Below are 144,179 nucleotides of genomic sequence, written 5' to 3'. Positions count from 1 at the left end.
TATTAAAAATAAATATAGTACAACAAAAAATACATTTGAATCAGTTCTTTATATATCTTAAATGTGATACCTTTATCAGAGAAACTTGCTAAAGCATCTTTTTGCCATTTTTTTCAATCAGCTTAATTAAAGAAAAAACATTGCGTGGCAAAAAAATTAAGACAAGACACAAACATAAAATTAAAGGCTATCCAACAACTGAGAAAGGCTAAATAAACTGAGAAAGGTATTAGATGGAATATTCTTGTGGTATAAAAAAATGATGACTTCAAAAAACCTATGAAAATGCATTTACAGGTATAGAATGAAGTACACAAAACAAGAAGATAGATTATAACTTCAACATCAAGAAAGTGAATAGTTTGAGAACTTTTTTTTAGTTTGAGAACTTTTATAAACTCATAAGGAATGCAATAAACAGAAACAAAACAAAGTATATAATCCCAACAACATTGTTAAAAAAAAATCTTTAAAAGGTATAAGAGCTATGATCATTGCAATGACCATTCATGATTCTAGAAGATGAATGATGGAATGTACTGTTCATTAGAGAAAAGTAATGAAATTAAGATTCAGAATGAGCATATATATTTCTGTGGGTTGTCATTTAAGGAATTTGTTTTACTTACCTATTAATATTTGTTTAAGAACTTTGTCTTTCTTTTCCTTTTTCTCCTCAATGATATATAGACTGCAAAATAAAATATATATTTCTGTGCATATTGAAATAGTAAGGTAGAAAATATTATAAATTTTCAGAGATGATCACTCTACTATTAGTTTTGTTTGGTTGTTTTATTTTGTTATAAGAGATCTTTTCCGAAATGGCAGTAATTTATACATGTCTGTAATATTTTTAAAAAAATCTAAATAACACTTAAAAAAGGGAAAGAAACAGAGTGCTCTTTATGAACTTTTTTTTGATGGCTGGCCATTTGTTATCTCTTTAGCATGCTTCTCTTTTTCCAAACCATCATCTCAATGTGTCTCAGAGTAAATATGGTTCTTTGTTAGAAGTTGAAGGTATTTAGAAAGTTTTTTTTTCATTTTCCCTATATTTTCCTAATAGATATAACATGAATCTCAGAGAAAAAGTGGGATGAAAAAAACTGAGAACCATTATCATGAGTTTATTTTTACCTGTCCTATAAATGTATAATTTACTTTTTTCTTTCTGTTACTTTTTTAGCTTTGCTAGTAAGACTAAATTCTTGCGTAGGGTTTCTGTCAGCCATTTTTGTACTTCTTGAACTGAATAGTATCTTTCACATAGTAGTTGATATATATACACATATACTCATATGTATGTAAATATGCATACATAAAATATATACACATACATGCACATACATATATGATTGAATTAAATTGAAAGAATTTTCATGCTAACTCCTCTGCTGTCATAGAAGATTGTGACTTCCTAACTTAGGAAAAAAGTTACTTAAACATTAATCATATTGTCCCATAGCTCTTGTCAGTCAGATTCCTTTTATCTATAAGTTTAGTATTTCCCCAAAGTACAATACCTACTTTTGTAATTCAACAATTTACTCTAACTAAGCTGTTTTTCTTGGCATTTGAAAGAAGATTGGCAAGTATGAGTTTCCTATCTATTGTTGTTTAGTTGTTGTCAGTCATGTCTGACACTATATTGCCATTTGGTATTTCCTTTGCAAAGATACTGGAATGATTTGCCAACTCCTTCTCCAATTCATTTTATAGATGAGGAAAGTGACATAATTGGGGTTAAATGACTTATTCAGGATCACACAGCTAATCTAAGCCAGATTTGAACTCCAGACTCCAGACATGACATTCTATTTCATCACCTGGTTGTTTCAATGGGATATAAAAATGGTTATAAATTTTGCTTTTATGTTTACAAAGCTCTTTGAAAAATAAAGTTTCCATCATTGAAATTCCATGAATCTAATGTCAACTCTGATAAAGGAAGTTAAAGGTGAGTGCACATAAGGATCATTTTATAGAATCAGTTTCTGAGATCTAGAAAATATTTTGGGATCCATACACAAAAGGAATTTATGGTGATAATATAAATAGTAAGTGATTTTACTATCTTCCTGAAGACTTAGCAATAACATACTTACCACTTCTTGAGACAGAACAATGTAGATTTAATGATTTAATTGTTAGTAAAGTTTTTCCCTCAAAACTAAATTGACTTCTTTGCAATTTCTACCCATTTTCTTTCATTCTGACTTCTGCAGGTAAACTGCATAAATCTAACCCATTTTTTGCATTACATCCTTTTAAATACCTATGATGCCAGTTCAACAACTTCAATATTTTTAAGGATAAATTTGTTGTTTTCAATGCTATTACTCATTATTCATTTTATAAAGGTCACTTTGACCATATTACTAAATTCTTTATTTGCCAACTAAAGCTTTTTTTTTTAAACTACCACTCATGCCTATAAAATATGCATACTCATTGATCCAGCACTCTCACTAGTTGGTTTGGCGAGAAAAGAACCCATGTATACAAAAATGTTTAAAACAGCTTTTTGTAGTAGCAAGGAACTGGAAATTGAGTGGATACCCATGAGCTGGGGAATGGCTGAAGAAGTTATTGTATATGAAGGTAATTGGATATTATTGCTCTATAAGAAAAGATGAGCTGATTTCAGAAAAGCCTGGAAAGACCTACATGAAATGATGCTGAGTGAAGTGAGTAAAACCAGGGGAAGATTGTACATAGTAACAACAAGATTATGATGATAGACTGTGATAGACTTGGCTCTTTTCAACAATGCAGTGATTCAGGGTAATTCCAATAGACTTGGGATGGAAAATGCCAATCACATCCAGAGAAAGAACTATGGAGACTAAATGTGGATTGAAGCATAATATTTTCACCTTTTTATTTGTTTATTGCTTTTTCTCATGTTTTCCCTCTTTTGATTTGATTTTTCTTGCACACATGATACATATTTAAATATATTTGAAAAAATTGCACATAGTTAACCAATATCAGATTGCTTCTTGTTTGGGGAAAGTGGAAGGTACAAGGAGGGAAAAAATTTTTAGAACACAAAATTTTACGAAAATGAATTTTGAAAACTATCTTTACATGTATTTTGAAAATAAAATACTGTGAAGATCGCGTATTTTAAAATCAGCCGGAGTCAGGAATTCAGGTTAGGGGAAAATCGTCTATCTTTATTCTCAGTGAAGAAGGATCGGAGGTGGAAGAGAATTGGCGATAGCAATGTGTGTAGCTGAGTCAAGAAGCTAGCTAGACCAGCAGCCACACGACCAGCAGCTAGGAGTATCAAACCCAGGCCCAATCTTCCCCAGCTCAAATCTCTCTTTCTCTTTAATCATGGGGCTTGCTTATAACACACACACACACACACACACACTCATCCTTAACCCACTAATTTCCAACAGGTGTCTTTGTCCTCCAAATCCTGCTGTTGTGTAAGCTTAAAACTCTCCCTTTCTTCCTTCCTTGACCATGGAACAGTTACTTGGGCAGCCAGAGCAGCAGCTACATTGATATGATGGAGAAAGTTCCTTCATTCTCTACGAAAATAGCATGCTTTCCTCATTTCTTCCCATCCCTTTAGAGGTCAATTCATGAATATATCAGGGACTTTTCAGGGTGCAAATTCTTCATTTTGGGGTAAAGACTGTTAATCAAGGACCCTGCTCATCTTTTCATTTTTATTTAGGGTTGGACAGAGTTAATCACTTAGTATATATGAATATTATACATTTAACTATTCATGCACAGGGTAGCTTAACTTGCGTATGTGCTGCCTTGATGCACAAATACATTGGGGACAAAAAAAGCTCCTGACATGCTAATTGGGCCATGTGTGACTAACAATATCAGGTACTTTGGGGATAAGGAAGCATTACTTTTATATGCCAATGAGCAGAAAGAACTGTTTCACTTTTGATCCATCTCTCTTTTGTTAGGTCAGTGTATGAGTGAACACCCTTAGCACCTCTTTACTACAAAGACTAAGATGGGGTTGGCATCTTTATTCTTTCCCAGCAGCCTGCCCACTATTGGCACATAGCAGCTAAAGCAGAGGAATTAAATTAGGTGATTATGCCTTCTTAATTTTAGATGACTGAATATTCATTTAAAGATGGATGGATTATAGTTTGGAGGCATCTTATGATTTTGAAAGGTTTTGAGATTATGGGTCCTTAGTCAATGAAGCTGCTTTATGTGAAGAATCTCCAGGGATTATTCTAGCATATCTTGGAAAAAATAATCTCTTCTGGAGGATATTCAGTCATTGATCTGGATGTCAAAGAAGGCAGAAAACTGAAAGACAGTGCAGAGCCAAGATGAAACTGAATATTTATTCTGTGCTCTTCCCAAGATTTCATGTTCTAATGTTTAAGTTTTCAGTAGAATATAACAGTAATTAATGCTGCTGTTTATTAAATTTTTTGTTATTGTATACTTATCAAAGCTTTGTGTTAAACATTTCTTTTGAAAGGAGGAAATAAATACTTGTCTCAAAAAATAGGTCCCACAGTTTACATCTAATATGCATTAAATATCTTTCTATTTGCCCTTTGGAGTTTCCTAGATATGAGTCAAATCTATAGCCAGAAATTGAAAGCAAATATTTCCTGGGGTGCATGAGACAAGTAATCAAGTTTTTGTTTTTTTTTCTAAGACTCTTCTAAAGCTAAATCCAGTCACCAAGTACAGGAGTCCAGATTATAAAGGATATACATTACTGGTGAGGGAAAGATGATAAGTGGTAAATTTGGGAGAAGGGATAGTTTTTTATAGAAGTTGAAGGTAGTCATATAAGGAGATAAAACTTTAAAATATTGAAAATTCTTTCTTAAAACTGTGACTTTTGAAAACTCTAAAACAAGTATATTATTCAGTTACAAAATATATCGAGAATGCTTCAAAAATGAAATTAAATTTGCTAATTTGATACCTCTTCCTTTTTGCTTTTAATATCCTTCACACATAAGTATAGTGAAACTATTTTCACTAGTTTTTAAATACAGTTATCTCTTCCACAAAGTGACTTTCTTCATCTTGTTTCTATATATTATGGTTTGGCATAAGAAATTAAATGTGGATTTTTTGAAATGTGGATTTTTGGAAGTTTTGCAGAAATCATAACTGATGTGCTATGGCCAGTAGATAACAGAGAACAAAATCCAGAAATTCAGAAATGTATAAAATATACAGGTAGTATCATGTAATCTCAATAGTAAGGTAAAGTAAACACCCCATAAAACAAAAAGAAATCAAACTGCTTCTCTGATACAAAGAGAAGCTCAAAACATTTTATGTGAATTTGCCAAGTCATAGAGAAACCTTACTTCTAACCCTTGTAATGTGGAAGGGATAACTACATTAACTTTTAAAAAGAGAAAACATGAAATCCTAAAAATAATGTACAATTTACCATATGAAAAAGTTAACAAAAAGATGGTATAATTTCAGAATCAAGGTGAATAAGTAATTTAAACAATTAAAAAATAAATCGAATTAGAATGTGAGAGCTTCCAAGGGACTGAATAAAGTTTCAGTTTGGGGTGTGTGTGTGTGTGTGTGTGTGTGTGTGTGTGTGTGTTAAATCTAGTTAAATCAAAAATAGTACTTTACATCTTAGGCAGAATAAAAAAAATCCAAAACCCAGTATATAAACATGTAGGGATATTCCTACTCCTAAGGAATCTTCTATACTACGTAGTTAAGATCCTGGTACCTTGTAAGGGAAAATGTTACAATTCCTCTTTCAAATCTCTTGATGGCATTTTTTTTAATCTTTTGGGTTTTGGGCAAAACCTTGAACATCTAAATCAAAATATTAAAAAATCATGCATGTAATTAAGAAGGTAATGATTGCCCCATCACATATCAATTGAAATATTTTCCTTCTTCTGAAAAGTATATAGTTTTGCCATAAAAATGTCTAACTTTTGAGAAACTATAAGAAGACAAATGAAGCTTTTTGTACAAGTTATTCTAAGGTATATTATAGCTGACATGATTTTTTTTATTAGAAAAAAGTAGAAGTTTTAATTGGAAAACCTTCTTTTCCACTAAAAGAAAAAAATGATTCCCTGAGTTCTATCTATAAAACTAAGTTGGAAATACCACAATTAATTATAAAAAATGTTATGTAAATTCCTAGAAGCAAAGAGAAACTGAACTGAATGCAGGCAAATCATTGTAGTTCATTATAAAAGGAAATGTAGGCATGAACTATTTCATTTTGGATCATTGTTTACAACCTTATAATCTCTTGAGCAGAAGTAATTCATTAATAAAACAATACAATTGAAATAAAAATATCCATTTGCTTCATGTTTCCTATATTTTTATGTTTATGAATGCTATTATTCTTCGGAAAGGGTGCATAATGTCATGTGCCATATAACAGCAATAGAGAGCCACTCAGAAGCACATTGTAAAAGACATCATCAATAGGACATAATGTCTATAGCTTGAGGCATTATTGCACCCAAAGGTATTTTTTTTTCAGCCCTAGAGGCAATAGATTATCTTACCAGCTAAAAGCTTCTAAAATGTGAATTTACTCCATATACTGTGAAAGATTCCAAAAAAAATCCCTATACTCCATTGGAACCTCCACTGTGTTGGCAAATTTCTAACATATTAAGTCAATTTAACCACAAAAACTTGAGCCACCTTGGAGAAAGTATTAGTTAAGCTATTTGCTTACTACATGAACACTAAACAATTAGACTACTGCTTGCTTTTTTCTGTGAAATCTTAAATGATTCATTGTTATGAAATCATATAATTAGTATTTTCATGAATGAATTCTAGGGGTAAGGATCTAATAACTTAGAATTTTTGTTTTTTAAAAATCACTTATTCTATGTTTTAGAAAAATATCCACTATATCTAAAAATAGGCAAAATAAGGAAAAATGAAAAAGTTAAGTGCTAGGTTTCAGTCATGTTGTGAATCAAATCCCTCTAAGACAAATTCCATGAAATGCAAAACTTGGAGAAGACTTCAGGATGAGCAGAATGACTGTCATCATATATTTGATGGGTTTTCTTATGGTAAATGGGGTAAACTTTGTTGCTATTAATATAGCACTTTTCAAGACAGAAGTACCCATTCACTAATTAAAAATAATCTTGACTAGAGAGAATTACAAACCAGATTAAAATAATGTTTGGAATTTTTTTAGTAATATCTTCTATATTTAGAAATATCTTTATTTACAATCAAAAGAGAATAGTAATTAAAATTGGGAGATCAAAGTTAAAATCTTTTCTCTGTCATTTATTACCTGCATAATTTTTGATTTCCTTCACAAGCTAATTGTACAATATTTCAGAGTCTGATTCTTTTTGTACAGCAAAATAACGTTTTGGTCATGTATACTTATTGTGTATCTAATTTATATTTTAATGTATTTAACATCTACTGGTCATCCTGTCATCTGGGGGAGGGTGTGGGGGGGTGAGAGGTGAAAAATTGGAACAAGAGGTTTGGCAATTGTTAATGCTGTAAAGTTACCCATGCATATATCCTGTAAATAAAAGGCTATTAAATTTAAAAAAAAAAAAACTTATTATCTGCATAGTCTTAAGCAAATTAAACTGGCTGGACCTCAATAATTCCATCTGTAATCAGAGGGTATTGAAGATAAATTCTCAGGTCTGTGATCCTAATGTTCTAGGGAAAACAACATTTTAATCAATAATTTTGTCTCCCTTAATAGATGCACTTACTAATAATAGAGTGCAGTATGCCATTGGCATTGAGGTTTACAAATAATTCTCCTTTGAATTTGGATAACAAGAATTTTTTTCCTAGGAATTTCTGTGAAAGGAGTATGGGAAATCCCTTTTGCACTCTCTTCATAGCTCAGTGTCCATTGTAAGCAAATCTCCTGTAGTTTGTTTGGAAAAATTCATGGTCTCAAATTCTAGACAACTCTAGTGATTTAGAGAGGTTCCTTTCCATATGCCTCTCCCAGTGTTTTGAACAAAAGAATCTCAGAATGGAACAATGCATAATCAGCTGTCATATTCTTCTCTATCCAGAGAAGATTTAAAATGTATACTGTTGAGAGGGGGAAAACATTCTTTCATTCAATTCTGATCTGAACGTATTTTTTCCCTTTCCCAAGCTGAGAAGAAATACAGTTTCCAGAGTCTTTAATGACTTAACCACTCATTCTCCCCTCCTTCCAAGGAAGCCAATTCAGGCCTTGCTGTTACACATTGATTGCTCCCTAGGAGTTTTACCATAACCTAGGGTAAACTAGGTTTCTGGAATTATACTATATTAGGGAAATAATATCTTGGAGAAGCTTTGGGAAATAGGCATATTAATGTACTCTTGGTGAAACTGCATTTTGGTATTTTCAATTTGGAATTATGTTCAAGAATCTGTTTGCTTTATATACCCTTTGACCCAATGATACTGGATGCCTCCTCCAAAGAGATCAAAGAAAGAGGAACAGGTCCTAAATATACAAAGATATTTATAGCACCTTTTTTTTTTTTTTGTAGTGGCAAAAAACTGGAAACTAACATATTGGGGTTATCCATCATTTGTGTAATGACTGAATAAATTATGGTTTATAAATGTAGTAATATACTGTAGTGCTGTAAGAAATGATGAAAGAGAATTTCAGAGAAACCTTAGAAAAATTGTATCAACTAATGCAAAATGAAATGAACACTTATAGGGCAAAAAAATTATACTTAATATCAACATTGTAAAGATGCACAAATTTGAAAGATTTAAAGGACTCTAGACAATGAAATGATTGATCCTGATTCCAGAAAATAAATAATGAAAAATATTATTAACTTCCTGACAGAGGTGATAAATTGTACATAAACAATAAGATAAACATTTTTGGCTAGTATAGGACTCTTTTTGCTTTCCTATGCATGTTTGTTACAATGGTCTTTTCTCTTTTTAATGAGAAGATAGGTAGGAAATAGAAAAAACTTGATAATTCAAAAAATAAATTTGATTTATAAAAATCTATAGTGTTTTTAACAAAGTAAATATGACAAACTCAATATCTCAGTTTCAAACACTGGCCTCAGGGTGTCATCTATCATATGTACAAAAGATAATAGCAAGGTGTAAAGCATCACTTCACAGCTTACTTTAGTGACTATGGGTCTAATTACATACAGAATATATCATATGCATATATTTCAGTAGTTTATCCACATAATATAAACAATATGCTGAACAGTTAGAAGTATGCTGATAAACATAAAACAACCAATTCTGGGGGTGGGGGGAGGAGGAAGCATTAATAATACACTTTTAAGTGCAATCTTTATTGTTACTATATTCTGCTTCCCCTTTATAAATTTAATCACAACAAATTATGCCTTGATTTGAAGTACTTGCCAATTTCCAAGATCATGATTGTATTTAAATATATATTCAAACTTAAATTTTATCAATCAGCCTATATGAGCTTGTTCCAGGACATCCTTTCAGCAAAAACAAAGTGATTATAATGTTGACAGCTATGTAAAATTAGCTAAACATGACTAAAATAACATAACAAATGTAACTAAAAAGAAACTGTAGATATTAAATCATTTAATACTCATGGTACCCATATAAAGCAAATAAACATCCAATGGGTCTACAGGGTGATATTTAATATAAAGTAATTTGCATTTGAGGAATAGATGTAATTAGGAATTTAAGGCATTGTTATAAATTTCTCATCGACATTAAATTGAACATTTCTTTAAATATTTTATTTTTAAAATGTTTGTTTTAGAATTAATTAATTCTGGAAGAATGTCTATATCTTCAGAAATACTTTTTTTAAAAAAATCTTAAACTTACTCTTTTCTTTAAAGAATCTTTAAGGGTCAGAAGCTTTTGTGACAATTCATTCCACTTTCATAGAACGCTAAGTATTAGAATTTTTGTTGCTTCAAGGCTAAATTAGTCTCTTGACAAATTTGACAACTACACTTGGTTCAGACTTCTGGGAACATACTGATATCATTTCAAATACATAAAAACAGCTATTATATTCAGTTTGAGTCTTCTATTTTTCCAGTCTAAACAAACCAAAGTTCTTTAAGTGATCTTCATGGAACATGAATTCAAGAATCTTTATCACTCTGCTTTGCCTGTTTTAGACATACTTTAGCTAATCATTTTTTTTTTAAACTATGGCACTCTGAACTGAATGTAATATGCTAGTTCCTGGAGCACAGAAATTCTTTTTACTATTTTTTTTCATTCCTACTGCTTAACATAGTGCTAGGAACATAGTAGGCACTTAATAAATGCTTTATTTCCCTAAATAGGATTGGTAAGTTTGATGGTCAGTGTTCTTTGAATCTATTTTCTTTTATTATGCTGAGGTTATTATACGAATAATTTTCTTGATTCAATTCATTTTACTCTATATCAGTTTATACAAGTTTTTGCAGGTTTCTGTGAGCCCAGCACTTTTTAACATTTAACTAATAAAAAAAGAAAATAAATGTACATATAATCTGTTTAGCCACTTTCCTCATTGAAGGACGCATAGCTTTTTTTGTTATTGTTAACACTTTTTATTTTCAAACACTATGCATGGATAATTTTTCAACATTGACACTTAAAAAAACTTTGTGTTCCAATTTTCCTCCCCTTTTCCCTACCACCTCCCAAGATGGCAAGTAATCCAATATATATTAAACATGGTAAAAGTCCAATATTTGCTTACATATTTATGCAATTATCTTGCTGCACAAGAAAAATCAGATCAAAAAGGAAAAAAAATGAGCAAGAAAATAAAATACAAGCAAACAACAACAAAAAGAATGAAAATGCTATGTTGTGATCCACACTCAGTTCTCACAGTCCTCTCTCTGGTTGCAGATGGCTCTCTTCATCACAAGATCATTGGAACAAGCCTGAATCATCTCGACCTTGAAAAGAGCTACACCCATCAGAATTGATTATTGTATAATCTTGTTGTTGCCAGGTACAATGATCTCTTGGTTCTGCTACTTTTACTCAGCATCAGTTCATGTAAGTCTCTCCACACCTCTGTAAAATTATCCTGCTGGTTGTTTCTTATAGAACAATTACATTCCATAATATTCATATACCATAACTTATTCAGCCATTCTGCAATTGATGGGCATCCACTCAGTGTACAGTTTCTTGCCATTACAAAAAGGACTGCCACAAACATTTTTATACATATGGGTCCTTTTCCCTTCTTTTGTATCTGTTTGGGATATAAGCCCAATAGTAACACTGCTGGATCAAAGGATATGCACATTTTGATTGCACTTTGGGCATAGTTACAAATTACTCTCCAATTGTATCAGTTCACAGTTCTACCAACAATGTATCAGTGTCCTAGTTTTCCCACATCCTCTCCAACATTGGTCATCATCTTTTCCTATGTCATCTTAGCCAATTGGAGAGGTGTGTAGTGTTATCTCAGACTTGTCTTAATTTGTATGTCTCTAATAGTGATTTAGAACACTTTTTCATATAATTAAAAATGGTTTCAATTTCTTCATCTGAAAATTGTGCATTCATATCTTTTGACCATTGGAGAATGGCTTGAATCTTTATAAATTTGTGTCAATTCTCTATATATTTTAGAAATGAAATATTTACCAGTGTGTGAAATTTGAATGTAAAATGTTTTTTTTTCCCAGTTTATTGCTTCCCCTCTAACCTTCTCTGTATTAGTTTTTTTTGTACAAAAACTTTTTAACATAATATAATCAAGCTTATCCATTTTGTGTTCAATAATGAACTCTAGTTCTTCTTTGGCCACAAATTCCTTCCTTCTCCACAGATCTGAGAGATAAACTCTTCTTTGTTCTTCTAATTTACTTAAAATATCACTCTTAAAACCAAAATGGAATCAGGATTTAGACATTATCTTGGTGTTAGGTGTGAGCAAATACCTAGTTTCTGTCATACTATATTTCAATTGACTTAGAAGATTTTGTCAAATAGTGAGTTCTTATCCCCAAAGCTGGGGTCTTTGGGTTTGTCAAACACTAGTTTGCTACAGTCATTGGTTATTTTGTCCTGTGAACCTAACCTATTCCACTGATTGACTACTCTGTTTCTTAGCTATTACCAAATAGTTTTGATGACTTCTACTTTATAAGATAGTTTTAGGTCTGGCACAGCTAGGTCATCTTCATTAACAATTTTTCCCATTAATTCCCTTGAAATTCTTGATCTTTTGTTCTTCCAGATGAACTTTGTTATTATTTTTTCTGGATCTGTGAAATAATTTCTTGGAAGTCTGAATGCTATGACATTGAATAAGTAGATTAATTTAGGTAGTATTGTTATTTTAATTATATTAATGCAGCTTACCCAGGAGCACTTGATATTTTTCCAATTAATTAGACCTGCTTTTATTTGTGTGGAAAGTGTTTTGTAGTTGTGTTTATATAGTTCCTGACTTTCCCTTGTCATACAGATTCCCAAATAATTTATACTATTGACAATTATTTTGAATAGAATTTCTCTTTGTATCTCTTGCTGTGGGACATTGTTTGTAACATATAAAAATTCTCATGATTTATGTAGATTTATTTTGTATCCTGCAACTTTGCTAAAGCAGTGAATTGTTTCTAATAGGTTTTTAAATTAATTCTTCAGGATTATCTAAATGAATATATTCTCTAAATATAAATATATCATCTACAAAGACCAATAATTTGATTTCCTCATTAGCTACTCTAATTCCTTTAATCTCTTTTTCTTCTCTTATTGTCAAAGCTAAAATTTCTAATACAATATAATGGTGATAGTGGGCAACCTTATTTCACCACTGATATTATAAAAAAAGTTCAAGCTTGTCCCTAATACATATGATGCTTGTTGATGGTTTAAATAGATGCTACTAATCATTTTAAGGAAAACTCTATTTAATCCTTACTCTCTAGTATTTTTAACAACAATGGGTGTTGGATTTTATGAAATGTTTTTTTTTTTTTCTGCATCTATTGAGATAATCATATGATTTTTGTTAGTTTGGTTATTGATATGGACAATTATGGTAATAGTTTTCCTAATGTTGAACCAGTCCTGAATTCCTGGTATAAATCCTCCTTGATCATAATGTATTATCCTGGAGATGACTTTCTGTAATCTCTTTGCTAATATTTTATTTAAGATTTTCACATCACTATTCATTAGGAAAATTAGTCTATGATATTCTTTCTCTGTTTTGACACTATCAGCACCATATCCGTGTCATAAAAGGAATTTAGTAGGACACTTTCTTTGTACCTTTTTATGCTTCTCATAAGTTCTATATGTGAAGATCAAATTTTCTATTCAATTATGGTCTTTTTATCAGAAACAGATGAAATTCACCTTTATCATTGAATATCCATCGTTTTCCCCTGAAAGATGATGCTCAGTTTTGATGGATAGTTGATTCTTGGCTACAATTCAAGTTCCTTTGCCTTTTGGAATATTAGATTCCATGCCCTTTGATCTTTTAAAGTAGAAGCTGCTAGGTCCCGAGTGATCCTGATTGTGGCTCCTTGATATTTTAATTGTTTCCTACTGGTTGCTTGCAATATTTTATCCTTGATCTGATAATTCTCAAATTTAATTGTGATATTCCTTGGAGTTTTCATTTTGGGGTCTCTTTCAGGAGGTGATTGGTGAATTCTTTCAATGGATATTTTTCTCTGGTTCTAGGACATCCAAGCAATGTTCCTTGATGATTTCTGAAAGATGAGGTTTAGGCTTTTTTTTTTTTTTTTTTAATCATGGTTTTCAGGAAGTTCAATAATTCTTGTAGTGTCTCTCATAGAACTATTTTCCAGTTTAGTTGTTATTCCAATGAGTTATTTTGCATTTTTTCCTAGTTTTTCATTTTCCCCCCATTTTGTTTGACTGATTTTTGAAGTCTCATTGAGTCATTTACTTCCATTTGTTCAATTCTAATTTTTAGTAAATTATCTTCTTCAATTAGCTTTTTTATCTCCTTTTGCATTTGGCCAATTGAACTTTTAGATGGGGTGTTTTGTTCATTGCATTTTTTTTTCATTTCACAAATAATATTTTTCTTTTATTTATTTATTTAATAGCCTTTTATTTACAGGATATATGCATGGGTAACGTTACATCATTAACAATTGCCAAACCTCTTCTTCCAATTTTTCACCTCTTACCCCCCACCCCCTCCCTCAGATGGCAGGATGACTAGTAGATGTTAAGTACATTAAAATATAAATTAGATACACAATAAGTATACATGACCAAAACATTATTTTGCTGTACAAAAAGAATCATACTCTGAAATATTGTACAATTAGCTTGTGAAGGAAATCAAAAATGCAGGTGTGCATAAATATAGGGATTGGGAATTCAATGTAATGGTTTTTAGTCATCTCCCAGAGTTCTTTCTCTGGGCATAGCTGGTTCAGTTAATTACTGCTCCATTGGAAATGATTTGGTTGATCTCGTTGCTGAGGATGGCCAAGTCCATCAGAACTGGTCATCATATAGTATTGTTGTTGAAGTATATAATGATCCCCTGGTCCTGCTCATTTCACTCAGCATCAGTTCATTTAAGTATCTCCAGGCATTTCTGAAATCATCCTGTTGGTCATTTCTTACAGAACAGTAATATTCCATAATATTCATATACCACAATGTATTCAGCCATTCTCCAACTGATGGACATCCATTCAGTTTCCAGTTTCTAGCCACTACAAAGAGGGCTGCCACAAACATTTGTGAACATACAGGTCCCTTTCCCTTCTTTATAATCTCTTTGGGATATAATCCCAGTAGTAACACTGCTGGATCAAAGGGTATGCACAGTTTGATAACTTTTTGAGCATAGTTCCAAACTACTCTCCAAAATGGTTGGATTCGTTCACAACTCCACCAACAATGCATCAATGTCCCAGTTTTCCTGCATCCCCTCCAACAATCATCATTATTTTTTCCTGTCATTTTAGCCAATCTGACAAGTGTGTAGTGTTATCTTAGAGTTGTCTTAATTTGCATTTCTCTGATTAATAATGACTTGGAGCACACAAATAATATTTTTCAATAAATTGATTTCTTTTTTATCTATTTTGTAAGGAGCTATATGGTTTTCCCATTTCATCAAATGCATTTTGTAAGGAGTTATTTGCTTTTTCCATTTTGCCAAATCCATTTTACAGGGAATTATATATTTTTCCCATTTCATCATATCTAGTTTTTAAGGAGTTTTCTTCATATATTTTCTGTTTTTCCTTTTCCATACCCTTTTGCAAAGATATTTCCTTTCCCCATTTTCTTCTATATTTCTTTTAACATCCTTCTTAAATTCTTCCCAGAGAGTCTTGTGAAATGGGGATCAACTCATATCACCCTTTGGAACTTCATCTGGAGCTGATTTGCCTTTAGGATCCTCAGAGTTTAAAATATGTTCTTCTCTTTCTTTCTGCATAAAAGTTGTCTATGGTCAGAGTTCTTTTTGCTTTTTTGCTTATTTTTAAAGGGTTGAGTTCTGTTCTTAAGGCAAAGGGGTGACAGTCACTTTAATTTGCCCTGGTGCTGGTGCTACTGACTAACTTTCTGTACTGGGTGGGTTTGTCCAGGTCTGGCATTCTTCTGGTGTGAAGATCGTGTATTTTGAGATCAGCACGAGACAGGAATTCAGTTTAGGGGAAAATCGTCAGTCTTTATTCTCAGTAAAGAAGGATCGGAGGTGGAAGAGAATCGGCGATAGCAATGTGTGCAGCTGAGTCAAGAAGCTAGCTCGACCAGCAGCCACACAACCAGCAGCTCGGAGTCTCAGACCAGCCCAATCTCCCCCTTCTCTTCCTGTCTCTCTCTTGCCTCCACCCACCAAAATCGTCATTTCCTATACAACACATCAGGACTTGCACGGAGAGTGGGCAGGGACCATTCTTTATCCAATCATGTATATTAATAGAGTATAGCCCAATTACTATCTAGCCTCATGTACTTGGGACCTCAGTGCATCAGCTCAAACCTCAGCCCATTACATCTCCCGCTTTCTTTTATTTTAGAACACAGGTGGTCATGCCATCCCTGACTCCTCAGGGAGGTCAGAGCCCCCAAGGGGAGGTCATCACAGCCTCCCTAACTTCTCAGGGAAGGAGGTGAAAGCACCGAAAAGGAGGTGATCACAGCCTCCTGACTTCTCAAAGGCGTGAAAGCACTAAAAGGAGATGATCACGCCTTACCTGACATCTCAGGAAGGGAGATGAAAAGCAGCAAAGGGAAATGGGGGTTGCTAGCGGGTTTCTGGGCTGAAGGGTCTTATTATGCACAAACCCATCAGCATGGGAGGTATTACACAAGCACATAGCTATAACGCAGAAGCTATTAGGGATGACCCTCCCCTCAGTCAGTGCAGGCTTGATGTGGTGTAACAAACATGAATTGTACACGCAAGTAGCGGAATAGCAAACAATATAAATCAACATGGTGTTGGAAAAGATCACCAGAAGTCCTAGAAGGTGGGTATGTAAACAACAGTCACACATACACCTTCTTTAGAAGCCAAGAGATAGTCCAAAACCAATCTATTGTCCATTGTTTCACATGTCAGGGAATCCAATGATCCCCCTGAGTTTTTGAAGTCCTGCAAAAGTCTTTTTATGTGTTAGGGAATCCAATGATTCCAGCAGATTTTGAAGTGTTGTAACAGTCATCATTTCTCAGAGAATCCAATGATTCCTGAGAGTTTTCAAGTCCTATGGCTCAGAGAATCCAATGATTCCTAAGGGTTTTGAAGTCCAACAATCTTTGATATCCATGAGTCAAACACCATAACTGCCACACTCCTTCAATGGTGAGCACAATCAGCAACAGCACCACCTGATATTTCTTGGGTCTTCTCCTTTGTTTCAAAGTTCTGCTCTGTCTCTCTGCGATGGACAAGGCGAATATGGCTCGTTGGCACCCATCTGATTCCTTCTCCAACTGTAGAGATACAAGCAAACCCTCTCCCCAAAGCAGTTAGCCTATCTGGTCCTTTCCATTCACCACTTTCTGGGTCTCTCCACATCACCTGGAGATTATCTAAAGATAGTGGAGCTGCTCGCACTGGACACTGACCTTCCGGTGGGTTATAAAACCTGTCAGCCGGAGCCAGTGCATCTTTGTCAAAAATCAAGAAGTTAATAGTATAAAAGCTAGATTTAGAGTTCTCTAGGGTTACCTGTGGCTCCCCCTTTCTTTTGTTTTTGGGTAGTGTCTTAATATCTCTGTTTCTCCTCTCCACTATTGCCTGTCCTTGAGGATTAAAAGGTATGCCCGTGGTGTGTAAAATCTTATACTGTGCAAAAAAGTGTGCAAAATGTTTCGAAGTATAAGCAGGACCATTGTCTGTTTTTATTGCTTGTGGCACCCAATAATGGCAAATGCTTGTATGGGAATTCAGTGACCACTCAGGCTGTCTCTTTTTGCTGGCATTCAAAAGTGAATCCTGAAATGGTGTCTACCAACATGGATGAAAGACAGACGACCAAAAGATTTATAATGGGTCACATCCATTTGCCAGATTTCATTGGGTCTCAAACCATGAGGGTTCTTCCCTGGAGGCAGTGTAGGAGCGTGAAAAGGAAGGCAAACCGTACAGGCTTTTACTATGCTCTAGCTTCCTCTTTTTATTTCAAATTGAAACGTAAAGCTGGAGCAGCCTTATGATATTTAGAATGAGATGCCTGGCTTCTTGGAACAAAGGGGTATTGACCAACATGGTTAGAAGGCTATCTGCCTTTGGTGCCATCAAATATGGGACCTGAAGTCCACTATGAGAATGGACATGTAATATATAGATCTTACCTGGATGCTTTCTCACTTGCTCTTGAAGTTTCTTAAAACTGATATATAAGAGGCTGCAAATTTTATTTGGGCTGTGGCAATTCTTTGTACCACACCTACTGAACAGGCCGAATCAGATATTATATTTATGTCTCCTGGATAATAAGTAAGAGCTAGAATGATGCGTACAATTCATTCTGCTGAGTGGACTGAAAAGGAGTTCTGACTACTCTCTTTATAGTTAGATCATGAGAGTACACAGCACAAAATTTATATTTGGATGCATCCGTGAAGATTTTGGTCCTTGAAGAGGAACTTTAGAAACTTTTCTTCAGAGTCCATCGCCAATTATGTAATAGTCTAGTTATCTTTAATGGAGACCCTATTAAAAATTTGAGCCATGGCTAATAAAATTTGCCACTCTGGGATGGTCTCCAAACACACTTAATTTGTGTATTGGTATAAAGGTGTATATCTTATCAGGTCTTGTCCCAGATAATTGTACTGCTCGCTTAGTGGCCTTTAATAAATTCTAGCCACAAGCACTGGGTAGGAGTGTAAGGCTTTGATCTGGTTGTGCCTGGGAGGTTCACCCACTCTATCACACTGTGTCCTTGATGAAGGACTGCTGTGGGTGCCTCTTGTTGGCAAAACGTATCTCAAAGGGTTTTTGGTGACTTTTCAACAACATTGGATAAAAGCCAGTTCAACTTCTCTCAAAGCCTCTTGAGCTTCTTTTTGTAAGCTGGCGTGGTGAATTTAAAAGCACTGTCTCCCCTTAAGATGTCATATAACAGTTTGTAACTGATGGGTAGTCAAACCTAACACTGATCGCATCCATTGGATATTCCTATCAATTTCTGAAAATCATTCAATGTTTCCTTTTCTGTTCTTAAGGAGGTTTTTGAACTGTAAGTACCTTAGGGTATACTTCATATCCTAAATATTGAAAGGAGCATGTCTTTGAATTTTTCTGGTGCTATGTATAATTTGTAATTCCTTAGTTTTCTATGGTCTTTTTATACATGCCTCAACATTTGTTCCTCAGGTGCCATCCAAAATGTCATCCATGTAATGTAATAGTATAACTTTTGGGAATGCTTTTCTTACTGGAGCAAGAGCACCAACAACATACATTTGACACATAGTAGGGCTGTTTTCATTCCCTGTGGCAAAACTGTCCATTCATATCTTTTATAAGGCTCAGCTAAGTTAACACTGGCACTGAAAAGGCAAATCTTTTCATTTCCTCCTTATCCAGAGGGATAGAATAGAAACAATCCTTAATATCTATGACCCAAAGAGACCATTCTCTAGGCAACTGAGTAGGAGATGGAAGTCCAGGCTGAAGAGTTCCCATAGTTTCCATCTGTTCATTCACTTTTCTTAAATCCGTTAACATCCTTCATTTTCAGATTTCTTTTTCACAACAAACACTGGGAATTCCAAGGACTTAGAAGGTTTTAAGTGTCCTTGGTCCAAGCTGTTTCTGTACTATATCTAATAAGGCCTGAATTTTATCTTTTACTTAAGGGCCACTGCTCTATCCACACTGGTGTATCAGTTTTCCATTGGATAGGAACAGGTGAAAGTGTTGGCAGGCCTTCAACACAGCCCTGCTTAAAAACCAAGTACTCATTTTTAACCTAATTGCTGTAAAACGTCTCTTCCCCACAGATTGATGGGGATTTTTTCAACTATAAAAGGGTAAAAACTCCTATTTTGCCTTCAAAAGTCCATCTCATAGGGGCAGCACCTAACTTCGGCTCTATTGATCCTCTACATCAGACATGTAGGTGTCTGCTTTAATCTTTGGCCAGTGACTGGGCCAGCTGGTACCTCTAATGACCGTCCGATCTGCCAGTGTCTACAATCCTTCAATGAAAGGCCATTTATATAGATTGTGAGCATAGGTCGGTCCAGTTGTTACAGCTGCTGTCCAGTAAATTGCTGGATTTTGTGATCTGGAATCAGAATCTGGTGACTATCACCAGGCTGCTATTAGGTTTTCTGTATGAGTAAACCTGATGCTACTATTTCTCCTGGGTGATAAGTCACACATTTATCTCCTATATTGGTGACTGGGATATTATCTACACATTCCCCAGTTTCCCACATCAGTATGTGGATGGACACTGTTTTGTACGTACTCTCAGGAGGTAAAATGGTCCAACCTACTGTGCCTGGAGGCAAGGGATCCATAGGCTGGAAGGAACAGTTTCCACCTCTCAGGGGTATCTCAGTTGTCTCAGCTGCATACAACTCTATTCTCCCAAATTGTAATCCCTTTCTTCCATCAGGTTGCTTCTGGCTGATTGATTGTGTAATCCCTTTCTGCCATCCTTATGGCTTCCTGGCTGATTGGTCATATTGGGGTATTGGCCGTCTAGGCACTCTCTGGGTGCACCATTGGTTGCCATCATGCCCCAAGTGTTTTTTGCCTGGGGCCCTGGGGCTGGGCCCCTCATCCAGTTTCCCTGAACCTGTCTACGTTCTGAGGCCCAATGGAAGCCTCTGTTGCATTTTGGACATGGGATACTGGGTCTTGTTCTCCCACCCTGTTTTCTCATTCTGCCTCTATACCAACATTGAGCTTTCAGATGCCCTACTTTACCACACTGAAAGCATTGACGTGTCTCTCTAGAAGTCCCTTGCTGGAAGGGACCCTGTCTACCCATGTTGGGATCTTGGGAAGTCTGCCTCATAGTCTGGCTATAAAAGGCATTTGTGCCCACTGTGGCACAGCGTCTTATGAACTCCTCTAAAGGAGCATCCTTACGCAGTCCTAGAATAATCCTTCTGCACACCTCATTAGCATTTTCCTTAGCAAGTTGCCTTATTAAAACATCTGTTGTTGGATTTTCCCCATTAGTTCTTGTGATAGCAGTCTGCAAACGTCCCACAAAGTCAGCAAAGGGCTCATCTGGCCCTTGCATTATTTTTGTGAAGGCCTCACCTTTATCATTTTTATTGTGAATCCAAGCCCACGCTTTGATAGCATTAGCAGCAATTTGCTCATATGCTGCTACTGAATAATTAACCTGTGCTGTGACGTCTGCATATGGACCTATATCTTGTAGTAGGTCATAGGTGATCGCAGCATGAACAGCATTTTGACTATTTTGTTGGGCTTGCATCCTACAGAGCTCACTATATTCAGAAAGCCACATGTAATTTTGTCCAGATTCTAGGCATACCCTTGCTATAGATTTCCAGTCATCAGGAGTCAAGACTTTGAAAGCCAAATTCTATAACAGCATCTTAATATAAGCTGATGTAGCCCCATACTTAGTGCAGGCCTTTTTAAGATCTTTAATGGTTTCTGTGTTAAAAGGGATGTATCTTCCACTTTGTTGACCTGAGGCATTAGACTGGGAAATTACAGGAAACATAAGTGACTGAAGCTCCCAGATGTCCACACCCTTTTCTTTGGCCTTCATTAAGCCCTCTTGAAGCCTACTCAAGATTGGTCCTGTCACTGCCGCCCCCACTGCCCCTCCTCCCTCCATCCTGAGGGTGGAGTTGGTGGAGGAGAGTCAATCACTTGCTCCTGGGGTGGGGCTGAAGCCACCTCCTGAGGGGAAAGGTCACCACACCCTTGTTCACTTAAGTCTCCATGCCCTGTGGGGATATGGTCATTAATCTCTTCATTGTCTTCCTCCTTAATATCATGGCTAATTTGAGGAGGAGTGGAAGGAGCCATGGGTTTTTTCTTTCTTCTAGGGATTCTTAGTGCTAACTGAAATACATTGTATAAATAAAATGCCTCCATGGAAATTGAATGAGGACCATATTCTCTGAAATGTATGGACATCTCTTGTCCAACCCGGGACCAGTTATCTCGAGAGATCTGCTCCTCCTCTATGATCCAAGGGGAGATGCAGTTTAATATACCCACAAATCTTGCTATCTATTCCCAAGTTATAAGTAATCCATGTATTTCTGTCAGCTTAATCATGCTTTCTATAGCACCACTCTTGGGTGGGGTTGGGGGTGGGGATGGAGAGTCTTTAGCTAGCATTTGTCCCATTTTAGCCAAAAAAAAAGATTACTGGTTTAGTTTTTAAGAAAATAAGTTCCTTATTTGTCTATTAACAATACTCACCCAAGTTCCTGGTCACCGGAGACTTCTTCAGTCCTTGGTTCCCACCGTTGGGCGCCAAATGTGAAGATCGTGTATTTTAAGATCAGCATGAGACAGGAATTCAGGTTAGGGGAAAATCGTCAGTCTTTATTCTCAGTGAAGAAGGATCGGAGGTGGAAGAGAATCGGCGATAGCAATGTGTGCAGCTGAGTCAAGAAGCTAGCTCGACCAGCAGCCACACAACCAGCAGCTCGGAGTCTCGAACCCAGCCCAATCTCCCCCCCCCACCCCCAACCCCGCTTCTCTTCCTGTCTCTCTCTCTGCCTCCACCCACCAAAATCGTCATTTCCTATACAACACATCAGGACTTGCACTGAGAGTGGGCAGGGACCATTCTTTATCCAATCATGTATATTAATAGAATATAGCCCAATTACTATCTAGCCTCATGTACTTGGGACCTCAGTGCATCAGCTCAAACCTCAGCCCATTACATTCTGGGACTCAGTGGCTCACAATTTGCCTTTTGTTTTTGCTTTGGATGTCTCACAACAAATCTGTTGAATGGCTGACTTGTAACTATGACAGAGTAGCCTTAGAGCCTCACAATACATTCCCTGGTGTGCATACATCATCCTGGCTCCCCACCCCAGCTCCTTGCCCTTGGTTCCCTGCACTATGATCTGGGCTCAGCAGCCTCTCCCCCTGCCTGAGACAGACCTTTTCTGAAGTTCTTCCAGAGTATTTTCTTCTACAAATTTCCAAACATTTGTGGATTCTTTGATTCCAAAACCAGTTCAGAAGCGTAATCTGCTGTTGGTTTCAGGGAAGCTCAGAGGAGCTCAGAGAGAGATGTGTAGACTCTCCACAAGTTTAACTTTGCCTCCTGAAGACCATATTTCAATTCCAGTTCTTTGCTTGAACAAAAAGTGTTGGTTTAAATCATTTGATATACATTTTTTTTTCCTTTTTCCTTGGGTCTCTTTGGGATATATATATATATATATATATATATTTAGAAGTGTGATCAGTGGGTCATCAGGTTAGAGTTCACTGATATTGGGGAATATAATTCTAAATTTCTTTACACATTATTTAGACCAATTTAGAACTTCATGAATAGCACTTTAGTGTGTCCTTGTTCTTTTGAAAGTCTCCCAAAAGAGTAATTTTCTTTAAATTTCATCTTTGCTGATCAATTGAATGTAAGTTAGAAATTAAGTCATTTTAATTAGCATTATTACTAGTATTTTGCAGCTTTTAAAATGACTTTGATTAGTTCAATTTTCTTCAGTTAATATTGACCTTTTCATATCTCTTGATCATGGCTCTGGTTTATATATTTGTAAATAATATCAATATCAAGCTTTATTAGAGTAATTTTTACTAGAATTTTCCTCCATTATGTTTTCCTTATAATTAAAAAATTGCATGATTTTGTTCTATGCAAAACTTTTTAATTTCATATAAGTAAAATTGTCCACTTATTTTTTTGAACATTACTATCCATTGTTTAGTCAAGGTTTTTATTTATCCATAGATGTAAAAGGCATAGTCTATTCTGCTCTAGTGTGTTCATGACATTACTTTTTAATATCTAAGTCATGTTGCCATTTGCAGCTTATCTTGCTATATGATGTAAAATAAGGATGTAAGTCTTTTCCCCCTTTACACTGATTCTTAATTGTCCAAATAATTTTCCCTTTTGAGTAGCAAATAAATATTCCTGTCAATTTCTGTTTTTATGGTTTTTTTTTTGGGGGGGGGCAGTACAAATGGAAAGAGTGATGATTTTTATGAATTTATGCAACTACTTTAAAGAATTTATTTTTTCTATCAATTTTTAGTTAAATATCTAGCTTCCCTTAAATAAACCATTATATTATCTGGAAAAGAGCAATAATTTTGTTCCTTCTTTGCCTCCCTATATTTTTGTCATCATTATAGTTATTATTTCCATGAAGGAGAGGAAATAATGGTTGTAATAAGGAACATCCTTGCTTTATCTTTGATCATTCTGGAAAACCCTCTAGTGTTTCTCCAACTAAATGGTTCTTATTTTTTGGTTTGAGATAAATAGCATATTCAATATTAAGGAAAAGTTCATGTATATTTTCTTGAGTTTTTAAAAAATATATATCAGTATTGTATTTTGTCAATATTTTCTGCATTTATTTATATTATCTGATTGAAGTTTTGTAGGATGACTTATTTTCTCTCTTTTAAAATAATCTATGTGATTGTTCTTTTAATGCTTTGTGGTGATACAGGAGCCACCTGCCAATGGATGTTGGAGGTCTAACTCAGACCTGTAGGATGGATCTCTTCATGAGAGAGGATGATGATGATACAAGGAGAATGAGAGGCAGTTGCATTCTTTGACCTCTCCACTGACAGCCAGTTGCTTTCTCTGACCTCTCTCCTCTTTCCTCTGCCTCCATTTCATTCCCAATCCATAAAGAACATCTGCATAAGTAAAAGCTGCTTTGTAACTCCTTCAGATGTTATGATTCACAGCTGTAGAGGCTCTTGGAGAATCGACTTGCTTCTTCACTTAGGCAAGGTCCTTAACAATGCTTGATAAAATTGATTTTTTAAAATACATCAGGTTTTTATTTTTCCTTTTGGGAATCTATTTCTTTGTTAAATTTCTCTTTTTTATATGTTAGGGCATTTAAATTCTCTTTTAATTTCTTTTCTGTTTTTTTTTTTTTTTTTTTTTTTTCTTCTTCTCTTTAAATGAAGCTTAATCAGTAATTAGTTCCATTCACATTTACTGTGCCCTAAATAGTCCCAGGCTATATTGAAGATCAAAATAATTTCTGCACAGGCCTCAAGTTTTTCCCCACTCTACTTCCACACTGCTACCAAAATTTAAGAACAAAATTGTTCTTAAATGCAGATCTGAACTTCCCATTTCCTCACTCATTATGCTGCAGTTACATCTAGGATAAAATAAAAAATGATACCTTTAGAAACCCTACACAAGCTGGCTTGAACCAGTTTCTCCAGACAAATTACACATTATTTCACCTCCCATAGTCAATCAAATTGTCTTCATTCTTCAACAAACAACATATCCTTTCTCTCTATTTTGCTTTGGTAGCAACCAAAAAGAACTTCATTCTTAGAATGACCTACTTTTTTACCACTATCTTATGGAATCCTTATCTTCAAAATCACTTGTATATTATTTCCTACATATGTATGTGTGTAAGTATATATACAAATATGTAACATAGATGTATATATGTGTGTATGTGTATATAAGTGCATAATTTTATATTTGTACATATGTATGTATAATAGTTAAATCTGAATATGTTTATATATGATTACATATGCACATGTGTTTGAGTATTTAATTCTGGTGTCTCTCCTGAAACTTATTCCCATAGCACCAAGTGACTATCAGACAATTCAAGTTATATCACTAGCAATCTGAAATTTAACACATCCAATATAGAAATTCATTATTTTTCCCATAAATTCTCTCCTTTGCTAAACTTCCTTATTACTATTAAAGATACCACCCATGGTTCATGTAACTTAGATTATTAGCCATAATGTTATCTTAAAATCCCAACTCTTTCTTACCCCATATATATCTAATCATCATTAAATCTTTTTACTTATTTCTTCATTTCTTACTTCTTCTCACTTGTATATATCCTTGTCTGTCATCCACATAGCCACCAACCTTAATCAAGTTCTTATTACCTTTAGTCTTCTACTTTTTCTCTGTACCTTTATTGGATCATCAGTTATGTTATTTCGACTAAGCTCCTTTATGTTCAATCATCATGATGATTCCTAGAAATATCTTGTTTTCTTTTTTAATACATGCTATATCCTGAAACCAAGTTGCTTTCCCTTAAAAGTAAGCCTGACTTCTTAGTCTGTAACCTATAGAGACTCCTCATTATTCCAAGATCATATAAATCCTTTCTTCCTTTTTATCTTTCTTCTTTCCTTTCTTTTCTTTCATCCTTCCTAACTGGATTTTGTATAAGCCTACATCCCCTAAATTACAAAGGAAAATTTAAAAACTAACAAATGAATAAGCATAGATTATTATAATACATTAAACCAATACAATAGTATAAAGCAATATGAAAAAATATATAGGAAAAAAGAAATAATGATGTAATAATGACCTCCTGACTGAGGATGGGATTGGAAAAAAAAAACAACAGAAAATGTCTGGATAACTGAACTGAATAAAATAATGAACAAAGATATTTTGAAAAACATTTAATAAAATAATGGAAACTTGAATTGAAAGATCACTAGATATTTATGAGTGGCTTGAAAACATGAATAATAAAATTAAAGAAAATTGCAGGAAATTAAATTAGAAGTTCTAATTAAATTTGAAATGTATTGAAAAGAATAAAGTAGGTTTGAGGGGTAGAGCCAAGATAGCAGAGTAAATCCAGGAAGCTCTTTGAGCTCTCCCAGCTTCCCTTGAAAACTACATGAAACCAAGCCACTGAACAGAGTTGGATGGAATGAAATCACCGTCTAGCTCAAAATAGACTGAAAAAACTTCAAAAAAGATCAGTCTCACTGGGATGAAAAGGGTGTTCAACACTGCTCAGGTAGACTCTGAGAAAGATAGTGAGAGGGTCTTAATCATATCAAATCCAAAAATAACACTTTCAGTCCTGAATTAGTAGAGGAACATATCAGTGGGGCAGCTTCTGGTTCCAGCTCAGACATCAAACTCTGGGAAACCAGGCTGTTTTCTCAATAGAGCAGGCAAAGCTACCCCCTACAAACACAAAGGGACCCTGTTCTCAAACCCAAAGCTCACAGTTGCACAGGAAGCTTGGGACAATGCCTCCTTTGTTCAAGGAGCAGAGATCCATCATGAAAGTTAAAAAAAAAAAAAAAAAAAAAAAAAGAAATACCAAAAGAAAAGGAAAGAAAATGAGCAAAAAACAAAAAAGAACCTTGACCATAGAAAACTACTATTGTTTCAGGGTAGACCAAAACACAAACTCAGACAAGGATAGAATGTTCACAGGAAAATAGTAAGATAAATTGGTCCCAAGCCCAAAGAGGCTTCTTGGAAATGCTCATAAAAGACTTCAAAAAGCAAATAAGAGGGGCAAAAGAAAAAAAATGACAAAAGAAATGGGAGCTATGCATGAGAGAGTCATCAGTTTGGAAAAAAGAAACAAAAAAAAATTCTGAAGAAAACAACTACTTAAACAATAGGAAAAGTCAAATAGAAAAAGAGATACAAAAGATAATTAAAGAAAATCACACATTAAAAACCAGAACAGAGCAAAGAGAAGCTAAGATAGACTGTAAGAATCAAACAAACTAAAAGGAATGAAAAAATGGAATAAAGTGTGAAATATCTCATTCACCAAACAGCCAAACTAGAAAATAGATCCAGAAGAGAAAATTTAAAAATTATTGACCTACCTGAAGGTCATAGCCAAAAAAAAAAGAACCCTGAGAGCATTCTACAAGAGAGGGGAAGAAGGATTCACAGAAGAAAAGGTAATGAGTGGAGTGGGTTAAAAAAGGCTAGTAAGAGAACATGGTGGGGGGTAATAGGGGATAATATAGTGGATAGTGGATGGATGAGTGGATAAAAGCAACGCTACTAAGGATAGGGTGAAAAGAGAGAACAAAAGTATATACAGGGGAGAAAATAGAATGGAGGGAAATACAGAGCTGGTAAATGATAACAGTTAATGTGAATGGGATGAACTCTTCCATAAAATGGAAGCAAATAGTAGAGTGGATTAAATAACAGAATCCTACAATATTTTATCTACAAGAAGCACATTTGACACAGAGAGACACATAGAGAGTAAAGATAAAAGGCTGGTACAGAATCTATTATGTGTCAGCTGAAGGAAAAAACAATCAGGGGTATCAATTCTGCTCTCAGGAAAAAAACAAAAGCAAAAATAGATCTTATTAAAAGGAATAAAAAAGCAAAAGTTAAAACAGATATTATTAAAAGAGATAAGGAGAGAAAGTACATCTTGATAAAGGGTACAGTAAATAATGAAGTAATAAGTATATTAAATGTATATACACCAAGTGGTAGGGGAGGCAAATTCCTGAAGATTTTAAGCTACTTACAGGAAGAAATAGATAGCAAAAGTATTCTATTGAGGCAGCTTCTCAGAATCAAACAAATCTAAGCACAAAAGAAACAAGGAAAAAAACTAGGGAAGTTAATAGATCCTAAAACAAAACAAAACAAAACAAAAAAACTTAGATATGATAGACCTCTAGAGAATAGGGACAGAAAGGAATACATCTTTTCTCAACAGTACATGGCACCTACACAAAATTAATCATGTATTAGGGCATAAAAACATCACAACCAAATACAAAAAAGCAGAAATACTAAATGCTTCTTTTTCAGACTACAATACAATAAATTATATTCAATAAAGGGCCAGGGAAAGATAGACTAAAAACCTATTGGAAATTAAATAATCTAATTTTTAAAAAATGAGTGAGCTAAACAACCAATCACAGAAACAATCCATAATTTCATCCAAGAAAATGACAATAATGAAACAACATGCCAAAACCTATGGGATACAATCAAAGCAATTCTTAGAGGACATTTTATATCTCTAAATAGCTACATAAATAAAATAGAGAAAGTGGAGATCAGTGAATTGGGTATGCAACTAATCAAGTTAGAAAAAGAGCAAATTAACCCCCCAATTAAATATCAAATTAGAAATTTTAAAACTCAAAAGAGAAATGAATAAAATGGAGACTAAGAAAACTATTGAACTAACAAGCAAAACTAAAAGTTGGTTTTATGAAAAATCTAACAAAATAGATAAACCTTTGGTAAATTTTATCAGGAAATGGAAAGGAAAAAAACCACATCAGCAACATCAAAAATGTAAGAGATGAACTTACAACCAATGAAAATGAAATTAAAGCAATAATTAGGAACTATTTTGCTCAACTGAAATGGACAAATATTTACAAAAATATAAATTGCCCAGGTTAAAAGAAGAGGAAATAAAATATTTAAATTGTCCCATTTTAGCAAAAGAAATCGAACAAGTCATTAATGAACTCCCTAAGAACAAATCTCCAGGGCCAGATTGATTCACAAGTGAATTCTACCAAACATTTGAAGAACAATAAACTATAAACTACATAACTATAAATAAATAAACTATAAACTATAAACTACATATAGTAAACTATATGGAAAAATAGGTAAAGAAGGAGTACTGCCAAATTCCTTCTATGACACAAATATTGCACTGATATCTAAACCAGGAAGGGCCAAAAGAGGGAGAAAAATTACAGATGAATCTCCCTAATGAATGTTGAAGCAAAAATTTTAAATAAAATATTGGCAAAGAGATTATAGCAATTTATCAGGATTTATACCAGGATTGCAGGGCTGGTTAAGTATAAGGAAAACTATTAGCATAATTGACCATATCAATAACAAAACCAACAGAAAATATGATAATCTCAATAGACCCAGAAAAAGCTGTTGACAATAACACCACCCATTCTTATTCAAAATACTAGGGAGCATGGGGGAAAAGGTTACATTTCTTAAAATAAACAGTATCTATCTAAAACCTACAGCAAACATTATTTGTAATTAACTATTATTTAATTATAATAATTACAATCTAAAAGTATATTATAAAGCAGCAGTAATCAAAACCTTTTGATACTGCCTAAGAAATTGAGTGGTAGATTAGTGGAATAGATTAGATAAACAGGATACAATAATCAAGACCTATAGCAATCTTCTATTAGATAAATCTTCAAATTCCAGCTCTGCCTTATGACGTCACATAACTAACTAACAGATTCATTGCTTACTAAATAGGACAGAGTTGTTCAGTTATGCATTTTTAGGAATTTCCCATAAAGATGGTCAAATTTATCTTCATGTTGCCTACCCTGCAGGGCCTGGTTAGCCATGGCACTTCTCCTTACCTCACCAAAAGTAGTCTATGTGACCTCAAAAGTCATTTAATCTCAGTCTCACTTCATGTTTTCCCACATGGATACATAGCAGTCTGATAACTGACTAACAGATGTTGCAATGTTTTAATTGCATGCCTTTCTGATAATCATGAGATATCCTGAAGCCACCTGGAAAGTCCCTCACTTCTTTACTTATATATATATACATATATATAAAAGTCTATCATATCAAAGTCTAAATCTATGATATCTAATCTATCAAAGTTCATCCAATCAGAGTCCCATGTGGATTTCATATGGTTGCATACTCTCTGGTTATTACTTTTTTGTAAAAACTCATAATAAAGTGTTTTCTAATTTTCCTTCAATTTTGGCTAAAATGCTAGTTATAGAAATAACACAAATCATACATTGTTCTAATAAACAGAAGGAAAAAATACCATTTTTGATTGTACATAGAGATCCCAAAGGGTCAACTAAAATTAAGAAAAAAAAAAAAGAAAATGTAATAGTAGTATGCTTTCTAGAGCCTCCAAGTTGGGAGGTCAAAATGTACTATGTTTTCTAGAGCCCCAATGCTGGGTTGCCAAAATATACTGTCTGGACTAGCTCTCTGAAGGATCTTGGGGCCAGCCCGATTCTTTGGTGTTATTGGAAGAATGATGAAGCAGGGACCCATGAGGATGGTCAAAGATGGAGTCCATTTATTTCCAGTCCTCTCAGCCCCTAAATACTTTAATACAATTACATCACTACAGCATACTGAGCATGTGCTAACTATAAGCAACCTGCTATTAATATATAAATGCCTCTTTTATTATAAGTAACTCAATTTCAAGTAGAACACAGGATGTCATGCTCCCTGTAATGTCTCAGGAAGGGTGAGATGCCAAGGGGAGATGAGAGTTGTACCAGACAATGTCAGCAGATTCCCTCTGGGCTGAACGTTCTTATACCTTACCCAGAGTTCCCCTACTATCTGTGGCTCTCTACATCTCCCACTTTCTTTTGTTTTAGTTGAAATAGGTATACATAAATTCATCAGCATGGGAGGTATTACACAAACATGTAATAATATAACACAGGCTAGTAGGGATGTAACAAACAATCCTAGTGTATAAGTCCTAGAGGAAGGGTATATAAATAACGATCATCCATACACCTCCTTTAGCAGCCAAGGGATAGTCCAAAACCAATCTATTGTCCATCATTTCATGTGTCAGGGAATCCAATGATTCCTGCAGATTTTGCAGTCCTGCCTCAGTCTTATCATGCTTAGGAAATCCAGTGATTCCTGCAGGTTTTGAAGTCCTGCCTCAATCTTATATCTCAGGGAAACCAGTGATTCCTGAAGGTTTTGAAGTCCTGCATAAGCCTTATCATGTCTTGGGGAATTCAATGATTCCTGCAGGTTTTGAAGTCCTATGTCAGTCTCATTAATAATTGTTTTTGATGTTTATGAGTCAAATGCCATACACGTAGGGCTAACTGCCATGCACTTTCAGTGGCAGACATAGTCAAAGGTGGAACTACCCGATGTTTCTTGGGTCTTCTTCATTTTGAGGGTCTTTTCTTTTTCTGTTGCTCTTTGATGGACAAGGTGGATTCAACTCATTGGCACCCATCTAATTCCTTATCCATTTGTAGAGACACAAGCAAACCCTCTCCCCCAAGCAATTAGTCTGTCTGGTCCCTTCCATTCATTACTTTCTGGATCTCTCCACATCACTTGATGATTATCTAAAGGTATTGGAGCTGCTCATGCTGGACACTGCCTTTCCAGTAAGTTATGAAACCTGTCTGTTGGATCCAATGCATCCACATCAAAAACCAAAAAAATTAATAGTATAAAGAGTTAAGCTTAAAAGTTCTCTAGGGTTACCTGTGACTTCCTCTTTTTTTGATTTTTGGAGGAATGCCTTGATGTCTCTGTTTCTCCTCTCTACTATTGCATGTCTGCTATGTCTAGACTAGTTCTCTGGAGGATCTTGGGACCAGCCTTGGTCTTAGTGGAGGAGTGAAAGAGGCAGGAGAGTCCCCAGGATGGTCAAAGTTGGAGTGTCTTATTTCCAATCCACACAGCCCTTAAATACCTCAATATGATTACATTATTACAACACACTAAGTATGTGCTAACTAGAGAACCATTATACCAATCACAGTGATCAAGTGCTAACTATAAGCATCCTGCTATGTAAATGTCTCTTGCTGTAAATATCCCTTGATTCAAGTAGAATACAGGTCGTCACGCTTTCTTTGACTTCTCAGGAAAGGTGAGAACATTAAAGGGAGATGGGGTGCCAAACCAGGCATTGTCAGCAGGTTCCCTTTGGGTTGGAGGGTCTTATACCTTAACTAGAATTCCCCACTATCTGTGACCTTCTACATCTCCCACTTTCTTTTGTTTTAGTTGAAACAGATATACATAAATCCATCAGCATGGGAGGTATTACACAAGCACATAGTAATATAACACAGGCTAGTAGTGATGTAACAACATGAATCACCATGAGGAATTATACATGCAAGTAGTGATATAACAAACAATATGTGTCAACATAAGATTATAAAAGATTTCCAAAAGTCCTAGAAGGAGGGTATATAAATAAAAATCACACATACACCACCTTCAGCAGCCAAGAGGTAGTGCAAAGTCAATCTATCGTCCATCACTTCATGTGCCAGGGAATCCAATGATTCCTGCAAGTTTTGAAGTTCTGTAAAGTCTTATCAACAATTTTTGATGTTCATGAGTCAATTGCCATAACTGCCATGCTCTTTCAGTGGCATATGTAGTCAGAGATGGAACCACCCAAAGTTTCTTGGATCTTTTCCTTTGTGCCAATAAGCACCCATCTGATTGCTCCTCCATTTGTATCCAGAGATACAAGCAAATCCTCTCTTTCAAGCAGTTAATCTGTCTGGGTATGCCAGTGGTGTGCAAAAGCTGATACTGTGCACAAATCTGTGCAAAATGATTAGAAGTATATACAGCTCCATTATCTGATTTTATTGCTTGGGGCTCACCTATAATCGCAAAAGCTTGTATAAGGAATTCAGTGACCACTTGGGTTGTTTCTTTTGCTGTTGGTACTGCAAAAGTAAATCTTGAAAAGGTATCTACTACAACATGGATAAAATACAGACAACCAAAATATTTATATGGGTTACATCCATTTGCCAAATTTCAATGGGTCTCAAACCATGAGGGTTCTTCCCAGGAAGGAACATAGGAACATGGAAAGGGAGGCAAGCTGTTTAGGCTTTTACTTTACTCCTAACTTCCCCTTTTATTATCCCAAACTACACAAGTAAAGCTTGAGCAGCCTGACGATATTTAGAATGAGATTCTTGGTCTGCCTGAATTGGCTAACATGGTGAGAAGGCAATCTGCCTTTTAATTTCCATTAAAAAATAGGACCTGGAAGTCCACTATGAGCGTGGACATGCAAAATATAATACTTATCTGGACATTTCTCACTTGCTCTTAAAGTTCCTTAAAGAGCTCATATAGATTAGAAACTATAAACTTTATTTCAGCTATGGAAATTCTTTCTACCACACCTACTGAATAAGCTGAATCAGATATTATATTTACATTTCCTTGATAATAAGTAAGAGCTAGCATGATTGGATACAATTCGTTCTGCTGAGTGGGCTAAAAAGGAAGTTTTGACTACTCTCTTTATAGTTAAGTCATGAAAGTATACAAAAGAAATGTTATATTTGGATGCAACTGTAAAGATGGTTGGTCCTTTTAGAGAAACCTTAGAAACTTTTTCTTTAAAAATCCATTGTCAATTATGTAATAGCTGGATTATTTTTAAGGAAGACCCATGTGTAAAAGTTGGAGCTGTGATTCAATAATATTTGCCACTCTGGGTTGGTTTCATAGCATACATTATTTTATACATTGATATAAAAAATGTTTATTTTGTCAGATCTTATCCCAGAAAGTTCTATTACTAGCATAATGCCCTTTAATAAGATTCTAGTCACAAGCACTGAGTAAGGAATAAGGCTTTGGTCTAGTTGTGCTTGAAGGGTCACCCACACAATCACACTGTTTCCTTGGTAAAGTACTGCTGTAGGTGCCACTTTTGTAGCAAAAACTGATGTTTCTGAGGGTTTTTGAGCTACTCTTTCAACCATATTGGATAAAGCCAATTGAATCTCTCTCAAAGCCTCTTGACTTTCTTTTGTAAGCTAGTGGGGTGAGTTTAAAGCAGTGTCTCCCTTAAAATGTCATAATGGTTGCAATTGATAGATAGTTAAGCTTAACACTGGATGCATCAATTGGATATCTCCTATCAATTTCTAAAAGTCACTTAAGATATTCAACTTCTCTATTCTTAGAGAAAGTTTTTGTACCACGAGTACCTTGGGATATTGTTCATATCCTAAATATTGAAAAGGAGTGTGTACTTTGAATTTTTTCTGGGGCAGCATACAATTGGTAGTTCCTTAGTGTTTCTATGGTCTTTTATAGACATGCTTCTAACATTTGCTCCTCAGGTGCACACCCAAATATATCATCTATGTAATGTAACATTACTTTTGGAAAATTCTAGCCACAAGCACTGGGTAGGGAATAAGGCTTTGTTCTGGTTATGCCAGGAGGTTCACCCACTCTATCACACTGTCTCCTTGATGAAGGACTGCTGTGGGTGCCTCTTGTGTGGCAAAAACTGATATCTCCAAGGGTTTTTGAGTGACTCTTTCAACAACATTGGATAAAGCCAGTTCAACTTCTCTCAAAGCCTCTTGAGCTTCTTTTGTAAGCTGGCGTGGTGAATTTAAAGCACTGTCTCCCCTTAAAATGTCATATAACGATTGTAACTGATAGGTAGTCAAACCTAACACTGGCCACATCCATTGGATATCTCCTCTCAATTTCTGAAAATCATTCAATGTGTTTAGCTTCTCTGTTCTTAAGGACAGTTTTTGAATTGTAAGCACCTTAGGGTATACTTCATATCCTAAATATTGAAAAGGAGCATGTCTTTGAATTTTTTCTGGCGCTATGTATACTTTTTAATTCCTTAGTGTTTCTATGGTCTTTTGTAGACATGCTTCTAACAATTGTTCCTCAGGTGCACATCCCAATATATCATGCATATAATGTAATAGCATAATTTTTGGAAATGCTTTTCTTAGTGGAGCAAGAGCAGAGCCACATACATTTGACACATGGTAGGGCTATTTGTCATTCCCTATGACAAAACTGTCCAATCGAATCTTTTATAATACTCAGCTAAATTAATGCTGGGCACAGAAATGGCAAATCTTTTCATATCCTGTTTATTCAGAGGGATAGAGCAGAAATAATTCTTAACGTCTATAACCCAAAGAGGTCATTCTCTAGGCAATTGAAGTCCAGGTTGAAGAGTTCCCATAGTTTCCATCTGTTCATTCACTTTTCTCAAATCAGTCAACATCCTCCATTTTCCAGATTTCTTTTCATAGCAAATACAGGGGAATTCTAAGGTCTTAGAGAAGATTGTAAGTGTCCTTGGTCAAGGTGCTCCTGTACTATATCTAATAAGGCCTAGATTTTTTCACTTGTTAAGGGCCGCTGTTCTATCCACACTGGTGTATCAGTTTTCCATTGAATGGGAACAGGTAAGAGTGTTGGCAGGCCTTCTACAGCAGCTCTGCCTAAAAAGCTGAAGTACTCAATTGTTATCCTAACTGTTGTAAGATGTCTCTTACCCATAGATTGAATGATATTCAGAGATCACTCAGTAGAAGGCAGAAAAGTTGTTTTTGAAAACTTCCAGAGGATGAGCAGTCCCATCACAAGATAAGAAAGAGAAAGCTTGCGGCAGGAGGGGTAAAGAAGTAGTAAAGATACATAGCTTTTATACAAGAAATTACATCACAAGTAAGAGAGCATTGAGAAGGGGAGGAGGAAGCATCTAATTGGTTGTTGCTATTTGGGGAGATTGGAATGGAATGTTTCTGTTTCCCTGAAATCTCCTGATTTCAAGGAAACAGAAAGTCAGGCCTTCAGGCTTAATCAAGCAGACAGTGGTCCAGCTAATAGACTAAATATCGATAAATGTCAAATACCAATAAATGTCATCAGCTCAGCTTAAGTAAATATGTTTCTAGCTAGCCAAGGCTCAAGTAGATATGAGCCTGCACATATTATACAGGTCATAGGGGAAACACAGAAATAATAAAATACAGAAAAAGAATTCATACATTCCTGTAAGTTCTTCACCTTATCTATTCCCCACACTCCTATGCCAGACATATGGGTAGTCTGCCATAATCTTTGGCCAGTGACTGGGTCAGCTACTCCCTCTGATGACTTTATGATCTGCACCCATTTCTACCAATCCTTTCAATGGTATACCATTTACATAGAGAGTCCATAGGACAGTCAGCTGTAATAGCTGCAGTCCAGAATATTCCTTTATTCTGTTGTTGGGAATCAAAATTTGGATAAACATCACTACATTGCATATCAAGAATGCGTATCAGGAGGCTTGATGTTATTACTTATCCTGAGAAATAGATCACACATTGTCTACCTGTATTAGTGACTGTGATATTATTTACACATTCCCCAGTTTCCCAAATCAGTGTATGCATAGACATTGTTTTGTAAGCACTCTCAGGAGGTGAAATGGTCAAGCCTACTGTGCCTGGAGGCAAAGGATCCATAGGCTAGACAGGGACAGATTTCAGCTCTCCAGCGGATATTTCAGTAGTCCCAGCTGCATACCATTCTATTCTCCCCAATTGTAATCCCTTTCCCCTATCAGGTTGCTTCTCAGCCAATTGATCATGTCACAGTACTGAACTAGATTCTCTGGGTGTAACATTGACTGCCATCATGCTCCAAGTTTTTTTTTTTTTTTTTTTTTTTTTTTTTTTTTTTGCCTGGGGCCCTGGAGCTGGGCCCCGCTTCACGTTTCTTTGAGTCACTCTATATTCTGATGCCCAATGAAAGCCTTTGTTGTGTTTTGGCATGGGGTTTTGGCTCTTAATCTCCCACCCTGTTCTTTCACTCTATCTTTTTGCCAACATTGTACTTTCAAATGCCCTGCTTTACCACATTGAAACCATTGACAAGTCTTTCTGGAAGTCCTTCCCAATAGGGTCCCTGTCTTCCCATGTTTAGATCTAGAAAAGCCTGCATCATACTCTGGGTATAGTCTGGGCATTTGTGCCCATTGTGGCACAACATCTTATCATCTCCTCTAAAGAACCATCCTTGTGTACCCCTAGTATAATTCTTCTACAAATCTCATTAGCATTTTCTCTAGCAAGCTCTCTTACTATAATTTCTTTTGCTGCATTTTCACCAATAGTTCATATGATAGTTGTCTGCAGACGTCTCAATGAAATCAGCAAAACATTCATTTGGACCTTGTATTATTTTTGTGAAGGCTTCCCCTCTATCTTGTTTTCCTGGAAGGTTTTCCTGGAAGTTCCCCTACTTTTGTAGGGGAAGATGCAATTTGCTCATATGCTGCCAAAGGGTAATTAATCTGCTCTGAAGTATCAGTATAACAACCTACACCTGCTAGTTGGTCAAAGGTGATTGGTATATTAATTGCAGGTTGTTTATTTCATTGGGCATGTAATCTACAGAGTTCACTATACTCAGAAAGCCTCAACGAGCTTTGTCCAGGTTCTAAGCATGTTTTTGCTATACATTTCCAATCATTAGGGGTTAGGATTTAATAAGCCAAATTCTCTAATTTCATCTTAACATAAGATGATATATACACCCATAAAAAGTGCAAGCCTTTTTCAGATCTTTGATAATTTTCAGATTAAAAGGGATGTGTCTTCTCCTGACTTAATTTGAAGAGTCAAGCTCTTCAATCACAGGGTATGCTTCTATTCTCAAATCAGATGTATTCCATCCTTGCTCCTTCTTTTTAACTAATGCCTCTTATAATGGGGATTTAGGAGGTGGGCAAACCTGCTGCAAAGGTACTGTTGATGGTGTTACTGCCCCTCCCACTCCTCCTCCTCCTCCCACCCACAAAGGTAGATTTGAAGGTCAGGTGATGGGGCACATGTTCTGGGATAGTCAATTGAAAATGAGCTTTGAAAGTGAAAAGCAAGCTCATCATCATGGTACTTAAGATACTTAACTCCTTTCCCACCCAACTGGCCATGCCCTCTAAACATCCTACAGTAGTAACAAACAACATAAATCAATAAAATACTAAAAACAACTTCCTTACCTCTGTTCCATGTTCTGTCCCCTCTGGGGCTACAGCCACCAACTCTCTGCTTGTTTTTTTTTTTTTGTTTTTTTTTTTTTCCTGATATTTCCTTGAATGACTACCCAAGTTAAAATCTTTCCTCATTTTAAAACTTATGAAATTCCTTAAAACCAATTTTAACCCATTGTATTCAGTTAGTTGTTCTCTACCTTCTACATCTCTAGCTCTAAACTTTCCTCTACAATATCTGAGAACTCAATGATCTGCTTTTGAGTTACTAACAAACATTGCTTCTCTGTTGACCTAAGTATGCTTCATACTTCCCTTGGCAGGGAGGCTTTTCTGTTAGTATTTGCCCCATTCTGACTGAAAAACAAAAGTGATTATTTGAGTCTTTACTGAATCTTCCCATTTGCCTATTTTTATACTCACTTTATTTCTAAGGTCACAGGGACTCCACTGCCAAACTCAGATACCATACAGCTAGAACTCCACATTTAGGTGCTAAAATGTAGTATTCGTTCTAGAGAACCCAAGTTGGGGTGCCAAAAATATACCATCCGGACTAGCTCTCTGTAGGATCTTGGGACCAGACCAAGTCTTTGGTCTTAGTGGAGGAGTGATGAGATAGGTACCTATGAGGATGGTCAAAAATGGAGTCCATTTATTTCCAGTCCTCTCAGCTCCTAAATATTTTAGTATAATTACATCACTACATGCAGTACATTGGGTATGAGTTAACTATAAGCACCCTGCTATTAATATGTAAATGTTTCTTTTATTGTATCTCCATTTCAAGTAGAACACAGGTTGTAACACCTCCCCCCTCCCTCTCCACTTCTCAGAAAAGGTGAGAAACCCCAAGGGGAGATGAGAGCCAAACCAGACATTGTCAACAGGTTCTCTCTGGGCTGAAAGATCTTATGCCTCCCAGTTCCCACACTGTCTATGGCTCTCTACATGTAATAACTTAAAGGATGTGACATAAATCTATAAAAATAATATAATTTCCATATATTAATAATAATATTCCCTAGAGAGAGCAATACCATTAGAAATTGGTACAGAATTTATTGAATACTCAAGAGTCTAGCAACTGAATAAAATTATGATTTTTTTAGCATTAACCTTTTGAAGGAGGACCTAAATAATTGGAGAAATTATTATTACTCATGGGTAGGCTGAGTGAATAAAACATGATAAACATAACTATATTTCATTAATTTTTTCATTATAATGACAATTTATCAAAGTATTACTTTGCTATATACCAAAAGAACAAAATTCACTTTACTCTATGAAAGATCAAAAATACCATTGAAAATAATGAACAAAAAGTGGGAAGAAGGAGAACTAATAATTCCAGATTTTAGTCCAGATTACTACAAAAGTAGCAATCAACGGTATTTATTAAAAAAAGAAAGAATATGATCAGTGGAACATATTACATACAAAACATATAGAAACTAATGCACAAAAATGTTCAGCTTTAGTAGGCTAGTGTTTGATAAATCCAAAGACCCTACCTATTAGGATAAAGATGTACTATTTGACAAAACCTGCTTTTACAATGAATACATATAAAAAAATTAGAAAGTCATTATCTAAATCAATAGCAAAACAGAAATAGAATGTGTACATTAGAGAATATTTTCCATATATGATACTGAGGGAAGAAGCTCTCCCACTGAGAGCAAGATAATTCAGTTCATCTAAGATAGTGTCCTAGATTTCACTTAAAGGGTGAGATCCTTGAAGTCCTTAGAGAAGCAAACTAATTATAACTACATAATGGGTAAATGTCTTTGCATAGGATTTTACTTAAGCAAATGGAAGGGGAGTTGACTTCTTTCTTCTCTAAAAGCTGAAAGCCAGATTTACTCTGTGCTTGAAGAAGTCTCTTGCTTGGGAGAATACAGAACACTTACTTAAATTACATTTTAAAAATACAATTTACACACTCTGCAAGTATCATTCTACTTTGTATGAATAAAAAATAAATGAACAAAAGGGAAGACACAATCCCATTCCTGAAATAAATTTATCCATAATGAAAAACAAAAACAAAAGCAAAAACAAGCTAAAATCTCTATTTTTTAAGTCAAAGAAATTTCCAAGTCCACAATTTGTTTGTCTAAGCAATACTCATTCAATCATTAAGGTTTAAGTAAGACCTAAAAAAATAATATCAGTCTGGCAGGAGAAGATCCTCCAAGTTTCTCCCTAGGCTGGTGGAATACTGAGTAGAAAAGATTCTAATCCTTCTTGAAAACCCTATATACTTCACCTTTGATGTTCACCTATTACCCAGCTCTTACCTGTGTCTCTAAGAAGCTGCAGCTTGCCTGGCAGCCACATGTTAGTAAAACTGTCTTGGCAGCTAAATCAGGCTGAGGGGAACAGCCAGGCCTCAAACCCATAAGTGAGTTAAGGGGATGGATATCTACCCCAAACATGTTAATGTGTCCCCCACCAAAATGGACAGATTAGAAAATTCGTTTCAATAGATGTGAATCTGATCAGAACTTGATCAGATATTGATAGACATCCACTGCATTCCAAGTCATTTCTAGGCATCTTAACTTTTGTCCTGTCTCTGGACTTTGATGACTGGAATAGAGTGTGACAGGATAAGTTTGGGCAACTCTGATTCATTTAAATTCAATTAGCAGGTAAGTTATCACCTGTTATCCAGTATTTTATTCCATTATTGTGATGTCATTGGTTTTCTTTGAAAATAAAGAAAAAAAAGGCATCAAAACTCACTTCAAGCTAACAAGATATAACCAATAAGCTTTATAAACCTTGATAGGGGATGGGAATGAGGCTTTTATTCAAGATAATCCTGAAGTGATTTGAATTTAAAGCTTTAGTCATGTGGAACAATTTAAAACATGATGAATTTGTTCTGTGGGGAAAAAACACAAAAAGCAAATTGTCACAGCTTTTTGAAAAAAATCTAGCATTTTTCACCTCTATGATAGTTTGCAAAAATAAGCAAGCAAAATCTGTATTTCTACAGATAGAATTCTTATGCGTAACAGAATGAGAAGAGAGTGGAATGGCTTATACCTTCTCTAAGGTTTTGTTTTATTACTTCAAGGAGGGGAAAAAGAAGGTTATGGCTGAATTCCACCACTGTTTTATTCAAAGAGGGGAGGTATCAAACTAGAAATATAATTTGCTGTCTTAAATGTTTACCCACCCCACCAGGGGATATGATTTGTTGTTCAGTCACTTCATTTGTGTCTTCCTCTTAATGATCCTATTTGGTGTTTTGTTGACTGGAGTGATTTGCCATTTCCTTTTCCATCTCATTTTACAGATAAAAAACTAAGGCAAGTGAGGTTAAGTGATTTGCCAAATTACATAGTTCCTAAATTTCTTACACCAGATTAGAACACAGAGAGTGTAGTATTCCTAAATCCGGAACTAGCATTCCATCTCCTGAGCTGCCTAGATGCCTTGGGGATATGATAAGGTTCTATCTTTTTATTTCCTAGTTTTTTTGGGGAGTGAGAAGAACTTGAAGCTTTTTACATAAGATTGATTCTTTTCCCATATAATACCAGTTCCACAATGGAAACCATTATAAAATAGCCAAAAAATATTAGCCAAATTGTGTCAAAATGCAGCAGAGAAGGTAGACAGAGGGGAATATATACCAAAAAATGCAAAGTGAAGAAACTCTCCTGGAAGGCAATCCCATTCCTTATCCAATTTAGGATAACCATCTTCACAAATAAGGAGATAGTTCCACACAAATGTGCTTTGGGACAGAAATTACACAGGGAAATACATGAGAACAGGCAAAGGAAAAGAATGGTTTAATAGAGGCAATGGAATGGGCAGAAAATAAGTACTGATTTCTTTTTTTTTTGCATAAATTTGCATTGAGTAGATTTGCCTTTATGTAAAGAATCCCGAAATAATTCTACATTCCAGAGGGGATAAAAAGGATATGCTAATTTTACTGTGCAATTCTTTGCTTTCTTTCTTTCCACTCCTGCCTCCTGGCTAGGTATTCCCCAGATTTCAGTCCCCTTACTTAAAAAAAAAATTCCTCTAAATGAAGAAAGAAGAACATAGTCTACCTGTTGGATCAGGGGCTTAGCTTGAGACCTCTGGTGCAGAGAGAAGAGATCTTTGCTCTCTCTAGACCCCCACCTGCATGTCCAGCCACTGCCATCCTCTCTGCAGTTCTGTGTACTTTTGTTCTTCACATATTACCTTTTCTGTTCTTCCTTCATTGAACCTTATTCAAACCCTCTTTCTCCATGTCAATGTGACTCTTTTTTTGTCTCTCCTACTTACTCCACTACTTCTAAGGAAATATTCATTTTATATAAAAATCACTTTTTATCTAGAGGCCTATGGCTATAACTGAATAAGAAAAAAATAACTTTATAGAGAATGGAATATAACATGGGATTAGGGGACAAAGAAAACATTATAGTATAATCATCACTTATTGTTAAGAAAGTTATTTGGTGCTGTGTAGATGTGTAAGAAAGTAGACCATTCCAATTAGAGATGCCTAGTGTAGATCTCAATCTTTATCTTCATTATTTTGTTTTTAATATAACAGAATTTTGGAGAGCAAAGGGAGAAAACATTACAATAAATATTGTGGAAGAAAAATATCCTTAATAACATAATCATGAATGTGAATGGGAATAATTCACCCCAAAGACACAAGAAGATGACAAAATATATTAGCAAGAATTCAACAATATATAATCATCAGGAACAAAACTGAAACGCTCACTGCACCTTCATCTACTATAGTGTTTTCATTACTAGAAACTATTCTTTAAGAAGAATATTAATAAGTGGGGACAGTCAATATAGTGAAGATTCTATAATTTATTTAAGATAAGATTCAGGTGAAAAAATTGAGTGTGCTGACCTTAGAAAAAAGAAAACTCAGAGGGACATTATAGTTGTATTCTCATATTTGAAGGGCTGCCCTATAAGGTCAATGATGAGTCAAGAAAAGAAATATTTGTTGTGTACTATCTGTCAGGTACTGGAAGAAAATATAATTGTGTTATTTGTCCCTAGAGGACAGAAACTGGAATAAAAGTTTTAAATAGCAAATAGGTTGATTTAGATTTTTTTTAATTAGGGAAAAATGACAACTTGCTAACAATTCAAACTCTGCAAAAGCAGAACATTTTCTTGAGAACAAGTGTTCCCCTGCCTTTAAGATCTTTCAGCAGAGACTGAACAAGTATTTGTTCAAATATTGACAGGACTGTATGGTCACAGAGGGCCCCCACTCTCAGACTCAATGATTTCATAATCTTCTTCTAGAATTGTTTAAATGCAAAACCTTTTGTTTAGATATACCTTTCATACATCTGGCAGCAGTTATCCTATTTTGTTGAATCTTTTTTCCAGGTTTAACAACCTTTCATTGATCACCATGTTACAACTTCTCACTATCTAATTCCAAAATGATTTGAATTATCTCTGAAATAGTCACACCGAGGAATCCCAATCCATATATGATTTTAGGAAAGATATGTGATTTTGTTTCAGGAAAAGAAATGTAAACCATTCTGCAAGATCCAATTGAAAAATGAATACTTTGTTTATATAATGTCCCATTTAAAATTTTAATAATCATCTTCTCCCAAATGTATTATTTTGGCATAGTGTAGAAATAAAATCTTTTGGGGGGAAGGGCATGTACATCATCATTTTTGGAAATATTATTCTCTGCTTCTAGTATTATTTTCCTTTAAAGGAAATGTTGCAAAGATTAATAAATGCAAATCTGATTTCAAATAGAGTTTACTCTCTTTCTCTGATTCTTTTTCTTTCTGTCCCTATTTCTCTGTCTTTCTCTTTCAGTATCTATATCTTTTTGTCCTGTCATTGTGAGAGATTCTCTCTCTCTTTATAGATGAAACATTTTTTTAAAGTAGATAGACATTCCCAGAAAACCGCTTAAGCAAAGATCTTCAGTTAAATTGCTTGCCAGAATGAGAATTAAAAGTGACATCTGAGTAATACCAAAAGCCTTCCCTCACTTCTATTTTATTGTTACTTTGAGGAACATTTGTTAATCCATAATTTTAAATTTTATTGTTGTTAAAATTAGCAGGTATATTCAAGCATTTCTTCACACTGTCAAATAGATAAAGGAGATAGGATTATGTGATCTGTATAAACAGGGATTCATTTAGTTTTAAGCCAATCCACACTTTGCCAAGGAAGTTTATACAGGTTCATAATTACCGCAAAATGAATTATACTTTAACATTGTTCTACCCTCCTCTTTAAAACCACACATATTTTAAAAAAGCTTTCTAGAAATGACAATATTTTGGCATGGAAAATAATTTAGAAAAATTAATTCATGAAGGAGTCTTTACTCTGACCAAGAAGGTAAAAACTCTAGCCTTGTATAAAGAATAATAAATAAGATTCTATATGATTCTAAAAGACATCTCTATCTTTTGTCACACAATGCCAATTGTCTTGCCTAGATGTATACATTGAAACAATGTTTATAACTTGAGACATCTTGCTCATTTTCATTCTCTGCACTCTTCATCATTTGCTAGCTTGACATTTATTTGGCGGTAGGACATGAACTCTAAAGTAGATGGGAGGTTGGGAAAAGGGGGGCTGAATGTCCATTGAGTGGCTGGAAATGATATAATAGCAAATCATAAACCATCATACTCATCTAAGGTTTAAGCTCTTGCTATTTCCGTGGTTAAAAAAATAGTTTGGGAAGATTGGACTTTATCCAAAATCAATTTACAACTATCAAATTTTTTAAAGCCCTTCAAAGAGGGAGACATGGATTTGACACCTCTATTAGAGCTAAACTTCCGAGAAGATCAAGGATCGACACATCAGTTTAATAAAGAGTGTGAAAAAAAAAATCCAATCAATACAACATCAGGGTTTGGATGGAATAGAGAGAGTTGGAGAATTTCTGTCAGAAGGGTTATAACAGACACTGTTAACTCATAAGTTGTTGATAGTTTTTAGAAAAAAAATATAGAATATAATAAAAAACCCAATATTGTATCATATCATAGCCATACCATAGAATGATTTTATGTGAGAACTAGAAATGTATAAAATCTATATTTGAATTTTGAAATCATTTTTCCAGGTCTTTATCCTTATTTTGTTTTCAAAATTTTAAATAAAATTTGTTAATGAGACATAGAAAGAAAGAAAGAAAGGAAGGAAGGAAGGAAGGAAGGAAGGAAGGAAGGAAGGAAGAAAAGAAGTAAAGAAGGAAAGAAAAAAGGAAGGAAGGAAGGGAAGGAGGGAAGAAAGAAAAAAAAGTGAAGAAAAAGGAGTGGGAGGAAGGGAGGGAAGGAAGGAAAGAAAGAAAGAAAGAAAGGAAAGAAGGAAGAAAAAAGAAAGAAAGAAAGGAAGGAAGGAAGGAATAAAAAAAGGAAGGCAGGAAGGAGGAAGGTAGAAAAGAAGGAAGTAAGAAAAAATGAAAGAAAGGAAGAAAAAAATTACATAGTTTCTCATAAGAAATTTTACCACAGAGATTTTGTCACTGCTATGAAAACAATAGACTAATGTCAAGCAGAATGTAGGTTTCTATTTTAGAAGAGTATAATTTTAATGCTATAATTGGCAAGAAGACATATATTTAAAAATTAGATGTATATTAGACTCCCAGTTCTCCCCAGGCAACCCTTTAAGAATATAAATTGTACAATTGTTGACAATCTACAATAATAGAGGGATTTTCATCTGTGGCTCTTTGTATCACAGATACAGACAAAAAAAAAGTCAGTCATAAATTATATTCAGTAAAAAATTATAATTTAAATTTTGTACGACAAGGAAAAAGACACTTTAGAACATATGTGAAATTAAAAATAAAACTAGAAATGACCTTAAAGAGTTTCTAGTCCAAATGCACTTTTTTTTTTCACATAAAGAAAGATTAAGGAATAAGTCAAAGGTCTCATAGCTAGTGAGTGTCAGAAGTGAATTTGAATTCATATCTTTCTTTTTCTAAGTTCCTTTCTCTCCTCATTATATTTCACTATGTTTTCATGAATATACAATAATCTCATAAGCCTTTAAAATTAGCTTAATTTCATTGATTTAAAGGAATTCTCTATGTTTTTTCCCCTTGATTCACATACTTGTATTTGTCAGCATCTCTGTCCTATCTATCTCACCCTTTATACCCATCAATGATAAAAAGTATTTATCTGGCTCATATGAAAATATTTTAAAGGATTTATTTCTTTTTGAAAAAATATATTTCTGTCCAGAATTTTGACTCATATTTAGACCATTATTCATTGTTGATTTTATTATTCCAGCTGGTATTGTGCCTACCTTTGGGCTATCCAGCTTTCTTTAGGGCAAGATTTCAAAATGTCACAACTGAAGAAAAAGTAAAATGTCTAAAATGCAGACTCAGCATCTGCTTGAGAAGTGAAAGCAACATGGAATAAATTACCCTTGTCTATGAGTCAAAATTTTTAACTTTTTGGGCTACTTAACAGATCATAGAGCAATACCTGAAACAATTAAATGACTGTCTTTTTAAAGAGTTTATTAAGCTTCATTCTTCTAATATCTAGTGTCTAATATAATGTGTGACTAATTTAAGAACTAGTGTCACATGTAATCTTTAACCTCATTTTTGCTATCCATTGATTAAAATAACCATAATATGATTTGTTTTGCTCTATATTGCCTCCCATCCTTTCAATACTTAAGTTTAATTAAGTTTAGTGAGAAAAACTTAGCTATGTAGATTTCATCCACTTAACCATTTTTAAGAAAAGTGCTATGTTTTGCCAAGTAGATTTTATGAATGTCATCTAGATTTACTGAGCAATATTTCATGAGAAAGTTGGTAAGAACTTAAAAATCATAAAAATAGAGATAGGGGTAAAAAATCCCTACAACTTCAAAGAATAAGATTGTATCATTTATATTCATTAGTTTTATATAGTGTAGTCATTTTAATTATCATACCTTGCAATCATATAGTACTTGATTATTAACTTTTATAAAAATCAATTAACTGCATAAAAACAGTGATGTGTAAATGAGGAGAGGAAGCTATTTGTTAGCTAGTACTCATGAGCGTTAAGAAAGATATCAGATTCCACAGTTGATAAATGGTCAAAGCATATGAACAATTTTCAGAGGAAGTTAAATAAAACCATTTCTAGTCATAGAAAAAAAATGCTCCAAACCACTATCACTATTGATCAGAGAAATGTAAACTAAGACAACTCTGAGGGACCACTACATATTTTCCTAATTGTATAAGATGACAGGAAAAGATAATGATAAATTTTAGAGGGGATGTGGGAAAACAGAGACACTAACACATTGTTGATGGAGTCATGAACTGATCTAACTATTCTGATGAACAATTTGGAACTATGCCCAAAAGTTATAAAACTGTGCATAACCTTTGTTTTTTTTTTTTTTTTTTAATTTTAATAGCCTTTTATTTACAGGTTATATGTATAGATAACTTTACAACATTGACAATTGCCACACCTCTTGTTCCAATGTTTCCTCTCCTTCCCCCTCTCCCTTCCCCCAGATGGCAGGATGACCAGTAGATATTAAGTATGTTAAAATATAAATTAGATACACAATAAGTATACATGTGCATAACCTTTGAATCAACAGTACTACTACTGAGTCTGTAGCCCAAAGAAATCATAAAGGAAAAAAAAGTACCCAGATGTGCAAAAAGTTTTGTAGCAGTTCTTTTTGTTTTGGCAAAGAATTGAAAGTTGAGAGAATGTCCATCAATTAGGAAATAATTTAATAAGTTATGCTATATGAACATAATGGAATAATTTTGTAAGAAATTATGATAGGACTTGGCTCTTTTCTTTTTTTGATTAAACCTATTTTCAAAACATATGCATAGAAAATTTTCAACATTAACTTTTGCAAAACCTTGTGTTCCAAAATTTACCCTCTCTTACCCCAACCTCCTCCCCTGGATGGCAAGTAATCCAATATATGTTAAAAATGTGTGATTCTTCTATATATATTTCCACAATTACTATGTTACCTAAGAAAAATCAAATCAAAAAGAAAAAAAAAAGGAAGAAAACAAAATGCAAGCAAATAACAATAAAAAGTAAAAATACACAGTTGTGATCCATACTTAGTCCCCACAGTCCTCTCTCTGGGTGCATCTTCCTCACAAGAACATTGAAACTGGACTGAATCACCTTGCTGTTAAAAAGAGCCATGTTCATCAGAATTGATCATAAAATAATCTTACTGTTGCTATGTATTATGTTTTCCTGTTTCCACTCGATTCACTTAACATCAGTTCATGTAAGTCCCTCCAGATTTCTTTGAAATCATCCTGCTGATCATTTGTTATAGAACAATAATATTCCATAACATTCAAATACCATAACTTATTTAGCCATTCTCCAACTGATGAAGAATGTCAGTTTCCAGTTTCATGCAACTATAAAATAGGAGATACAAACATTTTTTCACATGTGGGTCCCTTTTCCTCCTTTATGATCTTTTTGGGATACAGGCCCAGTAGGGACACTGCTGGGACAAAGGTTATGCAGTTTGATAGCCCTTTGGGCATAGTTCCAAATTGTTCTTCAGAATGGTTGGATCAGTTCACAACTCCACCAGCACTGTATTAATGCCTTTGGCTTTTCTCAACGATGTGATGATTCAAAGGAATACCAATAGACATAGAATAGAAAATGCCTTCTGCATCCAGAGAGAGAAATGTGGAGGATGTGGATTGAAGTATACTATTTTCACCTTTTTTGTTTTATTGTTTGTTCATTGATTTTCTTTCTTATGATTTTCTCCCATTTGGTTGGATTTTTCTTTCACACCATGACAAATAAGTTAATATATTTAAAAGGAATGTACATATTTGAGCTATATCAGATTGCCTGCTATCTTGAGCAGAAGGAGGTAAGGGAGAACTAGAGAGAAATTTAGAATGCAAAGTTTTACAAAAATGAATGTTGAAGACTTCCTTCCCATCCCATGTATTTGGGGAAATAAAATGTTACTGAGGGGCAAAAGAAGACGTCACGTAGTAGATAACTTTGGACAGAAACATAGATAAAAAAAGTTTCATACTCTGGAAAAGAGGCAGAAAAAGGTGTTCTTGCTGGAGAAGGACCAAAGCAGAGTTTCAACAATACCAGTGTAAGATGGGGAATCTCTGGCAGTTCCTTTGATAACTTCCAGTTCAACCCAAGAAGGATTGATTCATCATGTACTTTATGGAAAGAACTATTCTTTGTGCCATGATATGAAGTACAAACAAAAGAAAAAAATAACCCCTTCTTTCAAAGATCTTATATTATATTGGGAAGATACAATCTGTTGATAAATAGATCAATATAACATATATTGATGATGAACAGGGTGAGTCTTTCATAGGTACACATGAATTGAATTTTGAATGATGTTAAACATTTTAAAAGAGAAAAGGAAGAAGAACATAACAGATATAAGTAATAGTTTAAAAGAAGTTTGGAAAGGAGATAAAGAATAGTAAGTTCAAAAAATAATTTAGCTGGAATATAGCATCTATGAAGAGGAAGAATGAGACATAAACCTAAACAATATGTTAGAAATTATTTCTGAAGGATTTTATATGCTTAAAATGAGGAGTTAATGTTTTATTCTAGAGGCAGTAGGAAGATATGAAAGAACAAGGTGATACATAGAATTGTGTATTATTTATAATATTTTATATTGTTCATAAATTTATTATAATTCTGTTTAACTATAATTTTATGTGACTAGAAATCTTTTGAATTCAATATATTGCCCTGACCTCAGTAACTCTAGGAACACCAGAGATAGCTACAGGGAAATCTCTCAAGTCCTGGATTCATTGAAAACATTCTTGTTTTGAATCCCAAATTCATGTCTTGTATTGGGTCCATTCAAGCTTGTGTTTTTGGTTTTCTCATGCTGTGTTTTCACCCAAATTTTATTGAATGTTTATATTTATTAATATCTACCTGAAATTATTTTTCTTTCAAATTTCCCTCTCAGCTAAATTGTTTAACTGTGGACACATTGTTTGGGTCTGGGTTCCCTTGTTAGATCCTATAAATTTAAACCTTTCAAGGACAGGATGAGAGAGTCACCACTTTATCTGACTGTCTTCCTCTACTAAATGACTTAATATATTTCTTTTCAAAGTTATGTCAAATTTTGGGGTCTGTTCTCAGAAACAACAGGCTTCAGTAAAAAATTTTTTGTAATAACATGTAGGATTAATTTGTGAAGGTAGAGTCAGAAAACTGGGAATTCAAAGAGGAAGCTATGTACCTTTAATTCACACTACTTGTCAAACTTCTCCAAAACAAAAATTATTTACCAAAGATAAAGCTAAATATTTCTATGATGTAGGGTTCCCAGTATATACAAAAAAGAAACAAATAAAAACAAAACAAAAACAAAAACTAGGAAATGATGCTCACTAATAGATTTACTCAGCATCCCTCTTCGATAACCCATGTTACTGGTAATCACTCTGAAACACAATAACACCCTACATTCTTACATCAAAACTGACCTCTTCAGTTTGTTCTTCCTTTCTTTCCAGTGCAAAGGACATGCTAACTGCAGACTCTAGAAATTTTACAGCCATCTTAGTCATTTCTTCAGAATTCAAAGCCATCTGGGAGCTATAACTCAGAAGTACTAATTCAGAAAAACTGAAAATCCTGGAAAAATTGGGTTTTGAACTACCAGTACTAGTAGTCTCTGAATTGATAGTTCAATGCCAGAAAACAAAGGAATAGAGAAAATGGGACTAATCATGAGGAAAGGACACCTTGTATATGGAGAACTGGGTATTATTCCACCAAGCTTGTGGGAAAAGAGCAAAACATTGTCCTGGGGACATTCCTGACAACATAAAAATCAGTTGGGAATGAAATTCCTAGCGTGAAAAGACACTGAAAAGTTTTGAGTAATATCACTTAAGGAAATCATAATTAGAGTTGAGGGAATCAGGAAGTAAGTGATAAAGAAAATATCATGCCATCCCCCAACTCCATTCCCTTGATCTAGTAAACAGTTCAGGTATCTAAAAATAAATACTGTAAAATAAAGAAAAATGAACCATCACTGGATGAGAAAGAGAAACCTGTGAAAGTTGAGGAGAAAATGGAGGTAGGGCACGTTTTTTCAGGATGATTTTTTTAAAAAGAAATGAGAATCATGAGATTAGAATTTATGTTCTACTCAGCAAAAATAATGAACAGAATAGAACTACTTGAATTTGCGAGGGTGAGCTTCACCAAAGAAATAAAGGAGAAAAAACTGTAGTGGGAATACAAATACAAAGAAATTAAAAACAACAGAGGAATAAAAACAAAAAAGCAAAAACCATTTTTTTCGAAGTAAGTTTATTTATTTTTAATACACATTGCTTTATCAATCAGGTTGGAGGAGAAAAATCAGAGCAAAAGGGAAAAATATATGAGAGATAAACAAAAAGCAGAAAAAAAAGAAGTGAACATAGCATGTGGTAATTTACATTCTGTCTCCTTAGATCTGGATGCAGATGGCATTTTCTGTCCAAAGTATATTGGAATTGCTTTACATCACTGAACCACTGAGAAGAACCAAGTCTTTCATAGTTGATCATCTCACATTCTTACTGTTATTGTGTACAATGTATTCCTGATTCTTCTTGTTTAATCCAACATCAGTTTATGTAAATCTTTCCAACTCTTTCTCTAGTCATTCATTTTTTTTATAGAAAATAATATTCCATTATCTTCATGTATCACAACTTGTTCAGCCATTCCCCAATGGGCATTCATCCTTTTCCAGTTCTTTGCTACCACAAAAAGAGCTGATGTAAACAATTTTGCACATGAGTCCTGTTCCTTCCTTTATGATTTCTGTGAGATACAGACCCAATAATGACATTGCAGGGTCAAAGGATATGCATAGTTTAATAGTCATTTGGGCATAGTTTCAGATTGATTGCTCTCCAGAATGGTTGGATCATTTCACAACTCTACCACCAATGCATTGTGTCCCAGTTTTCCCACATCTCCTCCAACATTAATCATTATCTTTTCCTGTCATCTTAGCCAATCTGAGAGGTGTGTAGTAGTGGTATCTCAGAGTTGTTTTAATTTGTATTTCTCCAATCAATAATGATTTAGAGCATATTCTCATATAACTATAATTAGCTTTAATTTTGTCATTTATGAATTGTCTGTTTATAACCTTCGGATATTTATCAATTGGGGAATGACATATATTCTTATAGATTTGACACAACATTGCAACTTTTGTCAAATACAGACACTTATTCCAGACACTGGAGTTCAGGGGTTTACCAAGTACAAGATTGCTATAGGCCTTAATTATTCTATCATGTATATTTTATCTATCCCACTGATCCACCACTCTATTTCTTAAGCAGTATCAAAAAGTTTTGATTACTTTTGCTTCATAATATAGTTTTAGTTTTGGAACTGCTAAGCCGCCATTCTTTGTGTTTTTTTTTCCCGTTGATTCCCTTGATATTCTTGACCTTTTGTTCTTCCAGATGAATTTTGTTGTTTGTTTTCAAGTTCTATAAAATAATATTTTGATAGTTTGATTGCTATGGTACTTAAGTAGACCAATTTAGGCAGAATTTTAATTTTTGTTATATTAATTCAACCTAGCCATGAAGAATTGATATTTTTCCAGTTTTTTAGATCTGATTTTATTTGTGTGAGAAATGTTTTGTAATTGTGTTAATATAGTTCTTAGATTTGTCTTGGCAGGTAGTCCCCCGAGGATTTTCTTTTGTCTACAGTAGTTTTAAATGGAATTTCTCTTTCTATTTTTGCTGATGGACTTTGTCATTAATATATAAAAATCCTGATAATTTGTGTGGATAAACAAAAACCTTAATTAGAAAATATATTTACTATGGAGGCAAAACAAGTGAATGTCAAAGACAAGATGCGAAGAATCAACTTAAGAATCATGAGTCTAATAAAGAGCAATGCTATAAACAAATTTGAAGAACAAAGGATAGTCTACCTCTCAGATCAGTGGGGAAGAAAGGAATTTGTGTCCAAAGAAGAAGTAGAATACATTATGGAATGCAGAATGGATAATTTTGATTATATTAAGTTAAAAAGATTTTTTTCAGATAAAACCAATTCAGACAAGATAAGAAGGGAAGTAGTAAACTGTGAAAAGATTTTTATATTCAAAGGTTCTGATTGTAATGCCAGAAAAACTGAGGCAAGATAGAGATTAGAGAGTATTTAATAGTTTATTTAAAAAGGAGAGTTCAAAGATTCATAAATTGCCTCCAGAAAAACAAACAAATAAAATCACTGTACTGAAAACTCCAAGAAATGCTCATGGTTCAGTTTAAATATTCAAATGCAGAGACAAGAAGTTCTACAAACTTTCAAATACAAATAAAAGGACATTCAAATAACTGAAAAATAAATAAATTTCCACACCTACTAGGAAAAAAGGAGTATGGAATGGAATAATGTATGCTGAAGAATAATTCAGCTCTGGATGCAGCTCAGAGTGAGGTGACCCATTTTATAACTCTGAGTTTAACCATATAATACAAAGGATACAAGTTCAATAACAAAGAAGTTTGAAACATTATATGAGAAAGAAAATCAGAATTGAAGAAATTATTTGCTTCTCCAACACTTCGAACAATAGAAAGCATTGAGTAAATGAAAACTTCAACAGCAACAAAGAAGCAATAGAAAAACCAGGAAGATTTCTTTATAAAATTACAAGAGGAGACAGGAGGAAAGAGAATTGTACATATAAATGCTCCTATGTGTGAAGGGAAATAAAGACCTTAGAAGGAATGAGGCTTACAGGATTTGGTGCCTGAAAAGTCTACTTATTTGGGGAATGTAAGAAAAGAAAAATATCAATAAAAACTTTTAAAAAAGTATTTCCTTTCCTCTTTATCTTTAAAGGATTTTTCTTTCATTGTTAAATATGCTCCCTGGTTCTTCAAAACCTGTATCCATAGAACAGAAACTTTGGTAACTCCTATCAAATTAGAAAGACTGACTATAGATGGACACATCTGGTGTTCAAGGATCAGACTTGCTATCCTCCAAGAATGTTAATGCTTTTTATCAGAGATTTGGCTACTAGGTGATAACTTTTTTCTTTTCTTTTCTTTTCTTTTCTTTTTTTTTTTTTTTTTGCAACAGAAATACACTAACATGAGAAAGAGTTGCAAGCATTCAAAGAGGAGGACCCATACTAATGAGTTCATAAATCCTTTGAAATATACAAGAAATAGATTTGTCTTCTTAATTATTTCCCATCTAAATTGTAAAGAAATATTTTAATCCTTAATCATAAATCATTCATCAAATTTCTTATCATTTTAGTTTTCCATATGTATATTTCAATTTGTTTTTACAATTTTCTGACAACTTCTACCTGTATAACATTTGATTCAGTATTCTGAGGTTTTAGCCTTAGTGTTATGTGTAATGTAATTATCATCTTTGCCCTCAGTTATGATGACAACTTATCATCAAACCTTTTTTTTGCTACTACATCATATTTTATATTCATATTACTCTATTCTTCAACACCATTTAAGATTGTACTGGCAACAGCAAAATCATACAATAATCAATTCGATGGACGTGGCTCTTTTCAATGGTGAGGTAATTCAGACCAGTTCCAATGGTGTAGTCATAGAGAGAACCATCTGCACCCAGAGAGAGGACTGTGGGAACTGAGTGTGGATAATGACATTGTATTTTCACATTTTTTGGCTGTTTGCTTGAATTTTGTTTTTCTTCTCATTTTCCCCCATTTTGATCTGATTTCCCTTGTGCAGCATGATAATTGTGGAAATATGTATAGAAGAATTACACATGTTTAGCATACCTTGGATTATTTGCAGAATAGGGAATGTGGGGGGGGGGGAAGGAAAAATTAGAACACAGGGTTTTATAGGGAATTTTTACAGGAACTTTTTTTTTTTTTTTTTTTTTTTTTTTTTTTTTTTTGCAGAGTCAAATGTCCTAAATGTACCAGTAGCTAGTAACCAGGAAATGTGATACTTTGCCAATCTGAATATAATCATGAAGTATAGAAGCCTTTTTTTTTCTCTCTCAGTGATTCACTTAAAAAATGATTTGCTTACACAGATTTGTTGGTTGGTTGGATATATCTGAATGCCCTGCTATTGGACATGATGAAGTTAAGCTCTCTGTATCCTCTTCATCACTGCTTGTCCAACAGGTACTGCTAACCTCAGGCAATTTCTTTAAACGTTGTTTATTTTTGATCATTAATTTTATAAGCAATGTCCTCTTCAGGAAAAAAAAAAATGTTTTTTTTTTCTTGCATTCTTTACAGGGGTTTACTTAAAACAAGAGTGGATCACACAAAAAAAGGAAGTGGAAAGGGAAACATTAAATGCTTTAAATTAAGCTGTCTTGCTAATTGCCCAATGAAAAGTTTCAAAAAGATTATAGATTTCCTTCTATAATGACACTGATCTGGAAATGTAACATGGGGTTGTTGATATGTTGCTCAAAGGGAGACAGAATAGATATTTCTAGTCTAGTCATCCCCTACCCTTTTCCAAAGGAGACTATTTCCTGCTAAGAGAAAAGCAGGTGATTGAGACCAGAAGTTTGACTACTTTATTCTCCTCAGAGTGGGAGAGGGAAATCAGATTATAATTTTAATATAATAATAATATAAAAGTATAATTTATCCACTCTCTTAAATATTATTAGTTAAGGGGATATGGTTTTCAAGTTCAAGCTAACTTTTGATCTCTATTTCAATAATAGGCATAAGCAATACCTCAAACTTTATATGCATAGCTTGACCCCCTTTCCCATCAAATAGCAGTTCCAGAATGAATACATGTAGTAGGTAGGAAAAAAAAAAAAACTATATAACGACAGCAATAGGAAATCAGAGAAGGTGTACATAGCAGAATATATGGAACAATTCAGAGTGAAGGAGCTTTATCAATTGAAGCAAGGTAGCAGCTTAACTGAGAGAGAAAAAGAAGGTCCTATATCTCATCCAAAAGGAAGGGTCTCCAGAGTTTCTTGTAATGGGTTGAAGCTTGAGTTGATGCACTGAGGTCCCAAGCACACGAGGCTAAATAGTAACTGGGCTCTACTCTATTAATATATATGCTTGGAGAAAGAATGGCCCCCGCCCACTCTCTGTGCAAGTCCTGATGTGTTGTATAGGAAATGACGATTTTGGTGGGTGGAGGCAGAGGGGCAGGAAGAGAGGCAGGAGAGAGGCGGGGGCTGGGTTCTGTTCTGGTGTCTGCTGGTCTCATGGCTTCTGGTCTAGCTGGCATCTCGATTCAGCTGCACACATTGCTGTTGCCGATTCCCTTTTACCTCCGATCTTTCTTCATCTCTACTGAGAATAAAGATTGAAAATTTTCCCCTAACCTGAATTCCTGACTCCGGCTTATTTTAAAATATGCGGTCATCACAGTCTCTAATATAGGAAACTGCAGTTTAGGAAATGGTTGATCATCTTTATCAATCCTACTAAAATTCCTTTTTTTTTTTCTTATTCTTATTCTCTTTTTGAACCACCTCAGCAAGTATAAAGCAATTTTCCTTGTTTTCTTTTGTTATTATACAGAAACAGGGTGCAAATTTTATTGGTCTTTTTTGGATGTTTCAGAATATAAGATGCCATTTTTCAGAGGTTAGTGATATCTGTTCACCCTGAATTTTCAAGAAATAGTGCTTTTGAGTGGGCTTTTATATTATAGCATTTTGATTTTTCTATGTATTAGAGAGATGCTTTCAGTTTCCTTCTCATAAGAACCTTTCAGTCAAAGAATAGCAGTTTCATGTCAGGAATTGAATTGTCAAATGTGTCTTCATAAGAATTGGTGACCAAGTTTTCTCTGCTAAAAGATTTCATCAGTGGAACAGATTGCCATTTACAACTTGCCTAAAGGCAAATCTTTGGAGAGGACTATGAGAGCCTCAGAGGAAGTGTGTTGCAATATATGTAGGTAAAAAAGAAGTGATCAAGATGGAAACGCAATGAAGCGGTTTTTGGAGACAATATTTGACACCAAAGATCTCATTGCAAGGAGATGTCACAGATTTTCTCTTGTTTGACTGAAAGAGATAAAATGAATTAATCTAGGCATTAATTTTAAATTTAACAGTAATAAATTATTTATTGGATCAATTAAGATGATAATCATAATAAGAAATATGAAAAGTTTAGCTAAAAATATTTCATGGTTGAATTCATCATTATGCAGATTGATTAAACTTCAGTGCTCAACACCTTTACAAATCCTCAACTGTCTCTCCCTTCTGTAAGACAGGATAATAAAATTCTTGCAAAGTTTTCCTTTATAAAGACTTCAGAACTTTCCAGCTCAATTCATCACTTTCATTTGACTGATCTACTTGGTTTCAATCTTAAAAAGATCATATACCCACAGAGAGTCTATCCTCCCTCAAGCAACATTCCTTCCTGCCTTGCCCATTCCTCCCCTCCCCTGCCACACCCCAACATTATAAATTCCTCAAGGGCAAGACTGTCTTTTTCTGGTTTATATCTCTGGCTTTTAGCATTGTGCCTGACACTGTAGATGCTTAAGAAATGATAATTAGCCATTGAGGAATCTTTCTGTAAGATCAATGAAGCCCCATAAATGAACCCAGCTATAGTTATGAATTATTGTATTATACATTCTTGTAAATGGGAATAAGTAATTTCCACTTCAATCTTACTCTATTATTGATGAAACTTAATTTGAGCAAGTTGGGGGTTTAGTAATAAAATCATATGATACAATGGAAATTGTGATGGATTTAGAGTCAGAGAACTTAGGTTTGTTTCCTATCTCTGCAATTTGCTAGCTATATATCCATCAAAACATCAAATAACTTCTCTGGATCTTAGTTTCCTCATATGTTAAATGAAGTGATTGTGAGCTTCTTGGGTGCAAGGCCTTTTATTTATTTTTTAGTTTCATCAGTGTGTAAAAACACACTGCTTGATACAGAGTAAGTGCTTAATAAATGTTTCTTGATTAAAAGTTCATCCTGCTCTAAATCTGTGATTTTATAAAATGCATTTAAAAATACCTTTAATCTAATTGCCATTTTAGGTATGTTCTTTTTACTAATTACCTATCTACAATTAAACTAATTTTATTAATAACTTTTTAGACATTAATAGTATCTAGACCAAATTGAAAGTTTCTAAAAAATAAAATTAGCCTTATACATTCATCATTTTAGTGACAAAGATATTATTTTTTGGTTTTACTTTTATCTGAGTATATGTATATGTATATCCAAATATGCTAAATTGGAATCTGAAGCAACATAGGTAGCATGTTTACAAAGCTCTCTTATAAATTCAAGAAATCAGGAACATAGTCATTCAGCACTTTGGGGATCCAACATTCTATCTGCTTTTGACCATGTGTTAAAAGGTATGATGCAGCAAACCCTGAGATGTCCTTTTGTCCTGCCCTGAAACAGCATTAGGAAGTGAGTCCTATGTCAACTAAAATGGAGAGACAGCTCCAGGCTTGCTCTTTTCTTTTAAGATCCTAGTGTCATCATGTAATTTTTAGTCCTTCTCTGAGGTTTAAGTAAATTTTCCCAAACCAGCTCCATTTTACCCACTCTCATGTGCTGACTAGACTAGGATCACTCAAGTCTGTATCAGTTCCTAATTGTGTAACTCTCAGCAAGTCACTTAACCTCAATTGTCTCAGGAAGAAAAAAAAAAGAAGTTGGTTTCATGACCCCTGGTTGCTTCTTTTATTTTGTGTTTTCTTTCCTGAGTAGGTGATTAAAATGATTCTTCAGCTAGGCATATTTAGACTTGGAGATCTGCAAGTTATGGATCTTTTTGATTGGGACTCAGTTTTGAAAAGAAATATTATTTTATCTTAAGAGATGACTGCAAAAGAATGAATAGAAAATATTTGTGTAGTTCAAATGTAAAGTAAAATATGTCTATGCCTCCCAGTCCCACAGATTGATTTATTTTCTAATGAGTTTTAAGTATTAATCTCTAGAAATATTATAGTAGATATAGATTAAGTTATTAAATTATTGAATCTCTTTTTATCATACTGTCAATGTGAGGGGTGAAGTATTTTGCATCTTTTAGCATTTCACTTATGTATATAAAATACATACATACCATTTATTTGATTAATATTTTACATTTAGTAGATTTTGAAGAGATCCTATTAACTAAGTCAATATCTCACCTTTAAATATTTTGTCCTTGAGGTACTAGGATAGAATACAATTAGCTGAAGAGAATCAGAAAGAGGAACCTGCCTCTTCTTTCATTAGAGACTAGGTTCATGTTTAAGTCTTGTTTTTCCACATGCCATTCCCAAGCAGAAATGTTCCTTAAGGAGAGGAAGTGGACACAGTGCTCTAGTCTCATAGGAACTGCAATGGTTCCTCTATAATGTCAGACTGAAAATAAATATATGACTCAAAAGCTTAAAATTGCATTGGCTTTTAGAATACCATTTATACACACATGTGTACACATACTCACATGTGTACATATACAATGTGCAATACAATACATACCTAGTGACATACATATCCATTCATGGGCACATACAAAAATAGCTCTGGACAAACAATATAAGTTTTCAGTTTCTTAGAGTTCAAGGCAATTCATTAAGACTATATGTGATAGAGAAGGTATTGATCTACATTGGTAGGAATTTCCTCTTCTGAGAGTTTGTTTTATCAATGAAATTACAAGTTTACTCTCTACCCCATATGTATGAATGTATAATATATTCATACTATAACTAGTGAGATATTCTATATGCATATATAATACATAGCACTACCTGATGTATATATCCTTGAATATCCATTTATCCATTCATCTCTGTATGTGTGTAGGTGTGTGTATATCTATCTATCTATTTATCTATCTATCTCACTAGATTCAACACTAGAAATGTCAGTAGACCTCTCAGAGTCAGGAAGTGAAGCCCATTTCAATTTCAAACTACATTAGTTCTGAATGAAATCAAACCTATTCTCACATTTATTAAGGCAAGCTAGTCCTTGTGAAAAATTTCAGATTTTTAATAAGAGTATTTTCAGTGGTTTATTCTATTCCCACACACTCATAAATCAATTTCTGTCTGTCAGCCATTACAAATTTATCAGTTCATATGGGTAAATATGACAGTTGAATACCATTCAAATCCATAGAGCAATATCTTTGTTAGTGTGATGAACACCATTCTGGCCTCCAAGATACACTATTTGTTTGCTAGCTGATTTAGACTATATGATATACCAGAAAAGATTTTACCTAAAGAAGAAAACCGTATTTCTACCATAAACAAAGACAATGACAAACACTTCATATGTTTTCCTGAATTATCTTTGGGGAGAAAAAAGATAAATAAAACAAAGACAATTATTTATGTCTAATTAAAGTAATAGGAAAAAAAAAGGAAAACTGAATTTTCATTAAAATAAATACACACATATGTACTGTGTATATATACATAAATATATGCATATGTTACATATGTATAACATCTAAGAGAAGTAAATGGTTATGAATATTTTTGAATTTGAAGCTTTATAACCTGTGTGCCTGTGTATAAATATAGTAAACATTAATTTCTGCATAATGAAAGCATGATTTAATGCTGTATCCATAGTATTATTCATATACCACAAACATTTGTAAGCTAATTAAATGGATCATATTTTATGGAAAGAGCAAGCATTCTTTGTTATATTGTTGGTCTCTAACTATTGAGTAAGTTTTAAATAAATGATGTGTGCCTAGAGCACCAGGAAAAGTAGAGAAAATGCTAATAGAATTGCAATCAGGCTAATAAGGTGAATGCTCTTTCCATATCTGTAATTTTTGCCCCAACAAAAGTCTTTTGAGAAAGCAATGACAATCATAATTATTTGAACATTTCCAGTTTTATGACAGCATACAAGTCCACATCATTCCTCAGACCTGCTAAAGAGATGTTTAAAAAGAGTCAATACAGCTAATTTGTGTCTATTATTTCTTACTGCCACTCATGGAGCTATGTAATTGAAATGCTCAGAAACAGTTTTCCACCTAAATTCTAATGATGCTTTTTATAATCCTCTTTTTAATGCAGTTCCTGAACTTTAAAAGGTTGTTCATTGCCAAAATGTCATATCATTGTGAACTAAGGCCCTGAAAAATCTCTAATTCTATTATCATTCATTATGCCTTGTGAAGAGGACTGCCCAAATGGGTGATTGAAAAGTTGATTATCCCTTCTCATCCCCTCACTCCTCACCCTGTCCACCTAAAGTAAGTAGAATGAAAGACAAATCTTTTAAATAAAGTGTTTTTATAAATTCAATCATTGTATTGCATATATATTCTGGAGCATGTCTAGAGATAAACTCTCACCTTGACCACTTCCAGTAACATTTACATTTTCTACTACAAGATGGTTTTAAAAAGTTTTCAGCTTTGGAAAAATTAATAATTTTTTATTGATTTTTCTTCTATAGCTGTATCACAAAGCATTTCTGAGAAAAAATTACTTTGATTAGGTATAGATGAATGCAAAAACAAAATGTGATATAATAACTTTAATATCTCATTTGTGTTTTAGTGTAGCAACAGAAGTTGTTGTTGTTTGTCCTTCATTATGGAAGAGGACCATGACATCAGGAAGGTGATACCATGACATGCAGGTGAATTAGATTTAAGTGAGGGATGGCTGTGAAAAGTCACTTGCCTCACTTTCCCCTCCAGAGCCATCTGGGTACAGTGAGCAGATAAAATTTTGGAGAACTGGATACAGCCCAGGATACAGTGGAAGTCTTGGCTTTTTTTAAGCTAAAGTCTTCAATATAATCTCAATTTGACAAAGGCCACACCTATTCAGTGATTAAGACTCCATAGAAATCAAGGCAAAGGATGCTCTCTTTCACCTAGTTAAAAAAAAATTATACAACACACATATATCTATATATCTATCTATAAATCTGGTGGGGGAAGATCTCCAGATTTTCTGGACAAAACAAAAATGACTGCTATTTACATTAATTCTGGGTCAATTGGTATCCAAACATTGACCACTTGGGACTTGGCCATGAGAGATATTGTTGGTTATTCTATGAGTCAGAGTTATTTTGGTTTAAGGTTTGGTCCTTAAGAAAGAAATACATCCAATAATGTAGATAAGGTTATGATACCAACACTCTAAAGATAAAAACTAAATTGTTATGCTAGTAGCTTGAACTTAGAACACAAATCTAAAACTCATGTAAAGAAGAATAAATTGTCTTGTCATTCCACTAAAGGTTCAGAGTGCTCATAATTCAGGATTCAAAGTCACTCTGAGAACAATGTTCAAAAGTATAAATCACTTCCCTGGTAAGAGGATGATACCTATAGAAAGGATGTCAAGAGCTGAAATTCTCAATTGTTCATTTTTGACAGCAAATAAAACATTTTAGGAATTATGTAACCACTCTTAATAGACAATAAGCAAGACCACTACCAGATTAAATTATGTATCCTGGTTTTAGATGTCTTCCACATCCTTAGTTAAACAGATAATTGGAAAGTGAGAAGAGAAGGAATTCTTGTTAAAATTGCAACTCATTAAACTCCTTAAGATTTCAGAAGGCTTGTTAAAAAAGACATATATCGAGAATTGGCACTTTCCTCTGATATTGAATCTGAAATTTTGATTCTTCACTTTATGTTTTTAATTGAGACAATCCCTCAGGGTTTGATAATATGAGAAATGGGTCCTGCCATTGAACTAACTTCTTAGAGGTAAATCTATAGGATGCTGAAGATCTAAACTGACCCTTAGTGACTAATGTGGTACTCTATAGCAGTTTTGTTGCTTATTTTTATGGATTTATAATTTCCAACTGTCAAAGTAATGTCTTATTTTAAAAGTGAGGAAAAACAGGCATTGCTTACAGCTAGGAGACAATACCAGGAAGGAATGAAATATCAATTGACTTTGCCATGAAAGCCTCTTACAAAAAAGAAGAAGAAGAAGAAGAAGAAGAAGAAGAAGAAAAAGAAGAAGAAGAAGAAATGAAAATAGATCAATTCATTTCAATTATAGAGGCAAGTATGGAGTGTTTAAGTAATAAAAGAACTAATTTGCATAATATTTGGGAAATAAAATTTGGAAGTCTTTTACGTTCTTAGAATTTGGATCAAATATATATTAATTAAAATTTAACCTTAATGATCTTATTTATTTTCTTTCTATTTTTTTTTACAGGTTCTGACTAATGATTTCATATGAAATTAATTCCCCAATTTAGAAATTCTTTCCATGTTTCTCATTAACAACTTGTCTGTAATTTATTGGTTTAGAAATTTGCTTGGAGTATTGAGAAGTTGTTACTTGCCCATCATCACATACTTTCATACTCTTCCCACTTAAACTTTCTAGTTTTCTTACAACTTACATCCCTCATACCACCCATTCTCCATCATGTACTCTGCAATGCAGTAGCATTGGCCTCCTTACTATTTCTCAAGAAATTCCCTACATTTCCCAGCTTCATTTTCAATGACAGTTCATCAATTCCTGGAAATCTCTCCTTGTTTATCTCTTTCTCCTGGCTTTCCTTTCTTCTTTCAATTCCCAGATCAAAATCCTACCTTCTACAGGAAGCTTTTCCCAATCCCCCTTAATATTAAAGTTTTCCCTTTTTGTGATTATTTCCAATAATATGTTTTTAGCCTGTTTGCATATTGTAGCTTGTTTATTGTCTCTTCCTGAAGACTATAAGCTCTTTGAGGGCATAGACAGTTTTTTTTTTTTTCTTTGTATCTTCTCTTGTTAGCACATTACCTGGTGTTTAATAGGAATTTGATAAATGTTTATTGACTAACATAGTATGTGTGAGAGGCAGGATTTAAATTAAAATCTTCCTGACTTCTAGGTGAATTCTTTAACTACTTCACAAGTATGAAGGTAAAGAAGTACAAGGCTTTATCAGATGACCTGTTGGGCATAATACCAGCTCTGATTCTTTAATTTAGTATTTGACAGAAATATCTTATCTCATTAAGATACCATTCAACCTTTCTGGGATTTGGAATTTAATTCAGAACTCACAGACCATTAAAACATGAATGCCGAGCCCAAAAGTTTTTGCTGATTTTTTCCACTAAAGTTACATTATTAATTTTGAGATATTTATTAAGATGTGATCTCTGCTCTTGAGAATGTTAAGAAAAAGTTATTCTTGTATACACATATATAAATACAACATCAATTCAGCCCTGAAGGGAGGATGTAGAGGTCATTCTAATGGACATCTTAGAGATTGTTGGTTTTCATTTTTTCTTATTTATTTACTAATAGCCTTTAAAAGATTTCCATTAGAAGGATTAGTTATCCAACAATTTTGTTGGCCAGTGAACTTTCATAAAATCCTAAAGTACCTTCTTTAGAAAAAACAATACTTTATCTGCTTTTGTTGAATTGTTAATTTCAGATTTATCAAGAGCTTTTATTTACTTGCAATTGTTTTAACCAATAAATTTGTCTATAGTAATTCCAGCATGAAGCTGGCTTACCTACCCTTTTCAGGCATCACATTTTATAATTAATTTTTAGCATGGGCAATGAATTTCTTTGAGACTATTTTTACATGAATTTATTTTCTTTCATTTTTCTGAAAGGATTATCTATTCAAGCTCACTGTTGCTCCTGTGCATATTTTATTCAAATGCTTTCTTTTTTTTTTTAATTTAATAGAAAGAAACAGGGAATTATACTTGTTTGATTTGACCCCAGAGAGCTGATCTAGGAGTGGGTGGAAGTTGCAGAGAGGAAAATTTGGGCTTGCTGCCAGGACACATTTCTGAACAATTAGAGTTCTCCCCTGAAGTGAGACAACTACCTAGGGAGCTAGTGGACTCCCCTTAATTGGACATGTTAAAGCAAAGGCTGTGCTGGAGAGGGACAACCTATTCATCAAGCACATTGTAGACAGAATTCTTTGGGGAATCTGGATTTCACTAGTTGAACACTGAGGTCTCTTTTAACTCTAATATTTGGGCATGATTTATGAATATCAAAGAGAAAAGAGCACTTATGCTGGAAGAGAGGATGCAACTTTTATGGACATCCTGACATTTTTTTAATAAGTCAATGACAGTCATTGTAATTGCCCTGTCTACTTAAATAGGAAACTAGTTATACAAATTGTAAATGTTCTAGATAAGTGAAGGAAACACTAAGAGCACAGAAGAGGTAGGCATGCAGGAAGCCTATGTTCTATGCCTACCTGTGACAAAGGATAAAAACAGAATGGACAGGTTAAGCTCCTGTTTGTTTTCCTGGTTCTATTTGACAAATACCAAAGGAGTGTGTTAATCTAAAGATCCCCAACTTCAATTTTTCTATCAAGATGTGTCAAAGATGCTTTTGGAGACTTAGTAAGAATAGAAGGATCAGGGAAAGGTCATATTCATTTTAGAGTCCAAAGAATTTGTTTCTTTTAGAAGAGTAGGTTTCTGACATAAGGAAAAAAAAAGAGTTTGTGGAACAACAGCAATAACTTCTGAAAACTGCAGTTACACCTTCTGGATAAAAGGAGCCCTGGCCATAAGGACTCTCACTTTTTGCCACCTCTTTGGCTCTCAGATATACTTATGGCAGCAGGCAGAACACTATTTGCCAGAAAAAAAAGCCAGTATTCCCCATCCTTTTATCTTCCCCTGCTGTTCTGCCATTTATAAGAGTGAGGCTCTTGGAAGCAGGATTATAATAAGACATTTCATAAAGATGACATTTTGGTGCCTCTTCAATAATCAAAATGTACTTTTACTTTTAAAAAGGAAAGGAAAGGGTTATTTGAGAAATTATTTTCTATGCATTAGTGCAAAATTTAGGAGACAAGATTTTATAATGTTATTAGCAAATCAACAGATGTAGAGAACAGAAATCAAATTCACATTTTAATTTTACAACATCACAGTGTAGCATATGTGCTATTCCCCACAGTGTGGCAAATGTGTCAACAGTTCATCACAGATCAAAATCAGCACACATGAGAAAAATAGAATAATTAATTTCTGAAAAAAAATAGTCTATATGGCCATATATAGGGATTGTTTCTATTGAATCCCAAGTATTTCTCAGATGCTATTTGAGAACTGATTCAATTAAATCAATAATATTTATGGGATAAGCAAATTCTATTTTGTTAAAGGGAAAACTGAATGTTTAATTCCCTAAACATTTGAAGTGAGAAATATACATTTGACTTCTTATGATAGCAAAACTAAATATATTGGCATTATCATTGCATAATTACATACACATGTGTGTATATCTATATGTGAGTGTGTATGTATGATGTATATATATGTATAATGTGTGTGTGTAAGAGAGAGACAGAGAAAGAGAGACTGACAGACAGACAGAGACAGAGACAGAAAGAGAAAGGGAGGGAGACAAACAGATACAGAGAGAGACACAGAGAGAAAACAATTCAATCTATTGCATAGTAACGGGGCATTCTAAGTAAATGATAATATTTCCATTATTCTTCATGATTAAGCGTGCCATTCAGTTTTATAACCATATTTGTGGGATGTTGTAGAGAATATTACCTTAGAATGGATTGAAATAAAGTCCTCTGAAATTTTCTTATTCTGTTGTGAATTTAATTGTTAATCAAATATTCTGGTTATCATATGTTTGTTTGTTTGTTTTATGAGGGACACTGTTACATAGTGGAAAGAACATTTAATTCTTGGTTCTAGTGTCAGCTTTTTCACTAACTATGTTTTCTTTGGCAAATTACCTAACTTATTCTGGGCTTTTATTTAACTAAAGATGACCACTGAGGTACCTTCTAACTCTGAATTTATTATCTATCTACAAACATCAGATGTCACTTTGAAATGAAGTGAACATATTCTTTTCCTTCCTTGCCAGTCCAGCAGGGGGAAAAAAGTTGATTTTTCCCAAATACCCAAGTAATTTTTTCTCTTGAGTTTTCTTTGGAGAATGACCTTTCTACAATTCATACTGTTATCTCCCCTCTTTATTCAGAAACTATAGATTTGTCGATGTGCCTATTACAATTAAAATTATCTAACCTGATTACAACAAACAACTTGGAGCAAAGGGAAAGCTACAGATCCAATTCTGATTCTGCCTTTGAGGAAGCTTATCAAATATTATTTGAGTAACTAGGTGGTGCAGTGAACAGAGCACCTAAAGTCAAGAAGATCTGAGTTCAAATGTGGCCTGAGATATTTACTATCATTTAACCCTTTTTGTTCAGTTCCCTCAACTATAAAAAGAGCTGGAAAATGAAATGACCAATCATAATGAAGAATAATTGATAAGAAATTCTCTCTCTATATGAAAATATTTCTAGCTACAAATTATGGTACTAAATAATTAGAAATAAATTAGATGCCCATTGATCAGGAATAGCTAATGAAATTATGGTGAATGAATGTAATGGAATATCATAATGTTTCAAGAAACAAAAAGAACAATATAGAGAAAAGTGAAAGAATTACACAATGCAGAGTGAAGTAAGCAGAGCCCCAAACAAAGTATGTACAATGATCACAACAATGTAAATCAAAAGAAAAAGCACAAAATTATCAAAAATGAATGTTGCAAAATTATAAATAACAAGCATTTCCTCAAAGAAGAGAAATGAAAAAAAAAAAAGCTTCTCATTCTACTTCTTTGCAGAAATGAAAGGCTCACAACTGATTTATTACATTTATTTTTAAACTTTTTTGATGTTTTAGCTGATTTCAGTGATTTGTTATTTTTCTTTTATAAATTATTTTTTGTTATATGAGATAACTCTCAGAGTAGAGAATGCCAGGAAAGATTCTAGTACACACACACACACACACACACACACACGCACGCACACTTTTTTTTTTTTTTTTAACAGCTTTTATTAAGCTGTTACTATAGACTGACACTGTCCTATTTACTATGGATACAAATACAAGTCAAAAATAACCCTTACCTTCAAGGTGCTTTTATTTAAAACTTGATATGATAATGTTGCAGAAATTTATTAATGGTTATCTGAGACTTCAAAATAAATGTCTTAATGAACAGAATATCAAATTTGGGGAAAGGGAGTGAGTGAGAGAGGAATATATGCTCCTGGGTCCATGCCATCGTGCTGGCATGATCCATAATGAACTAAGACTTACTCAAATACCTGCCATTTAAGATATAGGAAATCATTGTCATCTTTATTTTTCTTTCTTTCTTTTTTCTTTTCTTTTCTTTTCTTTTTTTTTTTTTTTACATTTCTACTTTTATGTTGTTTCTGTAGACATTAAATACTTCTAAAAATCTTTAGCTCTTGAGTTTGCTTATGCAAAAATAAGAATAGATTAGTAGCCATTGTAAATTATTTGGTCTGCAAACTGAAAGGATTCTAATTCTTAGAAATTTTATTAGCAAGACAAAAATCCAGATCACTACCTATGGCCAGAGATACAGTGGACGACCCTGGAGTCTTCAGTTTCTAATCAAACTCTAAGGACTCCACAGTGCCTATTTTAGCTTCCTTCCTGGCCATGGGAAGAAATTCTTCTCCCCTGCCCATTTCACTGGGGAAAGTCTTCACATATAGGGGGATGACACTCCCTAACTCACTGACAGTTATGTGGCCTGTTTGTTAGTCTGAAGTGGTTGAGCTGATCTTCTAAGGCAGTTTTAGTGCTGCTAGACATGCTACAACTTCCTGAGGCCATGTGAGAATTGGGTGACAGGTGGACACTAAATATAGGTTAATAGCCCTGAAAAGACTTGGAAGGCCTTCATGCCAGATAAGCTGGACCTCCCTGAAAACCCATACATCCTTTTGTTTATATTTCAGATAAATATAAAGTGTTGTTTGTTGTTCGGGTGCCAAAATGTGGTGTTCTCTTCTTTTGTATAATATGATGGTTCTCTGGGAGTGGGTTTCTTGGGGAGGTTCTCTGGAGGCAGCCTTAATTTCGGTTCAGAGTAACAATCACTTTAAACACAGCCAGGGATTTAAGTACAATCTTTTATTGTCTCTTCCAAAGTAGCCCAGTTATCTTTTTTTGGTTCTGAGAGCTCTCGTTGCTAGTCTTTTGCCTCTGCCAGCTTCTGCCTCTAGCTCAACTCCAACTCCTGGCAATCTTCCTAACTGACTGACTGACTGAAGCTCTAAGAGCTTCTTATATATGATCTCTTAAAGGTGTGAACCCAAAGGGTGACTCCTCCTCTGAGAGAGTGGGATTGTGGGTTTTTAACTTGTGAATCTCCCAAACTTGTGAACTCCAATGTGTGAGCTAATGTGTGAACTCTCAAAGGTGTGAACTCTAATGTGTGAATTCTCCCAAAGGTGTAAATCTTAAGCACACAAGCATTGTTTCCATTAGATACTTATTTTAACTCTAATGAGTTAACACCTTGTTTCAAGTTCTGGGGATCTTTTAAAGACTCGGGTGAGAGGAGCAGCAAGAGCAATATCTGAGGAGTAAGATAGAGAGTCAAGGAGGAGTTGGAGAAGAACTAGGGAGTATTTGGAGAAGAGCCAGGTTAAGATCTATAGGACCTAAGTACACAGTTGAGATAGCAAGAAGAAGAGTAAGTTTTAGATATGGTAACAGTGGGAACAGGATGGATGGGTTAAAGTTTTGACAATGGAAATCAGATAGGCTGATGAGAATGCCAGCTCTACATCTGTACTACTAAATGGCTTATAAAAAGTATTTCATTTGATTCTAGGAGAATGGTGTTAATTTACATTTGGAGAAGGTTTATCAAATAAATGTTAAGTGATTTGAACAGGAATACACAGCTAGGGACTAAGTTTAGATTTTAAATTATCTTCCTGCTTAGTCATCTATGATTCTGCTTTGATTAAATTTGGTTTAACCACTGAGATATATCATGTAACATATGGTATGTTGTGATGTGATAAATGCCTCCCACATGATTTTTTCATGTCTCTTAAACCCCAATTCTACTATTTTAACAATCTAAAATTATACTTTCTGATTTTACTACTCTCTAACAATCTAAAACTATTCTGTTCCAATCTACTTTAGTACCTGGAATGTAATGGACATGATAAATTGGAGATAACCAACAGAGAGAAAGCACAAGAGGTAAAGATGATTGAGAAAGACTTCTTAGAAAAATGAAATTTCAGTTAGACTTGAATGTTGATAGGAAAGGTATGAGAAGAAGAGGGAAAGAATGCCAGGCATGAAGTATAGTCAATAAAAATGGTCTGAAGTCTAGAAATGAGTGTCTTGTGTGAGGAAATATAAGAAGGCCAGTGTATCTCAAAATATCCCAAGGGGATTAAAATTTGAGAGTAATGGAAAGTAAGAGGTGACTAGATTGGGGTTGATTTTGAATTCCAAAGAGGATTTTATATTTAATCCTGGAGTTTAAAAAGTGCCATTTAAGTTTATTGAATAGAATGATGACATTATCTAGCATACCTTTAGGAAGAAAAAATTGGATGGAATGCTGATTGGAGAGGGGAAAGGTTTAAGTCAGAAAGACAAATTAGCAAGTGCTTGTAATAATCCAGGCATAAGTTATATTCAGTCCCTATGTCAGAATGGTTGCAGGTTCAAAACAGAAAAATAAGTATCTAAGAGAGGTTTTGCTTAGATAGTATTAACAGTATTGGCAAGAAATTGATATAGAATGATGACCAGTTCCGATGGACCTGGCCATCCTCAGCAAGGAGATCAACCAAATCATTTCCAATGGAGCAGTAATGAACTGAACCAGCTACGCCCAGAGAAAGAACTCTGGGTGATGACTAAAAACCATTACATTGAATTCCCAATCCCTATATTTATGCCCAACTGCATTTTTGATTTCCTTCACAAGCTAATTGTACAATATTTCAGAGTCTGATTCTTTTTATACAGCAAAATAACAGTTTGGTCATGTATACTTATTGTGTATCTAATTTATATTTTAATATATTTAACATCTACTGGTCATCCTGCCATCTGGGGGAGGGGGTGGGGGTAAGAGGTGAAAAATTGGAACAAGAGGTTTGGCAATTGTCAATGCTGTAAAGTTACCCATACATATAACTTGTAAATAAAAGGCTATTAAATAAAAAATAATAATAATAATTAAAAAATAACTTTTAAAAAAAAGAAATTGATAGAGAGAGTATGAATGAGGAGCAGAGAATGACACCTAGGTTATATGAAATATGGTTTCAAAATGAAGTTTATGAAACATTATAGAGGATTTCAACTTTTGATCATCCATTATATTTCATTTCTCTCAAAATAAAGTAGCTGATATTTCATTTTGTTCATAAACTAATCATATGCATAGATAGTTTTCAACATTCACTATTGCAAAATCCTGTGTTCCAATTTTTTTTTCTTTTTCCCTTCTTCCCACCCCCTTCTCTAGATGGCAAGCAACCCAATATATGTTAAACATGTGCAATTCTTCTATACATATTTCTTCAATTATCATGCTGCACAAGCAAAATTAGATCAAAAAAGAAAAACATGAGAAAGAAAAAAATTCAAACAAACAACAACAAAAAAGAAAATACTATGTTGTGATCTACATACACTCAGTCCCCACAGTCTTCTCTGGGCACAGATGGCTCTCTCCATAGAAGACTATTGGAACTGGCCTGAATCACTCTGTTATTGAAAAGAGTCCTGTCCATCAGAACTGGTCATTGTATAATCAAACTAATTTCTTAATGTATATAAGACAATGAAGAGAACTACAACTCTGGAATTATTTCTAATTAACAGATCTGCAATTCTTCAATCCTATGAGAAATAAGGAAGTACTATTTCATAATGGGAAAATGTAGAAGACCACAGATAGTGGAGGAACTCTGGGTGAGGTATAAGACCCTTAAGCCCAGAGGGAACCTGCTGACAATGCTTGGTTTGGCTCCCCATTTCCCTTTCGTGTTCTCACCCTTTCTGAGAGAAGTCTGTGTTCTACTTGAAGCAAGGGATACTTATAATAAGAGGAATTTACATATCAATAGAAGGGTACTTAGAGTTAACCCATGCATAGTGTGCTGTGGTGATGTAATGCTACCATAGTTAGCACTTATGCAGTATGCTGTGGTGATGTGGTGATGTAATGGTTCTACAGTTGGCACATGCTCAGTGTGCTGTATGATGTAATCGTACTAAGATATTTAAGGGCTGAGAGGACTTGAAATAAACAGACTCCATTTTTGGCCATCCTTGTGGGCCTCCTGCATTATTCACTCCTCCACTTAAGACCAAGGTCCTGAAATCCTCTAGTGACCTAGTCTGTATGATACATTCTAGAATACCCCAATTTGGGGGCTCTAGAAAGCACTCTATGAAAATAATAGAAATTTTGGAAGAAAGTGATCACATCACCCTGCAGGTATTAAGCCCATTTTACATTTTGGGAAATTGATTCAAAACAAAGAAAGGGATGCAAGACATAAAATTAAAAAAAAAAAATAGAATATCCCTTATAATTTCAAGAATTGGATTGTGAAATATTTATTTTATAATGCTTAATTATGAAAAATAAGATTGATGCTTTATAAGATGAAAAGAAAGATAGTAACTCTCAAAAAGTAAATTCTAACTTTACAATTAAAAACAAATTGAATATGGAAAAAAAGAGAAAAAAAGATATTTCAAAAGCTTAGATTTGATAAGGGCATATTAAAAGGTTAAAAGGAGAGTCAAAATAGAAATATAGAAAAAATAGAAAAGTGTATCATTACTATTATGATAACTAAAACACTTAAGCAGACTCAACAGATATGCACATGGGTTACCTGCATATGATCCCTAGAATGGACATTCATTGATTAGTCACATATTACATCTATTTTTGAATCAAAAAAGGATGTTCTGAAAAGAAAGAGGTTTAGGTAATTTTGCTATAACTTGTCCACCTAAAAATCTCTATGCTTTGCAAAATTGTACAAACCCCCCCAGAGTTTGGGGGGCATGACATTAGAGGCACAAGACTCAAAAATTTAATTAATGATACAGAAATAAAAATGAGAACCTAATAAAAATGGTAGCATACTTTTGTTCATGATAAAAGACTAAGAAATACTTAAATACTATAATAAATAGTGGGGACATCTGTGGTCTTAAGTTGTGTGCTGATTAAGTGGAAAATCAAGATGGAGAGAGGTCAGAGTTCCTACTTCAACAAAAGATATACAATAAAGATGGCATTTTATTTTCATGAAACCCTGAACATTTGCTTGTGCATATGGGTATCAAGAGGGTTGTAGTGTAGAGAGCCAGAACTCTGGAGAATTATACTTGAAAGAAATATACTTGAAACAAGGTGTTAACTCAGAGGAATTAATGAGATAATGGTTATATATACTTAGTTTACCTATACTTAGTACTTAGCATGATGATGTAAGAGTTCTCTTGTTCACACATATGCCGTAATGATGTAATTGTAATAGGTATATAAGAACTGGGGACACAGGAAGTCAGACAGAAGTCAGACTGGCAGACTGCTGGAGGAGACTGGGTCAGACTATGACAGACACAGACTGAGAGACAATAAAGACTTTGGACTCTATTCTTGTCCATTCTCATGGTGTCTATCCTGCTGAGACCAAGGTCCTTCTAGAGGACCTCCAGAAAGCTAGCTCAGACATTACACTGTAGCATGACAGTTTGTGTGTGTGTGTGTGTGTGTGTGTGTGTGAAATGGTGCAACTGTCTGTGTTCTCAATGTTTCTTACAGATGGAATCACACATAAGAAACTTAAATTTTCATTTTTTTCCTTTAATACATCAATTGCATTTAAATCTATTCCAATGTTTAAAATAAGCCTAGCAGAACTGACAGTACACTATTTAATAAAGGCAGTAAAATTTAATGGATAAAAGAAAGATATCTCTTTATTCCTTCAAATGATAAGAATGGTGGTTGACATTTTACGTAAGTTTCTTAAGGATAGGATTGTTTTACTTTTGCCATTGCGTGTCCAGTATATAGTAGGTACTTAATACATTCATGCTTAATTGAATTATAATTCTAAAATGGGGAAAAAGAGAACTTTTAAGAAAGTGGCATCTCACATTAGCTAAGAAATACTAATAAATACCTGGCTACTTTAAGAGGAGTATAGAATAAGCAGTTATATAGCATCTCCTATATGCCATATAGTGTGCTAAATGCTTTACAAACATTCTTTCACTTATTTTAAGCGAATTTAAATCTGCAGTTCCAGGCAAATCATATTATAGAGTAAGCACTATGAGAACCCAATATGCAGATAAAACAATTGGTAATATTATCAAATAATTATAGAAGTTGAGATAAATATTATAAAATTGTAGATAGGCAAATTTTTCAGTTAGCAAATGATGGGAAAGGTAGATTCTAGAAACAGTTGATAGCTTGAAAATGATTCTTTACAGAATTTTAGAATTATACTAAGCAAATGGTTATTGAAGTATATGTAAAGCAATAACCAATGTGCCTTAATGGATGATTGCTTGCATTTATTTGTTTCCAATAGTGTCATTAAGCTGGTACATCAGGAAACATGACATTTTTTATTGCTACTAGTCATTTGACAAAGTCATATGATTTTTTTTTTTTTTGTGGACAAGACTAAAATGTGTGGTCTGGTTAATGGTTCAGTTATATAAGTTATAGTTTTTTGAATATCTACACTCAAATAGCATTGATTAATTGATTAATGGAATGTCAGTTTTGAGAGTTGTCTCAGGGAGTTTATGTCATAAGATTCTTTCCTTGGCCTATTCAGATGAATACTGGAATGTGTTAAATTTAACCAATATTTTTGAATGGCAACTACATGATAGTAGGAAGTTATTGTGTAGAAATTACATATGGAGTATTTGGAAAATCCAAAAATAAATAAAATAAAACCTCTAAGAAATATTCAATCAAGTAGGAGTTTTCAATAAATATAAAAATCATAACATTATTGTCATTTGGTCATTTCCAATTCTTCATGATCACATTTGGTGTTATCTTGGCAAAGATGTTATACTGGTTTGCTATTTCCTTTTCTAGTTGATTTCACAGATCAGGAAACTGAGGCTTACATCATAGGGTGACTTGCTTAGGGTCCCACAGCTATTAAGAGTCTGAGGCTATATTTGAACTCATGAAATAAGTCTTCTGATTCTAAATCCAGTGTTCTATCAATGCCAGGTAGAAGATGAAAAACGACACAAAAGATTCATCAATATGTGTGAAATAGTATGGATCGTAGAATCTTGAAATTGAAAAACACCTCTAAGGTAAAATAACTAATACCTGAAAAAATCCCCTTGAGGAATACCTGACAAATGGACTTGCCTTTGATTCAAGATTTTCAGGAAAGAGAGGTCTCTACCAATTCCTGAGGCAGCCCACTGCACTTTTGTTAAATATAAGTGTTCACACAATTTTTAAAAATAAAACCCTGAAAACATCTTCACAGTTAAAGGTTCTGATAAAGGCCTCATTTCCAAAATATATAGAGAACTGACTCTAATTTATAAGAAACCAAGCCATTCTCCAATTGACAAATGGTCAAAGGATATGAACAGACAATTTTCAGATGATGAAATTGAAATTATTACCACTCATATGAAAGAGTGTTCCAAATCATTATTAATCAGAGAAATGCAAATTAAGACAACTCTGAGATACCACTACACATCTGTCAGATTGGCTAAGATGACAGGAAAAAATAATGATGACTGTTAGAGGGGATGCAGGAAAACTGGGACATTGATACATCGTTGGTGGAGTTGTGAACGAATCCAACCATTCTGAAGAACAATCTGGAATTATGCCCAAAAAGTTATCAAACTGTACATACCCTTTGACCCAGCAGTGTTACTACTGGGCTTAAACCCCAAGGAGATACTAAAGAAAGGAAAGGGACTTGTATGTGCCAAAATGTTTGTGGCAGCCCTTTTGTAGTGGCTAGAAACTGGAAAATGAATGGATGCCCATCAAGTGGAGAATGGTTGGGTAAATTGTGGTATATGAATGTTATGGAATATTATTGTTCTGTAAGAAATGACCAGCAGGATGAATACAGAGAGGCTTGGAGAGACTTACATGAATTGATGCTAAATGAAATGAGCAGAACCAGGAGATCATTATACACTTCAACAATGATACTGTATGAAGATATATTCTGATGGAAGTGGATTTCTTTGACAAAGAGATCTAACTCAGTTTCAATTGATCAATGATGGACAGAAGCAGCTACACCCAAAGAAAAAACACTGGGAAATGAGTGTAAACTGTTTGCATTTTTGTTTTTCTTCCCGGGTTATTTTTACCTTCTGAATCCAATTCTCCCTGTGCAACAAGAAAACTGTTTGGTTCTGCACACATATATTGTATCTAGGATATACTATGACATATTCAACATATATAGGACTGCTTGCCATCTAGGGGAGGGGGTGGAGGGTGGGAGGGAAAAATCGGAACAGAAGTGAGTACAAGGGATAATGTAAAAAAAAAATTACCCTGGCATGGGTTCTGTCAATAAAAAGTTATTATAATAAAATAAATAAATAAAATAAAAAAAAAATAGATAAAACCCTGATCTACTACTCAGCAGATAATTTTTGGTTATGCCTTTTGGGTCCAAATAGAAAAATTCTAATATGTCTATATTCTGTCTCTTACAGTCATGCACCATCTTGTTTGCTCTCCTTTTGCTCATTCTCTAAATGAAATGGGACAATGAGAACTGAATGCAATGTTCTACAGTTGGCATATTAAACATGCAGTCCACTAAAACTTAGAGATAGTTTTCAAGAGGAACTATTGTTTTAGTCAAGACATCTTCATATTGTACTTGTGATCATAGCTTTTTTAACTTATTTATCTCCCCATTAACTTTTAGTTGTTCTTTTTTAAAATGGGAGAATAAAAAGAAAAATAAAACAGAACCTTTGTTCTCAAGGGATGTTAAAACTAGTAGGAATTTTAAGGTAAATATCAAACTGCTAATAATTTCATACAGAAGATAAAAATTTCCCCAACAACATTTAAAATACTATGAAAATTCAAAAGACAGGGATTTTAGGAAAGAAGTCATATTTGAGCTGCTAAGTTGCTAAGATCTTATCATTTTGGAAGGTACATCTAAGAGTGGGATTGCTGGTTATGATTAATTTTAGTGACTTCCTCTTGCACTTGCAAATTTGACAAAGTTAAAATCAATGTATAAATCCACAGGCAGTATATTAGAATTTCTGTTTTCCCTTTCTTTTTTTTTAAAATTTCTGTTTTATGACATGTTTACAAATTTGATTTGTGTGAGGTAAACCTCCAAGTTGTTTTAATTTGTATTTTTTTGGTAATTATGTGTTTCATTTGAAAAATGTTCTTCATTTGCATAATTCTGCTGACTAAATTTGATTCCAAAGAAGAGTGGAAAAAATGATATATTCCCCTTTTTTTAAAATGTGGAAAATATGAGTATGGGGCATTGCAAAAACTGTTGGATTCATTTGATGTGTTCCTTAGCTTTGCTGAAATATTTTTATTATCGTTCTTTTTTATTCTTTAAAGGGATAGTTTTTCATATAAGTAAGGAGGAGAGATCAAGTTAAAAATGAATATAAAAAAAGATACAAATGGTTGAAAACGAGACAAAAAAGAAAAAAATATATTAAGGTTATTTCCCCAATTTTGATATATTAATAAAACTACAGTTGGAATGAAAAGATTTCAGAAAGATCTAAAATTAAAATTTTATTGATAGACAGAATTTTATATAAGAAAATTTCTATCAATTCAGATCAATATCTTCTTCACAATTTAAGGGTCAATATATGGCAAAATACTTAACCTGAGGTCTCAAACCAGTACAAACTTAATGTTACCTTTTGAAGAGTAATAAAATCTGAGCAAAAATTTCACTTAATACTTGCTGAGCTTTTTTTTTTTTTTTTGGTAAACAATATTTTATTTTCTTCCAATCATATGTAAAAGTAGTATTCAACATTTATTTTTAAATAAGATTTTGAATCCCAGTTTTTTTCTCCTGTCTCCTTATACCCTTCACAAAGATACCAAGCAGTCTGATAGAAATTATACATATACAATTGTGGTAAGCATATTTTCCCACTAGTCAAGAAGAAACAGAACAAAAGGGAAATCACACACGCACAAGTGAAAATAGTATGCTGTGGTTTGCATTCAGACTCCATAATCTTTCCCTGGATGTGGATAGAATTTTCCATCATGAGTCTTTTGGAATTGTCTTGAACAAATAGTATTATTGAGAAGAGGTAAGTCAGTCATAATTGATCATCTCACAATGTTCCTATCACTATTTAATGTTCTTCTGATTCTGCTCACATCACATCATCAGTTCATGTAAGTCTTTCCAAGTTTTTTTTTTTTTTTTTTTTTTTTTAATTTATATGCTCATCTTATAGAACAAGATACAGCAGCTGAGGACAATTATCCCCCTCACCCAGGGCTATGAAGTTTCTTTCTTTAAAGGCCCACAAAACAAAGTTTTTGTTTATTTTACTATAGTCCGGCCCTCCAACAGTCTGAGGGACAGAGAATCTTTCAAAGAACTGATAAATAGAAATATGTATAGAATGATTTTAAATAATACACACAGACATAGTTGTGTCTAATAGTAGTCAACTCTAAAATGGGGGGAAGGAAGAAAAAAAGAAAAAAAATTACAGGATAAATTAATTATATATTTAAAAGGAATAGCAAGTTGTACATAATGGATTTGCTGTTTATTTTGCAATCATCATTTTATTATCCTGCTATTTTATGGATTAAAAAAAAAGTAAGAGCAGTAGGTGGAGGTTGAAAAAAGGTAAATGTAGAGTTGATGTTAAGGAAATCTTTCAAAGAATTAAAGATGTAAAAAAAATTAAGTTGCTTGCTTTGGCATTAATTATATAGCATGGTATAGTAGATATTCCTTTATATAGTTTGGGGGGAAGGAAGAAAAAAAAGAAGAAAAAATTACAGGATAAATTCATTATATATTTAAAAGGAATAGCAAGTTGTACATAATAGATTTGCTGTTCATTTTGCAATCATCATTTTATTATCCTGCTATTTTATGGAGATGCTTTATTTATTTCATAAATTAAAAATAAATACAAATAAAAAAACAATCAAATGAATACTTACAACAATGAATGAAAAATGTATCTTATTTCATATCCATGCCATCTATCTCTTTATATATGTACTTATGTAAGTGTGCATCTATCTAGATTTAAATATATGATGAATATATTACAGATACAGATGATATAAATATAGATGAATACAATGAATATCATTATGCTATACAAAGCAAAAATTCTTCCTTCCAGATCATAATTAGCACATTCCAAAAGGTCAAGGGAACATCCATTGCCAAAATGTCACTAACTAGTTTTGTTGCATTGTTTCTGGGCAATGTACTTTATGGAGAATAATGATATGTTCTGGAATATGTGTATTTTTCTGAATAAATGTACCATTTAAGAAATCTAGATTTAGATGTAAATATATATAATGCTCATAAATGTGTGCACACATGCGACTATCCTAATGTATTCATATGTATATTTGTATACCTTAACATATGTATTGTGTATATATAATATATAAATATATTATATATACACATATGCCTAAGTGCACATATACATGCAAGTGTATACTCACTCTTACCTTAACTTTCTAGATCATGTCCTCATACCTATATATTACCACCCTGGAAAATCTCTTATTTAAGGCTTTCCTCTTCTAATTGGACTCTTACCATACAACTACCATTTTGGGAAGGAACTTAGCCATACTTCATCTCACTTTTTCGCTGACTCTCTCTGGACAACATCTTTCTCTCCTTAAATGTTGCATTGCTTCATTGAAAATATACTTTCTCTATATTTCCTTTCCAACATCCTTGACATCTTACATCTTGTCTCTCCTAATAATGTAAGCTCCTTGAATTTGGGAACAGTGAATGTTATACTGTTATCTCTAGAGCTTAGTACAATGTAAACTTGTAGTAGATCCACTCTTTCTTTTTTTCTTTCTTTCTTTCTTTCTTTCTTTCATCTATCTACATCTCTCTATGTCTACATATATACATAGTAGCCATATTAATATTATTTCACTATTTATGATATGCTTAAGCACAATGAAACTTCCTAAATTAATGTGTTAGACATTATCAAATCTTACCATTACTTCCTAAAGCCAAGGCTAAAGTACTACATCATGGTAAAGAATAAAGGAATGATTTTGAACCTAAGAAGGGTTGGATTTCTGTACCACCTTTGATGCACACCATCTAATTAAACTTCAGCAAGGTATTTAAGCTCTACATATTCTCCAAAACTCTCTAAAACTGTAAGCTGCAGAATAATTTTTGATTCCAAATTAAGAGCAGTGAAATCACAAACAAAAAGTGAATGATGAAAATGTTTTAGGAAGACAGTGGATTTATTAATCCATTGAAAGGAAATTATTAGGGAATGGTTAAATTGACTGTGGACAATAAACATAATGGAATATTAAAGGTGAATGAAAGCAAATATTCTTACTCTCTGATAACAATCATTATATGACCAACAGATACACAGTATCCACTGCAATCAAAATATGTCAGTTTTGTTAAATTCTTTTTGGAAAACAAAAATTGTAGACTATAATTAAAGTAGTTGCTAGGTCATATGTTGTGTCCAAATAAAAATACATCAATTTTAAAAAGTAATCTTTGTTAAGAAAAAAAATGAATATCAACTAAGTTATCTGAAAGAAATTGTAGAGAAGATGGATTATTATTTTCTCCTTTAATCTCTTATGAGAGATTTTGAAAAAAAATAGCATTTTGACTTTCTTAATTGCATTTCAGAGTCATGTGGGAATTTGAATTTAAACTACTCCTTTATTTATTAATACTTTTAATGTTGTTTCATGTGTTTTAGATATTTCTAATAGCTATCAAAATAGTAATTTTTAAATTTTACTTTATCCCCAAACCCATTAATCAGTAGTCTAAATGTCTTTCTCCTTTATGATAACTCAGTCACACTTAAAAGTAAGAATTGGAAATGAAGATGGGTGGTAAATATTGCTTTGCAAAGTACTTTTTACTTCCTTTAAAAAATAACATTAAACTTTGACATAATCAGTTTGCAATAACTAATTGCTATCATGATCATTATTTGACAAGAGAAACTGAATAATTTGAGTTTTGGGTCACATGCAAAGAGAAGTGCATTTTCCCACAAACAATTTTAATGTTCCTTTTAACATTCCCTGAAGACACAGACCCTTTGACTACTTGGCTTCCACGTGTACTACTTCAGGAATGTTATTATTACTGCTTCTGGGTGACATAAACAGCCTGCTCAGCTTCAGTTCACCAAATTTTTAGGATGCAATTTAGCATCTGCTGAAGCCTTAAGGTAAACACACATGCCAAGCAATAAGTCACCCTGGAATATTCCCCAATCACCTATATTATAAAGAGTGATCTTCATAGAGATAGTTGCATTCCATTTTCCAAATTGTTTTTGAATTTCCTTGTGGCTGGGTTAAGTCAATAGAGCAGTGCAGTGCACATTTTGAAAAATCTCCTGTCTCTTTTTGCAGTGTTCTCCATTTTTTTTCCGTTTTAAATATGGGGACTCACCATCATACTGTATAGTTATCTGTGATCTATTGGTCAAACTTGGCTGGATTAATGCTAGATTCCAAAACTTACCTCCCCACTGGCAAGCCACTTTCCCCACTAGTGTTTAAAAAATTATCACTTTTTTCTTTTAAACACACACACACACTGATATCTTCTATCTTGAATTCATGTGAAAAAAAAAAGAAAAATAGTCAGAGAATACTATTGTGGCAGTATTCTTTGGCAAGGATTCTAAAGTAAAAGAATACTTCTCAGATGAGTCAAAACCATCTTGTTAAAAAATAATAAATTTTAGGTAAACTGAAAATATGAATTTGGGGCTCCTTCTGTCTCCTCAGGATTGATATTCCTAACTGCCCAGTTATCTTTACTAAATTCAACTGCTTCGTTATTACTTACAGTAAAGGCTGTCTCAGAAAGTGGAATTCCATCTGAAACTATTTTTAGAGATGTTTGATGGTAATTCACTGAGACAAAGTAAACTAGTGTCCCCTCTGGATTTCCTTGAGGTCCATTAGAGCCAAACTTTCAAAAGAACATAACCAAAATTGTCTAGAAAACACTTTTCATGAAGCTGCCCTTCAGTGAATTGCTGTTTAGTTGATCTTTAAATGGCAGGCCTTCATTACAAAAGACATCTTTACATGTTTGAAAACTGGCAACTCTACCATGAGCAAGAACCATTATGACACATTTCAGAAAGGTGACACATTCTGGGATTTTTGAGTGAAAAAATGAAGACCCTGTCAAAAAACTATTCATCTCTTTGATCTCTGATCTTTGATCTAAAGATCTCTTTGAGATCTTTAAGAGAATACTGAAATTTAGGAACTATGATTGTGTAATTTATACTCAGATAATTTTGAAAATGAGCAGAATGTCTTTAGTTTCATAGTACTTTGAATTTCTTATCCTTTTTTGGTCAGTAATTGTAAAGAGAATAGAAATGACTAAGTTTCAGTAATTTAATAATTCTTATAAGCTATGATTCTATGTTACATTGTGAGTACTTCAACAATCTTTAAGAAGAATCTGGGGTGGGCCCAATTCCATGTTTGATTCTATGAGAATTAAAGGAGAACAAAACTCACATCCTGCCTTTAAGACAAAACTGAAAAAAAAACTGGGTTTGAGAACATGTGAAGAGAGTTTAACCTTACAAAGACAGGAAGATAGCTCTTATTCTGATGCTAGAGAGTGTCTCATGTTAAAGACAAAGTAATTCTGTAGTAAAGTGGAGGACATGTGTAACATGTAATAACTGATCTTAGAAACTGATCTTAGAAAATTAAAAATTAAAATGCAAGAAAATGTCTTAGTAGTTAAACTATTCTAAAGGGGAGAGGACTGGAAACTAGTGAAGAAAGAGGGAAAAAATAAATTGTGATAAATATTGAAGGGAATGAGAAAATGGAATACAATCTATTATAGAAGACAGAATAACTTCTTAGCTGAGTCTGAATCCTGTTGTAAGTTGGAAATCTCAATTTAGAGGAGTTCAAAACAAACTGATAAGTGGAGCAGGATTGTATTCATGTTATTTAAAGATTCCAAAAATTCCCCCCTTGCCCACTCAAAATTGTATCATTTATTATTATTATTACTATTATTAAATTTAACCCTACTTGAAATCCTACATTATTAATTTCTTTTGATCAGAGTTACAACAGTAACCTTCCTTTTCCAACCTCCACTCCACATACATATAGATCTCTCAGAATAGGTACCTAATTATTCCAAAACAAGATAGTCTTTGTATCTGGAATATCGCAAAACCAAAGTTTATCAGGCCTTGTCTCTCTGTGTGTGTGTGTGTGTTTGTAGAAGTGTCTGTATTTCTCCCTAGTCAATCAGAGAAGACAGTTTATTCAAAGAAAAGACATTTAATGAATTCCAGAGTACAGCAATAATAACAACAATCTGCATTCCTAAAAATTGAGCATATTCTCTCACAAATGTAAAACATCTGTGGAAAACTGGGTGTGTATAGATTTCACACATGAAGAATGTATATGCAAAGAATACTTGTGACTGAGTCACATGCAAAAAGTGGTACATACAGAGAACAGGACCAGAACATATAAATATGAGAAACTCAGAACTCCATTGATAACGGACCACTGGTATCTTTTGGTGGTGTCATCAAACAATTTTTGCTGGACCTGCATCTCAATGAATCTGATGTTTTCAGTGAACTGGGTATTCCAGATATATATATTATTTTGCTGTACTTACAATGATTTTTGTTAGTTCTAGCTAAGTGGCACTAAAGTGGTTTTTCAGTGGCTTCTGGGCACATAAATTCTTGCTTGACTTTGCTCCCTACAATTAGCTTATGGGTTTCACTTTTTAGGATGCTCCTATTACTTATTTAATTTCTAGTCTGCCATGGCCAAATGGCTAGAAACATTTTCCTGATCTAGCATAGAGGTTAAAGCTAAAGCTATAAGAAAAAGGGAGCTGCACCTTTAGTTGGTCAATATATAGTCAATTAGATATGCCCCAATTTCAAAAGTCTAATCTTTAAAAGGGATTAGGCTCCCAAAATAAGATATTCATTGACTAAAATAATTTAAACCCAGTTAATTTACTTACAGTGATATTCTAGTTTTAGTCTAGAGAAAATTGTTTAATAAAGCAACAGTAAATACATACATATATACACAGATAATATATATTTTCCAAAATAAAATATGAATTGGGTAAAGGATAGATGATTTATTTGTAATGAAATAAAACAATGATAATCATAATACATGTTACAAAACAATTAGACATAATTCAGTAATAACTTATTATTGCAATCAAAAAGGAAGCTAATATTTAGGGTTCACTGAGACATAAAAGAGTTTGTGCAATGCTGCTGATTAGTCATTTACTATTTCACATCTTCACTGAGAATAAACTGTATAAAAGAGTTAATCTTGGTTCTTTCTGATGCCAATTAATCTCTTTAGGTCACTCCATTTCTGTCATTGCTTAGGGACCCCCTCCCATATTTAGAAACCAGATAGGAGAAGACCTCAGCTTCTGAACATTGATTGCTGTAGACCTGTGAGTGATCATCAGGTCAGTTCTAAAGGAAAGAAACACAAATGGCAGGTAAGTAGGGATTCTGGTAGAAATCTAGTTAATTGACTCCACATGCTCCATGTGGGGAGCTTCGATTTAACAGGGGTAGAGAAAAAACATCCTTCTCTACCTTTTACTGAAATAAAAATACTTTTAAAGATGTATTCGAGAGAGTTAGTTACCCACTGAAAGTCACCTTTACTTTTACATAGGATAGAGCACTTCTGACCAATCAAAGCATTCTCAGCAATAAATCATATATTACTGAAAACTTTCCTTCCCCCCACCTCCAGAAAGAATATATCCACTAGAAGTACACAGAGAATAATCTGTCCATGTGTAGGACAGAAAATCTTCATTATACTTATAAGGGCAAGTTAGTAGCTCACATCCAACAAAGGCTAACGAGAGTTCTCCCAGGCTAAGATTAAACGATGTATTTTTAATTTTGATATTTGAAGTAGAAATCCCACTTGTCTATTCAAGAAAACTGGGCATTATAGGGTTAGAATTTTCCAAACTCCTCTGTGGTTAATTGCTTATTTTTCCTATTTATAAAGCTTTTCCTCTTCTCATGAATTCTGGAGGAAAATATATTATTCACTAAAGAAATACTAGAAGAAAAATGTATAGAAAAGATTAAACAGCCAAAATGGTAAAATGTTTTAAAAGCTGATTAGTCATATTTCAATTTTGCTTGCTAAATATTTTTGTTTTAACTAATGAAAATCATTTTGGAACTCAGTTTTGATGACATTCACGTTATATCAATGAAATGTACTGGTTCTGTAATTGTTAATCTATTCATCATATAGACTAGGTTCAGATGGAAGTTGAAAGGAAAGGTGGTTTGATTTCTTTCTCTATGGTTATCTTAGATATAAGAAAGAATTATAAATAAAAACACTTACTATAGGAGTCATTCACATACCAGTAGTAAAATTACGAAGGGAAGAGTCATATTTTTCTAGTCTAATAACCTGAGAAACTGTGTTCTTACTTTCCAGAATGAAGCAGAGTATTCCCTTTCAAACTTATTTTCATTTTCAGTGTAAGTCAATTCAATTTTAAAATACTTATTAGGAACCTTTTATTCCAAGTACTAGAAATAAAAAACTAACAATGAAATCTTTCAACATTCTACACATTTATATTCTATAACTCTGGATGTAAAAGTAGTGTGGTTAACAAATGAAAAAGTATTTGAGGAAGTGTACAAATCTTAAAATTTATTATTACTCATTAATTATTATTATTCCATTTTTTCTTCTTGTCCCCTTTTTGATTGAGGTCAAATAGCATTGTTCTAAGTTCTTATCCTGCTTATTTTTATTTATATTAAAGTTCTGCATATTATTGTTCAGGTGCAGAGAAGATTATTATTTTTTTTTTTTTGTTAATTGAAATATGCTCAACTTTTATAGACTTACTAAAAGCTTTTTTCAGGTAATACCACTTGCAGATTGGATGATAGGGATAATGTATCTCATTCTATTTTCACATATTTTTAATTTCTTTTGATAAGTTTCTATTTAATAAGAATTTGATGAAGTGATAGTAATTAAAACTGTTTTTCTCAAACTTTCAAAAAATCAATGTCATATCTAGGTAGCTTATCAAGAGTTTTGACTAATGATGTTCCTATAATAGTATAGTTCATTGAATTTCCAAAGACACATCTTTAAAGATGCACAAATATTCAAATATGATTTGTGGCATTAATTTCAGAGTTCCTCACTAACACTAAAGAACACACCCTATCCAACAAGTTTATAGATGACCTTTTCATAACTGTAAAAGAATGACTTGATACTGAATTCCTATCATGAACTGTTACATTTCTATAAACAAATCAACATGATTCTACCATTGATTTAATTCTTTTTTGTTGACATTTTGCTGGTCAAATTTGTGAGACAATCACCTGTGTGTGGTACTTTGATTCCACTTTGGGATTTTAATTATTTCATTGGTTATATTTGGATATAAACTGCTTTCATTTACATTTAACATCTATGGACATATTCCTGATACCAACCTTTACTACTGTTTTAGGGAATGAGGTCTTTTTGCTCCTAAAATATTTCATCTTGTGACAAACTTATGGCATAACTCTCTTCTGGGAAGGTATAGGACTCCCCTGTATTGTATAAAATACAAATTCTTGTATTTTATAGTTGAGCTCACTGTGTCTTGCTCCTTCAATGTAGATTCAACTGTCAACAGATTAAGTCCTTTCTGGGTAGTCAGTTTATGTCTAAGGGAGAGATCATGGAACAGCCAGAAATGTATGATTTAAGATGCTGAAAATAACATTTAAAAATGGGAATCAGTTCAATGATAAGCTTTTTTGCAAGCCTTGAGCACAATGGGGTAAGGAAGAGAGGAAAATAACCTGCAACTCTGGCATACACATTAGCATAGAATATAACTCTTCTAAGAGCAAAGCTGAATTGGGTTACATGAAGACAGGTTCATTCAGCAGAAAGGGAGGATGCTTCAGCAGGAAGGGGTGTCCCTGATGATGGAGATGTTGTGTTCCAGCAGGAGGGAAGAGTATGTTCCTATTGGAAAAAGGTGCTTTTCAGAAAGTGGAGGTCTTATACTATGAGTTTGGATGAGCTCCCTGGACCTAGTCAAGTTGCTAATCATCAGTCAAAGTAATCAGGGAGGAAAAAAAAAAAAAAACAAGTTGTTGGTAGTCAAAATATAATTTTTGGGAATACAGTTGTATTTACCTTCAAAATGTTATTGTCATATTTTTTCCACGAGTGTTTTTATAAAAGTGAGAATTATATCCTTTTTTCAGTGGAGACTATCACAGTGATCTCAATGCCATCAAGCATTATTATAATGTATTTCTATCATTTAAAATGTTTTTATAGCATTCTCTAATCAAATTCTTCCCTGGCATATATTAAAAGTTGCTTACTTATTGAAGTCGAAACATATTTGCCTATGGTATGAAGAAGTTTTTTTTTTTATTTTTTTTATTTTTTTTATTTAATAGCCTTTTATTTACAGGATATATACATGGGTAACTTTACAGCATTAACAATTGCCAAACCTCTTGTTCCAATTTTTCACCTCTTACCCCCCCACCCCCTCCCCTAAATGGCAGGATGACCAGTAGATGTTAAATATATTAAAATATAACTTAGATACACAATAAGTATACTTGACCAAAACATTATTTTGCTGTACAAAAAGAATCAGACTCTGAATTATTGTACAATTAGCTTGTGAAGGAAATCAAAAATGCATGTGTGCATAAATATAGGGATTGGGAATTCAATGTAATGGTTTTTAGTCATCTCCCAGAGTTCTTTTTCTGGATATAGCTAGTTCAGTTCATTACTGCTCCATTAGAAATGATTTGGTTGATCTCATTGCTGAGGATGGCCTGATCCATCAGAACTGGTCATCATCTAGTATTGTTGTTGAAGTATATAATGATCTCCTGGTCCTGCTCATTTCACTCAGCATCAGTTCGAGTAAGTCTCTCCAGGCCTTTCTGAAATCATCCTGTTGGTCATTTCTTACAGAACAGTAATATTCCATAATTTTCATATACCACAATTTATTCAGCCATTCTCCAACTGATGGACATCCATTCAGTTTCCAGTTTCTAGCCACTACAAAAAGGGCTGCCACAAACATTCGTGCACATACAGGTCCCTTTCCCTTCTTTATAATCTCTTTGGGATATAATCCCAGTAGTAACACTGCTGGATCAAAGGGTATGCACAGTTTGATAACTTTTTGAGCATAGTTCCAAACTACTCTCCAAAATGGTTGGATTCGTTCACAACTCCACCAACAATGCATCAATGTCCCAGTTTTCCCACATCCCCTCCAACAATCATCATTATTTTTTCCTGTCATCTTAGCCAATCTGACAGGTGTGTAGTGGTATCTTAGAGTTGTCTTAATTTGCATTTCTCTGATTAATAATGACTTGGAGCATCTTTTCATATGACTAGAAATAGTTTCAATTTCTTCATCTGAGAATTGTCTGTTCATATCCTTTGACCATTTTTCAATTGGAGAATGGCTTGATTTTTTATAAATTAGAGTTAATTCTCTATATATTTTGGAAATGAGGCCTTTATCAGAACCTTTGACTGTAAAAATATTTTCCCAGTTTATTGCTTCCCTTCTAATCTTGTCTGCATTAGTTTTGTTTGTACAAAAACTTTTCAGTTTGGTATAATCGAAATTTTCTATTTTGTGATCAGTAATGATCTCTAGTTCTGCTTTGGTCATAAAGACCTTCCCCTTCCACAGGTCTGAGAGGTAAACTATCCTATGTTCCTCTAATTTATTAATAATTTCATTCTTTATGCCTAGGTCATGAACCCATTTTGACCTTATCTTGGTGTACGGCGTTAAGTATGGATCAATGCCTAGTTTCTGCCATATTAGTTTCCAATTTTCCCAGCAATTTTTATCAAACAGTAAGTTCTTATCCCAAAAGCTGGGATCTTTGGGTTTGTCAAAGACTAGGTTGCTATATTTGTTGACTGTTTTATCCCTTGAACCTAATCTATTCCACTGATCAACTAATCTATTCCTTAGCCAATACCAAATAGTTTTGGTAACTGCTGCTCTATAATATAATTTTAGATCTGGTACAGCTAAGCCACCATCATTTGATTTTTTTTTCATTAATTCCCTTGAAATTCTTGACCTTTTGTTTTTCCATATGAACTTTGTTGTTATTTTTTCTAGGTCATTAAAATAGTTTTTTGGGAGTCTGATTGGTATAGCGCTAAATAAATAGATTAGTTTAGGTAATATTGTCATCTTTATTATATTTGCTCGCCCTATCCAAGAGCATTTAATATTTTTCCAATTGGTTAGATCAGACTTAATTTGTGTGAAAAGTGGTCTGTAATTTTGCTCATAAAGTTTCTGATTTTCCCTTGGCAGATAGATTCCTAAATATTTTATATTATCAGTAGTTACTTTAAATGGAATTTCTCTTTGTAACTCTGACTGTTGGATTTTGTTAGTGATATATAAGAATGCTGATGACTTATGTGGGTTTATTTTATAACCAGCAACTTTGCTAAAGTTGTGGATTATTTCTAATAACTTTTTAGCAGAATCTCTGGGGTTCTCTAAGTATACCATCATGTCATCGGCAAAGAGTGATAATTTGGCTTCCTCATTGCCTATTCTTATTCCTTTAATCTCTTTCTCAGCTCTTATTGCTATAGCTAGCGTTTCTAATACAATATTAAATAGTAACGGTGATAGTGGGCAACCTTGTTTCACTCCAGATCTTATTGGGAATGGTTGCAGTTTGTCTCCATTACATATGATGCTTACTGATGGTTTTAAATAGATGCTGCTGATTATTTTAAGGAAAAGTCCATTTATTCCTATACTCTCAAGTGTTTTTAATAGGAATGGATGTTGAATTTTATCAAATGCTTTTTCTGCATTGAAGAAGTTATTTAATGTGCTTATCAGTCAAGCAATATAACATGATATACTCCAAAACATCAAATGATTAATATAATATTTTGACAAGACTGTCTTTTTGATTTGAAAGCCACAATTATTAACTTTCAGGACAGCAGATCTTCAGCACTTAAATTGTTTTCCTGGAAGTATTCTATTTTTCTATCAATTGTTTTTATTACTATGTTGGCAGCATGTTTAAACAAAGAACAATTTTGCATATGAACATCAAACACTTTAACATTGTTACTATGCTTGCATTTGTTTTATAATTCAGTAAATGTCGAAACCATGAAGGTAGAACTGAGTCAAAGATTTTATAACAATGTACAAAGGTGTTATAAATGTTACAGTGCTTTTGGGTGGCTGGTTCAATTATCACAAAGTCAATACTGAGTTACTGTGTGTGCCCTTAAGACTTTTTGGCAGGTCCTCCTTGCTCCTCTAATACTGATTATTTTGAAGTGTTTATGTTTTTCAAACAATGAATTTTATGTATAAAGCATATCAATAGTTAATTTGTCTATTTTTATAGAAATTTCTGCTGTTCTTACTTATTGGCAATACATACATTATTCCAGCTCTTGAGATGAGAATCAGATATGCATAAGAGAGAAAGCTGGTAAAGTGCTTTACTAGAAATTAATGTGAACATTCTTAAGCAATTAATTATAATCACGAATTTTATCCAGTTCTGCTACTTTTTTTTGTTTTGCAAAAACCTACAATTTCAATCCTCTACTTTGACTTATGTATTCTATCATTCATTATGTTCATAATATGAAAGCTTTTTGTTTCACATTTATTCAACTTCTGTTTTCATGTTGTACTTCTTTCCACCAAATAGATCAGTGATTTCAAGCTCAAATAGAAAAGGATGGTGGGAGCATATTAATGTAGAAGATGATATACACTCCTATGAGCTTGCCCCATTGGAATTTCAATAAGTTAATGCTAGTCTCAGAAACTGCCACCCATTTTTACAGCTCCACTGGTTCAGCATTAATTCAGAAACACTATCTAACACACCTAATTTTACTCCCTCCTTTCTAGTCATCCCTTCCATAGTTTCCTCACCAATTATTTTGTCTTTATGTATAGCCATTCCTTTCTCCTTTCCACCACTCTCCAATTTTAGAACAATTCCCCATTTCCATGTCCCTATTTACCATCCCTATAATTTTCCAGATATGCTTTCTGCTATTAAAATGTAAACTCTTTGAAGACTATAAATGTCTTTGCTTTTATATTTGTATTCCTAAAGTACACAGTGTTTAGTACATACAAAGTCCTTAATAATTGTGTTTTCATTTTTTTTAAAGAAAGTGACTCTCTGGAATCCTTCTCGTGGTTATTCTCTATAGGTTTCAGAATGAAATGGAGGATGGATCTGAGATACTAATTCTCTTCAAAGATCAGTATTACACAACTTTTACTTGTTTCTAAATGTATTCTTTTGCTACATGGCTTAGGACCTATAACATTCCCCAACCTGGGATTCTGTCCTCTCCCCAATCAGACCCAATTCTGTTACCAGGAAGTGGGTAATGAGCAATAAAACTGTCAGTTGGCATTTATTCAATCATGGCCTTTTCCATGTATTGGAATGCAGTGTGTCCAGTATCTGTTTAGACCTCTGCCCCCAGTGTTTTTAGTTCTCTCTGTCCTTATACTGACCTCTACTGGAAAAAATGTGATTTTTTCCCCCATCAATTTCATGAACATGGCTTAGTCTAAGACATCTAGATCTGTTTAGAGATGTTGGACAAGGTAGTGTATCTATATTTTATTATCCTTTTCTACTATATTGGTTGTATATCTTCTGGTACATATTTTTAAGATTTTTGAACATCTAGAGTATGAGAGGGAGTATGAACAGGTGGGAAGGTGATAGAAAAAGAGAGCATATTGAGGCAGAGAGTAGTTAGAAACAAAATACTTTTAAAGAGGGGCAGGGTGAAAGGAAAGAGAAAATAGAATAAATGTATGTGAAATACAGTTAAAATAATTATTATGAAATGAATTTTGAAGCATGTCTCTGATGCAGGCTTCATTTCTCAAATGTATGGGGAATTGAGTCAAATTTATTTAAAAAAAGTAATTCCCCCATTGATAAATGATTAAAAGATATGATCCCTGCTCAAAGGGCTATATAATCATGCATAGGCTTTGAGCTAACTAACACTAATAGGCATGTATCACAAAAGAGATAAAAAAAAAAGAAAAGGAAAAGGACTTATATGCACAAAAGTATTTATAGCAATTTTTTCTACGTGCAAGGAATTGGAAAATGAGGAAATATTCATCAATTGGTGAACTGTGGTATGTGACTATGATGAAATAATATTGTTCTATGAGAAATGATGAGCAGGATGTTCTCAGAAAAACTAGAAAAATCCTCCATGAGCTCATCTAAAATTCAATGTTTTATACAAATTGGTAGCAATGTTGTGGAATGATCAGGGATCATGATGGGGATACAATTCAAAGTTTTAAAAACAAATGTAGGAGCAGCTAGGTGGCACAGTGGATAAAGCACTGAGGACTTGAGTTCAAATTTGGCCCCAGACACTAAGCAGTTTCTAGCTGTGTTACCCTGGGCAAGTCACTTAAGCCCAATTGCCTCAGCAAAAACAAACAAACAAAAAACAATTATAAAAATGTTTTACATGTAACTGGGGGAAATAAAATATTATTAAAAAAAAAACTATTTCAATTTTTTTGACCAAGGCTTCATTTCACAAATATAAAGAAAACTGCATCAATCCATATGAAGAGTATTATGTTCATTTTAGGGCAGGATATTGGAGAGGGGTACACTGATAAGATAGGAATTATTCAGGACAAGGTCACCTGGAGCAGCAAATAGCCTTGCCTCTATATCACATGAAAAAATGATTCAACTTTTTTTGGTTGGTCCTGAAGAGCAAAGTTACCAGTGAGTACACATTTCAGAAAGATAAACTTCAGCTTGATCTAATCTAACTAGGTCAGAATGGGATGTTGTGGGTGTTACTATGTCCCTACTCATCAGAATCTCAGGAAAATATTAAGTAATTCATTTGATATACTGCAGAGAAAGTATTTCCCCTTAATTAAAGGTTGAAGTAGATGACTAATGATACCCTTTCCAAATTTGAAATTCTGTGATGTTTATCAATTGACAGAATATCACATAATATGAAGAATTCAAAAAGTGCCTATTTTTTCTTTCTTAAGTGCATGAAGTAGAAATTATCAAAAATAAAACATTTTTGATATATGCAGATCAATTATTCCTGAGACAGAATTATTATATTTACATACTTTCACCAGTATAAATATATTCTTTCACCAGTATAAAAATGGAACAAAAATCAAAATTCTGTGCTTCATGTATGGGACATAAAATACCTGCAATTTGAAATATGTAAGTTCTTTTTGAAGTCATCGTAATAATTTAGTGTATTATTTGATTTGATAGCAAAAGTGAATTGATTTTAAAACTGTTATTTTAGTGTTAGGGTATATTTTTTATTTGTTTTGTTAGTTTTTTTTGAGACAATCAGGGTTAAATAACTTACTTAGAGCCAGTGTCTAAATATGAATTTGAACTCAGTTCCTCCTGATTCCAGGAACAGCTTTATTTCTCTGCCTCTCTTATCTATGTATCTATGTATCTATCTATCTACATGCACACAATAAACACCATAAACAGAATATGTGTATACACACATACACACACACACATACACATGCTTATATATACACATATATGTTTAGTGGTATTACATAGATTATATTAATATCTTAGTATAAATTTTAAAAGTAGGCTTTTAACCTGTGTATTTTACTTAAATGGCTGGTAGTTCAAGAGGTTGACAGTGGAGTTTAAGTATTTCTTTTGGAAAGAAGTAACCACTTGTAATCAACTCTTGGAATTATTCAATTTTTTATCCACAATGGAGGCAAAGTGATGAAAGTCTTTTTGTATTTTGATTCTATGTGTCTGAAGATCCTAACATTCAAAGAAAATAGAATTTTAGACTTTTTGGATTTTAGATAAAAGAGATGGCACAGTTTGTTTGTCTAATAGGGATGATATAGAAATTTAGTTGAGGACTCCAAATAGAAAATAGAAGCAAGAAATTCCAAAACCATCATCTTTAGAAAAGACCATCCAATAATGATCATAACATATAGCATGTCCTGGTTAAGAATAAATATCATGTAAGACTTGTATGAAACAGACCCAGCAGGAGGAGTGTGAATAAAACAGTAGAAGATAGTCATCTGCTTTACAGGATGTATGCTCTAATCACACATCTTCCTTAGATGTGTCTACTCTTCTGTTGATGCTGTGTATTTTTATGGGTGAACATGCACCAGATTTATGAAGAAAAGGTTCTATTACAACTTTTCTCAGTTATATCATTTGTCTTTGCTATGAGTTAATTATGTCCTCTGGGTGATCAATAAAATTAAACATTTGTAGGAGCTCATTAGCTATGTTATTTTTATCCCAGTGAATACAGACCTGTTGACTACTTAAACTTGAGATAGTTTTTTTTTTTTTTTTTTTTTTTATGAGGGAGGATGGCACATAAAATGAGTTGTTCCTGGTGTTATAAATGAAATCATAAGGAACATGCAACAAATCCAGAATCTTATTTTCAAATTCTTGGTCACACCCATGTTAGTATTATTTCCACTTCATTTCCTTCTCAAAAGTAAGCTCCTCAAGGGTAAGAACTGTTTCATGTAAATAATTACATCTCTCATATTGTCTGTCAAGATTCATTGCACAATACATATTCTTAATAATCACTTGTCAAATGATGAATACTAGTGGTTGCTGCTTGAATGTTGAATGCTCTTTCTTGAATAAGTCAGAAATGTCATCTTGAAATCTTTAGTAGTCATTTTTGAGAATGATTTTTGCATTGACCTCTTTTTAAAGTATTTATAGGTTACTGTAGTTAGTTACTACATTTCAGTCCATACCTGTTTCAGCATGTACTTCTCTTGATGCTTTTATGTCATGTTTTCAGAAAAGTCCACTTATCTGTATCTGTTCAAATATGGGTAATGGATATTTTCTGATTTTGGATTTGTGCTCCATCTCACTTCAAGAATGATAGGTCATAAAACACTATGGACAGTAAAATATGAAGGTCTGTATATCACACATATGTCTCCACTTACTGATAAAGGAATCTTATTCAAGTATACATTAATGCAGAGCAAATGTAATATTGAAGGCAGTGCAGGTGCTTCTCATTCCAATGTATATACATGTGTGTCTTTGTTATATAGAAGTGAGGGTAGGGAAACCAAAAAATAGAGAGTAACAATTCGTGCTGAAGATGGTAGTCATTATTTAAAAAATCAGGTTTCATTTCTAGTCATATGAATATACTTATAAATATATATGTATATATATGTTTGTGTGTATGTATGTCTGTGTGGATAAAACAATGATATTGCTCATTCAAGTATGCATGCTCAAGCAAGCATGAGCTATTAAATATTTTGCTTATATATGTAAAACAGTATAAAATATTTATACCATAATTTAAAGCTCTGGATTTGGAGCCAGGAAACCTCATAATAAATTCTTTCTCTTTTTATTACCTTAATGAACATGTATTCTTCAGTTTCTTCATCTGTGAAATAAGGAAATTCAGTCATATTTAACTGAAAATAAGCATGACTGCAAAGATATTTCATTTATCTATCTAGTCTAGCTTTATTTCTCTAGAAAATGGTAAGTATTATACACTTAATAGATGTTTAATAAAGTTTTGTTGAATTAAAGGATTTTCTGTCATTTGCAGCTATTAGGTATTTCAAATTTTATCATTTTGTAAATTTCTCTCATACTATGAAATTGCTGACTCGCTACAGGATTGGTTGCTGCATTAAATTCTACTAAATGAACATTTATTCAGCACTATTTAGAGTACTGTACAAGGCATAGAGGAAATGAATAAGTAAATCATTACCATTTGTAATTTATGATTTTATATACATATACATACATAACATATAATCAAGGTATAATAATGTTTCATAACTATGATTCCCAGGATAGAGAAAGGCAGGATCTACAGATATTATTTCATTGATAAAAGAATGCTCTTTTAAACTACCTGGATGTTCTAGAACCAGAGGGCAAAACAACCATTGAAAGAATTCACCTTTTGAAAGAGAACTAAAATTAAAATTCCAAGGAACATTGTAGCTAAATTCTGGAATTATCAAATCAAGGAGAAAATATTTCAAGAAGCCAGAAGAAAATAAATCAAATGTCAAGAAGCTATAATCAGGATTATCCAGGACCTAGTAGCTGCCATTTTAAAAGATTGAAGGTCATGTAACCTGATATTCTGAAAGGCAAAGGAACTGGGATTGCAGCCAAGAATCAATTATTCAGCAAAATTGAGTATCATCTTTCAGGGAAAAAAGATGGATATTCACTGAAACAGATGAATTTCATCAATTTCTGATGAAAAGACCAGAGCTGAATAGAAAATTTGATCTTCAAATATAGAATTCAAGAGAAGCATAAAAAGGTAAAAAGGAAAGAAAAATAACTTTCTTTTAAAAGTTAAAAATCTTATATACCTATAGGGGAAGATGATATCTTTAAATCTTGAGAACTGTACCTCTGTTATGGGTATACTTAGAGGGTGCAGGTATAACTTAATTTTATTGTGATCATTTAAAAAAAGAAATTAGAGCAGGAAAGGTGATTCTACTGGAAGAAAAGAAAAATGGAATTAAAATGGGTTAATTACATCTCATGTGAAGGCAAAAAAGACCTACTGTAATTGAGGGAAAGAGGGGAGGGGGAAGAGTATTGTGTGAATCTTACACTCATCAGATTTGGCTCAAAGAGAGAATATCAGACATATTTAGCTTCACAGAGAAAGCTTGTTTCACACTATAGGGAAGTAGGTAGGAAAGGGGAAAGGGAAGGAGAAAGGCTAATAGAAGGGAGAACAGAAGTAGGCAGGGAAAGGTACAGGAAAAGAGGAGGGGCTGCAAAAGGAGAGACCTGTTTGAGGGAGAGGGTAATCAGTGACAAAATACAAGGGAGGAGGAAAAGGGGAAAAGGGAAGAGAAAAGTATAATTGAGAAAAAACAAGATGGCAGGAAATAGTTATTTTATCTGTGAATGTGAATGGGATGAACTCTCCTATAAAATAGAAGCAGATAGCATACTGGATTAAAAGTCACAGTCCTACAATTTGTTGTTTAAAAGAAACTCAGTTAAAGCAGAGTGATACATTTAGAGTCAAGGTAAAAGGCTGGAGCAGAATCTATTATGCAAGAAGAATTAGACAGCAAAACTATACTAGTTGGGAATCTCAAACTTGGTCTCTCAGAATTAGATAAATTGAACCACAAAAATAAATAAGAAAGTAGTAGAGGAGGTAAATAGAATCCTACAAAAGTTAGGGATGATAGATCTTTGGAGAAAATTGAAGGGTGACAAAAAAGAATATAATTTTTCTTGGTAATACATAAAATCTATACAAAAATTGACCATATATTCGGGGATAAAAACCTCAAAACCAAATGCAGAAAGGTAGAAATAGTAAATGTATTTTTTTCAGATCAGGATGTAATAGAAATTGAATGTAATAAAAGGCCAGGGGAAAATAGACAAAAAATATATTGGAAACTAATAATTTAATCCTAAAGAATGATGGGTGAAACAAAAAATCAAGGACACAATTAATAATTTAATGCAAGAGAATGACAATAATGTGAAAATGTATCAAAATTTGTGGGAAGCAGCTAAAGATGTTAGTAGGGGAAATTTTATATTTCTAAATGTTTATTTGTATAAAAAAAGAGAAAGAGAAGATCAAGTAATTGGGTTCCAACTTAAAAAGCTAAAAAAAAATTAAAAACCCTCAATTAGTGGATGCCCATCAGTTGGAGAATGGCTGAATAAATTGTGGTATATGAATATTATGGAATATTATTGTTCTGTAAGAAATGACCAACAGGATGATTTCAGAAAGGCCTGGAGAGGCTTACATGAACTGATGCTGAGTGAAACGAGAAGGACCAGGAGATCATTATATACTTCAACAACAATACTATATGATGACCAGTTCTGATGGACCTGGCCATCCTCAGCAAGGAGATCAACCCAAATCATTTCCAATGGAGCAGTAATGAACTGAACCAGCTATGCCCAGAGAAAGAACTCTGGGAGATGACTAAAAACCATTACATTGAATTCCCAATCCCTATATTCATGCCCACCTGCATTTCTGATTTCCTTCACAAGCTAATTGTACAATATTTCAGAGTCTGATTCTTTTTGTACAGCAAAATAACAGTTTGGTCATGTATACTTATTGTGTATCTAATTTATATATTAATATATTTAACATCTACTGGTCATCCTGCCATCTGGGGGAGGGGATGGGGGGTAAGAAGTGAAAAATTGGAACAAGAGGTTTGGCAATTGTTAATGCTGTAAAGTTACCCATACATATAACCTGTAAATAAAAAGCTATTAAATAAAAATAAAAAAATAAAAAATAAATAAAAAAAATAAAAACCCTCAATTACGGACCAAATATGAAATTCTGAAAACAAAAAGGGAGATTAATAAAATTGAAAGTAAGAAAACTATTGAATTAATAAATAAAACTAAGAGCTGGTTTTATGAAAAAAAAATAATAAAATAGATAAACCTTTAGTTAATTTCGTTAGAAAAAGAAAAGAAAATCAAATTGTTAGACTTAAAAATGAAAAGGGAGAATTTTCCACCAATTAAAAGGAAATTAGAGCAATAATTAGGAGTTATTTTGGCCAATTCTATGTCAATAAATTTGATAAACTAAGTAAATGGAAGAATACCTACAGAAATATAGATTGCCCAGATTAATAGAAGAGGAAATAAATTTCTTAAATAGTTCCACTTTAGAAAAAGAAATAGAACAAACAATTAATCAACTCTCTAAGACAAAATTCTCCAGGGCCAGATGCATTTACATGTAAATTCTACCAAACATTTAAAGAACAATTAATTCAAATACTATGCAAACTCTTTGGAAAAATGGGGAAAGAAGGAGTTCTTTCAAATTCCTTTTATGACACAAACATGGTGTTGATAACTAAACCAGGTATGGTCAAAACAGAGAAAGAAAATTATAGATCAAATTCCCTAGTGAATATTGATGCAAAGACCTTAAATAAAATACTAGCAAAGAGATTACAGAAAGTCATCTCCAGCATAATAAACTATGATCAAGTAGGATTTACACCAGGAATGCAAGGCTTGTTCAACATTAGGGAAACTATTAGCATAATTGTCTATATCAATAACCAAACTAACAAAAATCATTTGATTATCTCAATAGATGTAAAAAGAACATTTGAAAAGTCCAACACCTATTCCTATTAAACCACACTAGAAAGTATAGGAATAAATGGACTTTTCCTTAAAATAATCAGTAGCATTTATTTAAAACCAACCAACAAGCATTGTATGTAATAGGATAAACTAGAACTATCCCAATAAGATCCAGGATGAAACAAGTTTAAATAGTATCACTATTACTATTCATTATTGTTTAGAAATGTTAGCCTTGGCAATAAGAGAAAAAAAAAGATTAAAGGAATTAAAGTAAGTAATGAGGAAACCAAATTAGTATTCTGAAGATAATATGATGGTATACTTAGAGAATAGAGAATTAACTAAAAAAAACTAATAGAAACAATTCACAGCTTTAGCAAAGTTGCACTACACAAAATACATCTACATAAATAATTAGCATTGTTATATATTACCAACAAAGGTAGATACAGAAGGAAATACAAAGAGAAATTCCATTTAAAGCAGCTGTAGATAGTAAAAAATATTTGGGAGTCTACCTGTCAAAGCAAAGTCAGGAAATATATGAACACAACTACACAACATTTTTGTAAAAAATAATGTCAGATCTAATCAATTGAAATAATATCAAGTGCTCATGAGTAGGCCAAGCAAATATAATACAAAATGCAATACTACCTAAATTAATCTGCCATACCAATCAAGCTCCCAAGAAATTATTTTATGTATCTAGAAAAAATAATAGCAAAGTTCATCTGGAAGAACAAAAGGTCAAGAATTTCAAGGGAATTTATGAAAAAAAATGCAAAGAAAGTGGTCCAGCTGTGCCAGATCTAAAACTATATTGCAAAGCAGCAGTCATCAAAATCATTTAGTACTAGCTGAAAAAGAGATAGTCAATCAGTGGAATAGCTTTACATGACACAATAGTCAATGACTACAGTAATCTAGTGTTTGGCAAATTCAAAGACCCCAGCTTTTGGTTTAAAAACTCACTATTTGACAAAAAGTGCTGAAATAATTGGAAACTAGTATGGCAGAAATGAGGTACTAATGATACCGAACACCTTATGCCAAGATAAGGTTGAAATGGGTCCATGATTTAGACATAAAGTGTGATATTATAAGCAAATTAAAAGAACAAAGGATGGTTTACCTCTCAAATCTGTCAAAAAGGAAGGAATTTGTGGCCAAAGTAGAACTGGAGCACATTATTGAAGTTGAAATAGATAATTTTGATTATATTAAGTTTAAAAGTTTCTGTACAAACAAAAGCAATGCAGACAAGATTGAACAGAAGCAATAAACTGGGAAATAATTTCTGCATTCAAGAGTTCTGATAAAGACTTCATTTCTAAAATGGATAGAGAATTGACTCAAATTTATAAGAATACAACCCATTCTTCTAGTGATACATGGTCAAAGGATATGAACAATTTTCACATGAAAAAATTAAAACTACTTCTAGTAATATAAAAAGGTGCTCTAAATTAGAGAATGAAAATTAAGACAACTCTGAGTTACCAATACACACCTGTTAGATTATCTAAGATGACAGGAAAAGATGATGGATATTGGAGGGGATGTGGGAAAACTGGGACACTAATACATTGTTGGTAGAGGTATAATTGATCCAATCGTTCTGGAAAGTAATTTGGAACTATGTCCAAAGTGCTATCAAAATGTGCAGACCCTTTTATCCAGCAGTATTTTTACTGAGCTTATATCCCAAAGACATTTTATTTTATTTTATTTTATTTTTTTATTTAATAGCCTTTTATTTACAGGATATATGCATGAGTAACTTTACAGCATTAACAATTGCCAAACCTCTTGTTCCAATTTTTCACCTCTTACCCCCCCACCCCCTCCCCCAGATGGCAGGATGACCAGTAGATGTTAAGTACATTAAAATATAAATTAGATACACAATAAGTATACATGACCAAAACGTTATTTTGCTGTACAAAAAGAATCAGACTCTGAAATATTGTACAATTAGCTTGTGAAGGAAATCAAAAATGCAGGTGGGCATAAATATAGGGATTGGGAATTCAATGTAATGGTTCCCAAAGACATTTTAAAGGAAAAAAGGATGTACAACACATGTACAAAAATATTTGTGGCAGCCCTTTTTGTTTCTTTTTTTTTTTTAATTAAAGCTTTTTATTTTTCAAAACAGTGGACAATTCTTTGACATTAGCCCTTGCAAATTCCTGTGTTCAAATCCCCCCTTTCTCCTTGACCTCCCCTAAATGGCAAGTAGTCCTATATATTTAAATATGGTAGAAATATATGTTAAACCTAATATATGTATACACATTTATACAATTATTGTGCTGCATGAAAAAAAAAGAAGCAAAGTAAAATGCAAACAAACACAAAAAAAAGAATGAAAATGGTATGGTGGTCCATACTCAGTTCCCACAGTCCTGTCTCTGGGTGTATATGGCTGTCTTCATGACTGAACAATTGGAACTGGTTTGAATAATCTCATTGTTGAAGACAGCCATGTCCATCAGAATTGATCATCACATAAGTTTGTTGTTGTGTACAAAGATTTCCTGGTTCTGCTCATTTCATTTAGCATCAGTTCATGTAAGTCTCTCCAGGCCTCTCTGAAATCATCCGGTTGGTTGTTTCTTCCAGAACAATAATATTCCATAACATTCATATACCACAATTTACCCAACCATTCTCCAATTGATGGGCACCCATTCAGTTTCCAATTTGTTGTCACAACAAAAAGGGCTGCAAAAACATTTTTGCACATGTGGGTCCCTTTCTCTCCTTTAAGATCTCTTTGGAATATAAGCCCAGTGGAAACACTACTGGTTCAAAGAGTATGCAGAATTTGATAACTTTTTATCAATATTTTGCTTTCCAAGGGTGTACTTGAATCTAAGACATCAGGGTGCTTGTAATTAAGTACCTATTTGGTGTGAGAACAGTGGTTCTCTAAGCACATACTTGATGTAATGTAATGATGTGCTCAATCTAGTTGGCATGTACTTAAGGTAATGTGGTGATGTGATGGTGTAGTGTTGTGATGTAGTCTTGATGGATATTGAAGGGAGTCCCAGAGACAAGGGGCTCTCTCTGCTATAGAGATCTCAGCCACAGAAAAGACTTCAGGATCCAGACTTCAGAGGCCAGACTCCATCTTTGAGCAGCCATGTGTCTGCTCTCCTGCCTCCTTTACTTTACTCCCCCACTAAGTCCAAGGCCTTAGGCTGATCCCAAGGCCCATCAGAGAGCTACCCTGGACATTACAGATCCGTTCACAGTTCCACCAACAATGTATTAGTGTCCCACTTTTCCCATATCCCCTTCAACATTTGTAATTATCTTTTTCTGTCATCTTAGCCAATCTGACAAGTGTATAATATCTCAGAGTTGTCTTAATTTGCATTTCTTTGATCAATAGTGATTTTTCTTGTGCAGCAAGATGATTGTATAAATATGTATGCATGTGTTGGATTTAATATATATTTTACCATGTTTAACATATATTAGATTGCTTGACATCTAGGGTATGGGATGGAGGGAACAGTGGGAATTGCAACACAAGGTTTTATAAAGGTTAGTGTTCAAAAATTACTCATGCTTACGTTTTGAAAATTATAAAGCTTTAATTAAAAAAATCAGCAGGGACGAGGAGGGACAAATTGTAAGGGACAAATTCCCTGAATGTACTTTCCACAGATGACATCACCATGTATAAAACATCTCTATGTGTGATGTCATGGCAAGAACATTGAATTAAAAATCAAAGGACCAGGTTTGGAAAGAACAAGAGTGTTCTCATATGGAGAAGCTTTATTTATCAATGCTGGTTTCCACATCATCTGCAATGTAATCCCAGCGTGCTATATAGTGAGGCAGTGTGACTTGTCCAGGGTCGCACAGTAGACAAAGGTACCTATCATAAAATGTATATAATAAGTGCATTTATTGAATTTTATGTGAGCTTAGAATGAAGAAATACCACTCCCTATGAAAGAGATTAGGGAAGGCTTCATTTTAAAGTTGGTGTTTGAGTTGGAGACAAAAAGAATATATAGAATTGTAAAAAAAAGACTGGATACAGAGAAGTAGATTTTATGTGTAGAGAACAGTGTGAGCAAATACAAAGCTTGGAAAAGTGTGAGCAACTGGAAAGCTTGGAAACTGTATGATATATATTAAAGTAAATGGGGAATTCAATTTGGCTGAAATAAAGAGTTCAGTTACAGAAAGTGTGTGAGACAAGAATTAAAAGATTAAAAGAGAAGGTTGATGCCAAGATATATATATATATATATATATATATATATATACTGTATAAAATGCTCTATTTAGAATTAAAAGTCCTTCATAACCTATCTCCTTCTGTGACCTTCTGTGTCTTCAAATCCTTTACTCTGCTCCACAAATACAAGAATTCAGCAACATTTTTTTCTTGCTTTCCCTCAAACACAAAATTCCATATCTTGATTCCATATTTCTTTCCTGGCTGGCCCCCAAAGCCTATAAACCCACCCCCCAGCTCCAATTTATAGCTTTGCCACTTTCTTTCAGAGTCAACTTAAATTCCAGCTTTTGCAAGAGACCTTTCTTATACCCCCAAGTGCCTTTCCTATGATATTATCTTCTGCTTCTCTCATCTGTAGTAGTTATCTCTCTTTCTTGCTCCCTTTCTGTCTCCCTCTCTGTCTCTGTCTCTGTCTCTTTACTATAACTATATTTATATATATCAATATATTGATATAAAGATATATATGTATAGTATGTACATGTGTACATAGAGAAGCATAAATATACACTATATATGTATATCTCTCTATATAGCAATGTACTGATTAATTCAAGTTATGAATACCACAAAGTGAGTATATTATTTGAATTGTACTATTCAAATTATAACTACATGCACAATATAATAATTGGTTACAGTTCAGTGGAAATATGATGTAAAATTTTAAAATTAAGTTTTTTCTTTTTAATCTATTTATTAGAATAATACAAAAGCAAAGAGAAAATAGATTTCCGAAATTTTGCTTTAACTTAATATTTTATTTTCTCTCAATTATATGAGAAAAGTTTTTTTTTAATATTTGGTGGGGGACTTTTGATAATTTTTGAGAATTTCTGAGATAAACAAATTCTTTCCCCCTCATATTGAGAAGGCAAGCAATTTGACATAGGTAATTCAATCATGCAAAACATTTTTCTTAGTCATGTTATGAAGGAAAACACAGATACCCCTTCTCCAAACAAACCCAAGAAAAACACAAAATAAAATATGTTTTGAACTGCATTCAGACTCCATTAGTTTTTCTTTGGAGATGGATAGCATTTTTCATCATAACTTTCAGAATTTTGATGGATTACCATATTGTTGAGAATAGCTAAGTCATTCACAGTTGATCATCAAAGCATACAATATTGTTGTTATTGTAGACAACGTACTCCTGGTTTTGCTCATTTCACTTCAAATTTCGCATTGATTTATGTAATTCTTTTTAGTTTTTTTTTTCTGAGAACATCCTGCTTATCATCTCTTATAGAAGAATAGTATTCCATAACAATCATATACAATGACTTGTTCAGCTATTCCACAATTGATGGACATTCTCTCAATTCCAATTTTTGTGTCAATAAAAGAGCTGTTATAAATAAATAGATAAATAAATACACACATACACCTATGTATTTAAAATATTGGTATTTTCACCTTTTTCTTTTTTGGGGGAATACAGACTTAGTAATGGTATTTCTGGATTAAAGGAAATGTATATTTTTTTTAGGCTTTTGGGCATAATTCCAAATTGCTCTTCAGAATGGTTCACTCATATAGAATTTCACCAATAGTTTCAACTTTCCAAAATCCTCTCCAACATTTGTCATTTTTCTTTTCTGTCATATTAACTAACATTATAGATGTGCAATTGCAGCCTATAATTGTTTGAATTTGTAATTCTCTAATCAATAGTGATATAGGGTATGTTTATATAACTATGCATAACTTTGATTACTTCATTGCCGAACTGCCTATTTATATTCTTTGACCATTTATCAATTGAGGAATCAAGTTTATTCCTAGAAAATTTGACTCAGTTTTCTTTCTATTTGAGAAATGAGGTTATTTATCAGAGAACTTTGCTGTAAAATTGTTTCTAAAGTTATAAACATTGTGTATTTCTCTCCAATCTACTTCCCCATTTATCTACTATCTCTCTCTCTTTTTATCCTGTTCATTCTCAAAAATGTTTTGCTTCTGACTTTTATCTTTCCCAATATGCTATCCTTTCTATGATTCTTCCTCTTCACTTATTCTCTTTCCCTCCTGTTTACCTGTAGGGTAACTTAGATTTTTGTACCCAACTGTGTGTATGTGTTTTTCTCTGTGAGCTAGTTCTTTTTTGTTTGTTTTTGTTTTTGTTGAGGCAAATGAGGTAAAGTGACTTGCCCAGAGTCACACAGCCAGGAATTGCTAAGTGTCTGAAACCAGATTTAAACGCAGGTCTTCTTGCCTTCAGGGCTGGTGCTCTATCCACTACATTGACTAATTGCCCCTCTTTGAACTAGTTCTAGTGAGAATATGGTTCATGTAGTCCTCTTTACTTCTTCTGTCTTCCCCTTTATAGTGAAAACTTTTTGTGGCTTTTTTATGTCAGATAATTTATTTAACCCTACTTTCACTTCCCCATTCTTCTAGTGCTTTTCTCTTTTTTACTCCAAAAAAAAAATTTAGGTAATTATTCCATCATATTCAACTTATACTCATGCCCTTTATCTTTATATGTATAGTTCTTCTAACTGCCTTAATAATGAAAAAGTTTTCAGGAGTATCAAGTATCATTTCCTCATACAGGAAGGTAAATTGTTTAATCTTATTGAATCCCTTATGATTTAACTTTCCCATTTATCTTTTTATGTTTCTCTTAAGTCTTCAATGTGAAAGTCAAATTTTCAATTCAGCTCTTGTCCTTTCATCCTGCTTGAAAATATTATGTTTTATTGGATATCCAGTTTTCCCTAAAGGATTATACTCAGTTTTTCTGGGGAAGTGATGATTGGTGGTGATCCTAGTTCTTTTGCCCTCCAGAGTATTATATTTCAAACCCTCCAATCCTAGAAACTTGCTAAATCCTGAATGTGGTTCCATAATTGATTTTTTTTCAACTTAATTGCTTGCAATATTTTCTCCTTTACTTAGAAGCTTTGGAGTTTTGCAATACTATTTCTGGGAGTTATTTTGGGATTTCTTTCAGGAAGTGATCAGTGGATTCTCTGAATTTCTATTTTACTTTCTGACTCTAGAATATCAGAATAGTTTTCCTGGATAGTTTCTTGAAGTATGATGTTTAAGATTTTTTTTTTAAATCATGGCTTTCAGATAATCCAATAATTCTTAAATTATCTGTAATGGATATATTTTCCAGGTTAGTTATTTTTCCAGTGAGATATCTCACATTTTTATTCTTTTGATTTTTTAAATTGATTCTTGATGTCTCATAAAGATTCCACTGGCCCAATTCCAATTTGGATTTTTGGAATTCTAAGGAATTATTTCCTTCAATGAGCTTTTGTATCTCCTTTTCAATTTGGTAAATTCTGTTTTTTTTTTTTTTTTTTTAAAGATCTACTCTTTAGTGAATTTTTATTTTTTTCCATTTGGCCAGTTCTAAAAAGCAAAAACAAATATGGAACTTAGAGAGGGGGAGGAACATTGTGTGAATCCTACTCTCATCAGAGTTGGCTCAAAGAGGAAACAATTGACATATTTGTTTTACAGAGAATCTTCTCTCACCTCATTAAAAAGTGGGAGAGGAAAAGAGAGTAATAAGGGAAGAGTACAAGAAAGGGGAAGGGATTCAAAGGGAGATCGGAGGAATCTTAAAGAGGGAGAGCTGCATGATGCAAGTGGGACCAATAAGTTCAATACTAGGGAAGGGGGAAGGTGGGCAAGAAAAAGAAAAGCATAATCTGGCAATATTAGGATGGCAGGAAATACAGAATTAATAATTTTAACTGTAAATGTGAATGGGATGAACTCTCCCATAAAGAGGAGGCTAATGGCAGACTGGATCAAAAGTCAGAACCCTACAATATGTTGTTTACAGGAAACACATTTAAAACAGGGAGATACATACAGAGTAAAGGTAAAAGATTGGAGCAGAATCTATTATGCTTCAGGTGAAGTCAAAAAAGCAGGGTTAGCCATCCTTATCTCAGATCAAGCAAAAGCAAAAATTGATCTAATTAAAAGAGATAAGGAAGGAAACTATATCTTGCTCAAGGGTACTATAGACAATGAAGCAGTATCAATATTAAACATATATGCACCAAGTGGTATAGCATCTAACTTCCTAAAGGAGAAGTTAGGAGAGTTTTGAGAAGAAATAGACAGCAAAACTATAACAGCAGGAGATTGTTAAAAAAAAAAAAAAGAAATGAATTAGAGAAAAAAGCAATGACACAAGTTAGAAAGAATAGCTACAATGACAGAGCTAAAATCAAAATTGATATTGATCAATTAGATAACTGGATCAACTTAAAATGAAATTTAATAGGGATAAATGTAAAAGTATTACAGAACCATACAGACATACAAACAGTCTCAACTCATTTGCTTTCATAGTCCAAGAAAGGAAAAGCATTTGAAAAAGATCTGAATGCTTTAGTAGATTGTATGCTCAATATGAATTGCCAAAATGAGATGGCATCCAAAGGCTAATACAATTGCAGGTTCCTTTATGAGAATCATGACACCAAGGATTATGGATATCTTTGGTTCCATGTGTTTTGACATCAGACGGCATCTATATTATTGTATTTAAATCTGGAAACCACCTTTTGTGGGAAAAAAATATTGAAACAAGAAGAAAATTTAATGAGAGTGATCAAAGTACTTAAGATAATTGTGCAGGAGGACTGATTGAAGAAAATAGAGTAATTTAGGCTGGAAAAGAGAATTGTTGATGTGGAGTGACTGGGAAGGACATGATAAAAACCATCAATTACTTGAAAGTCTGTTTTGTGAAGAGATATTCGATTCAGCTTCTGTCCAGGGCATAGACCTAAAAACAAAGTGTGAAAATTGCAGAGAGAGATCATAGTTTAGACTTAATACAAGGAAAAACTTCCAAAAAATTAATGCTATACAAAAATGAATTGGACTGTCTTGAAAGGCATTTTTGCTCAGGTAGCAGTTTGAATAGATGATCTCTGAATTCCCTTCCTATTCTGATAATCTGATTTTGTCAATTAAAACACATTTCCTTGAATCTAGGCAGCTATTGCTCAGTAACAAATCAATGAATATTTCAAACATACTGCATATCAAAATAAGTAAGAAAAGTATCAACTATATTGGCAAACTAGAATCCAATCACATATTGTCATATACCATTCATAAAATAATGGAAAAGTATTAGTTTCTTAATATCATCTCTGTTCTCAAGGGGCTAGATAGTATTTCAAATCTAATGGCATAGTTTTGTATTAAAGGAAGGAAAAATTATTAGGCATTGATTATTTTTTGTTTTGAATATAAGTTTTCTTTTTAAAAGAGTGAATCCTTTTACTATGTAGAATTATAGGAAAAGTTGGAAGTAATAGTAAGAAAAAGAAGATTTATTTACTATGTGAAATTTTCAAGATACCGACTAGTCAATAACAATTTGAGAAAAAGTTTTCTAGGTTTTTTTCTTGAAAATTTAACAATCATAGACTTGGAGTTGAAAGGACCTTGGTCATCCAGTCCAAGCCCTTTAACTACATTTTTATAATGAGGAAACTGAGGAATACAAAGTGACTTATCTAAAGTCACAATACTAATGAGCAGTAGATGAGCAGTACAATTTGTAAGAGATCTATTTAGTTTAACTTTAAAAGAAAAACAAAACAAAACATTTTTATTTGCCCCTTATCCTTTTTTTTGATTATTTTGCAGTGAAAATGGAGAGGACCCCATTCTTAATGCACTTAAATGTTGAACATATATTCAAAATTTATGCAGAGATTTATTTATTTTTTATTATAATAACTTTTTATTGACAGAACCCATGCCAGGGTAATTTTTTACAACATTATCCCTTGCACTCACTTCTGTTCCGATTTTTCCCCTTTCTCCCTCCACCCCCTCCCCTAGATGGCAAGCAGTCCTATATATGATAAATATGTCGCATGCGTGCAGAACCTAACAGTTCTCTTGTTGCACAGGGAGAATTGGATTCAGAAGATAGAAATAACCCAGGAAGAAAAACAAAAATGCAAACAGTTTACATTCATTTCCCAGTGTTCTTCCTTTGGGTGTAGATGCTTCTGTCCATCATTGATCAATTGAAACTGAGTTAGGTCTCTTTGTCAAAAAAATCCACTTCCATCAGAATACATCTTCATACAGTATTGTTGTTGAAGTATATAATGATCTCCTGGTTCTGCTCATTTCACTTAGCATCAGTTCATGTAAGTCTCTTCAAGACTCTCTGTATTCATCCTGCTGGTCATTTCTTACAGAACAATAATATTCCATAGCCTTCATATACCACAGTTTACCCAACCATTCTCCAATTGATAGGCATCCATTCATTTTCCAGTTTCTAGCCACTACAAACAGGACTGCCACAAACATTTTGGCACATACAGGTCCCTTTCCCTTCTTTAGTATCTTTTGGGGGTATAAGCCCAGTAGTAGCACTGCTGGATCAAAGGGTATGCACAGTTTGATAACTTTTGGGGCATAATTCCAGATTGCTCTCCAGAATGGTTGGATTCATTCACAACTCCACCAACAATACATCAGTGTCCCAGTTTTTCCGCATCCCCTCCAATATTCATCATTATTTTTTCCTGTCAGCTTAGCCAATGTGACAGATGTGTAGTGGTATCTCAGAGTTGTCTTAATTTGCATTTCTCTGATCAATAGTGATTTGGAACACTATTTCATATGAGTGGTAATAGTTTCAATTTCATCATCTGAAAATTGTCTGTTCATATCCCTTGACCATTTATCAATTGGAGAATGGCTTGATTTATTATAAATTAGAGTTAATTCTCTATATATTTTGGAACTGAGGCCTTTATCAGAACCTTTAACTGTGAAGATGTTTTCCCAGTTTGTTGCTTCCATTCTAATCTTGTTTGCATTAGTTTTGTTTGTACAAAAACTTTTCAGTTTGGTATAAGCGAAATTTTCTATTTTGTGATCAATAATGGTCTCTAGTTCATCTTTGGTCACAAATTTCTTCCTCCTCCACAAGTCTGAGAGATAAACTATCCTATGTTCCTCTAATTTATTTATAATCTCATTCTTTATGCCTAAATCATGGACCCATTTTAATCTTATCTTGGTATATGGTGTTAAGTGTGGGTCCATGCCTAAATTTTTGCCATACTAATTTCCAGTTACCCTAGCTTAGTTTTTGTCAAATAATGAATTATTATCCCAAAAGTTAGGATCTTTGTGTTTGTCAAACACGAGATTGCTATAGCTGACTATTCTGTCTTGTGAACCTAACCTGTTCCACTGGTCAACTAATCTATTTCTTAGCCAATACCAAATGGTTTTGGTGACTGCTGCTTTATAATATAGTTTTAGATCAGGTACAGCTAGGTCACCTTTATTTGATTTTTTTCCCATTAATTCCCTTGAGATTCTCGACCTTTTATTATTCCATATGAATTTTGTTATTTTTTCTAGATCATTAAAATATTTTCTTGGAAGTCTGATTGGTATAGCACTAAATAAATAGATTAGTTTAGGGAGTATTGTCATCTTTATTATATTCACTCGGCCTATCCAAGAGCACTTAATATTTTTCCAATTATTTAAGTCTGACTTTATTTGTGTGAAAAGTTTTTTTTTGTAATTTTGCTCATATAATTCCTGACTTTCCTTTAGTAGATAGAGTCCCAAATATTTTATGCTGTCGACAATTATTTTGAATGGAATTTCTCTTTGTATCTCTTGCTGTTGGATTTTGTTGATGATGTATAAAAATGCTGAGGATTTATGGGGATTTATTTTATATCCTTATGCAGAGATTTATTGAAGAAGCTAGGATTATTTTACCTGGAGAAGACTTAGAATGAACAAAGGTATTTGCCATTATAAATTTTCATCTTTGAATCTTTCATTTCTACCACAGTGATATTCATATAGTATGAAATATTTTGAAGGTTATCATGTGTAACACAAACATTATATTCTGCTTAGCTCAAGAGAAATTAAAGTTATGTAAGTAATAAAATTTTGCTTCAAAATACATTTTCTAGAAGAACATGTAGGAATAAATACTATCAGAATATATAATAAGATATTTATGCCTTCCTAATAACAAGAAATTTTAAAATTTAGCCCAGTCTTCATTTATAGGCTTTTAATGAAGAGGAAACTGGTTATCTTTTCAGGTAGCCCTTTGCTCTTCTGGAACAGCTCAAATTGTTAAAAAGGGTTTTCCTTATATTAAGTTTAAATCTACCACTATTTAACTTCTACTAATTTTTCTCATTCTGCCTTCTCAGGCTAAGAAGAATCTGTCTAACCCCCTCTTAAACAAAATCCTTCTTATCCCCAACACTTAGTGTTAACTATAATGATATCTAAGAGCAAAAGTCCAGAATAAATATCCCCACATTATTAAAGTGACCCTCATAATGGATGATGTCAATACTCTTCACCATCTTGATTGCCTTCCTCTGGAGACTTTCCATATTGTCAATGTCATGAAAGTATACTATATGAGAGCAGCCACAGTATTTTATATATGGCATAGCCAGAAGGGAATCAGTGTCCTTTCTCATATTTTACTTGTATTTTATAAGATGTTAGTCCTAATATCTGACATGGTGGCTTCCCAGCTCACCAATCCTAAGGCCCATACCCTCATCATCATCTCTCTTCTATACTATAATCTTTCTCACTCTGATGTGTTCATATTTCCTTCATCATTGACTTTTATCCCTCATTCCTATATAGCTTCCTACTATTACTGATCTTACTTTTACTAGAAATATGAAGAAGATAAGTGGCCCACATTTGATTTTCCTAATTTAAGAACTGAATATCTCTGAAATGATTTTCTATACTAATGTGATTCAGGTTCCATGCCTTGCAAAATTGCATCTGGAACAAATTGAAAAGTCATGATTCAATCTGGCCAGGCTGACCTAGTCAATGCCATTCCAATTCAAAGCAGACATTTAATTTACCCATACATGCTGCTAGCTGGAACTTTCATTTTGGTAAGTGAAGTTAAATTGTTTCATCAGCCTATTACACACTTGATAGATGATCATATCAGTCAAATGTTTATGAATTGTGTACAAAAGTTAGAAAAGTTTGTAGAATGATGAAGAAGATGATGAAGAGGAGAAGAAACAAGAGCAGTACAGTCAGTTTTTTATGTTCTTAATAACCTACTAAATGATAATATTCAAGCCTGCTTAAAGTTCTGATTATTTTGAAAATCAAAGTTTTTTCAATAGTGATCAGATGTTTTCATTGTAATATGACCTATTAGTCCTATTGAAATTAATCTCTGCCATGAATATGCAATGAAGAAAGTATGAATGTATTACTTCCCTATCTTCAGGTATAGTGATCACACCCTCCCAATTTTGTATAATACAGATTTCAATGGAATATTTACAATTTTAGAAAAATCAGCTAAATTTTAGCACTCAGTCATTCCCTTGATTTGGGGATCTGCAGTAAGTTATAGACTCACCTATTAGATTTTGCTTTTAATTGTATTGAATAGATTTTCATCGAATGAGTTTTTCAGTTCAAATGCCAGTGCACTACATATACCACAGTGCTTTTATTGGCATTTTGTTTACTCTGTGTGGTGACATTCTAAAACACATCATCTTCAAAAATTTTGAACTTTGTTGTACCTATATTTTTAATTTAAAATAATGGATTTTCTAGACTTATGATTTTCCTCTGATCCCCCCAAAGTGTGATAGTTTATGTACAAAAATTATTTGTTATGTATTGATTCATTATTAACTTGTGAACAATTCTAAATACAATGTTTCCCAGTTGATAAAAAGTTTATGAAAATCTTGTACAAATTTTTGGGAAGAAAAGCAGAGCACTGGCATTAAAATTTCATGGAAAATTTGCTCTGGAAAATGGAACTTTGCTAAGCATTGGGAAAACAAAGAGTTTTTTTTTAATTCATAGTATTAACTTTAGGAAAATTTGCCCAGTGGAATGTAACTTCATTCATTGAGGGAAGGGATATTTTGCTTTTATCTTCATATTCTCAGATATGAGTACAATTCCTAGCACAGGATAGATGTTGAATAAATGTGTGTTTATTGCTGAATAAATTTTCAAGGAATTTACAATCAAATGAGGAGGAGGTTAAGACATATGCATAATAATAAGATGATATATATATATATATATATATATATATATATATATATAATACAAAACAGTGAAGTCAAAGAAGACATTACAAAGTGCTTTTAGAAATTAGAGATGAAAAATATTATCTGGTCAGAAAAACATCTTTTTTTGATTTTTTGAAGTAGCACCTAAAGGAAGGATGTTTTTAAGCAAAGATGTGGACAAAGATCAAACCTGCAAATTATAGAAGATAGGATGATTAAAGGTATGATCATCTGAAGTTGAAGAAATACAGAAAATATTTTTTTTTCCTGCAACAGAGTGTAGATTAGATGATGTATGATTTTTTCCAACTCTAAATATATGATCTATAAAAAGCTGCAGTACAGCCCTATAGTCATGTTTTACTTCATTTTAACATCTCAATCAGTAGACTTAAAAACATCTATTCCTTTGGTAATTATTGAGCTAAAAATGGTCACTGACAATCTCACATTCCTAGAATACCAAGGAATTCTAGGAGAGTGCTTGGGAAAATTGTTCAATATAATGTCACACTGGCATGTTTTAAGATTGGACCTTAATTACATAAATCTAAGCAGGTAAAATCAAGTCAACAAAGCATTTAGTAAGTGCCTATTATGTGGTAGATATTGCACTAATTAAAGGGGATATAAAAATAAACAAAAACAGTCCCTGCTCTCAAGAAGTTCACAATATCATGGATAAGGCAATATGCAAGCCCCATGCAAAATATGTGTGCGTTATTGTTGAAAATAATTTGTGAAGGAAAAATATAGCATTAGTGGGTTTCTTGAAAATGAGATTTTATCTGAGACTTGAAAGAAGCCAAGGAATCCAGAAGCTGGAAATGGAGAAAGAGAAAATTCTAAGTACAGGCAACAGTAAAAATGCAGGATTGAAAGACAGAGGTAAGGAACGTGTGCCAATTGAATAGTTATAAAAGAGAGAAAGGTGTAAGACAACTGGAAAATAGGGAGGAAGTAGGTTATAAAGAAATTTAAAAGTTAAATGTATGATTTTTAGATTTGACTCAAGGCAGAAGAGAAACAACTGGGATTTATAAGATTGATATAAATAGGCCAGTGCTCTACAAAAATCAATTTTATAGCTGAATGGAGAAAGGTTTGAAATCCAGAAAGATTTAAGGCAGAGGGGCCAAACATCAGATTACTGCAATATTGTAGTCATTAAGTGATAAAGGTCCATGCTATGGTGGTGGTGGTCATGATAGTATCATAGAAGAGGAAGCTGAAAAAGGACACATTGTGGAGGAGGTAGTATCAATAGGACTTACTTGGCATCAGAACAGATATCAAGTGTGAAAGGCAGTAAAAAGTTGAGGACAAAACCTAGGTGTCTGGGTGACTTGGTGAATGATGGTGACTTCAAAAGTAATAAGAAAGTTAGAAAGAGAAGAGAGTTTAGTGGAAAAGATAATGATTTTAGTTTGGAGTATGTTGAGTTAAAGATGTTTATGGGACATTGTTTCAGATGTGTTGATTTGAATTCAGGAAAAATCTGGATATATAGACCTGAGAATCATCTCCAAAGGAATGATAAAGGAGTTCATGGGAGCTGAGGAGATCACCAAATGCAACAATATGCAGGTAAAATAGGAGAAGGCTAGAACAGAGCTCTGAGGATAGCCAGAGTTACTAGACATGAGCTGGATGAAGATACAGAAAAGGAGATGGAGAAGATATATAGGCAGGAGGAAAAATAAGACTAGTTCTATGAAAAATTATAGAAAACAGAGTATCAAGAAAATAAGAGTAATTTACAGTTTCAAAAGTTGCAGAGAGGATAATAAAGATGAGGAAATTAGATGTAGCAGATAAAGGAAGATTAGTAACTTTGGATAGAACAGTTTCATTGGAAGAATGAGGTCCATAACTAAGCTGCAAAGAATTAAGACAATAAGTGAGAAGAAAGGAATTGGAGGCACAAATTCTAGAAGGTGTTTTCTAAGATTTCAGTAACAAAAGGGGCTGGGGAAGTGATATGGGAAAATATATAGTGGATATGAACAGAGCAGATAAGAAATTTTTTAAGATAAGAGAATCATAATTATATTTATAGGCATAAGAAAAAAGTAAGAACGGAGAGATTAAAGACTAGTGAGAGGGTAGGTCTGAGAGAAGGGGCAATACAATGAGGAAGACAGAATAAGTTCAATTGTCTATGGAGAGGAATTGACTGACAAATACAAGATTACCTTTTCAAGTAACAGAAGTGAAGGATAGATAGAAGGGGACATCATCTCTATAATTTGATATGAATAAAAAGAGAGAAGAAGATACTTTTGTAAGCTTTTAGTCTCCTTTTTGTTTATTTCATTTTGTTGTTGTTGTTGTTCTTTTAGTACAAATTTTTCATCTGAGAACTTATTGGGAGGAGAAACCAGGAAATGATTTGGGAGGATTGAAAAAGTCTGATAAAGTCTCTGTGGTTGACTAGGATGGTTAGAACAAGGTTAAAATAATGGAACATAAATCAGTAGTGGATCAAATCAACACAGTTAATAATTTCTTGAACTTTGTTAACTCACATAACTATGTGAGTAGGATTGAAGGCAATATAAAGTGGATATAAACCAAAACTAGGCCTTATCAGAGAAGGGCAGAGTTAATTCACTCTGGAATAAACTTTCAACTTTACTGAACTATAGAGGTTTGAGAACCAAAATAGACAACATGAAATAGGAAAGTACATGATGAAATGTAATATGGACTCCCCAATTTGCTAAAGGGCACTATGACATAAAAAGGTTAAAAATTTCTGCTTTATATGCACTCATAAAAGTGGGTCATGGATGTTCGAGGGCATGTTTTATACAAACTATTCTCATGAATATAAGAATGAATGACTAATATGAATCTCAACTGATAATTTTTGATACCTCAGTAGAGATATAAACTTATTACATTAGAGGATCATTATAACTCATAAGGGCTACCCATAAAATCATGAGAGAAAAATGGAATCAAATTCTAGGATCTTGACTCATCATAGGAAGTAGAAGTTGAAATAAAGATTTTCAGAGTTAACATAGGCTATATCTTATTATTTCCAATGTTTATAGGAGATAGAGTTTCAATTGTATGGGAAAAATCAAATGATAATGACAAAAAAGGTTGCATTTCCTAAAACAATTTATTTAGTGCAAGGAATGAATGACTATTTCAGAAATAAAAGTTAAATAGAAATATTGGGGGGGGGGAACCATCTTGCCTAAGGCAGAAAAGTTGATAAAATACAAAATAAAAATCTAAAAAGGAGAGTAAGGTATATTCCTACATTTCATTTTTTCCCCTTAGAGACAACCAATCAATCTAAAAGATACCTAGTCTCTTACTTGGTAGAATTAATAAGAACATTTTCCCACTAAGTAACATAAATTTCAAATGTTTTCATCTGAAATGGTCAAGATTCCTTCCTGCTAACTGGATTTTCTATATTTAGCTCAGTCATTACTACTTATGTCTAGTTCAATGGTTTATCAATAATAATGATGAAAAATATAATGGGTTGAGTGCTGCTGTTAGGCTGTAGAGAACACAGCTATGGCAACCAGATGCTTTGTACTATATAAATGCTGAATAGACTATATTAGAATAGAAAAAAATGTGCAGTAATAAATTCTCCTATCAGTACTGTCACTTGGATTTTTTTTTCTGAGAAGGGAATATGGTGGTGTCTGCACCTCAGGAATTTATGGAGTACATAATTCAAAGTGACATAAAATCCCTAGCCTCAAAATGGTTCCTGAAGCAGGTAACTGGAACATCTTTTTAATATTTTGCCTTTAGAAAGCTGCTTCTTAAAGAACAACCTCCACAAGGATTTAGGACAGTGCGGTTTTCTCCACCAAATAAAGCTAAGAGAATGAATGCCTGAGATTAGAAATCTAAATCAATTTTCCTTATTATCAATACATTTATACTACCTGAGAACTATAGCAGGAATACCCTGGGACCTTGTGGAATGTAATAATTGAACTTTGGTCATTGTTGTTGAAAGAGTTAGCATTCTCAAAGTGACACCTCAAATGATATGGCAAAATGACTAGAGAATATCCTCTGAGTCTGGGCAATATAGAGTTACTATGTAACTTGAAGAGATCTTGGCTAAGTCACTTAATCTTTCAGTGTCAAAGACAATTCTCCTAGATTACTTTGCCCAAGAATTGATTATGTGCTATTTGCCTTAATAGAGGATATCTATTTCAGGAGAACTCCTGAAAATAATAGTCACAATTCTTGATCTAATGCCCTTCTCCACTTTCCTCCCCATCAAAAAAGTACAACTTTAAGTAATTTCTTACTTTTACTAGTGCTTTAAGGAGGTTGCTTTTGATTTCTCTTTGATAATACACAAAATTATGGGATAGGGGAAGGATTTGCAATACTTATTTCTTTTAAATAAGAATTTAAATAAAAATAAGGCTAGAATTAATTAAAGATTTTCAGCTACCTATTTGAGAACTCTGGGAATAATATGTGAATTAAATTAAAATCACTCATATCAGCTCCAACAGTAGTTCTCAGAGAGTGGTCTGAGCTCCTGGATTCATGGTTTCCTGTTTTCATAACAATACTAAAACATTATTTGCTCATAAAAATGCTACCCCTTTGCTTTTTAAAAATATTTATTTTTAATATGCTTTGCTTTATGAATCATGTTGGGAGAGAAAAATCAGAGCAAAAGAGAAAACCATGAGAGAAATATAAAAACAAAAACAAAAAAAGTGAATATAGCATCTGTTGATTTATATTCATTCAACATTGCTCTTTTTCTGGATGCAGATGGCATTTTCTGTCCAAGGTCTGGTGGGATTGCTTTAGAATATTATCCCTTTTCTAACTGTATCTGGGGTAGGCTGAATTTTCTTCATATATTTCAGCTAAAACAATATATCACTACAGATGGAAATCAAAGAACATATGAGAATCCAATTGTCTTCTATTAAAGATATTTACAAAAATCTGTCTATTCATCTTTATCTATATTCATCTTTATCAGTGTCCTCTATCTAGCTATCTAACTATTCATCTATCTTATGTGTACACAGACATATCTGCAGATGTATATTAATATGTATTTTGGTTAGAAAAAGCATTACAATAAAATTTTATTCATATTAACATGTAGTAGATTTATTAGTTGTTTAAACGAATGCAGGTTTTACATCTTTATGTTTTAATTTCTATATGGAGAATAGTTACAGATATAATTCTCATAAGCAAAAGGTCTTTGAGGTCTTCCCTCCTTTGAAAAAGTGAAATAAAATCCTCATTAATTTTTGAGTGTAAAATGAGTACTAAGATAAAAAGCTTGAGAAAAACTGAACTATGCCACGTCTAATTGATCTATCACCTGGCTATATAAGATAAGGCCACACTCAAATAAGTAGCCAATGCTTCACATGCCAAGATAGGACCAATATGAAATTATAATCATAATATATTATCACCAAACTAGTAACAGTATTTTGAAATTATTACCTGGAAGCAGCAAAATTCCAAACATTACATTTGATACTTTCCTTTTTGCATCGGCAAGACATGATCTAATAACAGTTTGCATTTTGGATCTAGCATTGTTTCTTATGTACAAATCTGTTGGAATTTGTAGGACAAAATGTGACCTTCACTGCTTTAGTGAAGGATGAATTGTTGAGAGCCTTGAGTTCATCACTTAATAGTTGAATGACCTTGATGAAGTCATATTCTGGATCTCTATTTGATCATCTGGGGAAAAAATGAGGTCATTAAATTAGATGTCCATGAAAATCTCTTCCAGTTCTAAAGTTCTGCAACTTTGTAGGACTTTTCAAGGGAAAAAAGAAAGAAAATGAAAAGAAGAAACAACTACTAATGGTTTGGCTATAGAAAACAATAAATCTCTAAATCCAAACACACATAAATCCAATGAATTGAAAACATCCTGCAAGTACTCTGAAAGTCCTTGATGTAAAAGTTATAAACAAAAAGTTATCAAAGAATTAAAGGGATTTTCAGAATTGTTTTTTAAAAAGAAGAATCATTCTAGAGTCACTTATTGTAGGATATCTATGTAGTGAAATGAAATTTGTTAAGCAGAGGAGCAATATTGTAAATAGTGTCTAATGTTAAGAAGTCTTATGAAAAATGGTGTCAAGAGCAAGCATTGCTTTTCAGTACACATTTCTTCTGGGAGAACAAACTGTAAATAGCTAGCAGCACCAAATTGCACTGTCAAATTCATGTATCACTTTAAAAGAAAAAATACCACCATTTTTCTTGCTATTCTCTGTGTAGCTCTGATATGAGGAATCCTAGGTAAATACAACATTACAAAAAGCCTGCACAAGTTGACTGTTTGTAGTACTCCTTTTCTTTGCCAGGGTTTTAGACTACTGCAATAATAATTTCCTTTGTTCTGTGGCTGATACTACACAGCATGTCTATCGAAATGTGTTTTCTTCTAACTTTTCACATTGGCTTTATGTCTTATTTATCCTAAAACAAATCACTGTCATACATTTTAGAGTCACTTCTCTAGAATATACATCCTTATAAGTCTCTTGTAGTATGTGTCACAAGAAACAGTCAGGCTTCAATGGTGAAACTTAAAGTTTCTTTTTATTTTATTACTGAGTGAGGCCTAAATTAAAAATCAATGTTAGATCCTCAGAATCAGGAATATAAAAGACATGGCAATTCTAATCTATCCCATTAGGAGTTTAAAAAAGTTATTTTCAATAGTGTTGGACTTGTTCAAGTCAAGAATTCAAGTGAGCCAGAAAAAAATTTATTTTTTGGATCAAGAAAATGGAGTGAGATATGATGATTAAAAAGTCAAATAGGTCATACAGTGTAAGTTAACTTATATTAAGATATTACCATCATCATCAGGGGCCATCATAGTTCAGCCTCCACTTGCATAGCCAAATAACCTAGTCTATCTCAATATTGGTCTGAAGAGTAGTTGTAGTACTTTAACTTGCCTGACACATTTCTCCCCCTGACATTCCCTCAGAAGTTCTTGCTGCTTCAACTGTACTCCAAGATAAGTGACCTAGGCATAAAGAATGGGATTATATAGAAGAACACAGGATAGTTTACCTCTCAGACTTGTGGAAGAGTAAGGAATTTATGACCAAAGAAGAACTAGTGATCATTACTGATCACAAAATAGAAAATTTTGATTATATCAAATTGAAAAGTTTTATACAAACAAAACTAATGCAGACAAGATTAGAAGGGAAGCAATAAACTGGGAAAATATTTTTATAGTCAAAGGTTCTGATAAAGGCCTCATTTCCAAAATATATAGAGAATTGACTCTAATTTATAAGAAAGCAAGCCATTCTCCAATTGATAAATGGTCAAAGGATATGAACAGACAATTCTCAGATGAAGACATTGAAACTATTTCTAGCCATATGAAAAGATGCTCCAAGTCATTATTAATCAGAGAAATGCAAATTAAGACAACTCTGAGATACCACTACACACCTGTCAGATTGATTAGAATGACAAGAAAAGATAATGCGGAATGTTGGAGGAGATATGGGAAAACTGGGACACTGATACATTATTGGTCGAACTATGAATACATCCAGCCATTCTGGAGAGCAATTTGGAACTATGCTCAAAAAGTTATCAAACTGTGCATACCCTTTGATCCAGCAGTGTTACTATTGGACTTATATCCCAAAGAGATACTAAAGAAGGGAAAGGGACCTGTATATGCAAGAATGTTTGTGGCAGCCCTCTTTGTAGTGGCCAGAAACTGGAAACTGAGTGGATGCCCATCAATTGGAGAATGGCTGAATAAATTGTGGTATATGAATATTACGGAATATTATTGTTCTATAAGAAATGACCAGCGGGATGATTTCAGAAAGGCCTGGAGTGACTTACACAAACTGATGCTGAGTGAAATGAGCAGGACCAGGAGATCATTATATACTTCAACAACAATACTATATGATGATCAATTCTGATGGATGTGGCCCTCTTCAACAATGAGATGAACCAAATCAGTTCTGATATAGCAGTAATGAACTGAACCAGCTAGACCCAGTGAAAGAACTCTGGGAGATGAATATGAACCACTACATAGAATTCCCAATCCCTCTATTTTTGTCTGCCTGCATTTTTGATTTCCTTCACAGGCTAATTGTACATTATTTCAAAGTTTGATTCTTTTTTCACAGCAAAATAGCTGTATGGACATCTATACATATATTTAACTTATACTTTAACATATTTAACATGTATTGGTCAACCTGACATCTGGGGGAGGGGGTGGGGAGGAGGGGAAAAGTTGGAACAAAGAGTTTTGCAACTGTCAGTGCTGAAAATTACCCATGCATATATCTTGGAAATAAAAAGCTATAATAAAAAAAAAGGGAGGGGGAGAAAAAGGTTTCTTGCTGCTTCAACTGGGATGGCTTGTCTGACGAGTAGGTAATACTTGTTCAGTAGTTAAAGTGGATCTATGTTTGATTTTCTATAAGAGCTATTGCTATTGATGGTCATGGGGTCTGAAATAGAAGCAGAATACTCTGGTAGGTACCTGATTTCTAGACTGGCGCTTAATTGCAGATACAGATGGCAGTTGGTCATCAATTGGTGATGATAGTTACAAGAGTGACAGGTGAGTATACCATAAAGCCTAATTTCTAGTCCTACTTGTTTCATTTTTAGAGTTTTCCTTTATTTATAGAGTTCTTTCTGCTTATAATCATGTAGTTCCTGAGTAAGTCTGGGGAAGGGAAGCTCCAGATATTTTATACATTCTGTGATCTTTTCAATGAAATTTATTTTTACACTTTTTCCTCCTGTGTTACATAAGTTCTATCCTAAAAGTTACATTATTTATATGAGTTTATAGTATAATCTGTTACTGCTTATTAGTTATTTCAGTTCATTTTAGATGAATGTATATTATCTATCAATAGATATACTATATATATACTGTATACTATCTATCTATAGATACACTATCTATATCTGTATACTATCTAACTATATATCTAAACATACTATCATATCATGTACAAAAGGTACTTCTGTTTCTTGCCTCTGTTGATTTTCAATAGTTAGTCTATAATGTCAAATAACAGTACTCAAATAGTGATTTTTTAAACATTTTTATTGGAAAGACCTGAATGTTTCTTCTTGACACATAATGTTAACTTATAGTTTTAGATGTTCTTTACTGTATTAAGGAAATGCCCATTTCCCCCTTATGTTCTTTAGAATTAAAAAAAAACCCACATAAATAGGTGGTATATATCCTTTTATTACTTATTGATGTAATTATGAAGTTTATGCTTCTTGAGAGTGGACATCACATTTGTCATTTCATTAATATAAGAAACTTCTTGTTAAGCAAACTTACTCTGTCACAGAAGCACCTAACTTTTATAGATCTAGAGATTAAGATTAGATTCTTAAGCCACTATAAAATGCTGTCTTTTAAAACAGCTACTGATATTAAAACAACTCTCCATTCCTACTATAAAATCTATTTGATCATAGTGTGAAATCTTTATGATAGTGATAGCAGCCACATCTCAATGTATGTATGTATGTATGTGTGTATATGTGTGTGTATATATATATATATGTACATATATATATATATATATACAAATTTAAAGATATTAATATTTGGCCATTATTCTCTGCTATATATATGTCTGATTTATTTTTAGGACGTGATTCATCTCATAGAAATATTTTGTAGCATACTTCTTTTCTCTATTTTTAAAGAAATGTAATGTCTTTGTATGTTTGATAAAATTCACTTATAAATCCATCTGGGCTTAGGATTGTGGTTTTGTTAAAATAATTTTGTCAGCATTCCTTTACTCTTTGTTTAATTAATTTTTCTTGAATTAGTATGTTTAAATTATGGATTTCCAGTTCTGTTAATCTAGATATTTTATGTTTTTTGAAATATCTATCTTTCATTTATCAGTTTCATTGGCATAATTGAATGATTGTTTCAATCATTTCTTTTACCTCTTCTTTTTCAATTTTAAAAGTTATTTATTTTTCTTCTGTTTTATTTGTTGAATAAGCTAATTATATATTTAATTAGTATTTTGAAATTACTTGTGGATATATTTATCAATTCAATATAGCTTTTTGTTTTCATTGTTGCTAAGATCTTTATTGATTTTCAAAAAGTATATATTTTAGTGGAATTTTTATTATCTATTGCTTTTCTAAGGGGAATTTTTTTGGGGTGTATTATTGTTGATATTCCATGTTCAATCTATATATTGTTCATTGATGTCTAAGTGTTTAAACATAAAAAATTTCCTCCATTAATTGCTTTACATACATCTCAAAAGTTTTGATATATTGTCACATCATTGTCATTCTCTTTGGTGACATTAGTTTTTCTAAGCTTCAAATGAAATCATTTGGAGTTTTAAATTTAGTTTGACTTAAAGTTTCAAATCTTTTTTCAAAGGCCCTTTATTGTTCATAATATTATTTGATACTATGTTATAGGAGCCACCTACTAGTGGCTGCTGGGGAATCTAATTCTGACCATTAGAATAGATCCCTTCATATGAGAGGATGATAATGATACAAGGAGACTCAGAGGCAATTGCATTCTCTGACCTCTCTCCTCTTCCCTCTTGCCTCCAATTTATTTCATTCTCAATTCGCAAGCAACATCTGTGTCAGTAAAGGGTGATTTGCAATTCCTTCAAGTGTGCTATAATTCACTGCTGGGGGGGCTTTTGGAGAATGGACCTGTCCCTTCACACTTAGGCATGGTCTTAACAATTGCATTAGAGGGCCACAGACAATGATGGAACTCTTGGTGAAGTATAAGACCCTTTACCCCAGAGGAAATCTGCTGATAATGTGTTTTTGGCTCTCATCTCCCCTTTGAGGCATCTCAGCCTTCCTGAGAAGTCAAAGGGGCATGACAACTTGTGTTCCACTTGAAGCAGAGATACTTGCAATATAGAAATATTTACATAATAATAGCAGGATGCTTATAGTTAGCACATGCTCAGTGTTCTGTGATAATGTAATTATACTATAGTTGGCAAATGCTCTGTGTGCTGAGGTGATGTAATTGTACTAAGGTATTTAAGGCTGAAAAAACTTGAAATAAAGGGACTCCATATTTGACCATCCTATCTCATAACTTCTCTTCTAAGATCAAGGTCTCTGGCTGGTACTAAGATCCTCCAGAGAGCTAATCCAGACTGTAAAATAGTGGACATTAAATCCTATGTGTCATAATTCTACTTTTCTGAATTTCTTTCTGAATTTTTTATTATTCCATAAAATATGGAATAATTTCTTTTAAAGGTGTCAGACATAGCTTGGGACTCTTAAAAATTCTTTAGATTTTCTTTTAATGATTGAACAAGATCTATCATGTCTCAATTTTCCATATTTGTCATCAGGCCCTTAGCTTTAGTTTAATTTTAGGAGAGAGAGAGAGAGACAGAGAGAGAGAGAGAGAGAGAGAGAGAGAGAGAGAGAGAGAGAGAGAGGATGAATTATAAGAAAGAAAAAGGAATAGAATCAACATTAGTTACCTATAAGTAATGTTAGTTACTTCTCCCCTATTCCCTCACTCTCTTCTTTTTAATCAGCCCAATTTCTGAGCACTGTTTGTCTCTCTTTTTTTCCCTCTCTTTTTTTATTCTCTCCTATATGCTACTCCTTCTAAAGCTGAAGGTAGTTTTGTTCTTGATCATCCCCTAAATCTCCTATACCTCTTAAAGTTTTCTTCTTTTTTGGTTCCTTCACCCACCCCTTTTCCCTGAAGAATTGATCCTATTTCTTTAATCATCTCTTTGATGAGTAAGTTTTGGTGTGTGTGTGTCCCTGTGTATGGATTTGTGCATGTATGCATGCATATACACATGTTATCTGATTTCTAATTTGGATGGATGACATTTGAAATATGTTCCTCTTACCTCTTGCTTCTCCATTTTTATAAACCATTCTTTTGAGATGTCCCAACAAAGAGAAACAGAAAGTTTCTTCCCTCTCAACATTTTCTCCTCTTCTTTACTTCTTAAAGCCAATAAAATAAAATACTCGGATTCTATCTTTGTTAATTTGTGCCTTCAAGATAATGACATACTTAAGGGGGTATTTTTCTCTTCCCTTTAATCAAAATATAGGTATTATCATTCTACCTCTTCCAAATGTTCAATGAATTTACCTATCTTAGTTTTTCTTGTCTCCTGTTTTTGAATTTCAAATATGGAATCTAATTCTGTTCTTTTCATTTGGAATGCTTGAGGATTCTCTTATTTTATTTCCATTTTTTCTAGCATTGTAAGCAATATTAGCTCTTGTTCTAAAGCACAATAATATGGAATGTTCTTCTTATTAGTAGAAATGAATTGACAGAGTTTGTGAGAGCTAGAGACCTTCAGCCTTTTTCATATCTATTCAGGATTCTTCAAGCAAATATTCTCAGGGAACCTTCAAGTATCAAGTCAACTTAGGGTTTTATAGTTTAGAAAGGTAAGACAGAAGAGGCCAACCCCACTTCAGGTTGATGAAGAGAAAGACTTTGGTAGACATGAAGCTAGTCATTTCTATCACATTTCTAATTCCAGTTTGTTACATCAAAAGTTTTGGGGAGTTTTGCCACTGAAAGAACTTTTTCTTACTGTTTGGTATATCATCTCCTATGTATATTTTCTCTGATTTCTGTTTTCCTACTGATTTGAATAAATTTTTCTTTTTCATCACTATGTGTGTTCATTGTGGAATTGCTATTTGGTGAGAAAGATGCAAATCTTGCATGTAAATTTCTGGGTTGCCTTGCCCTTTAAAAATGATAAAGTCATCAGAAATTAAAAGTGTGTACTCTTGACACAACATTTAAGGCAGTAGATGAATATAATTTGAGATAAACATCACCTGTCTGTGGAAAAAAAACAACAGTGTGACCTCAGTTGCTAACCAGAGATATCTATTCTGTTTCCCTTTTAGTCACACAACTTTCTTTTTTGGATGTTGATAGTACTATTTCCTTTTTTGGAATCTCTGGGTTTCAAACATCAACTTTCTGGTTGTTTTCATTTAGGATTAATTTTAGATTAACTAAACTGGTAGATTCTTTCTATTTTCCTTTGTCTTCTGACTATCATTTTTGTGTACTTTCTTTCTGTATGGCATCCATATTATTTCTTTGGTTATGATTTTATAGAAGTCTAATGATTCTTAAATTATTTCTACTTGATATGTTTCCTAGTTGTTATTTCTGAAAGTACTAATTTGTGCTTACAATTTTTCAATCTTTTTAATTGTTGCTAGTATTTCTCATTGCCTTATTTAATCCTCAGGTTCTTCTTCTTTTTTTTTTTTTTTAGCAAACACTTTCTAAAAACAGGAGTCCAGTGCTTTGGTCATGCTTTCTACTGTCTACTCAAGGGATTTATTCTTCTTTCAAGCTTAACATCAGAAAGTAATATACACTTCTCCTTTCCAACTTAAATATGTGCATTCAACAAAAGTGGTAGCCCTAAGTCAGGATGTCTACCAGAAGACTTAATGTAAATAGATTAGAATGCTTCTCCATGATGGAGCAATTTATTGCTAACTTGGATAGAAAGATGAGCGAAAACATGTCTGAAGAAAGTAAAGACAAAAAGCAGTGGGTGACTTTCAGAGATTTAGTGTAGCATTTCATTTACTCATCTGGGTCAGAACAAACACAAACATAAGGGTTGGTTTCATAAAAACAACGAGTAAATTTAGAAGTTGCTAAATCTGTTAGTAAGAAGGTAAATGAAATTCAATTTTACACTGATAGTAACAAATAAAAGCACTTTTATTATGTTCCAAAGACTACAGATGCCCCAAAGACTTATAATATGATATATATTTCTTAGCACTGATGGAATCACGTTGATTACTGATAAGGACATGATCTTGTAGAGATGGGTTGAACACTTCCATAGTGTTTTCAACAGACCATCATCAATAAATGCTGAAACCATTGACTATATATATATATATATATATATCTTGGGGCAAAATCAATCTCTCTTTGATTAAACTTCCACTTAAAAGGAGGTTTTGAATGTCATCAGGCTTCTCTCACATCTAGTACTGATTTTATTCCAGCACTGATTTACAAGGCACAGAACTGACTGATCATACAAAAGGTGACTGAAATCTTCTGGGTTATGTGACAAAATGAGATCATACCTAAAAAGTTCAAGGATGCCTCCATTGTCAATCTTTCAAATGCAAAAGGAAATAGATTGTCCTGTGATAAATATTATGGACATAATAGGTTCATCTTTCACCTGGAAAATTGTTATCTGTCTGAAAGCAAGAGTGGCTTAATAAAGGGCAAGGGAATAGTTGATATGTTGTTTGTGGCCTGACAACTCCAGAAAAAATGCAAAGAGCAGAACAGTGATCTGTCCATAACAGTAATTGATCTAACCAAGACTTTGATAATATCAATTGTGATAGTCTGTGGAAGATCATGGCAAATTTTGGTTGTTCAAAGAAATTCATCAGTATTGTATGCCAGTTCTATGATAGCATGTTTGTACGGATTTTGCATATACTGGACTATATTTTCATACTTTTCCAGTCACCAATGGAGTGAAATAGGTCTGTGTGCTTGCTCTCATGATTTTTAGCACAATGTTTTAGTGATGTTGTCATACACCTTTGATGAAAGTGAAAAAGCCATTAAAGTCTGCTACTGAAATTATCTTAAAAAAAAACAAACAAACTTGAAAGGAGTATAAGCAAAGACTAAAGTTCAGATAAAGTTGACATGTTAACTTTTTGTTTGCAGATGATTGTGCAATCATATAATCACTGAGGCTGAAATTCAACAGGATATGGATTGATTTTCTGCTATTTGAGTTAAATTTGGTCTAACAAGTAACATCAAGAAAACAGATATTCTCCACCAGTCAGTAATGCTATAGAAAATGGAGAAATTTTGAATGTATAGATAATTTCACTTACATTGACAGTATACTTTCTAGGGAATGTTCAAAAAGATGATATGATTGATGAACACATCGCCAAAGCTAGCTCGGTTTTGGGAGGTTGCCCGCTGTTGTGTGGACCTCATTGCAGTATAAATATGAAACCTTAACAGTGTACAAGTGACATGTCAGGAAATTGATTAATTTATATTTGAATGTTCTTAGGAAGATTCTGATGATCATCTGGCAAGATAAGGTACCAAAGTCCTTTCTTGAGATGAACTGCCAAGTATTTAAATCCTACTATACAGAGTGTAATTTCAACAATGGACTTCCATGTTGTTTGAATGCCAAATGTACATTTGTCTGAAAGGCTGTTTTATGGAGAAGTCACACAAAACAAGCACTCACAGAGCATTCAGAAGCTATATAAGGATACTTCCAAGGTCTTTCTGAAGAACTTTAGAATCAATTGTGAGACATAGGAGATACTAACACAGGAATGTACAGTATGACCTGCCCACATGAAAAGAAGGCACCAGTCTCTATGAAAAAAAGCAAAATTACATTAACCCAAAAGAAATATGAGCTGTGAAAATTTAGAAACATCTAATTTCCAAATGTTCATATAGAGTATTTGTGACTGACCTGTGGTAGAACCTCCTGAGGTCATATAATTTTGATCAGTCATAGTTGGACGCACTGTATATTGACCTTAAATAATGATATCACTTTTATCCTCTCCTATTATGAAGGACAAAAGCCAATCTTAGTCAGAAGTTGCTGTAACATCATTGATATAGTACTATATCATATCTTTTGTTCAATCTCTATGCTTTATTCTTTCTTTCTTTGGATATACATACACACAGACACGCACGCACACACACACAAATATATATATATATATATATATATATATATATATATATATATATATATGTTTTGAATTCTCAATTGTTGCATCATAGCTATTTGGGCGGGGGGAACTCTCCTCCAGTTTAATATTTACTCTAAAAAAAAGTTTAGGAAATACAATTGTTTCACAATATGTATAACATCTTGCCCTAGTCCTCTTGAGCCTTTCAGTTCCAAGGAGAAAGGTGCATTTCATTTCTTATTTTCCATGGTATATCATAGAATTTTCATTTAAAATTTCTTTTCATTAACTTTTTCATTGCAATTGCAATTATTATATCTAATGTCTTTTTCACGCTACTTTATTGAAAACAAAATCACAGATGTTGGTTGTTAGAGGGAAACTCAATGCCCATCTAATTCAAAACTTGTATAAAAAGAATTACTAGGATAATATCGCTGATGATAATCATTCCTCCTCTGTTTGAGGATCACCAAAGGAAGGGGTATCAATATCCTGTTAAGATAGACCATTCCCATTTTTGGATGATATTATTAGGAAATTTTTCCTCATATTAATCATCTCTTAATCTAGTGCAAGAATCCTTTTTTTTTTGGGGGGGGGGGTTGTTTTGGTCTACACCATCTCAGTGCTGATTTGTTTCAGTTTACATTTCATCAAAATAGCCAGATATTTTTCCAGAAAAATTGTTAGACTTTTCTCATTTTGTAATGGTGAAGTTGATTTTTTATTCAACTGTAAGACTTTTGCATTTGATCTTATTAGATGAATCCCAATGCTTTATCTTTTTATATCTTGTTTCTATCACCCAAGACCTTAGCTATCTTTCTCAGTCTTTGTTTACCTGAAAGTTGAACAGAAGATTCATATCTTTTTTTTAGGAACCACCTATAGAGTTTAAAAACACATACACATGCACCCATACGCACCCATACACACATATGTGTATTCATGTGTGTGTACATATACATGTATACATATGCAATTAAGATAATTAATAGAGTAGCCCAGTAATTATAAACAATTCTTTATTCCATCTTTTATACCTTCCTTGACATTTCTATTCATTTAAGAATTTTTTTTAATTTAAAAGAAAATTTGTTTTATTTTTTTAATTCATCTTTAAAAATGTTTCACTCGTGCTTTTAAAAATGTCTATTTTGGGGGCAGCTAGGTGCCCCAGGGGATAGAGCACTAGCCCTGAAGTCAGGAGGACCTGAGTTCAAATCTGGCCTCACACACTTAACACTTCCTGGAGCAAGTACTTAACCCCAATTGCTTCAACAACAAAAATTGTCCATTGTTACCTACTCATCCTTTCACTTCAATGGAAATTTTTTCATAATAAATATGTATTGCTATATAATGAAGAGATTAGTTAAAGAGACCAATTTCTGTAATGATCTTACATTTTTGTTATGCACATAAAAGCCTCAATATTTTTGACTTTTCCATTTCTTGTGACAATAAAAATATATAACATTTATATAACATATCATCTATGCCTTTATCTAAATCATTAGGGGAATGTCAAATAGCACATGTTCAAGCATAAATCTCTATAGGACTCAAAGGAGACCTCCTGACATATTGAACTAGTAACAACTTCTTTACACAATCTAATCAGTTTTGAATTGATTTAATTGTTTTTTATAATTATTCATCCTCTTCACAAAAAAGCATGTTATAAATGAATATGAGTTTTGTCAAATCCTAAGCAAGGTATCCCCCCTTTTTTCTTTTTACTACTTTAGTAATTCTATCAAAAAAAGAGAAATGCGATTATTCTGATTGGATATATTTTTGATGAAGCCATGTTCAATATAACTACCTCCCTCCATTTGCCAAACATTTCTTTAAGGATATTTTCAAATATTTTTTCTAGGAATAAAAGTTAAACTCACTGGTCTATAGTGAGTAAAATCTATTTTCCTCCCTTCTTTTGAAAATTGGGGCAACATTTGTCTTTCTCAAATATTGTCTTAACACTCCAAATTTTCATATTTAAAATATCACTGAGAATGTTTGCCCATTCTCAGAATGTAGCGCATTAGGGATCAGTTTATCAAGAGCAACTAGGTACTTTCTTTCAATCAATAAAAATCACTGAAGACAAACAACAGCAACAAACAAGGAAACATCTCATATTTTCTTTATTTATAACAACTAATATTTTAATGAACAGAGAAGCTGTTAACATTATTTTAAATTATTTATTTGTAATTTAGTTGAGGTTGACACTTTTACAGACATTGCCATTGTGACCCAGTGGTCTGATATGCACCCATTATGTAAAGTTCTATAGGTTTGTAGGGTTTGGAAGAAAAAAAAAAGCACATCTAAGGGAAAAACTGCATGGAAGCTCAGAAAGGAGGGAGAATAGTATCTGGGCTCCATGTTTGTTGGCACAAATTAGAATAAAAAAACCAGAATGAATTAGAGTGAAGGAGAGCATCCACAAGTAGTAAAAAGAGGAGGTGATTAAAATGAGCAGAATCAAGACATTAATTACACAAGAACAAAAGCCATGAAATTTTATGGATGCAGGAAGAGACCAAGGATGGTCAGAGAATTAGAAAAGTAATTGAGTGAAAATAGCAGAATTTTAAAATTTATATAGATATAGATATATAAATAAAGTTATAGTTTTAATTAGATTCAAAACCAATTTTAACATTTTTAAAAGAATTTTGAATTCTAAATTCTTTCTCTCCTTTTGCTCCCCTCTCCTTGGCAAGGCAAACAATTTGATATAAATTATACAAGTATGGTAACATAAAGCACATGTCCAAATTATCCATATTATTTTTAAAAATCAAGAAAAATACATAATTCAGTTTGCACTCAGTTCATCAGTTCTTTCTCTGAAGGTAGATAGCATTTTTTTCATCATGAGTGCTTTAAAATATCTTTGGATGATTGTTTTGATCAGCATGGTTAAGTTTTTCATAGTTGATCATCATCACAACATTGCTGTTCCTGTGTACAATGATGTCCCAGTCCTTCTTATTTCATTTTATATCAGTTCATACATATCCTCCTATATTTCTCCTGAAACTGCCCCTTTCATTCTTTTCAATAAAATGTAGCAGTACTCCATCATAATCATATGATACAGCTTATTCAGTCATTCTTCAATTAATAATTATGCAATTGATTTTCAATTTTTTTCCAAAACAGAAAGAACTGCTAGAAATAGTTTTGTACATATAGGTACTTTTATTTTTTCTTTGATCTTTCTGGGATACAAAATTCATAGTAGTTTTGATGGGTATGCACAGATTTATAGTACTTTGAGTATAGTTCCAAATTATTTTCCAGAATTATTGGATCAGTTTGCAACTCTTCCAACAATGAGTTAGCATACCTGCTTTTCCACATCTTTTCCTACACTTATTATTGTTTCTTTAATATTAGCTAAACTTATAGGAGTGAAGTAGTGTCCCAGAGTTTCATTTTGCATGTCTTTAATCAATAATAATTTAGAAAATTTTTGTATGACTATAAATAGCTTTAATTTCTTCTGAAAATTCTCTGCTCATATCCTTTGCCTATTTATTGATTAATAAATAACATGTCCTCATAAATTTGACTCAGTTTTCAATATATTTGAGAAATGAGGTCTTTCTTTATCAGAGAAACGTGCTATAATTCCCCTCCCCCTCCAGTTTTTTTCCCTAATCTTAGCTGCATTTGGTTTTGTGTATTAAAAATAAAAACCCTTTTTTAATTTGGTGTATCAAAATTATCACTTTTACATCCTATAATTATCTGTCTTTTGTTTTGTCATTAATTCTTCTCTTTATATATATATATATATATATATATATATATATATTATAGCTGAATTATTCCTTGCTCCCCTAATTTGCTTATGCTGTTATCCTTTATATCTAAATCACGTACCCATTCTTGACCTTATATATAGCATAAAATGATAGTCTATACCAAACTGAATTCTATTTTTTTTTGTAATTGTTTTCCCCCAAAACTTATATCTTTGCATTTGCTAAACATTATATTCCTATTATATTTAATCTACTGCCCAATCCACAGCTCTGTCTTTTTGAGTATAACAGATTGATTTGATGACTAAAATTCTGTACTACAGTTTAAGATCTAATTCTGCTAGGGCAACTTTCTTAATTTTTGTCCACTAATGCCTTTGCTATTGTTGACCTTTTGTTCTCATAGATAAATTTTGTTATTCTTTTTTTCTATCTCTATAAAATAATTTTAAGTAGTTTGCTTTGGCACTCAATAAATAAATGAACTTATATAGGAATTACTGTCTTTATTATACCCACTTCATGAGCAATTAATATTTTTCCAATTGTTTAGATCTGGTTCTATTTGTATGAAAAGTGTTTGTAATTATGTTCATATAATTCCTTGGTTAGTTTTGGCAGGTAAATAGTCAAGAATTGTATAGTGCCTAGAGTTATTTTAAATGAAATTTCCATTTCCATCTCATGCTCCTGGACTTCCTTGGTAATATATAGAAATGCTGATGATTTGTATGGGTTCATTTTTTTTTTTTACTTAAAAAAAAACTTTTTATTTTCAAAACAAATGCATGGATAATTTTTAACATTTACCCTTGTAAAACCTTGTGTTTCAAATATATTTCTCCCTCCCTCTCCCCCACCTCCTTCCCTAGATAGCAAATAATGTTATGTTAAAGTTGTGCAATTCTTCTATATACATTTCCACAGTTACCATGCTGAACAAGCAGAATCAGATTAAAACAGAAAAAAAAATGAAAAAAGAAAACAAAAGCAAGCAAACTATAATAAAAATGTGAAAATATTATGTTATGATCCATACTCAATTTCCACAGTCTGCAGATGGCTTTCATCATCACAAGATCATTAGAACTGGTCTAAATCACCTCAATGTTGAAAAGAGCCACATTCATAAGAGTGGATCATCATATAATCTTGCTGTTGCTGTGTGCAATGTTCTTCAAGTTCTACTCACTTTACTCAGCATCAGTTCATGTATGTCTCTCCACACCTCTATGAAATCCACCTCCTGATTATTTCTTATACAATAATATTCCATAACATTTATATTCCATAACTTATTCAGCCATTCTTCAATGAAGGGAAATCAACTCGATTTCACGTTCCTTGCCACTACAAAAAGGGCTGCCACAAACATTTCTGCATGTATAGGTCCTTTTCCCTTTTTTATGATTTCTTTATGATACAGACCCAGTAAAGACACTGCTGGCCTTATACAAAAATATAGTTTGATAGCCCTTTGCGGACAGTTCCTTATTGCTCTCCAGAATGTTTGGATAGTTCACAACTCCACCAACAATGTAATAGTGTTCTAGTATTCCCACATCCCTTCCAAAATTCATCATTATCATTCCCTGTCACCAAGCCAATCTGAGAGGTATGCAATGATGTCTCAGAGTTATCTTAATTTACATTTTTCTGATCAATAGTAATTTAGGACGTATGACTAGAAATGTTTTTAATTTCTTCATCTGAAAATTGTTCATACTTTTTTTCCATTTATTAATTGGAGAATGGCTTGAACTATTATAAATTTGAGCAAATTCTCTACATATTTTAGAAATGAGGCCTTTATCAGAATCCATGGAAGTAAAATTTCCCAGTTTACTGCTTTCATTCTAATCTTGTATGAATTGGTTTTATTTGTATAAAATTTTTTAATTTAATGTAATCAAAATTGTCCATTTTTCATTCCATAATGTACTCTCCTTCTTCTTTGGCCACATATCCCTTCCTTCTCCACAGATCTGAGAGGTAGACTATCCTTTGTTCTTCTAATCCAGTATACTACATGCTTCCCTTTTATGGGAGAATTCATTTCATTCATATTCACAGATAAAAGTAACTCTATTTCCTGCCATCTTATTTTCCCCAAGTTATATTTTTTTCTTTCCCACTTTCCCCTCTCACCAGTGATCTGCCCTCTCATTTTACAGCCTCTCCCCACTTTCTTATCCCTTTCCCCTTTACTTCTGTTCTTCCTTCTATTAGCTCCCACTTCCTTCCCCTTTCTCCAACTATTTCCCTAAAGAATGAAAGAAATTTCTATATTAAACTAAATATGTCTGATATTCCCTCTTTAGCCAAATGTGATTAAGTGGATTTAATTTAAATCTTGCAATTTTGCTGAAACTGTTAATTATTTCAACTAATTTTTATTTATTTTCTAGGATTCTCTGCAGAATAATTTTTTTTATTTCAAATTTGCCTGTTGTAATAATTCTAAATTTTTAATTGATATTGTTACTTCTATTGAAAGGCAGAATAAAAAAAATTAAAATTATTTTTTTGTTTTCATACCACTTCCATTTTTAATATACTTCCTCCATCCTCTTCTGAACTCTCTCATAATAAAAGAGTAAAGGAGAAAAAGGAAGGCAGAAAAGCTGTCAAGTAAAGCTAAACAATGTATTATAGAATCACAGAGTCTGGGAAATGGCAAAGATGCCAGAATCCCATAAGCAATACAAGAAAGGAAGGGAAGATAAATCAGCTATGGGCCAGAAATTGTGCTAAGCATGATACTACTATTATCTTATTTAACCTTATAAGTCAAATGATGTTATTATTCTTATTTTACAGATTAAGAAGCTGAGAGTGATAGGTTAATTGATGAATTTAAAATCATAGAAACAAATTTTTGATATCATATTTGAACTCACATCTTTCTGTTTTCAATCTCAAAAATCTATACACTGCACCACCTAGCTGTTCCAAGTGGAAGGACTCTTCATTAAAATCGATTCAAAGTAGTCTTTCAGCTTCAATTTAAGGAACTCCAAGGAGAATGAATATACCATCTTTCTAGGCAAGCAATTCCATTTTTGGAAAGTCTAATTTTTAAAATGTTTTACTGTCTACTGAATTTGACACTATATGAAATATTCCAAATGGGGAAGAGAGAGAGGATGTTTTAATGGTAAACGTTTGACAGGAAGTGAAGCTTTAAGAGAAAAACGCTCTTCAGAGAAGCTTTTAGCCAATAAGTTTGTCAGTTTACTTCCAGTATTCGATTATATAGCATGTTGGAAACAATTCTCAAGGCAAGAGAAAATAGGGAGTTGAAGAAATAAATAATGCCATAAGGTTTGCTGTTCATTCTTTGTACAGACTTGACTTTAGAAATCCTTTATAGAGAGTGTGTCAAGTTAACCTCAATGGAGTTGCCCTTGATGCAAATTAAGTGATTCATTTGATCTTATCCTTGACACTCTCTTAATAGACAATTCCTTATTGAGTTAGGGGAGAAGAGAGGATGGCCTGATGGTGACTGATTGAATGATCAATTCCTTGGCCTCTCCGATCCTGCCATAGAATGTAGAGATATCCCATTAAACCCTGTCATTACAAATAAGCTGATACAAGGGAAAGATGTAATATTCATTAAAACTATAATACAGATATTAGAGCTAATATGTGAGTCAGAAGGAAGCTCAGAAAAAGTGGAGCAACCTTGATGCCTTCTGTGCATGTGAAAGGCAGCCTCTGTAAGCTGCTCTGACATATATTATTTGCTACTGCATTTTGGAGAAGGTATTATTTCTCATGTACTTTCTCTTCCCACTCAAAGAATTATATTGTTTTGCATCTTGGAAGATTATACAAGTTCATTTTTTGTTCTGTCCATAGCTAGATTACATAATTATAATTTGTCCTCCCAACCATCTGAGAGTATTTCTGACATTTCAGTGTCTGTGCTACTGCTCATTTATTGTAAGATTTGCACTTGCTCATTAACTGATTTGGCCTAAAAATAACTTTGAAATTCAGATCTTGAATCTTGAGCTATTTGCACTTAGCATACATTGCTATAGTTATAAAATCAGCATCTGGATAGAATTCAAAAAGCTGACTCTGTCCTATTTTTTTTAAGGATGAGCTGAACTATGGTAAAATAAAGGAATAAATTGCTAATTTTTATTCTGATTCTGATTAGCTTTTAAAATAGAAAAGCATCTAATGTAATCATGAAGAGGTTTCCTAGTTTACCATTACTTTATTTTATTAATTAATATATGAAAAGGTTGTAGCTATACCTGTGGCTGAGTAGTCTTTCTTTGTCCCCCTGCCAAAAAACTTCAACAAATGGATTCCATGATTTCACTCCTGTTTAGCTGCTAAATATTCTTAAACAGTAAGGGCCCCTTCTCTCTGCCTTACATAGGAAGCCACTTTAAATGTAACCAATTCAAGAAAATAGAAGATATTTTGATATGTTGAGTATCAGGATTATTTGGGGAAAGTCTATGTTTCAGCTTTTAGATTCAGTTTTCATTGATACTTGTAATGTTTAAGTACAATGATCACTTTTCGTTGTGTACAAATCAAACACAACTACATAGGCATTAATATTTGCATTTTTATTAATCTCTCTGGGCTCCAGGAAATTTTGTAAGCCTAGAAGCTGCAGAGAAGGTGTCAACCTACATTAATTTCCTAATCTAGGAATTCCCTAAAGCAATGAAATGTTGTTTTGTCTTCGGGTATTCATGTTATGTCTACATAATTCCAAAACTACCATATAGAAATAGGCTAAATATCCAACTGCAACCAAAGTGGATGGTAAATCCATAGTTTAAGTCACAAAGATAAACAAATATAATTCTTAGAAAGTTTTTTTTCTTGTGTTAAATTTCATATATGACATTTCTCTTCACTGTTACTATTTCTCTGTCTCTGTGTCTCTTTGTCTTTCTTTATATCTCTTTGTCTCTGTCTCTGTCTGTCTCTGTTTTCCTGTCCAAACCTAATTATTTCATATTATAGTCTCTTAAATACATGAAGATATCTATTATGGTTCTGATCTTAAGTCCCTTCACATCTTGATTGACCTCTTCTGGATGTTTTTTGATTATCAGTATCCTTCCTAAAATGGGGCATATAGAGTGAATAATAGCACATTATTTCAAATAAGTACAATACTGTGCAACTTGAGAGAGTGAAGTAGAAGAGGGTCCAATGACCTGATTCCTGAAATGGTTTCATTGACTGATACAATGAACATTGCCCTATCTGATTTCTAGAGGTGATCTAATCTTGCTTCTCTTTAAACCTGGTATTCTGGAAATTTATGAGAAAGTAAAGACTCATAAATAGTTTTGAAATATAAAGTTACAGAATGAAGTATAATATCTTAGAAATTCAGTAAGGATCATTTTTATGAGCAGTTTCACATAATAACCTTCTAACTCTGCATTTATTGAAGTGCTTTAAGCCATGTGTTAGCACATCAAGATATGACCTAAGTATACAGAATAAAATAGCAATAATATTTTTCTTACTCAAGTAAATTTACTGTTTATTATTGGTATTACTTGGCAAGACAAAACACATAGCTCATCTAGAAGTAGATTATAATTGTGGACATGTGGGGATTGTGGACATGAGGGGCAAAAGGAATCTTTGTCTCATATCTAATAATAAGGAAATCCCTCCAGTTTTAAGTATTCTCTGCTACATTACACTTTGTGTGTTATTAAGGAACAGATTGTAAAGATCTTTCTATAGTTAAACAGCTGAGTTGTCAATTAGCTACTTTTTTGAGGAGAGGGAGAGAATGCATTATAATAGCAATTTTAAGGTTACATTCCTAAATGAAAAAAAAATCAAAATATTTTTAATTTAGCTTTCTTTAAATATAGAATGTATTTTCAAAAAGTGTGAAATGAAAGTATTACTCTAATGAGTCATCTTAGTATATTGGAAGGAACACTGAATTGAGATGCAGGAAACATAGGTAACTATAATGTGAAACTATTTTTGTGAACACAGAAAAGTAACTAAACCAATATGAACATTATTTTATGATGAAACCACTTGAAATATCTTTTAGAATTAATTACATGTGAATTATAGGTAGGAAAAATAATACTTGGATTATCAATGATATTATCAACAATAATGTAATTCTCTCTAATTAATTTATTCATCCATTTATTATTTTATGTTTAGATACAATTCTAAGTGACTTACACAAGTAAATCTTGTTTAAATATGGAATTGATCTAGTATTTTGTCCTGAGGGAAGAAATACCAGTATAAATGGGGGGAAAAGATTCCCAATGTTTTCCAATGAATATGTGGTCAAATGGCTTGAACAGTTTAAAATGTAATTTCAAACTATCATCAATTGTGTGAAATTGCTTTGAATCATAAATAATTCAAGGAACAAAATTGAAAACTCTCTAAATCTTACCTCATACTCATAAAATTGGTAAAGATGGCAAAAGATAAAAATAATATGTATTGGAGGGGTTGCTGAAAGGGAGATATACATAATAATACACTATTGGTAGAGCTGAAAATTAGTCTAATCACTTCTGGAAAGTAATTTTGAATTATTCTAAGAAATTGACTTAAATTCCCATGCCTTTTTATCCAGAGATCCTGGGGCTAGCTATATATCAAAATGACAGGGGGAAAAAAGGATGTGGGGAGTCTTATTATGTCCAAATGTTCATAACAACTCTTTTTTGTGGTTACAAAAACTACAAATAAAGTAGATTCTAGTCATATAGGGAATAGTTCAATACATTATGATACATAAAGTTAATGGACCATTACAGTATAATGAGAAATTTAACAAATATTTTAAAAAATCAAATGAATATGGTATAATACGAACTAATTAAGTGAAATAAGTAGAAATAGGACAACAATAAACAATACTTCATTATTGCAAATATAAAGAACTCCTCCCTCAAAATAGAGGAAGAAACTGAACACTATGTAATAATAATAACTAAATTTAGTCTTGACTGAAAAAGAGTTGAAAAAATAAGAATCTCTGAACCTTCTTTGCCAAAGTGGGGGATCATAGCTAGGGAATATTTAAATAATTTTGTATTCAAAAAATTTTTTTTACAATAGATGGCTCATGAGGTAATGAACTATGGAGGGATATTGGCAAAGATGAAAATTATCTTTAAAATTGATTTATAAGCAATACACAAAAAATGAGTCCTAAGACTTTGTGGTTGTAGGTCATAATATAAAGATAAGCTTAATAAAACTACAACATAGCATTTGCTAAGAATTAGTGAAATTGCTACTTCTCTTTGTCAGTACCACTCCCTGCTCTTTCCCACCTTTTAACCAAGAATCACTGGCAATCTTAGAGCTAATTATCCACAGGGCAGCAGATATTCTTGGTGAATTCAAGGCTCACAAATTTGATTTCTATATATGTCATTGATAGTTCTCTGAACAAGGGCATTCTTTGTGAGAAGAGTAGAGGATTTAATATGTATATATAAGAAGCTTACATTTTCATATTTTTAACCAGAGTATATTGCTGATTTGCCCTTGTTTGATCTTTTGTTCCATAGCATTTAAAAACTGCTTACTGTTAAAACTAATTATAGAAGAGAAGTTTCTTGGATTATAAACTAAATGTAGAAAAAAAAATCAAGCCAATATCACACATTGGTTTTTAAAACTTTTTGATCTTCCTACAATTAAGTATGTTTTAATTAATTTGAAGAAATTATAATTCTCCATCTATATGATATATATCATCAAATCAATTATTTGATATATATCATATAGATGGAGAATTATAATTTCTTCAAATTAAAGTATCAAGTACATCAAATACAGAGTCATTTTATTAATATTCAGGGATAATTAATCTATACTATATGAAAATCCATGTAAATGAGATGTTGTTTAATTATTCAGTCATGTCTTCCTCTTTGTGACCCTGTGAACTACCATCCATGGGGGTTTCTTGGCAAAGATATAGAATGGTTTGCCATTTCCTTTTCCACTGGATTAAGTGACTTGCTGAGGGTCCAAGTGCTAGTTAGTATTTGACACTGGATTTGAATTCAGGTCTTCCTGACTTCATATCCAGGATTAAACTGAACCACCTATTTTATAAAGTCTTCTTTAAACTGAAAAAAAATTAACATTTTGTTTTAAATTTGCATAAACTTATCATCAATGACTTAGAGATATAATTCAACAATCATTTATTGAATGCCTCTCTTAAAATAATCCCAATACCTGAAACTGGGGATGCAGACAGAAATGAAATAATAGCTGTTCTCAAAGAGATTGCATTCCATTTTGGAGGCAAATGACATGAAATTGTACAAATATATTCAAGACATAAACAGTAAAATAAAAATAATTCTGGGGACAGAAGAAAAGCATTAACAACTTGTTGGGGAACAGGAAATATATTCTGTATCAAGTGATACCCAAGCTGTGTTTTGATGGATGCAAGGGTGAGAGATAGGTGAAGAGGGAGAGCATTTCAGCCTATGGGATATATTATGCAAAAGGGCAGAAGCAAAAGGTAGGATACTACAAATGCCAATTTGATTAGAATACAAACTGTATATGAGATAAAAATACGTAATGAAACTAGAAATATAGAATAGAGACAGACTTTGAAGGACTTTACATGTTAAAGTAAGGGCATTAGCTAGAGATAAGAGTCAACCAATGAAGCTTGTTAAGCAAAATATCATGATGTGACCTGTGCTTTGGTAACACCTGACAGCTCCATGAAAAAAGAGACTAAATAAGTATACTAAATAGTTCAGATGTGAAATGCTGAACGCTAGAACAACTGTGGTGCTGTGTGATTGAACAGAAGGTGATAGGAAAAATGTGACGTTGGATAGGTTTTGGAAATTAAAAATATATCCATGATGAGAGAATTTGAGTTGCTGGGTCAGAAAGAAAAATTTGGAATGATTTCTTGGCTCTGAACTTTTATGACTAGAAAAATGATGTTACCATTCACAGAGGAATTTGGAACATAGGTAAGAAGAGTTGGGATAGTAATAAATTATTTTTTGAGGATGCTACATTTGAGATATCTATGGAGCATCCAGGTGTAGGTGTTAACCAGAGAGTACTTAATTCAACACAAGTGATATGAAAACTGGATATTGCTATTTGAGAATCATCAGCTTTAGGATAATTGTTGAACATATAAGAGCTGGTGTGATCAGTAAGAGAGAATATAGTTTTGGGAGAAAATCCTTAGGAATAGGGATTTAGGAGATATTTATGGTTAGGGATTTGACCATGATGATATCATAAGAGAGAAGCAATAATCACATATTGTAGGAAGAGAGCCATTAAATGGTAACCAGAAGAAGAATTAGCTGCCTCAGAAAATGGTGGCTTTCTTTTGATTGAAAGTTTTCAAGCAGGAATGGATAAATATTTGCTGGGTATCTGTAGAAATTATTTTTATCTCTATATTGACTTGTGAGTTTTTTAAAAGCAAAATTATGTGACTGTGTGATGCTTCTGTCTCAGTCAGCATAACATCTTGCTATCTAGATAATACCACTATAGTCTATCAATTTCATAAAAAAATTAGTTAAAATAAATTTATTATTATAGCTCCCCTAGTACTTAGCACACTGCCTGACACACAGTAAACAGTTAATAAATACTGATTGATTTATTGATTTTCCATCTCCTTTCCTGTGTTTCTTGTAGGTTATACTTGCTAACTGTAGATATTCTCAAGGCTCTGTCTTAGGCATTCTTATCTTCTCCCTCTCCACTATTTTGCTTATTCTCATCAGCATCCTTGAATCCAATGCACATGATTTTCAAATCATTTATTCAATGTTGACCATAGTTTCTTATCTCCAACTATTTATTGGTCATTTCAAAATGTATGTATTTTGGACATGTTAAACTTAAGATATCCAAAATGCAACATAACTCTCCTCCCAAATCCTCACCTCTTTCTAACTTCTCTATTATTATTACTTACTCCAAGTCACTAAGATTTACAACCTAGTTGTCATCTTCAGTCCCTCAATCAATCTCACTCTTTAGTATACAATCTTTTTCAAAAATCTATCAATTTTACCATCATAAAATGGTATACACTTATATACACTCCATTGTCACTTCTGATAGTGTCATCAACCTGGTTCAGGCAATTTTTAACTTATCTCTGACAATTACAATAGCCTCCCTGTTGATTTACTTGTCTTATTTCTCTCCAAATTCTGGTTCCCTCATTGATTAAATAGATTTATATAAAACTCAATTTTGCCTATTTCACTTCTTTGTTCAATAAAATTCAGTCACCCCCTATTACTTCTAAGATGAAAGGTAAAATTCTCTCTTTGGCTTTTAAGTCTTGGAAACCCAGACCCCAGCTACCTTTTTAATCTTCTTATAATTTATACCTCCTTGTCTTCTACTCTATAATCCATAACAAAGATTACTTTACTTTTCCTTATCCCAGACCCACTATGTCTTGATTTTATGCTTTTTATTGCCTCTCCCAGAAGTCCATATCTCTATTTCCAAGTTAAATGTCTTCCTTAAATCTCAACTAGAATC

The sequence above is a fragment of the Sarcophilus harrisii genome, chromosome 1, assembly GCF_902635505.1.
Source record: "Sarcophilus harrisii chromosome 1, mSarHar1.11, whole genome shotgun sequence".
In the NCBI taxonomy this organism is placed as follows: domain Eukaryota; kingdom Metazoa; phylum Chordata; class Mammalia; order Dasyuromorphia; family Dasyuridae; genus Sarcophilus; species Sarcophilus harrisii.
Note: the sequence above shows the minus strand (reverse complement) of the source record.